This window comes from Hyla sarda, chromosome 10 (assembly GCF_029499605.1).
Source record: "Hyla sarda isolate aHylSar1 chromosome 10, aHylSar1.hap1, whole genome shotgun sequence".
Classification (NCBI taxonomy): Eukaryota; Metazoa; Chordata; class Amphibia; order Anura; family Hylidae; genus Hyla; species Hyla sarda.
The window spans coordinates 8,970,943-9,115,121 of record NC_079198.1 but is presented as its reverse complement, the minus strand read 5'-3'; the positions used below and the strand labels follow the sequence as shown (position 1 = coordinate 9,115,121).

Sequence of the window (144,179 nt, the reverse complement as noted above, 5' to 3'; positions counted from 1 at the left end):
AAAATGATTCAAAACCTAGAAAAAATCTTAAAACATTTAATACTTGATTCTACACATAGGAAGCTCCGCAGTTACTGTGAACACCTGTTTAAATAAATAAATAAATAAAAGTTTGCTCTGTTATCATTTATTTTATTACTTTTCTTTAAATGTTTTAAAATTGCGTGAATAATAATAATAACAAAAAAAAAACAACTACTACTACTATTATTATTATTATTATTATCATTATTATTATTATTATCATTATTATTATTATTACTACACCGGTTTAATTAATTAAATAAATAAATAAGTAAAGTTTTCTCTGTTTTCATTTAATTTTATTACTTTTCTTTAAATGTTTTTAACCCCTTAAGGACTGAGCTCTTTTTCACACATCTGACCACTGTCACTTTATGCATTAATAATAATGTTTTTACCAATTATTCTGATTCTGAGATAGTTTTTTCGGGACATATTCTACTTTATTTTAGCCATACATTTTCATCGTTACTTGCATCCTTTGTTGGTGAAAAATCCCAAAATTGCTAGAAAATTTTGAACATTTTGCATTTTTCTAACTTTGAAGTTCTCTGCTTGTAAGGAAAATGGATATTCCAAATAAATTTTACATTGATTCACAAATACAATAGGTCTACTTTATGTTGGCGTCATAAAATGGACATATTTTTACTTTTTGAAAACATTAGAGGGCTTCAAAGTAGAGCAGCAATGCTCAAAATTTTCATGAAAATTGCAAAATCTGAAGGGACAGATGTTACAGAACTACAACTCCCAGCATGCCTGGGTAGTCTAGGCATGCTGAGAGTTATAATTTTTCAACATCTGGAGGGCTACCGTTTGGGCACCACTGTAATAGTGGTCTCCAAACTGTGACCCTCCAGATGTTGCAAAACTACAACTACAACCTTTTTGCTGTCTGGGCATGCTGGGAGTTGCAGTTTGACAACCACTAGGAAGGTTCGCTTTACTGCCACCTTCCTTTATGCTCCACGCCGTCTCTGCTGATGCCACCGATGATCGCCGGTCCCCACCGCATCTTCTACACTGGTACCGGCCGTCATCTTCTCCCCCCATTCTGCCTGACATCCAGGGGTGGGTAGAGCGGGGGGTTTTCATGGTAACCCCCCCCCCCCCCGTCTTCAACTGCCATTGGTCAGTACTCATTGCTGACTAATGGCAGGGGATAGGAGGAGGTGGACCACTGCAACCTAGCTCCTATTCCTTAGGATAATCAGGGCTGTCACAGCTCCGATCATCTCTATTTACCGGGCAATCTGGTCACCAGAGACCCGATCAGCCTAGAATAGCGACAAATCGCAGATCTTAATTGATCTGCAATTTGCCCTGATCGCCGACATGGGGGGGTCTCAGGACCCCCTTGGGCGATATGCCAGGATGCCTGCGACACAATATCAGCTGGCATCTCGGTCCGATCCCCACCCGGTGAGCGGCGGGGACCAGAATTCCCACGGGCGTATCCATACGCCCTACGTCCTTAAGGACTCGGGAGGCAGGGCGTATGCCTACACCCTGCATCCTGAACAGGTTAACCACTTGGGGACGCAGGGCATACGCGTATGCCCAGCATCCCTGATCCTTAAGGACTCAGGGCGTACCTGTATGCCCTGGTCCTGTTTATTGGGTTTAAACCGTTCACACCAACGGAGAACAGGTTAAACCCGGTGTGTCCCGATTGCTACGGGCAGCCAAGACCCACAGCTAATGCCGGGCATGGTCGATTGGGTCGGTGCCCGGCATTAACCATTTAGACGCTGCGATCAAAGTTGATTGCGGCATCTAAAGCAAAAGTATCCCGGCAGCTCAGCGGAGCTGATCGGGACTATCACAACAAAATTGCGATGTTCTGATAAGCTTACCGGACGGCGGGAGGCTCCTCACCTGCCTCTCCGTCATCTGATCGGTGATCTACTGCTCCATGCCTGCGCAGTAGGCTAGAGCAGCAGAGCACCGGTTACACTGATCAATGCCATGAAATGGCATAGCATTGAGCAGTGTATGCAATCAGAAGATTAAATGTTTTAGCCCGCTATGGGTCCCTAAGGGGTTAAATTGTGTGAATAATAATAATAATAACAAAAAACAAAAAAATACTACTTCTACTATTATTAATATTATTATAATTGTTATTATTATTGTTGTTGTTGTTGTTGTTATTATTATTATTATTATTATTATTGCTATTTTTATTATTGTAAGTATATCTTTTGAATGTTTAACTTAAATATTTATTTAAAAAATAATTTTGTTAGACTGCAAAAATTTTTATGTTTTGAAGTTTTTTTCTTACGTTTTTTTTGTTTCTTTGTTTACGTTTACACTGCCATTGTGCTCCATTCCATTGAGGGTCTGTTCTGCTCTGTTTTTGCCCCGGATGGACCCACACCAGAATCGGAGCACAACTGAGAGCACCGGTTCCTGACGGATCCTATTGACTTGAGTTGGGTCCTCTGGGATCCAGGATTTTACAGAAGTTTAGCATTTTTCTCCCCTGTCATTCTAACTGACTTGGTTCCATTTATCGCAGCAGGATGTCAATGTGAACAGGCTTTAAACTGTCTATTACTTTAAAACTTTTTAATGTTACCAAAAATCCTCTTGAAAGTATACTTCTTATTGTTCTCTCTTTCAGCCCACCTTCTACAGGTCCTATGCATTGTCACTCATTGGTCACCTTGTTCCCCCCCTCCGCCCTTCCATTGTTTGTAAACCTCTCACCTTCTCCATAAATAAGGAGTCATCACCCTCACTCAGCCTGGCATTACTCTGGAGTCTGCACTCACTCTCTGACATGGCCTCACCTTGGGTGTTGTTGTTTCTTGTTTCAACTATTGCAGGAACAGGTTATTTATTTATTTACTTATTTATTTATTTATTTATTTACCTATGTATTTACTCATTTATTTACTTATTTATTTATTTACTTATTTATTTACTTACTTATTTATTTACTTATTTATTTATTTACTTATTTATTTACTTACTTATTTATTTACTTATTTATTTATTTACTTATTTATTTACTTACTTATTTATTTACTTATTTATTTACTTATTTATTTATTTACTTATTTATTTACTTATTTATTTACTCATTTATTTACTTATTTATTTATTTACTTATTTATTTACTTACTTATTTATTTACTTATTTATTTATTTACTTATTTATTTACTTATTTATTTACTTATTTATTTATTTACTTATTTATTTACTCATTTATTTACTTATTTATTTACTTATTTATTTATTTACTTATTTATTTACTTATTTATTTATTTACTTATTTATTTACTCATTTATTTACTTATTTATTTATTTACTTATTTATTTACTTGCTTATTTATTGATTCATTCATTCATGTTTTTTTGTTTTTTCACCACAGTATTTTTTTTAGAACATATTTAGAGGCTCATTTTTAGTGATCAAACAATTTTAAAATGGTGGCACTAATGGAAAGGGTTATTTTTGGAAGGGGTGGGGGCTGCATTGCACTGTTTTAGCACCATGGGGAAAACGTATAATTTTTTGATTATTATTTTTACTTTCATCTGGTCTATGTGGCATGATTTCTTTTTTCTTTTTTTTATAATTTTTTTGTATTTATTTATTTATTTGCACATTGCTTTTTTTTTTTTTTTTTTAATTTTTTCTACTATTTCTACTAGCCAAGTGCTTTTTCCACCCTGGTCTTGGTAGACACTTTTGGATGCAGCGGCCACTAATTTATCATTTATGAATAGTCAAAAAGTCGCAAGTTTACACCGTAAAACGTGAAAGTAAACCGCAACTGTAGTCCGCCCTCAGTGCTGCTCTAGAAACCTGCTTTACAATGGGAGAAATGGTGTTGTAATTTTTTTTTTTTTTTGCTTTTGTGCATTATTTAGCACACTTTGTGAGTATATAGAAGAGGCTCGGAGTGTCGGCATTACTGTGGGTGATTGTGCTCGTGGTAGGAGAAATCCAGGTATATCGGAGAAAGTAAACCCAGCACTCACCAATGCTACTAAACAAGATAGGCTTATCAATCCATATTCATATTATCAGATTTGACGCGTTTCAGCAATCACTGCCTTCCTCGGCTGTCTAGACAGCCGAGGAAGGCAGTGATTGCCGAAACGTGTCACCTCCGATAATATGAATATGGATTGATAAGCCTACGTGGTTTAGCAGCATTGGTGAGTGCTGGGTTTACTTTCTCCAAATTGGGAGACTATATGGTAAATGATGTGCATGTTTGCCAAAAAAAATAAAAAAAAGAGAGAGAAATAAAAAATTCTGCAACAAAAGTGAATACCAAAATGACAGACAAAACAACTTTATTGATAAATCTACAACATTGTGTGAACAATATGTGTCCTGGGGGGTAATGGCAGGAAGTGGTAATTAGAGCTATGCCTTCCAGGTAAGATCATTAAGGTATGTAGGTATTAAGGGTTTTAAGGGTGGGGGCTACATTGCACAGGTTTTGGTGATTTGTGTGAACAATATGTGTCCTGGGGGTAATGATAGGGAGTGCGAATTTCACGAACATAGGACGAATATTTGTCCATATATATTTGTGAAATATCGCAAATTCAAATATGGCCCCTGCATCTCATCACTAGTCCTGCCAGGCCCGTCCATTCACGTCTATAGGAGGGGGCATGATGGCCAACACGAGGGGGCGTGGCCTGACATCACGTCTCCAGTCCCCAAAACCAAGCGGTTTCCGAGACTGGAGCAGCAGCCGGCACAGAATTCCGGGTGCTGCCATCTTATTCCCTATTCTTTGGATGGATGTTGATGAAGATGCCTTTAAAGGGGTACTCCGGAGAAGAAAACAAACATTATAATTATTTATAGTTATACATATTTGTAACTTACTTCTATTTAAAAATCTTAATCCTTCCAGTGCTTATCAGGAAGTTGTGTAGTTCTTTCCAGTCTGACCACAGTGCTCTCTGCTTTTTTCATCACTTATCCACATCTGTTCCTCAGAAAGTTGGGTGGAAACTCATTCTGTGGTGGTCATCCAAGGCAAAGGGGGGTGCGTCTTTGCATGATCCACCATGTCTGGAAAATTCGGAAGACAACTTTCTACACCCAGAAAAGGATGTAACTAATAAATGGCACAATAGGGCGACGCAAGGATTTGTATCTAGTGGGGGATTCTTTTTCTTGTGCTTTTTAATTGTTCCTTCGCCATTATACTCTGGGCTGCCAGGAATTTATATGGTCCAGCTGGGATGATATATACGTCCGATACCTCCAAAGATCAAAGGAAACACCTATGTGGTTATACAGAGGAAATAGCAGAACGGTAATAAAATGACTAAACACTAAAATCACAGTAAAGACAAACGTGTGGTAAACCACAAAGCAACAACCACAGGACTGCGAAGAGACAATTTCCTTTTATTAGTCATATATATGTAAATAGGTAAATATATATATATATTAGAATTCGTAAGCAATGAAACAGCAAAATAATTAAGAACAGTCGCCTTTTCACTTGTCCTTTTTATATTTGCTATCAGCCCTATTTTTACATATTCTTATATTTATTAACAGGTTATTCCCTCCAGTGCATACAGTGTTCGGCCCTTGGTCTTTCCTCGTGCACAGAGGGGCCAATAATAACTTGCCCATCGGGCCATGTTTGTACAAGTACATATCAACAAACTACCAAAGGTAAGTTCTTCCTAATGTGTCATCCTCTTTCTTTTCTTCCATCTGATGTACATATGTATCCTTATATATAAGTATAGGTACCAGGGGCAAGCAAATGGGCAAAAGTATACTAAATCTAAAATCTATCTCATATCTATCTATCTATTATATCTATCTATCTCATATCTATCTATCTGTCTCATATCTATCTCATTATTTATCTATCTATCTATCTATCTATCTCATATATATCTATCTATCTATCTCATATCTATCTATCTCATATCTATCTATCTCATATCTATCTCATATCTATCTATCTATCTATCTCATATCTATCTATCTCATATCTATCTCATATCTATCTATCTCATATCTATCTATCTATCTATCTATCTCATATTTATCTATCTCATATCTATCTATCTCATATCTATCTATCTATCTATCTATCTCATATCTATCTATCTTATATCTATCTATCTATCTATCTATCTCATATTTATCTATCTCATATCTATCTATCTATCTATCTCATATCTATCTATCTTATATCTATCTATCTATCTCATATTTATCTATCTCATATCTATCTATCTCATATCTATCTATCTATCTCATATCTATCTATCTCATATCTATCTATCTCATATTTATCTATCTCATATCCATCTATCTATCTCATATCTATCTATCTATCTCATATTTATCTATCTCATATCTATCTATCTATCTCATATCTATCTATCTCATATCCATCTATCTATCTATCTATCTCATATCTATCTATCTATCTATCTATCTATCTCATATCTATCTATCTGTCTCATATCTATCTCATATATATCCCAAATCTATCTATCTCATATGTATCTATCCTCATATCTATCTATCTCATATCTATTTATCTATCTCGTATCTATCTATCTATCTATCTATCTATCTATCTCATATCTATCTATCTATCTATCTCATATCTATCTATCTATCTATCTATCTCATATCTATCTATCTATCTATCTCATATCTATCTATCTATCTATCTATCTATCTCATATCTATCTATCTCATATCTATCTATCTATGTCATATCTATCTATCTATCTCATATCTATCTCATATCTATCTATCTATCTATCTATCTCATATCTATCTATCTATCTATCTATCTCATATCTATCTATATATCTATCTATCTCATATCTATCTCATATCTATCTATCTCATATCTATCTATCTGTGTCATATCTATCTATCTATCTATCTCATATCTATCTATCTCATATCTATCTATCTATCTCATATCTATCTATCTATCTCATATCTATCTATCTATCTATCTATCTCATATCTATCTATCTATCTATCTATCTCATATCTATCTATCTATCTATCTCATATCTATCTATCTATCTATCTATCTCATATCTATCTATCTCATATCTATCTATCTATGTCATATCTATCTATCTATCTCATATCTATCTCATATCTATCTATCTATCTATCTATCTATCTCATATCTATCTATCTATCTATCTATCTCATATCTATCTATATATCTATCTATCTCATATCTATCTCATATCTATCTATCTCATATCTATCTATCTGTGTCATATCTATCTATCTATCTATCTCATATTTATCTATCTCATATCTATCTATCTATCTCATATCTATCTATCTCATATCCATCTATCTATCTATCTATCTCATATCTATCTATCTATCTATCTATCTCATATCTATCTATCTGTCTCATATCTATCTCATATATATCCCAAATCTATCTATCTCATATGTATCTATCCTCATATCTATCTATCTCATATCTATTTATCTATCTCGTATCTATCTATCTATCTATCTATCTCATATCTATCTATCTATCTCATATCTATCTATCTATCTATCTATCTATCTCATATCTATCTATCTATCTATCTATCTATCTATCTCATATCTATCTATCTATCTATCTATCTATCTCATATCTATCTATCTCATATCTATCTATCTATGTCATATCTATCTATCTATCTCATATCTATCTCATATCTATCTATCTATCTATCTATCTCATATCTATCTATCTATCTATCTATCTCATATCTATCTATATATCTATCTATCTCATATCTATCTCATATCTATCTATCTCATATCTATCTATCTGTGTCATATCTATCTATCTATCTATCTATCTCATATCTATCTATCTCATATCTATCTATCTATCTCATATCTATCTATCTATCTCATATCTATCTATCTATCTATCTATCTCATATCTATCTATCTATCTCATATCTATCTATCTCATATCTATCTATCTATCTCATATCTATCTATCTATCTATCTATCTATCTCATATCTATCTATCTCATATCTATCTATCTATCTCATATCTATCTATCTATCTATCCCATATCTATCTATCTCTATCACTTTCAATATCTGTGTGAAATTGATCCAGTATCTGATGTTAACTATCGGATACCTAGACATATATCTTCCGCATCCCGGGGGGTTATTGTAGATTTTATCTTTAATATTGTTGTGATTGTTTTTGTCCTTGTAGATGGGAAGACCGATGAATTCTTGTACAGATCGTGTGGACCTACATCTCACTGTAATAAGGCGGGGAGCTTCAGTGTTGTGAACAAAAATATCAGAATGGGCGTGTCCTGCTGTTCTACTGACAACTGCACCGCCCCCTTGCCTATTTGTAAGTGTCTTCTGGGCAGTACCTTATAATTAAACCGATGGGCACCACCAGTAGAGACGTGTCCGCCATCTACAAAATAGCGTGCCGCCTCTGATTAGGACAGTCCTATTAATTGGAAATCAGGGGAATCCCCTAACTGGGTTATGTGGTCAACAAGCTGGGCCTAGGGTTATGTTCACACTGGCATAAAAATGTTCCATCTCCAGGATCTCAGGGACAGGACCCCGGCTCTCACACTATAGGTAGACGGCACGCGCTTTATTTGTTTCTATGGGAGCGCGATGATGCCCGAGAGCACTTTTGGCACTACCATAGGAATGAATGGAGCTCGTGCACAAGAGTAGGGCCCATCCCGTAAATCATGGGGGGCCCCAGTGGTTAGACCCCCCCGCAGTTGGACCCTCCTATATCAGTGGTGTCCAAACTGTGGCCCTCCAGATGTTGCAAAACTACAACTCCCAGCATGCCCGGACAGCCAACGGCTGTCCGGGCATGCTGGGAGTTGTAGTTTTGCAACATCTGGAGGGCCACAGTTTGGACACCACTGCCCTATCCTGTGGATAGGGGCTAAAAAAAATTTTATGCCATAGATCTCCTTTAAATTAGACCTGGTTTTTGAAGCAGTTTTTTTTTTTTGGCAGATTTTAAGAGGCTTCATGTAAACGATCCTTTAGTCTAAATAAAAAAATTTTTTTTTCCTCTTTAAAATCTTTATTTTCCAATCCTTAATTACAATCCAAAGGAAAAAAAAAGAAATCAAACTTTTTTATGTATAAATTGAATGAAACAACATCGCCCCCTAGTGGTCGTATCTATAAACCACATGTGATTTCTCCGTATTGCACTTGATAAGGCTTTATGATTGTGTTTCTGCATTTAAGCTTTTAAATCTACGACCATACGGAGGGATTTACGTATATTAGTGCTTAAAGGGGTATTCTGGCGCTAAGATGCCTGATCACGTGGGTCCCGCCTTTGGGAATCCCCGTGATCTTTCAGGCAGCGTCCCGTTACCATCACCCCCCGGAGCATATTCGCTCCGGGTGTGATGACTGCCGATCACGGGGCCGGAGTATTGTGATGTCACGGCTCCGCCCCCTGTGTGCCGTCACGCTCCGCCCCCTCAATGCAAGCCTATGGGAGGGGGCGTGACAGCTGTCACGCCCCCTCCCATAGGCTTGCATTGAGGGGGCGGAGCATGACGGCACACGGGGCGGAGCCTTGACGTCACAATACTCCATTCTCCGGGGGCTGATGGTAACGGGGTGCTGCGTGAAACATCACGGGGGGTCCCCAGAGGCGGGACCCCCGCGATCAGGCATCTTATCCCCTATCCTTTGGATGGGGGAAAAAGATGTCTCAGCGCCGGAGTACCCCTTTAAAAGGGTACTCTGGTGGAAAACATTCAACTGGTGCCAGAAAGTTAAACAGATTTGTAAATGACTTCTATTAAAATCCTTCCAGTACTTATTAGCTGCTATATACAACAGACAAAGTTCTTTTCTTTTTGGATTTCTTTATTTATTTTTTTTTCTGTCCACGGTGCTTTGTCCATATCAGGAACTGTCCAGAGCAGGAGCAAATCTTCATAGCAAACTTATACTGCTCTGGACAGTTCCCGATACAGACAGAGGTGTCAGCAGAGAGCACTGTCGACAGATAAAAAAAAGAAAGCTAAAAAGAAAGGAACTTTCCCTGTAATATACAGCCGCTAATAAGTACTGGAAGGATAAAGATTTTTTTAAATAGAAGTAATTTACAAATCTGTTTAACTTTCTGGCACCAGTTGATAAAAAAAAAAAAAAAAGTTTTTTCCACCGGACTACCCCTTTAAAGGTGGACGTTTTGCTGACTTTTATAATAAAATAAGCAAAAGTTTAAAGTAATGTCTCTTTACTTGCAGTGCCTCCTGCCAGCACCCGAAGTAATGGGAACGTCTGTCCCATGTGTGCCGATACCAATGAAGCGTGTGAGGAAATCACAACCATGGACTGTGTTGGAAGTGAAAATAAATGTCTTCTCCAAGTCACTGAAATAAAAGGTAACTGTAGGTCCATTGTTGTAAGTATTTATACTGTATGTACCACTCACCGCCAGCACCTATTACAGTAAAATCTCCAATAGTGGAAAGTTTTAAATTCCCCGTCAGAGTCCCATAAGACTTAAAGGGGTGCTCCCCTGGTAAACATTTTATTTTAAACCAACTGGTGCCAGAAAGCTGCCGCATGCTCCACAGGAAGTTGTGTAGTTCTTTCCAGTCCGACCACAGTGCTCTCTGCTGACACCTCTGTCCATGTCAGGAACTGTCCAGAGCAGGAGAGGTTTTCTATGGGGATTTGCTCCTGCTCTGGACACTTCCTAAAATGGACAGAGGTGTCAGCAGAGAGCACTGTGGTCAGGTAGAAAGGACATTCAGAAAGAAAGGAACTTCCTTTGGATCATAACAGCAGCTAAGTACTGGAAGGTTTAAGATTTTTTTAATAGAAGTAATTTACAAATCTGTTTAACTTCCTGGTACCAGTTGATTTAAAAAAAAAAAAAAAAAAAAATGTTTTCCAGTGGAGTACCCCTTTAATGCATTTGTTTCCTCCAATAGGGGACATTTCCAATACCGGTCTTGGACACACTTGAAAGGGGACAAAACACTCCCATTAGGGGACAAAACACTCTCAATAGGGGACAACCAGGCTTATGTGGCGTCTGGGGATAAAGCCAATATGCCAGAAAGGGACCCAGGCCCCCGCTGCACCCCCTGCAGAAGCCCCAGCACAGAAGCAGAAGACCGACGCTTAAACAGTGGTCTCCTGCTTCTGTACAACCGCCGGCCAAATCATTCACCCCCCTCCCTCCTTCCCTGATTCCCCCCCTCCGTGCCATTTTATTCCCCTGTGCCAAATCATCACCCCTTTATTACCCCCTGTGCCACATTATTTCCTCTTGATCCCCCATAAAGAGGGGGGTGATTCATTTATACAGAGGAGGAATGAATTAACACAGGGGGGATCAATGGGAAATTATGTGGTACAGGGGGTTATAATGGGGGGGGGGAGATGATTTGGCACAAGTGGAATAAGGTGGCACAGGGTATGAAGGGTGGATGAAATAATGGGGGAGATAAGGGGAGATTAAACAACACTTGGAGAGTCTACTGTAATATTCCTTTTTATCATGTTTTATAGGTACCGTATATACTCGAGTATAAGCCGACCCGAATATAAGCCGAGGCCCCTAATTTCACCCCAAAATCCCAGGAAAAGTTATTGACTCGAGTATAAGCCTAGGGTGGGAAATACATCATCCCCCCCTGTCATCATCCAGACCCTCATCATCATCACCCTGTCATCATCCCCCTTTCATCATCACCGCCTGTCATCATCCCCCTTCATCATCCCCTTGTCATCATCCCACACACCCCCTTCAGCATCCCCCTCGTCATCATCCCACACCCCCCCTTCATCATCCCCTTGTCATCATCCCCACCCCCCTTCATCATCCCCACCCCCCTTCATCATCCCCACCCCCCTTCATCATCCTCTTGTCATCATCCTCTTGTGAACTTTCCTCCCTCAGTGGTCTTCAACCTGCGGACCTCCAGAGGTTTCAAAACTACATCTCCCAGCAAGCCCGGGCAGCCGATGGCTGCCCGGGCTAGCTGGGAGTTGTAGTTTTGAAACCTTTGGAGGTCCGCAGGTTGAAGACCACTGAGGGTGGAGAGTTCACTCGAGTATAAGCCGAGGAGGGTGTTTTCAGCACGAGAAATCGTGCTGAAAAACTCGGCTTATACTCGAGTATATACGGTAATTACACTGTGGGGTGAGTACAGTAAAGTATTTGTTCATTTAGAAAGATTTTTCTGCCTTTTTCCCCAATAGGGGACATCTCTCAATAGGGGACATCTCTCAATAGGGGACATCTCTCAATAGGGGACATCTCTCAATAGGGGACACTTCTTTATTCCCCGTGAGTGTCCTCTATTGGGAGATTCTACTGTATATCATTACTGCTGTGGGTATCCTATGTGAGCTTCAATGACATCATGATGTTGTAGCCTGAACTGTTGGTGACGATAATGGATGCGACCAATGGGCCGATGGTTATTCTAAAACATGGAATATCAAAATAGGACACATTGCTGCCTATATCTGCATACCAAAGACATAAGCCCTATATTATTGTAAACCTGACATGTTTTGCCGGGTTGTGCACCATATTCAGTCTGCGCCAGAATTTGTGCCATAATAAAAAAAAAAAAATAAACAGACTAACTCTCCATTTTACTGAGAAAACCAGAAAAGGGGCGTGGTCGACCTGAAAAGTGGGCGTCCCCGACATTTTCACAAAAACCCAACATATTTGCTAAAGTTTCCACAGAACATGTGGGAAAACCCTACAGATCAGAGCATGAGAAAAAAAAGCAAAATTTAGGGAAAAGTGCAAAATGTAGGGAAACCTTAGTAAATACTGTGGAAAAAAAATGTAGGGCATTAAAACCCGCAAGGAAAACTGCACAACCCTCTTAGTAAATCAGGGCCATACTTTCCATATACAATGATACGGCATCAGGGAGCATAAATAATCAGCACAAATAAAAGAAAAGCCTTTTGTAACACCATGCTGTGGGGCAATCATCCCCGACGTGCATTTTGCACACTCCCTGCTTCATCAGGGGGGTGAGCTACTATCTTCTCTGATCGCTGGGTGTCCTGAACTGAAATTCAGACCCTACAACAACACATACACTGCTTTCCTAATTAATAAGCCTAAATTGGAAACCACCATGGTGCCAGGGTACCAGTCGAACGTGAGTCCTTGTCTATGAGGAGACCCAATGGATCATTTGCTACATCAGATCCCATTGGAATTAAAAATAAATAAAAAAGCATGGTTGTTGGGGACCCTTTTGCCGAATTGTCATTAAGGCCCAGAAGATTTGGATTATGCCTGTGAATGATGTAATGGATTCACACAGAGGTTCATAGCTGCTTCATAATAGATTATTCTTTACTTCTGCGCAGGAACCACTGGAAATGTGCAATCTTACCGTGGATGTACTACAAGAAGCATCTGTGACATTGGGAGCCAGAGTATCACTATGGGAATCCTGAGCATGGAGTCAACATATCTCTGTAATGGTGGAGCCATTACCATGGCTAGGGCGTTGGGTGTCTCTACAGTCACAGCACTTGTGCTGCTGATACTCCTACATTGATGATATTTTCCAGATTCTGAATACATAGCGATATCCGGATGGTATTCCATTGGGACATCAAAGCAAGATTATTTAGGAGACCACCATTGTGTGTCATGTAATGGCATCCTAATTGGCTTCCACCAGAAACATACTGTACCTTAAAAAAAAGAAGAAAAAAAAAGCTGATTACAGTCATATCTTATAATGCTACTTTGATGGGGTTATCCTCTGTATATGCCATCAGTATCTCGGGGGGGGGGGGGGGGGGGGGGGTCTGACACCCGGTACCTCTGCCAATCATCTGTTTGAAAAGTCTTCCTCAACCTGACGAGGCCGCTTCAAACATCTCACCCGATATTGATAGCCAATCTGGAGGACAGGCCATCAATTTTATAAAGTCGGCCATGCCCAATAGGTCATATTCCCACCTGGTGGACCTCTTGCATTTTTATGTTGATCGCTCCAGAATTGTTAATTTTTTTTATTGCAAACTGTAATTCTTTGTAATAAAATTAGTTGGTCTTTTTTTCATATTTTGGCTTCCCTTTCTGGCAAATCCTGTACCTCTGTTAATGAATCTTTCACACGAAAACAAGGGGGGGGGGGGGGATTTGAGCACAATGCTGGAACTTGCAGTCCAAAAAAAGGATTTTCAATAAATAAATGGGGTCCCCGGGATCCAGGACCGGACCCTCTGTCCAAACAAATAGCAAAATCCAAGAAATCTTACCCCTTAGGCTCTGGCTAATGGGTGGGGGGGGGGGGGGCGCGGTAGATACAGTAAATGCAGTATTCTTCTAATACCTCTTAGGTTGGGTTCACATACGTCCAACATCCAGCAAAGGTGAACTCAGCCTAGATCTTGACACAACTGATGCCATAACTGATGACGACGTGCATCAATTATCATCAGTTGTATGGCTTACGGTGTCCATTGTTTTAAGCTGCGTTTCCCTGTCCGCTGGCACCCGGCATGTCCAACCACCCGGCGGCAAAATTAAGACGCTGGACGATTGTGAACTGTCCCATTCACATGAATGGGATCAGTTCTAGCATTGGTCTTCCTCCTGTGCACGCTGGAGGTAAACTATGCCGGACACCTGATATTTGCGAACCCAGCCTTACCATTTTACCCACCTGGATCCGGCATTGGGGAGCGAAAACCGGGTGCCCCTGTATCCCAGCCGGACCCGGCCCGTATCTAATTCATTTCAATGAGCCGACCGGAGTCAAACGGTGACTCCGGTCGGCTTATTTTTCCCCTTATGCGGTTTTCTGACTGGACCTAAAACTAAGGCATACCATGGTATTAGATCCGGTCACAAAACCGGATACAGGGTAATAAATGAGCCGACCAGAGTCAACGTTTAACTCCGGTTTCCCTCATTGAAATGATTTAGATCCGGCTGGGATACGAGAGTTCCCGATTTTTGCTTCCCCCAACCGGATTCAGTTCCCGTACAGTCATATCGTAGTTTGAACCCACCCTCATTATGATATGGCGCTTTGTTATTTGAAATTCACAAGACTATAGTTTAAGTAAAACCATTGAGTTGTCATATAATGTGAATACATTTCCATCTTTTCTACTTCTTCATAGTGTAAGATCTTCCCACTTCCACCAATTTATTTCTTCTTTGGACTTTTCCGGACTATAGATAGTGGATTTCCATATAACTATGGTGGCTGGATGGACATTATGTCCGGTGATAAAAGCAATCTTGTAAATGACTCAGTTCTCACCTACAAAGTTCATACAAAGTTCTCTGTGTATGCAGTGTATGGACATTAGGCTCCACCCATCAGCTCTTACAGAACTGCAAATCAATGATAAAGCCTGCAGAGTAAAAAAAAAAAAAAAAAAAAACATATACAAGTTATATAATTCCTCACTTCTATTTCTTTATGTAAGATCATTCCATTTGTACCAATCTATTTCTTCTTTGGACATTTCCAAACTGCAGACGGTGGATTTCCATATTAATATGGTGGCTGGATGGACATTATAGGGCCGACGGTGAAAGCTGTCTTGTAAATGTTCTCACCTACAAAGATGATAATGAAAAAAATATCCTATTTCACTCCCAGGTAAACTGCTAATGATTTACTAATGTATTGATAATTTAGGAATTAGAAACATTACCCGCAATGTATCTTTCTTCTTAATATTGATTTTTGACCATGTACAGAGGTTGGTTTGTGATTTCTCACAACCTCAATAGATGTTGTTATGAAGGAAGCGGAAGATTTGAAGCATAAAAATAATCTTTATTACATTTACCTTATTATCTACACAGAGAGGGGTCATAGGGTCAGTATTGAGGGACTCACAATCTATAACCCGGGACTAACATACATACCGAAGTATTTAACTGGGTGAACCCTCTTGAGTGGACCTGCGTCCCAGTGAAGGACTTGTTCCAGCGTATCTTAGGTCCTGATAGGTAACTAAAGCTACTACTAATAATAATGGCGTCTTTAGAGGGGCACTTCATCCCTAGATATCTTATCCCTTCTCCAAAGCATAAGATGTCTAATCACAAGGGGTCCGGCAGATTCTGAGCTGGCAGCGCGGCGTGCAGCTCCCCGAGGTGAGTGCTGAATGCAAGATCCCAGCGGCCAGGACCCCGGCGGTCAGACATCTTATCCCCTATCCTTTGGATAGGGGATAAGATGTCTTAGGGCCGGAGTACCCCTTTAAAAGGGGTTCTCGTGTGGAAAACTTTCTTTTTTAAATCAACTGGCGCCCGAAAGTTAAACAGATTTGTAAATCACTTCTATTAAGAAAATCTTACTCCTTTCAGTACTTTTTAGGGCTGTATACTAAAGAGAAATCCAAAAAAAGAAAGGCATTTCCTCTGATGTCATGACCACAGTGCTCTCTGCTGACCTCTGCTGTCCATTTTAGGAACTGTCCAAAGCAGGAGAAAATCCCCATAGCAAACATATGCTGCTCCTAAAATGGACAGCAGAGGTCAGCAGAGAGCACTGTGGTCGTGACATCAGAGGAAATGCAATTCTTTTTTGGATTTCTCTTTAGTATACAGCCCCTAAAAAGTACTGGAAGGATTAAGATTTTTTTAATAGAAGTGATTTACAAATCTGTTTAACTTTCCGGCACCAGTTGATTTAAAAAATAAAACGTTTTCCACGGGAGTACCCCTTTAAGTGACATACACCTGGTCTTTCTGGCCATCATTGTTCCCAAAACCTTAGTGTATTATTACAAGAACATTTATTAATATTTAACACTAAAAAAATACTAAATAAAATACCTTGACCTGTATTCATTAGAAAACGTCCTCACAAAATTATTTTAACAATAAAATCAATGAAACCATTGAACACAATTACTGTATAAACTCTGATCGATCTCTTAGCGATGAATTGATGTCTCCCACCATGGACCTTGAATATCAGATAACTCCGCCCAGTTGTAATAGTTAATATTATAAATAGGTTTTAAAGGAAATAGATACTAAGAATTTATTGTAGAAGGTTCCATGTGATCCTGGGTCACGGAACATGATGACCATGTCTACGATGACTGTTCTGAGCCTCATCTTTTCCTTGGCCTCCATAGGTGAGTGATGGGAGTTTTTCTGTTATATTTATTACTTTTCATACTGGTGTAAAAACCTTGATAAAGCTGGGTCTTTCCAGCGAAACGTCGGGGGGATGCTAGGGAACACTTTTTAAACAGCAATAATAGGAATTGGTAAATTAGATAGAGGAGGTGCATGTTATGTGGACTATAAAGATTGGAATCTTAGGATCCAGATCAATGGAATAAAAGAGTCCCTAACATAGAAGCCCTAGTGAATTAGAATTAGTGGAGCCAGTAATGGACCAATCCAATTCCTATATATTGTGTTTTTAAACACCTTCGTTTGTATTATTTTTGCACCTCATTTTGTTCTTAACAAATAATAAATAAAAGTGAAGTTTTAAAAGGGTGACCCTAGTCGGGGGTCTTAATCCCGGAGGGGTTGTTAACCCTGAAGGGAATTGGAATTTACCAATGTATTCTGAGCCCAGATGTCTGCAAAGTATGGAGCCAGAATTGTGTAGTTCAGTGTTGGGTTAAACGGGTACTCCGGAGGAAAACAAATCAACTGGTGGCAGAAAGTTAAACAAATTTGTAAATTACTTCTATTAAAAAAATCTTAATCCTTCCAGTACTTATTAGCTGCTGAATACTACAGAGAAAATTATTTTCTTTTTAGAACACAGAGCTCTCTGCTGACATCACGAGCACAGTGCTCTCTGCTGACACCTCTGTCCATTTTAGAAACTGTCCAGAGCAGCATATGTTTTCTATGGGGATTTTCTCCTACTCTGGACAGTTCTTAAAATGGACAGAGATGTCAGCAGAGAGCACTGTGAAATTATTTTCTTTTTGGAAGTAGAAAGGTGGGAGAGGTGTGAGCCCCTCACTGGTGAGGATCGCGGTCCGGCGCTGCAGGGTGGCCGTTTGATACTGATTCCCAGCAGATCGCCGAGGTAAAACCAAGCTGGTTTATTGTTTAAAATGGCACAGAGACAACGTGTTTCGCAAGGCACCCCTTGCTTCATCAGTCCTGATGAAGCAAGGGATGCCTTGCGAAATGTGTTGTCTCTGTGCCATTTTAAGCAATAAACCAGCTTGGTTTTACCTCGGTGATCTGCTGGGAATCAGTATCAAACTGCCACCCTGCAGCGCCGGACCGCGATCTTCACCAGTGAGGGGCTCACACCTCTCCCACCTTTCTACTGCCAGACCGCCATCTTTGATGACCGAGACCGGGACGCTAGGCTGCCGCAGGGTTTTACTTTGAGGAACTTATATCCCTACATGCGCTTCGCAGTGTTGTGCCTGCAGCACACCACAGTAAGGTGAGTGAAGTACCTCACCTTCTGCCAGATACCACCTATCACTTTGTGCATATATTAAATTGCAAATATCTGGGATCCTCTACACTTAGAGAGCGCCTTCCTCTCTTTTCTTTTGTTCTCTTCTCCATATGTACCTCTTTTCTTTTTGGAACACAGAGCTCTCTGCTGACATCACGTGGCGCTCTGTGTTCCAAAAAGAAAATCATTTCCTCTGTAGTATTTAGCAGCTAATAAGTACTGGAAGGATTAAGATTTTTTAATAGAAGTAATTTACAAATCTGTTTAACTTTCTAGCACAAGTTGATTTAAAAAAATAAATAAAAAGTTTTCCACCGGAGTACCCCTTTAAAGGGTACTCCAGTGGAAAACAAATGTTTTCCAATCAACTGGTGCCAGAAAGTTAAACATATTTGTAAATTACTTCTATTTAAAAATTGTAATCCTTCCAGAACTTATCAGCTTCTGTATGCTCAAGAGGAAGTTGTGTAGTTCTTTCCAGTCTGACCACAGTGCTCTCTGCTGATCATAGTAGTTATAAAAATTCTGCCTATTGTTGGTACCATTTTATTTTTCAGGTCATTCCCTTGAATGCATATTGTGTGCGGCCTTAGTCGGTAATAATTGTTCTGGAAACTCTATAACCTGCCCTGATGGAAGTGTTTGTGGGTCTATATACACGGAGACTACAGAAGGTATAAACCAAGATAACAAAACATTCATTTTTATTTCATTCAGCGTTCAACCCCCATTTACTGTATTCTGAGGTATTGTATACAGTGTTCCCCCAACATACGATGGTAATCCGTTCCAAATGGACCATCGTTTGTTGAAACCATCGTATGTTGAGGGATCCGTGCAATGTAAAGTATAGGACAGTGGTCTATAACCTGCGGACCTCCAGATGTTGCAAAACTACAACACCCAGCATGCCCGGACAGCCAACGGCTGTCCGGGCATGCTGGGAGTTGTAGTTTTGCAACATCTGGAGGTCTGCAGGTTGAAGACCACTGGTGTTGGAGGTTATACTCACCTGTCCCTGCCGCTCCGGACCGTCACCGCTCGTCACCGCTGCCCCGGATGTCGCCTTCCATCACTGTCGCGCGTCCCCGGGGTGTCCCCGATGCTCCGGCAAGGCCTCTGCTTCCCCGGCATTCTTGCTCTCCGTCGCCGCCATCACGTCGCTACGCACGCCGCTCCTATTGGATGACGGGACGGCGCGTGCAGTGACGTGATGACGACGATGGAGAGCACCGACGATGCAGGGATCCCGAAGAGGACGCGCAGGAGCCCCGAGGACAGGTAAGTGATCGTCAGCGGACCACACGGGGCATCGTAAACGGTTATCCGGTGGCAGCTGAAGCAGTCTGCGCTGCAGGATAGACGTTTATGCGATGGCCCCGACATACAAAAGCATCGTATGTTGAAATGATCGTATGTCGGGGCCATTGTAGGTCGGGGGGGGGGGGGCGGGGTCACTGTATACGGTAATATTTGTTTGGCATTGCTCCATTTCCAAAAGAGGTTTAGTAATTTGGTTTAAAAAGATAGAATTAAATCCCTATGAAACTTTCATCAAATTATGAGATTTATGATCCACAATTATCTTGGAAGAAGCTTTTCTGCCTCCTTTAGATATTTTCATGGCAACAACATATCCAGCAGCTCTGTACAGAGGTTGTTACAGCAGTGTAAAATGTATGAATATTTTTGACTACGTAGTAAAGTGGGCGGTCATACCAAGTGATTGACAGCTATCTGTGTATACATGTGCATATAGAAAACGTTGTTATCTTGGAAAGTTTACTATAAAACTATATATCATCTGCTCAGCTCCTCCTGCTCTATAACATGATACCTGCAGATTGTACTGTATTGTATATATATCATCTGCTCAGCTCCTCCTGCTCTATAACATGATACCTGCAGATTGTACTGTATTGTATATATATCATCTGCTCAGCTCCTCCTGCTCTATAACATGATACCTGCAGATTGTACTGTATTGTATATATATCATCTGCTCAGCTCCTCCTGCTCTATAACATGATACCTGCAGATTGTACTGTATTGTATATATCATCTGCTCAGCTCCTCCTGCTCTATAACATGATACCTGCAGATTGTACTGTATTGTATATATATCATCTGCTCAGCTCCTCCTGCTCTATAACATGATACCTGCAGATTGTACTGTATTGTATATATATCATCTGCTCAGCTCCTCCTGCTCTATAACATGATACCTGCAGATTGTACTGTATTGTATATATCATCTGCTCAGCTCCTCCTGCTCAATAACATGATACCTGCAGATTATACTGTATTGTATATATAGCATCTGCTCAGCTCCTCCTGCTCTATAACATGTTACCTGCAGATTGTACTATATTGTATATATCATCTGCTCAGCTCCTCCTGCTCTATAACATGATACCTGCAGATTGTACTGTATTGTATATATCATCTGCTCAGCTCCTCCTGCTCTATAACATGATACCTGCAGATTGTACTGTATTGTATATATCATCTGCTCAGCTCCTTCTGCTCTATAACATGATACCTGCAGATTGTACTGTATTGTATATATCATCTGCTCAGCTCCTCCTGCTCTATAACATGACACCTTCAGATTATACTTCATTTTCAGCATGACGGGTCCCCAAGTGAAATTATATACTTTCCTAGGCCTTGATAAAGAGTCAATGGACTTGTTCACACACAGTTTTTGTAATAACCTTGTAACATTTCACATCCATGTCTTATTGTCCTGATAGAAACCGTGACTTCAAATACTTTTAAGCGGTCATGTATAGAGAAGCACCAGTGTAATATGATCGGAAGCATCACTTTAGTCAATGGAAGGGTAAAGACAGCTATATCCTGTTGTGACAGTAAGACATGTAACCCGCCTCCACCCATGTGTAAGTTACTCTATTTTTTTAAATTGAAACTGATATGTCAATATAGGGCCCACCAACACCACACAATTTACCCCTTAAAGGAAAACGGTCACCCGTTCACCCGCACTATAACCTGATACACCAGGTTATAGTGCGGGTGAACAGAAGACCGATGCAGGGTCTCGGACTGCAAACCTACCTGCAGTCCGGAACCCCGATCCTCCAAAGGTCCCCCTCTTTCAGCGCTGACTTGCACTCTGGAGGCGGGCCCACCGACTGGATTTACATTTTCATAAGTATTGGTCACGTGAGCGCTCAGTAGGCACAAGCATTCATGTGACCAGTGCTTAGAAATATGTGAATCCAGCCGGTGGGCCCGCTTCCAGAGTGCAAGTCAGCGCTGAAATAGGGGGACCTTTGGAGGATCGGGGTTCCGGACTGCAGTTAGATATAGCAATCCGAGACCATGCATCGGTCTCCTGTTCACCCGGTGTATTGGGTTATAGTGCGGGTGAACGGGTGACCATTTTTATTTAAGGCCATGTTCACACTCATAAGATAGAGGATAAGTGTCTGATTGTGGGGTTTCGACCTTCTGGAGTTTCCAAGAACTCCACAATGGGGCCCGTCTCTCCCTACTGAATGGAGTGGTGTGTCGGCGCATGCTTAATGCATTATCTGTGAGAATTCTGTGCACACTGATCAATGTTACTGGGCCTCGTCAATGCTAGGACCCCCCATCATACAGTTGTCCCCACTTATATTTTGGATAGGGGATGAGTTCTTAAAGATGTACTCTGCCGTTAGAGATTTTATCCCTTATCCAAAGGATAGGGGATAAGATGTCTGATCGCGGGGGTTCCACACCTAGGATCCCTGCAATCTCCACTGGGACCCGGTGTTCTGTACGAACACTGGGTTCTGGCAGCAGTTGTCATGAAACCCCCTCCCATTGACCTGCATGAAGGGGGGGCATGTCATAACATCACAAGGGGACATGGCGTGACGTCACAACCACTGCCGCCAGAATCCAGCCTTCATTCAGAACCCCGGGACCCCCACGATGAGACATTTTATCCCCTATCCTTTGGATAGGGGATAAGATGTCTAGTGGCGGAGTACCCCTTTAAGCGTTAGAGTAACTCTTTAAGCCAATGGGCATAAAAGACAGTTTAGATGGTGAAATGTTGATGCAGCCAAATGGAAGAGTTGTGGAAACGTTTCGTTCACTCTAGTGCACACTGTTTTATTATTATTTGACCCCCATTTTCACTATGATGCAAGTCTTTTGGGTTACATTACATTCCATATTCAAGTCTTTCCCATGTATGTCCACTCGTTTATATATAAATCATATAGACTCCCCTATGGTTTATTTAACACGCCTCTCTTTCCATTGTCCGGACAGCCCCCTGAGGGCATCTCCACTGACTTCTTTTCCATTAAAGTTCCAGATGATGATCGGGAGAAAAACGGGAAGGTTTGCCGATCCTGTTCGACTGCAAATTCCGACTGGTGTTACACCCCTGATACTGTTGAATGCTCCGGGAATGAGTCAATGTGCGCGCTGCAAACCACAAAACTATCTGGTTAGTGAATTGTTCATTGATGCTGCTTTTTCCCCATTTTCTTGAGGAATAGTTTGGGAAAAATTATTTGAACAGAAGGAAAAGTTCTATGTTTGCACTTTCTTTCTCGATAGACACATGAATATATTGATTTGGGCGCTGCCTGAGGTTGTAGACCAATAATATAATGCTGAGGTCGCACCTTTTTGATCTGGATATGTTGGCTATGGCTACGGGGAGCTGCAGTACTCCAAGGAAACATGTGGCATCTATCTCTGCACATGGAGATAATGTCATTAAATGGGTATATAAATATAAAAAAAAAACTTATGGTACAAATGACTTGTATGGGTTTGGGTCCTAATACACCATAGACCTCCTTATCCCAAAAATTTGGGAAGGTGTGCGACAATATATCTGATTCAGCTTCTCCGTAAAACAGGTCACAGCATGGTAACCAATAAAAGACCACATCCTTTTTGCAAAGAAATTGGAGTCTGCTACTTTTAATGCTGTGATCTGCTTAAACTTGGATGTTGTTCTGGACTCGTTATCCGGATAGTCACCTGGACAGTAGCTGGGACCGGTGCTGTCTTCCATTTCTCTACATGTGATTCAGCTTTCCTGGGTATTTACTTGTGTCTGTCATCTGTACCAGACAACATGTTAAAGGGGTACTCCCGTGGAAAACTTTTTTTTGTTTAGATCAACTGGTGCCAGAAAGTTAAACAGATTTGTAAATCACTTCTATTAAAAAATCTTAATCCTTCCAGTACATTTTAGGGGCTGTACACTACAGAAGAAATTATTTTCTGTTTGGATTTCTCTGACCACAGTGCTCTCTGCTGACCTCTGCTGTCCATTTTAGGAACTGTCCAGAGCAGGAAAAAATCCCCATAGCAAACATATGCTGATCTGGACAGTTCCTAAAATGCACAGAGATGTCAGCAGAGAGCACCGTGATCATGACATAAGAGGAATCCAAACAGAAAAGAATTTCCTCTGTAGTATACAGCCCCTAAAAAGTACTGGAAGGATTAAGATTTTTTAATAGAAGTAATTTACAAATCCGTTTAACTTTCTGGCACCAGTTGATTAAAAAAAAAAAAAGTTTTCCACGGGAGTACGCCTTTAAAGGGGTACTCTGCTGGAAAACATTTTTTTTAAAACAATTGATGCCAGAAAGTTATACAGATTTGGAAATTACTTCTATATGAAAATCTTAATCCTTCCAGTACTTTTCAGCTGCTGTATGATTCACAGGAAGTTGTGTGGTTCTTTTCAGTCTGATCACAGTGCTCTCTGCTGACACCTTTGTCCATGTCAGGAACTATCCAGAGCAGGATACGTTTGCTATGGGGATTTTCTTCTGCTTTGGACAGTTCCTGACATGGACAGAGGTGGCAGCAGAGAGCACTGTGGCCAGACTGGAAAGAACTACACAACTTCCTCTGGAGCATACAGCAGCTGATAAGTCCTGGAAGGATTAAGATTTTTGTATAGAAGTCATTTACAAATCTGTTTAACTTTCTGACACCAGTAGATTTGAAATAAATAAATAAATAAATAAACTTCCACCGGAGTACCCCTTTAATGACAGAAACAGGTGCTGTAGCTTCAAGCATACCTAGTAGGCAGGAGGCTGAGACATCCCTGCACTTTAGTCCAGCGCAGAGACTGTCGTCCAGTTGTGGATCTACTTATCTTGGGTAAGTAGAAAGGAAAAATGGTTCTGGGTGAGGACTGGGTTGCACTTCTCCCTGACCCAACGTGACACTTTGCTTCTGGGCAAAATGATTTAGTAATCTCTGAAATCCCTAATAGAACCAGGAACAAGAGGCTGCAAGTGTGTATCCTGGTATCCGAAAAGTCTCTTTACCAGAGACCCTATTGGGCAAAAGTGTGGTGGTGAAAAAAATTGCTTTGTCCAACTTATAAAGGCCAAACATGATGGTGTAATAGGATTAGAAACATACAAATAGAAATTTAGAAATGACCCCCAATGCTGAGCCATCAGGAATCTACAGTATTCTCACCAGTCAGAGCAGAATACAATCGACCCTCAGGGCACATAGGAGCTGAAATGATTTTTGTTCTCTTTTGTTCTTCAGGGGTGATATCTCTTCGAACCGCCCTACGTGGATGTGCAACAAGAAGCATCTGTGATCTGGGCAGCCATAGGATGGAATCTGGAGGCACCATGGTAGATGTGAATGTTCTGTGTACAGATGGAACATCCAACCTCCAGCAAAAATCTTCTATTTCTGGACTGTTTATTCTTTCTGTATTGAACCTTTTGCCTTCTCTGTCAAGATGAATAATAAAGTACCATGATTGCAGTACAAAAAAATTTAAACTGGATTCTGGTTAATCATTAAAGGGGTACTCCGGTGGATTTGTAAATTACTTCTATTTAGAAATCTTAATCCTTCCAGTACTTATCAGCTGTTGTATGTCCCACAGGAAGTTCTTTTCTTTTTGAATTTCCTTTCTGTCTGACCACACTGCTCTCTGCTGACACCTCTGTCCATGTCAGGAACTGTCCAGAGTAGGAGCAAATACCCATAGCAAACCTCTCCTGCTCCGGACAGTTCCTGACATGGACAGAGGTGTCAGCAGAGAGCACTGGGGTCAGACTGGAAAGAACTACACAACTTCCTCTGGAGCATACAGCAGCTGAAAAGTACCGGAAGGATTAAAGGGGTATTCCATGAACGCCTCCTCCATTCATGTCTATGGGAGGGGGCGTGACGGCCGTCACGCCCCCTCCCATAGACATGAATGGAGGGGATGTGGCGTGACGTCATGTCCCCACTCCCGGAAACCTGGAGGTTTCCGAAACTGGAGATTCAGCACCCGCATAGAATTCCGTTGCTGCAGGGAGATCGCCCGGGGGGTATTAAGGCTCAGCAGCGGGCCCCCCGCAATCAGACATCTTATCCCCTTTCCTTTGGATAGGGGATAAAATGTCTTTGCCTAGAATACCCCTTTATGATTCTTTAATAGAAGTAATTTAAAAATCTGTATAACTTTCTGGCACCAGTTGATTTAAAAAAAAAAAAAAATTCCACTGGAGAACCCCTTTAAAGTGTAGCATGGTGGCCTTGTGGTGCTGGAGTCCTGGGTTCAAATCCCACCAAGGAGAAAAACCGCAAAGAGTTTGTATGTTCTCTTTGTGCTTGCGTGGGTTTCCTTCGGTTAGTCCGGTTTCCTCCGACACTTCAAAACATACTGATTTGATAGGTTTAGATTGTGAGCCCTAATGGGGACAGGGACCAATTTGGGTGAACAGCCCTGTGGAATCTGTGTGCGCTATATAAATAGTTATTATCATCAAAGTGGTAGCTACGTTTTGACTGGTTGTTCCAATGGGACATCGGGTTGCTATAATAAAGTATAATAAGTAAATATAAATATTTAATAAATAATATTTAATAGTATAATAAGTATAATAGTACTTACCATACCTTGAGTTACAAATGTTGCACTACGCCTGAGTCTGCAGTCTTCATCGCTGTATTCATTTGCAGACTCACTAATATACGATTTGTATTTAGCTTCTTAGTTTAAAGGGGTACTCCGGTGGAAAAAATATATATATTTTCAAATCATAGATTTGTAAATTACTTCTATTTAAAAATATTAACCCTTCCAGTACATATCAGCTGCTGTATGCTCCAGAGGAGTTATTTTTAGTCTGACCACAGTGCTCTCTGCTGCCACCTCTGTCTGTGTCAGGAACAATCCAGAACAGAAGAAAATCCCCATAGCGAACCTATCCTGCTCTGGCCAGTTCCTGACACAGTCAGAGGTGGCAGCAGAGAGCATTGTGGTCAGACAGAAACTTTCTGGCACCAGTTTATTTAAAAAAAAAAAAAATCCATCAGAGTACCCCTTTAGGCTTGTCATTAGCAGCTCAGTGCTTAGTGTAAGTCCTTCCTTACTGTGCTGCTCAGTGCTTAGTGTAAGTCCTTCCTTACAGTAGCAGCTCAGTGCTTAGTGTAAGTCCTTCCTTACTGTGCTGCTCACATAGCACCTTGCAAACCCAAGACATCAATAACCCCTTCTTCCCTACCATGCCATCTTGTACTGTACTGTGCTAGCCTATGCACTACAGAACAATCTCTCGAGCAGTATTTCATGGCATAGCATAGAGAAGTAGGTGTTCAACTGGCCAGAGAAGTAAGGAAAAGGAAGTCCATGTATGTGCGTCACTGTTAAACAGCTCAGCTCTGATACTACCCCCTGAAATGTAGAGAATAATAAATCTCTTTGCACCATTGAGGGGACAGCGGCTCATCACTAATGGAGAGTACAAAGTGTACAGGAAGTACAGTAATGTGTATCAATAAAACGAAACTTCTTATGTAACCTTTAATAGATATAATAAAAACGAATAACACTTGTGTTCATGATCAAGGCAAAATGAACTTGTAATAATAAATGACAATTGACAAAATGTGGTTCCTGTTCAGCTCTATCACCCTGGTCCTTCTGGAGATCCTGGGTACGGCCCAAACCTACTACCGAATCCCCTAGTCCTGCAATTGATTCAAAGCTTAAAAATGTTAGAACTCTCCCACCGGGGGAGAACCATAATAGTGAAAGAAGGGGAGGACTTTACCCTCATTAAAGCTACTTGCTCATTAAAGAAGTTATTCAGGAATAGAAAAACTGAGAAAGAGCTAATACCTTTTTTTTTTTTTTACCACGCCACATCTGTTCCCAGGTTGTATGTGGTATTACAACTTGGCTTCATTCACTTCAATGGAAGTGGGCTGCAATACCTCACACAACCTGGAGACAGACATGGCACTGTTTTTTTTTTTCTCTTTTTAAAAACTTGGATAACCCCTTTTTACAACCTAACCCCATGAGGACTTGTGATGATATGGTACAGAACATCATACTCTGCCTGTCCTGTTAGGTAGTTGTTGCCTCAGGTGTCTGTTTCGGCCCACAGCTCCAGGGAACTTGTTATTTCATGTTGTGTTTATTGTTCCAAGCTATAAGCCAATGTATGTTGGCCCTCATATGGCTCTGTGGATGGGAAATTAAAAGGAGGGAAGGAAAAAACAAAAACACACAAAAAAAGAAAATTATCTGTGTTTTCAAGGTCAAAATGGGCTGTGTTCTTAAAAGGGTACTTAGCCCCTAAACAGCTTATCCCCTATCCTAAGGATAGGGGATAAGATGTCTGATCTCGGGGATACAGTCACCTGTACCCCCACAATCTCTGGAATTGCACCCTGGCTTCAGCCGTCCGTGTTAGTGACATATTGCTAGTGCCACGCCCCCTCCATTCATGTTTATGATGACTGTGGTGCCAGACCGGAGATCATGCGGAGTCCCAGTGGTCAGACCCCCTGAGATCAGACATCTTATACCTTATCCTTAGTATAGAGGATACGGTGTCTAGGGGCAGAGTACCCCTTTAAGGGGTTCAACACATTTTCACCTGTGTAGGTCATTCAAATATGCACTAGGTTCCCATAAATTATATTGAAAATCCAGGATTGCAACATAGTGTGGCGTAGGTGTCTATAAGGAAGTATGTCCCATGCCAATCATGTGTAGTCACACAGCTACTTTTTCTGATCACAACTAGTCAGTACATCTCTGAAATCCCTAATAGAGCAAGGGAAAGTGTACAGTGTGAGGAAAAAATTAACATAAAATAATTCTGCCAAAGGGCATAATACAGGTAAGAAAAGGCGTGCAACAAAGTTTTTTTTTTGTTCCTGTTTAGCTCCATCACTCTGGACCTTATATATTGTCTAAAAGAGACCCCCGACTCAGCATCCTCTTTCTCTCTTGTCCATATTCTTTCACTTCATTCCTAAGTTTTGTAATTTGTTCACAAATCTGCAGCAGATAAAGTTTTTATCCACATAGAACTTTGAGGGCCATTATGGTGTCCGATCCTGGGCCTACTGGAAGATCCTTCCTTACTCCAATGGGCAAGTTCAGCCCTTATTTCCCATTATACTGGCTCATGAGTGGGATTATATTGTGAGCCCACATAATGGCCCTCAATTACTATTGCAAACCTGACATGTTTTGTCGGGTTGTGCGCCAGATTCTGGCGCATTGTGCCAGAAACTCTGTTTGTGCCGAAATTTGCACCAGAATTGAAAAAAACCCGACTAACTCTCCATTTTACTAAGAAAACACGAAAAAGGGGTGTGGTCCCCAAAAAGGGGCGTGTCCCCGACATTTTCACAAAAACCCAATATGTTCACTAAGGTTTCCACAAAAAATGTGGTGGTGGAAAACCCTACAGATCAGAGCATGTGTAAAAAAAAGAACAAAATGTAGGGAAACCTTAGTAAATACTGTGGAAAAAAAATTGGAGATAATTAAAACCCTCAAAGAAAACTACACAACACTCTTAGAAAATCAGGGCCAATATGTTTAAAGAAGAAGTCTCATGCTCGACAGTACAGAAAAATGTATCCCCTATCCGCAGGGGGGGTTCGAGCGCTGTGGCTCCCCCGGATCATCTCCCACAGAGTGGCGCGTCACGACCCCCGCCCAAAGCAGGGGCCGTCACCTCCCTCCATTTATCTCTATGGGAGAGCCATTTGCAATCTTCGGCTTTCCCATAGAGATATATTGACAATTATCCGTCCTATGTTCGTAAAATTCGCATATTCACTATGTTCATGTAAAAATTCATATGGAAAATTTGCATAAAAATTTGCATGCAAATTCACGCGAAGTGCCGATATTTGCCTACCACCAGTCCCACTAATGCTATGCTCTAGCCAATGCTACCCTCTTCTCCACCTCTACTACAAACTCCAAAGGCTGACTGTCCCCACACAACTCCTCGTTGTGGTTAATGTTATCCTTCTACTTAGCACTGGGGAAGAGAGGCTAAGGCAGAGATTATGGAATAGACTGTTTGGGGGAGACATTTCCATAGAGCCATGTAACTGTAGATGAAGAGAAATAACTGACACTTGGCTTAACTTAATGTCGTTAGACTCTTTTTCCTACTACTGAATACCTCAAAAGGGCTATACTATCCTTCAAAACCACAGAACCACTGGAAGACAATGACAACTTGCTACTACTACCACCAGGCACCTGGGTGCTACTTCCTGTACTGGTGCTGGTACTGCCACCAACATTCTTACTGGCAGAGGACATGGCAGGGGTTCACTGTCCTCTACCAATCCAACAATTCCTTTACCAGACATATTTGGATGTTATTTTTATGATTTGACGTGATTTGTCACTCACCTATTAGTCAATTTTCACTCTCAAAGCTAGAAATGTGTATTTTCTTTATTAAACCAAGAAAATACACATAACTCGGCCTTAGATGTCTATTCAGCTTTCACTTTTAACACTTTTAAATGTGAATTTATATTAAACACAGGTAGAAATACTATATGTTTGATTAAACCCAGAAAATACTACACATGTGCATGAGGGAAATTTTCGTTTTGTTTTGTTATATTTTTTTCATTCGGGTAAATTTTTCGGTTCGGCATTTCTTTTCGGGTTTCATTTTTCATTCGGTATTCGGAGTATCGTATACATTTTTTGTTTAACTTTGTTTCATTTTGTTACTTTGTTTTGTTCTTTTCCATTTTTGCCCTTTTGCTGGGGTACCACAAAAAAGAAAGATGCTATAGGGAATTGTAGCAAACACATTATATTTTTTGATAACAAAAATGTTTTTATTTAGAATCAGGGGGCCATTATCGGGAGCGGGTGCAGGAAAAGAAGGGAGCCGCCGAGATTGGAACATTGGAAGACAGGTAAGATAATGTTTAATTTTATGTGATTTATTAATACATAATGCAATGTTAAATGAAAAAATGAATGAATGAATGCTGCATGAATGATTGATGTGTTTGATTGATGGGTGATTTATGTATAATGTGTCATTTTGGTTATTTTTATAATATATTTTTTAATGTGGATATTTATAGTAAAATATGTGATTTTAATATATACTTTTTGTTAATACCTAAATTTCTATGTAATGTGTATTTTTTTGAACATGTAAAATATGTTAGATATGTGTTTAACACTTGCACTTACCCAGTGATTCCCAACCAGGGGGCATCTAGCTGTTGCAAAACTACAACTCCCAGCATGCCCGGACAGCCTTTGACTGTCCGGGCATGCTGGGAGTTGTAGTTTTGCAACAACTGGAGGCACCCTGGTTCATTGGGAAACATTGCGCTAACCTATTTCTGTTTTTTCTTTTTAATATTTCCCTCTCCCTTCACTGAATGGTCAGTACGTTAATGAAATGCATAGTTAATTGCCATGGGAACATTTTTTTATTGATAAAACCCCAAACATTCTAAAGGGCAATTATCTAATTATGTCTGTGTTTTTTTTATATATAAAAAAAAATGATTAACAAAACCACAGACATTATTAGATAATTGCCTTTGAGGTTTTATCAATAAAAATTTTTCCTACTGCAACTAACTATACATTTCATTAACGTACTGACCATTTAGTGAAAGCAGGGGGAAATTTTAAAAAGAAAAAATAGAAATAGGTTAGCGCAGATTACTTTAAATATCTACATAAGAAATGCAATAAAAATAACCAACATGACATGTCATACATAAATCACCCGTCAATCAAACACATCAATCATTCATGCAGTATTTATTTATTCATTCATTCAACATTACATCACATAAAATTATACATTATCTCACCTGTCTTTCAATGTTCCACTCTCTGCGGTTCTCTTTTCCGTGCACTCACTCTCGATAATGGTCCCCTGCTTCTAAACGAAAAATAATTTTGTTTAAAAAAAAAAAATTCAATATTTTGTAGGCATTTACAATTCATTTTATTATGAATTCAGGTTCATTCAGATGTAAATATTTGGATTGATCCGAATGTACGAAATAGGAACAATTCAGACAAAAACTAATTTCTTACGAAACGAATTGCACATGTGTAAAAAATTCACGTAACTTACCATTGGATGGCTATTGTGCATCAACTCTTAACACTTTCTGTGAGTATTTATGTAAAAGTCAGGTAGAAATATTATGTTTCATTAATCACTGGAAATACGCGTAACTTGGCTAAGATGGCTATTCTGCACTCACGGGGGAAAAGGCTTCTGAAAAATGAAAGAAGCAATCTGATTGGTTGCTATGGGCAAATCAGCAACTTTTTCTCTAGACAGGTTTTGATAAATCTCTCCAATATATATATTTATGTAAAAACAGAAGGAAATACTATATGTTTGAACTTACCATTAGATGGCTATTCTGCATTCAAGCTTAACATTTTCTATGTGTGTTTAAACTCAAGTAGAAATACTATATGTCTGATAAATCCCTGGAAATGCAAGTAACTTGGCTAATATGGCTATTCTGCACTCGCACTGCTAAATGTGTATTTATTTAAAAACAGGTAGAAATACTGTATGTTTAATTGAACTCAGAAAATACAAGTAACTTGGCCTTAGGTAGCTATTCTGCATTCACTCTTGATATTTTTAAATGCATCTTTATCTTCAACTCTGGTTGAAATATAATGTTTGACTAAACCCAGAAAATACATTTAACTTGGCCTTAGATGGCTATTTCGCTTTCACTCACAACACTTTTAAGTGCATATTCATGTTAAACACAGGTAGAAATACTATGTGTGTGATTAAACACAGAAAATACAGGTAGCTTGGAATAAAATTTGTATTCCGCGTTCATCATGCTTAATGTGTATTTATGTTAAAATACAGGTTAGCCCAATTTGCTTATCTTGCTAGGAATTGTGATGTTATAGCTTTTATGGGCTTGTTACACTGCTGGCTGGGATTTGTAGTGCACCAACTGGACACAGTAATGTAGGTACAGGAGGTCACTGTCTGAGATCAGTCCACTGCTCAATGCTTTTCTCAGTTTGTTCTGCAGCAACACTGCTGGCTGGGATTTGTAGTAGACTAACTGAACACAGTAGGAAACAGGCGGTCACTGTCTTAGTGCACCCCACTGCTCAACGCTTTACTCAACTTGGCTTCAAATTCTATTGGATTTGTGGAGGCTTTCTAGGATCAGTAGTTCCTGCTCTTTCTCAGCTTTTTTTCTGTCGAAGATGGCGGCCACAATGCATTGCTTAGGGCTTTATCATCCCTCTCAAACCCACCTCTACACTGTCTCCTTATTGGCCTGGGATCTGCATGTCAGATGAATGCAAACAATGATTAAATAACTTGGGGTCATGTGATCTTGCTGCTTGCTGCATAGGTATGCTGGGTTACCCTAACATCATCCCTTCTAATATTACTATTGATTTCATATGTTCTACATATCAGCTTATGGGCTGCTGTGTCCGATCGATCTATTATTGTAGGTAGTGACTGTGCATTGGTTCGGTTCATTATTGTAGGTATTGACTGTGCATCGGTTCGGTCCACAATTAGCTAAGAGCCGGACTTGATAAATTTGCTTTAAATCTAGGAGCCAGGATTTTTTTTTTAAACGACAAGTGCAGGTTTTCAGCTTTTGTGCTGTGAGCTGTAGTTTTACTATTGACTTTATGATGATGTTTTATTCAATTTTAGGATTTGATAAAAATCAGCAATTTTGTTCGCTTTGAATATTTTTGCGTTAATGCCGTTTACTATGCAGGATCAGGAATGTGATCATTTAATAGTTTGACACTTATGTTTATTTTTTATTTATTTTGTTACCTTATTTATTTTTAAAAATGGGGAAAAGTGGTGATTTCAATGTTTACCTTTTTTTTTTTACACTTTTTTTGAGGGAGGGTGACAGCAGTGACAAGAGGTGTAGCAGGAAGGAGGGTGACAGGAATTTCAGCAAGAGGGAGGCTGACAGGAGGTGCAGCAGGAGAGAAGGTGGTAACAGTGACAGAAGTTGCAGCAGGAGGGGAAATGACAACAGTGTCATGAGGTGAAGTAGGAGGGAGGGTGACAGGAGGTGCAGCAAGAGGAAGGGTGACAGGAGGTGCAGCAAGAGGAAGGGTGACAGCAGTGACATGAGGTGCAGCATAAGGAAGGGTGACAGAAGGTGCATCAGGAGGGATGGTGACATAAGTGGCAGGAGGTGCAGAAGAAGGAAGGGTGACAGCTGTGACAGGTGGTGCAGCAGGAAGAAGAGCAACAGGAGGTGCAGTGCGAAGGAGGGTGACAGGAGGTGCAAGTGGAGGGCGAGTGACAGGAGGTGCAGCAGGAGGGAGAGCGGCATCAGTGAGAGAAGGTGCAGCAGATGGAAGAGTGACGCAATAGGGAGGGTGACAGGAGGTTTAAATGAAGTGTTAAGTTAACCTTTACTTAACCCTCAGAGGCTCTGGCCGGACCTGAACAGTGATGACTCGGAGGAAGTCACTAAAAGAAAGGTGTGGCAGGTGGTTTATTCCAGTTCTTGTTCACTATTTAAGGTTACATTGCTCATCACTTGGTGCCAACTCTCCCCTCTTCCCCACTTCTTGGCTTTAGCTTTTGGATTTATGATTGTTTGATATCTTTTTTTATAGTACCGTAATAAAAGATACAACTCAGAATCTCTGAAAAGGTACAAAGGTACAAACTAACCCGGAAACTGATCTGTGTTCTAACTCTTCAGTTATTACTATATTTTACTTGTTCTTTTTTCATTTACTCCTCATCCAATTTCTATTCATAAGGCTGCACCAATCTCGAAGTTCTAAATCACAAAAAAAATAATTAAAGTATCCAATCTACTGTTTATTTAGTAGGTTATGAACGGAAAACAAAAAGATCAAATCGTCATGAATTTGTGTAATTCTGTTTCACTAAGATTTGACAAGTGTATGTATAATACTGTGTATTCCTGTTAAAATATATAAATATTAAGTTTTAACCCCTTCCCGCCCTAGGACGTATGCATATGTCCAAGTTGCTAGCTAGTTAACCCAACTGGATGCATGCTTATGTCGTATCAATCTCCTTCACAGGGCGATGCGCTGAAGGAGATCGTTGGCGGGACCTGTATGTGAATCACAACCGGGGTCCCATCGCAGCTGACGAGACCAGGATCATAACCGTTCCAACCCACAGAATAAAAATAACATAATTGTTACCATACAGTAAATACCATAAAAAATAAGTAAAAAAAAACACCAGAAGTTTTCAAATTTTTCACAAAAAAATGCTGCATGAATCAACTAAAAGTAAAAGCTTGTCAGGGGTATTACTACTTAAAGGGCTACTCCGGTGGAAAACTTTTTTGTTAAAATTAATTGGGCCAGAAAGTTAAACAGATTTGTAAATTATTTCTATTAAAAAAATCTTTACCCTTCTAGTACTTATTAGCAGATGTATGCTTCAGAGGAAATTCTTTGCTTTTTGAATTTCTTTTTTGTCTTGTCCACAGTGCTCTCTGCTGACACCTCTGTCCATGTCAGGAACTGTCCAGAGCAGGAGAGGTTTGCTATGAAGATCTTCTCCTGCTCTGGACAGTTCCTGATAGGGGCATCAGGTGTCAGCAGAGAGCACTGTGGACAAGATAAAAAAAGAAATTAAAAAAGAAAATAATTTCCTCTGTAGCATACAGCTGCCAATAAGTACTGGAAGGATAAAGCTTTTTTAAAAGAAGTCATTTAGAAATCTGTTTAACTTTCTGGCACCAGTTGATTTAAAAAAAAAAATGTTTTCTACTGGAGTACCCCTTTAAAGAGACGCATGCTAGATTTAAAAAATTGGGCTGTGTCATTAGGGTAAAAATAGGTGGCATCCTTAAAGGGTTAATCAAGCCCCTATCTGTGAATGTATGTTGTGTTTTTCAGTTATCTGGCACTTCTGTGTCTATTATTAGTTTGAATTCTGTGATGTTCTTTCTTCCATACCCGGCAGGAAGAGCACAGGCCCTGATGGTATCTCTAAGTCATTTTATAAAGCTTTCAGTGACTTAAAGGGGTATTCCGGGATTTTTGGTTCTTTAAATTTAGGACAGTGGCAGTAAAGTTAATCTAGTTACTAATACACTTTGTCTTTCTTTTCCCAAAAGTTCATTTTCTGCAGCCTACAAAATGAGTGTTGTGTCAGACTTTCCCAGCTTGCTGTGCGGCCCGAGACAATACATCACAAGTCAGGTGCTAAAAGGAGGGTTGGCTGATTTGTCTGTTGTGTGAGAAGCCAGCCCCCTAATGACATTACCGGCGCACATGTGCATTCGACATCATACAGATCCACAGCTTGTGTGACAGGCGATGTTGGGGAGGAAGCCATGTGATCAAAGGGAGGACGGCCATTTACTACCAACACAAGCACAGATCCTTGGTAAGCATGTCCATTACTGTATGACACTTAATTACTAAAGTCACCTTATGTTGGATAACCCCTTTAATATAAGGGGGATTGCTTTCCCACACAATCTCCTTAAAGGGGTACTCCCTTGGAAAACATTTTTTTTAAATCAACTGGTGCCAGAAAGTTAAACAGATTTGTAAATGAATTCTTTAAAAAAATAGTAGTCTTTCCAGTACTTATCAGCTGTTGTATGCTCCACAGGAAGTTCTTTTCTTTTTGAATGTCCTTTCTGTCTGACCACAGTGCTCTCTGCTGACACCTCTGTTCATTTTAGGAACTGCCCAGAGTAAGAGCAAATCCCCATGGCAAACCTATCCTGCTCCGGACAGTTCCTAAAATGGACAGAGGTGTCAGCAGAGAGCACTGTGGTCAGACAGAAAAGAAATTCAAAAAGAAAAGAACTTCCTGTGGTGCATACAACAGCTGATAACTACTGAAAGGATTAAGACTTTCTAATAGAAGTAATTTACAAATCTGTTTAACTTTCTGGCACCAGTTGATAAAAAAACAAAAAACATTCTAGGTGGAGTACCCCTTTAAAATACTCAAGAAAACCAGGCAAAAATCCATTGAAATCAGAAAACATAAGACAAAGTTGACAATACGAAACAATTAACAAAGACAAAACAGAGACTAAAAAACTAAAAAAGAACAATAGGATAAAAAAAAAGAAGAAGAAAATAGTCCTAGCTAGTGTTGCTCGTGAATATTCGCAATGTGAATATCGCATATTCGCGAATTTGCGAATATAGCACTATATATTCGCAATTATGAATATTCGTATATTTTTTTTCACACTACACATCACAGTGATCATCCCTCTCTGCTTCCAGCTTGTGTGGTGTAAAGATGGCTCTAATACTACTGTGTGAGACTGGCGTACAAATTTTCACATGTGCGAAAATTTGCATATGCTAATGTTCGCATATGCGAATTTTCACTTATGCTAATTTTCGCATATGGTAATTTTCGCATATGTGAATTTAGCGAATATATGACGAATATTCGTCCATATATTCGCAAAATATTGCGAATTCGAATATGGCCTATGCCGCTCAACACTAGTCCTAGCTAAACCTTGTGCCAGAACAGTTACTAGGAAGCCCTTTTGAGGTATTAGTCCCAAGGTTGCCATAAGGCATAGAAGCTTTCAACACCTTCATCCACACAAGCCGTAAGGCAATCCGGTCCCTCAGCACCCCAGCCACAGGGACCTCAGCATGTTTGCCCCAGCTGCTGTAAGAATATGTAAAAGCTATTAAGCTGCTAGTTTACCAAAAGGTTTGGGAGGCACACTCAAAAGATAGGTCAAAGAATCCAAGGGTTCAACCACTGCCAGGACAGATTCAGCAAGGATTCGAGCTCCTTTCCAATACTGGATCATAGTGCTACATTACCAAAAAAATATGAGTGAGACCAAGATAAGTTAAAGGAGAACTTGGAGACTGCCTGCCTCCCCAGCTCCACCAAAGAGGGATCTGAACACTGGGGCGAGATGGACACAATACCAATTCAAAGGGGTGAAAAAGGAGCCATCCACAGCTTCTCCACCTCAGTCCATTCATTAGTTCAAGAAGATGGGATCATGATGGGAGTTTGTGCAAATGGGCATCAAGGAAGAATTTGAGTATATCGGGAAGCAATAAGACCTCATGTTCTTTCAACACTGTAAAGACTGAGTCATAGAACCTATGGAACTTCCCTGCCCTTACAAATTAACTTCCTTAGATCCTCTTTCAGGATCAAAATAGGTAGATTTTTTATTAGTGAGCTAAGTACCTCACTTTTACATTTTTTCACTTTTTGCACTATAGCTGTATAGCAGTTCATGTTTTATCTGTATCTTTGTGCTAGCAGTGTGCTGCTGTATTCTCCTGTTGCTGTATATTTAGCCTAGCAGTGTGCACCTGTATGCCAGGTCCATATAGTAGTTTGGGATCAGTAGTGCTGGCTAACTTATCCTTGTTTGTGATATACATACAGGGGAGTGGCTACCTCCATGTTGGCTCCTGCACCCCACCCACCTCTATTAGGTGTGTATAAGGTGCTTAGACGTCTCAGACCTTGCAATGCCTGTTGAACTGATTACACAGAGGCATATTCACAGTGTAGGATCCGTCCCAATGAGGTCACCTTACTGTGGTGGGATGGTCCAAGCTATTTGGCTGCCAAATTGTGAGCTAAGTACCTCACTTTTTCCTTCTTTCACTTTTTGCACTATAGCTGTATAGTAGTTCATGTTAGATCTGTATCTTTGTGCTAGCAGTGTGCTGCTGTATTCTCCTGTTGCTGTAGAATTTTTTATAAATATAAATATTTTGGCATGATTCACCACAGCTATTTGTCAAAGCAAAGACAATGGTAAAGCGGTCAACCTATCTAAACCTTTAGTAGAGCTGTGTGAAGTTATATCTAAAAAATGGGAGAAGTATTTAGGAGTCAATTTAACCCCAAGATATCCCAATGAAAAGTCCTGCCATTGGTAGGGATAATAATGGCAGAAGATAGTGAAAACCTGGTCTAGAAGGTTAATCGGTAGAGCTTCAGTCTTCTTGGAATTACCGTGTACCCAGATACCCACCCGTAAGCCTCCAAGCCTCCAATGCTAACTAGGAAGATAGATAATTGGTTTAAGGAACGTCAATAGAGCATTATCTTAAACTCTTAGTTGCTGATACTAACCTCCTAAATGTCAGAATTGAATTCAGGCTGCCAGGGGCTCTATACACAAACCAAAAAGTAGGGAGGAAAGAGGGCAGCCATGGCACATCTCATTATGGATCCGAAGAGTAGTGTTGAGCGGCATAGGCCATATTCGAATTTGCGATATTTCGCGAATATATGGATGAATATTCATCATATATTCGCTAAATTCGCATATTCATAATATTTGCGTTTTATTTTCACATATGCGAAAATTTGCATGTACGAAAATTAGCATATTAAAAAATTGCATGTGCGAAAATTTGCACGCCAGTCTCACACAGTAGTATTAGAGTCTTCTTTACACCACACAAGCTGGAAGCAGAGAGGGATGATCACTGCGATGTGTACTGTGATAGAAAAAAATAATAATATTCGAAATTGCCAATATATAGCGCTATATTCGCGAATAATCGTGAACTTGCGAATATTTTATTTATTTATTTTATTTATTTATATAGCGCCTACAGATTCCGCAGCGCTTACAATTATGGGGTACAAACAAATATGCGATGTTCATGAAAAAAAATTTGCAAATATTCGAGAGCAACACTACCGAAGAGGCACAGAAGTTGCATGGGGCGAGAGGGAATAGAGTAGAGGGAGCTAATGACAGTAAGGAATGGGCAAGACACACCATATACCTTCATAGCTGTAATCAGAAAGGGTCAACTTAAGCGATCAAATGCACTGAGACTTAATAAGAATCCCTGAGACTCAGTTTTATTCAAAACTTCTATGAGGTCTATGTGTTGCCCCCCCCACCTGCCTGTGTATAACAAACCCCACCTAGTCCTTGTTAATGAGGCTCGGGCTAAACACCCCTTATCTATCAGTCAAAATCTTGGTAAATAATTTAAAATCCGAGTTTAGTAATGAGATTGGCGGATAGTTAACAGAGTCGTTTGGAAGTAACCATAATAAATTAATTAAGCATACTAGACAGGACGGGAGATGAAAATAATTAAAATGAGCAAGCAAACAGGGGGCCGATACTTCAAACAGGGATTTATGATAGGAACTTAGGACATCTGGGCCCAGAGATTTCTTATTAGGCAAGTTCTTAACAGCATCATACAGTTCTACCAGTGAGACAGGTAGATAGGGCCAGTAGACCGCAATCTGCTTGCTTGGATTTTGTTGTCTCTCTCATACAGGTCAACGGGTAAGGAAGTGGGTAGGGAATAAAGACTAGAGTAGAACCCCTGGAATAGGGCTGCTATCTGGGAGGTCATAAGTCAGGTGTCCATCTGAACCCTGGAGAGCAAACGGGGCATTCTGGTCGGTCTCGGAACATAGTTGAAAGGCCAACAGAGTATGAGCATTATTGGCCCTATGTAAACTTGCTTAAATAAATGTATTCACAAACAGCACAGCATAGTATAGCAGGTAGATACAGAGGAGCAGCCGCACAATGACTGTTTCCTGCGCCCAAGCCCAGGCCGTGAGCGCTCTCTTGTCATGTCCCCTTAGCCGGCGAGGCTGGGATTCACATTGCAGGACACGCTTGCATGCGAATTCCAGCCCGTCACTCACCTCCCTGGTCTTCCTGTTCTCACAGCCTTGGCACGCATGCCCCCACCTCCTAGGGCGCGCGCGCCGAAGCTCTTACACTTAAAGGGCCAGTACACCCTTAATTAGTGTTTTCACCTGTGTCCTTGTTATAAGTGTCTGCTCCTCCCTTGTATCCCTAGATAAAGCTACTGTGTTTCTGTGTTCCTGATATCTGTGTACCTGATCCTTGTTCCGTTACCTGACCCTGCACCTGTGCCACCTGCCCTGACCTACTGCTACCTTGACCACGTCTTGCCAGTTTCCTTTTGTGCCATGCCACATCCCAGCTACCTGTGTGGACGAGTCGTGCCAGGGGTAGCGACCTGGGTGCCGCCTGCCACAGCAAGACCATCCCACTTTGCGTGGCGCTCTGGTGCAAACCAGTGGCATCTTAGACTCTGCTCCCTGGCACAGCTTACGTCATCATCCACACAAGCCCAGAGGATCCACCACCTGCCGTGACCCTTACACCTGCAGTACAGGGATTTTTTTTTTTCATTTTATTTGTCAAGCAACAAAAGGGGCCAAGGGATATCAACTTTATCTTTCGTTTCTTCGTGGGTGTTTTTTTTTTGTCTTGGAAATTCTGTAGACCTTCCCATGTCCCGCCCAATAAAATCCAATAAATTAAGAATCCCAACCCCGGTTTCCATCTCACAGTAGGACCGTGAAGAAGAACAATGTTCTCCTTGGCTGGGATATTGAGTCTCCTTTCAGCTCTTGCAGCCACAAGTAGGTTTTATGAAAAAATCGTAGAACTTGACTTTGTCTTTTTCTTTTTTTATGGATATATTCGTAAAGAATAAATAATAATAATTTTTAACTATTATATAGTATACCTGGTAGGCTCCCTGGAAGAATAATTCTCTGTAGATCAGGTCTCCCCCTCCTGTTCCTGATGGGGGATGAGGATTTATTGATCTATCTCAGATTCCGCTGACCTCAGTAACATTACAGTAGAAACAACTGATCCCTGTGCTGTGTGATGTCTCTCTAGGTTACGCTCTCTCGTGTACGGTGTGTACTTCTACTACAACCACGACATGTGCTGGAAGCAGTGTGACTTGTCCTGTAGGATATCAATGTGGATCCTCATACACAGAAACCACGGCTGGTGAGTTCGAATATTTTCTAACGTTTTGCAAGTGGTTCCGTTTTATTTATATAAAGCTTCTTCATTGCGTAAGGTTTTGTTACTTTCCTGATAGACTTTATTTTTCAACTTCATCACCATGAAATATCTTAGCTTATTGTTAGTCAATGAGAACACTCCGTGTTTATATCCAGGGGCTGAAAAGCGACAGGGATCTAGTAATGGTCACAGTAAAAGGTTTTCTTATAGTTATATTTATTCTACACAATCCCCTATGAAATAAACTTTCTGGAGATGATACATTGTATCTGCCCTGAAGTGAATTATATGGACAGGAGGGGATTTGTTCTGCTGTTTAGCTCCCAGACGATCATCTACAATGATACAATGTAACAATTCCAGCCCCTTAGTATTCATCAGTATTTTGCATAATTATATTTTTCTACTTTTATTTCTACATGGAAAATAGAAATACATACATAAATAAGTAAATAAATAAATACATACATACAAGTTTACAAACATCAATGTTAATTTTCGTTTATACCCTTTACTTCCATCTTTGGCTGGCAGATCACATATGGCAGTGCCAAAAGAATAAGTAGTTGGCTAAGGCACCACTGAAGGGAGAAGACGGGGGTAAAGTTTGTAGACTTGCGAAATGCTCTGCCTTTTAAAGGGGTACTCCGCTGCCCTGCTTCTGGAGCTCCGCTCGCCAGCGTCCAGAAGTTTATTGTGCCGAACGGCTGTGTGCGGGCTTCCATGTTCAGGGCCGCCCCTCGTGATGTCACGCAAACCCCCCTCAACGAAAGTCTATGGGAAGGGGGCGCGACGGCCGTCGCGCCCCCTTCCCATAGACTTTCGTTGAGGGGGTGGGCGTGACGTTATGAGGGGCGGCCCTGAACACGGATGTAATTTAGCTGGAATAAATCACTTTTTTGTACTTTGGATACTTTGGTGTGCTGCAGCCGTTCCTTTTGTCTATATATATATATATATATATATAGAGAGAGAGAGAGAGAAAGAGAGAGAGAGAGAGAGAGAGAGAGAGAACAAAAAGCGTTTTCTCTCTCTCTCTCTCTCTCTCTCTCTCTCTCTCTCTCTCTCTCTCTCTCTCTCTCTCTCTCTCTCTCTCTCTCTCTCTCTCTCTCTCTCTCTATATATATATATATATATATATATATTCCAAGTGATGAGTGGCACCGTGTGGGATTCAAATCCCTGGATCCAGGCAGGTGCTCAGCCCTATGGTGGACTTGACCGAAATGTCCCAAACAAGTATGATTCCAAGAAAATAGGGCGGCACTCCAGCGATCCAATGTACAAAAATAACTTAATTCACCCAATAGTGAAGCAACGTTTCAACCTTCTCAATGAGGTCTTCTTCAAGCAAGAGAAAGAGAAATGCTTGAGAAAGACCTCACTGAGAAGGTTGAAACGTTGCTTCACTATTGGGTGAATAATGTTCTTTTTGTACATTGGATCGCTGGAGTGCCGCCCTATTTTTCTTGGAATTATATATATATAAAATTCCCCTGTTCTGAACCCCATAACTTTTTTTATTTTTCGGTCTATGAACTGTATGAGGACTCATTTTTTGCACCGTGATCTGTAATTCTTATCGGTACCACTTTTGTATTTAGAAGGTCAGGAATGTGATCATTTTATAATTTGGACAATTTTGCACACGGCAATTACAAATACAGTATGTTTTGTTTTTTTATTTACATTTTTTTTGGTAATTGAAGGGTGATTAGAATTGCAATTATATGGTGATTTATGTAAAAACAACTTTTTATATACTTTTTAAAATATTTGTTTAGTCCTCTAGGCGACTTATATGAGCAATCATTTGCTTGCTCATACAGATCAATGGAATACTATAGCATGACATTGATCCATTAGATCGACAATCTTTTCCAACAGCCTGCTTTAGATCCAAAGCAGATAACTTATTTATTTACAACATCACAGTAGAATGCAGGGTCCGGCACTGCCAATGACAAAATTATAACACTATTCTACCTGTGTATGGTTGTGACGGGTGCACAGGTGTAGTGTAGGAGTGACTGCTGCCGGTGGTGCGGCACGTATGTATTGCAGGCAGATAATTAAATCACAAAAAAAGAGAATAATGGAGCACTCACCCAGTCATTATAAAGCTGTACAACTTCATCATTCTTTCTTCATAAGTCTATAAAGTACGAGCAGGGAGGTGGTTGATGGAACCGGGGGGAGTTCAGACGCCGTGCACGGCGTCTGAACTCCCCCCGGTTCCATCTACCACCTCCCTGCTCGTATTTCATAGACTTTTGAAGTAAGAATGAAGAAGATGTACTGCTTTATAATGACCGGGTGAGTGCTCCATTATTCTCTTTTTCGTAATTTCATTAACTTGTTAATTAATGTATTTATTTATTTTAATTAAAGCAAGAAAAAAAATGTGTTTCTGTTTATTTCTAGGTGGATCTAAGGTTGCAGTACTAGTCAGGTCGTGTTTACCTTCGTCCCAATGTAATGTCGAAGGCAGCATGAGCGTTCAGCTACAAAAAATCCGGATGGTCACTTCATGTTGTGAAACTGATGCCTGTATCCCTGCTATATCTGACTGTAAGTCAACTATTTCTGCTTTTTTGTCCATTTACCTGTAATTTTGCCAAGGAAATTGTTCTATGGATCTCTAGATCCAGGGAGTGTAGCGGTGATGCGCTTTAGGAAGCTCCTATATGTAATTTCTGTGCCACAGGGCACCAAGGTAAGTACATACAGAATTAGGAACTCCTGTATACTCAACACGCTCCGGGGACTGATTTTAACGGGGTGCGGCGTGCAAGTTCACGAAGGTCCCCAGCGGCGGGACCCCCGCGATCAGGCATCTTATCCCCTATCCTTTGGATAGGGGATAAGATGTCTAAATGCCGGAGTACCCCTTTACTCGCCTCGCAACCCTTGACAAAGCTGATTCGTCAGTGAAACGTCGGGGAGGACTACGGTCTATAGTTTTAGTTAGCGTGGTTATAGGGGATCAATACAAATAGAGGTGTGAGGGACAGCGGTGTTGTAGTGGACACTGGAATTACCAGTGGTCCGCAGTACGCAATTGAATAAGACACTGCAGTCCTGTCTAACACCCCCTCCTAGTGTGTGAGCTCACTTACACTTTAGTACTAAAAATTATCACCATACCACTGCAAATTTTAACAAGTTTGGGGTCATATATTTTAATAAAGTTTAATAAAGTTGCAAATTTTATAGGGAGGATTCTAGTAAGCGTTTGTCCCCGCAAGGGGGTCCCCCCTTAAAGGTTGTTTATTGACAATTTTGCCCTGAATACTCTCAGGGACACATTTTTCTTTGGTTATTGCCCCTTTAAAATAAAGCTGAAATTCTACACTTCAATCACATATTTTTGGTTTAGTTTCACAACCCTTAGTTGGGCTAGGTAGGACTCCCTTTGTGGTGGACAGAAGCTAAATGGTGAAAATTATGGCACTGTCCAAATAGGTCTGGACCCAACTGTATGACTACAGACCGCTACCGTCACTCACCCTCCATCACTTCAGTTTTGTTATGTGCTGCTTACTGGATACAACTCTAGGGTATGGGTCCTCGTAGGGTCATGCACAGGCTGATGAAAGCTCTTCATAGGCTCATACACGAAAGCCATAATGGTGTACAGGTTATGAATACAAGTTATCTTTTCATTTCTCTTTTACTCCTATTATTTGCTTCTAGTCCCAACACAAAGCTCTAAGCCCAATGGAGTGACCTGCCCATCCTGCGTATCTGTTGGCTCTGCCTCGTGTTCTACTTCAGATACCATACAATGTACAGAGGATGAAAAGATGTGTCTTCTCCAGACAACAGAAGTAATGTCACGATGCCGGCTGGCAGGTAGTGGATCCTCTGTGCCAGAGAGGGATTGGCGTGGACCGTGCTAGTGGATCGGTTCTAAGTCACTACTGGTTTTCACCAGAGCCCGCCGCAAAGCGGGATGGTCTTGCTGCGGCGGTAGTGACCAGGTCGTATCCACTAGCAACGGCTCAACCTCTCTGGCTGCTGAAGATAGGCGCGGTACAAGGGAGTAGACAGAAGCAAGGTCGGACGTAGCAGAAGGTCGGGGCAGGCAGCAAGGATCGTAGTCAGGGGCAACGGCAGGAGGTCTGGAACACAGGCTAGGAACACACAAGGAAACGCTTTCACTGGCACGATGGCAACAAGATCCGGCAGGGAAGTGCAGGGGAAGTGAGGTGATATAGGGAAGTGCACAGGTGATAACACTAATTGGAACCACTGCGCCAATCAGCGGCGCAGTGGCCCTTTAAATCGCAAAGACCCGGCGCGCGCGCGCCCTAGGGAGCGGGGCCGCGCGCGCCGGGACAGGACTGACGGAGAGCGAGTCAGGTACGGGAGCCGGGGTGCGCATCGCGAGCGGGCGCTACCCGCATCGCGAATCGCATCCCGGCTGGAGGCGGTATCGCAGCGCCCCGGGTCAGTGGATCCGACCGGAGCGCTGCAGTGAGGAGAGTGTAGCGAGCGCTCCGGGGAGGAGCGGGGACCCGGAGCGCTCGGCGTAACAAGTAACAGGTACAAAATGTTTTTTTTTTCTCCCACTTTTTAGATTGAAAGTTTTTTCTCACTTTTGTGCTCACAAAATAGTTGCAGAAATGAAAGCCCCTTAAAGTGGTATTAGGTCTTTAACCCCCTTAAAGGGGTACTAGTGCCAGAAATGTAAACATATTTGTAAATTACTTCTATATAAAAATCTTCTATATACTTCTATATAAAAATCATAAAAATCTTAAACCTTCCAGTACTTATCAGCTGCTGTATGCTGCAGAGCCAGGGCCCTGTACGGTAGAGCAGTCGGATCCCCCGTGATCAGACACTTATCCCCTAACCTGCGGATAGGCGATACAGTTCTTCTACCACATATCTCCTTTTAAACCGTATACTGTATAAATGTTCCCAGTTAACAAGTAACCTTATGCATCAAACTCCAAAAAAAAAAAAAAACAGACCAAGGAAATAGTGATGTAAAGTGGAAGTCGTACATGCAATAGTTTTAAACAATGACTCAGGATAACCCCTGAACATCCTATTATGTAGGGTCCAGTTGGTCACGTCCACCAAGGACCTAAAGGAACTTTCTGGTAAAAATTAACTTATCCCCTATCCACAGGATAGAGGATAAGTAGCTAATCATGGAGGGTTTGACCACTGCCCCCCCCCCCCCTGCGATTACCGGGACAGGAGCCAGCGCTCAGTGAGGAGCGTGTGCTGCAGTCGGCAAACGTTCCATTCAATTCTATGGGAGTTCCGTAAAGACCCCAGTACAGCACTCGGCCATCATTGGCGCTCCCATAGAAAGGAATGGAGTGTGTGCCGGTAGACGACACACTATCCTCACTGAGAGCATCCTGGAGATTGCGGCGGAGGGGGGGGGGGGGGGTTGTGCAGCGGTCGTGCTTAACTGGAATTCTCAAACTGATCAGAAATCTATTCAATAGCGTTATATCGATGGTTCCTGTCTTGAGAATAATAATTAAATGTGATTGTGGTTCTGTCCCTACAAAGTCCCTGTATGCTCTCCCTTAGCAGAACACTCGCCCTAAAAGGGCAAAACCATGGACTGCCCCCTAATGTCACTCTACAAAATCTTTACAAAAAGAAAATGGTGAGATATTAGACTCTTTCATACCTCTTTTTGGCATTGAGGGCTAAAGATAGTAAGCCCAAATATATATATACAGTGACCCCCCCCCCCCGACCTACGATGGCCCCGACATACGATCATTTCAGCATACGATCACTCTCAGAGGCCATCGCATGGTGAAGGCAGCATCAACATACGATGCTTTTGTATGTCGGGGCCGTCGCATAAACGGCTATCCGGCAGCGCAGACTGCTTCAGCTGCCGCCGGATAGCCGTTTACGGTGCCCCGTGTGGTCAGCTGACGATCACTTACCTGTCCTCGGGGCTCCGGCGCGTCCTCTTCGGGATCCCCTGCATCGTCGTCGCTCTCCATCGACGTCATCAGGTCGCTGCGCACGCCGTCCCGTCATCCAATAGGAGCGGCGTGCGTAGTGAGGTGATGGCGGCGACGGAGAGCGAGGATGCCGGGGAAGAAGAAGCCTTGCCGGAGCGTCGGGGACACCTCGGGGACGCGGCGACAGCGATGGAAGGCGACATCCAGGGCAGCGGTGACGAGCGGTGACGGTCCGGAGCGGCGGGGACACGTAAGTACAACCTCCAATACCAGTGGTCTACAACCTGTAGACCTCCAGATATTGCAAAACTACAACTCCCAGCATGCTCGGACAGCCAACGGCTGTTCGGGCATGCTGGGTGTTGTAGTTTTGCAACATCTGGAGGTCTGCAGGTTGTAGACCACTGTCCTATACTTTACATTGCACGAATCCCTCAACATACGGTGGTTTCAACAAACGATGGTCCGTTTGGAACGGATTACCATCGTATGTTGAGGGACCACTGTATATATATATAAATTTAAAAATATAGGGGTTTTTAATTTGGGGAAATTGCTTTTTCCCCTGACTGGTAAAATAAAAAAACTCAAATCAAAAAACTTGATTTATGATAACCAGCCAATCACATTGAAGTTTTTCATTTCTGGATAATTTATAAAATAAAAGAATATACTGAGGTTGTTGTGGTCAACAAGGCAAACATGGATTCTAGACAATCTTCATATATGTTAGTATTGTGTTAAAAGGGTTATCCAGGAGTAGAAAAACAGAGCTTATTTCTTTCAAAAACAGCTCCCGTCTGTCTCCAGGTTGGGTGTGGTTCTGCAGCTCAATTCCATTGAAGTGAATAGAGCTAAGTTGTAATACCACACCCAACCTGGGGACAGGAGGGTGGCACTGTTTTTGGAAGAAAGTAGCTCTGTTTTTCTATTCCTGGATAACCCCTTTTAATGAAAGTTCTTATGTGTTTGTTTACAGGATCAACTTCACTCTCAACAGCCCTTCGAGGGTGCGCAACAAAATCCATCTGTGATCTCGGCAGCCAGTCCCAAAGTGTTGGCGGTGTAACAACTGAAGTGAAGTTCATCTGCACCAGCGGTGGAATAAGCGTCCGTACAGTCGTCCTGACTCCGGCCATTGTGTGTCTTCTGCTGCTGAAATGGTTCTTCTAACTTAGCAGTTGTTTAGGATCCTTGAATATATGTGCCCAAAGAAAAGGAGAAATATCTGTGGTAGAGAGTATTTTTTATATTTTGATTTGTTTTAAAGGAGTACTCCGCCTACAAACATCCAACAATCAACGTGCAGCATCCAGTAATCTAAACAGAATGTTTAGAACGCTGGGTTTCCACTGTGGGTGACGTCATGTCACGCCACATCCCTCTCGTGACGTCATACCACATCCCTACGTTCATGTTTATGGGAGGGGGCATGACCGCCATCACGCCCCCTCCGGTAGACATGAATGGAGAGGGCGCGGCGTGACGTCACGTCTCCCGCCGCGGAACATACTGTTTAGAATGGCGGGTGCTGCACAGAGATCGCTGGGGGTCCCAGGGGCAGGACCCCTGCTATTAGACAACTTATCCCAATATCCTTTGGAGAAGGGATAAGATGTCTGTGGGCAGAGCACCCCTTTAAATAAATCTTGGCAGGAAAACACTCGGGCACGAAAGTAAAATAACAAGTGTCTCTGGCATCTATTGATTTTCACCCACTTGTAATTTTGCCCTCATTTTGGAAGTTGCTTTAATTGATAATTGAATAATAATCTGTACAATGACCTCCTCTCCGACTTCCACAACAGCAACAACAAAAAAAAAAAACTATAATGACAAGTACAATAAAAGATCCTAAAGTTAGATGTCTACTTTTGTTTTCCATCATTTTCCCATCCTGTATATGATATTCTGGGACCCATAATCAGAGATGAAGAATCCCTCATTTCATGATTGCAGGACTTACAATGCATTCACCTTTCTACACCACTCTTTGCCCAATTGTTTGGCACCAAAACCTATCACCTTCCTGGTATGTATTGGAAGGTTGTCCACATTGCCCATAATTTGTTTCTTCATTCTCATATATGAAGACTTGTTGGTTTTGTTTTCCATTTTGGTTGACCAGTAAAAAAATATATATAATTATTGTTATTGTTGTTATTATTATTATTAGAGATGATTTTTCCACCAAAATTTGTTTCGGTCCGAATTTATTCGCTGTGAATCGCTATCATTAATATCATTGATATTCTGGTCTACAGAGAGCCTCAATAGGGGTGTAGAACATTTTGCCTTGTCCTAATACGCATAGGGAGTTACTGAAATAATACTGTTATTCAGTAAAACATGCAGATTACAGGCATCGCTATTAGAATCACTGCTGCAGAGTGTCTGGATGTGGCAGCAGGGAGACCATATGACATAAAAATTGAAGAGAATAAAGAGATTTTTTTTTAAATTTTTGAGTACCCATTCTGGTGAGCATCGAGCTGGTGGTCCACTGGGAGGTGAGCTACCACCTGTTCCAGCCCCTGCCTCTCAGCACCCCCCCCCCCCCCCCATGTTTTACTCTTTTGTGGAACTGCAAATGTTTCATTTAATCAGTTATGGTTCATTGTTATCGCTCCAACATGTTTTATTGGATTCTTGTGGTAATTCCAGAGGTAATATATGAAGACAACTAGAGAGGATTGAATTTTTTATAATTTGATTAACCCGATTTGATTCGCTCATCTCTATTGAGGACCCATTGGAGGGCAAGTCTGGTGCCAGCAGCCGCAGTAATTTCAGCTCCAATAGTGTATAATTGCTGCAGTGTAAACTGTGGAAAAGCTCCTAGGTGTATCTTAAAATTGAGCTTGCGGTCCGCCATGAAGCCAGCAACTGCCTGTCCCAGCCCCTGCCTCTCAGCACACCCACATACTCTTAGTGTCCACTTGAAAAGGGAAGGACTGCAGTACCAGCAACTTGGACAGAAGCACATTAAGCTTCTGTGCCGTTGGATAAGTGGGCACATAAAGCTATAAGTGGCTGCAGTTACAAAGCTCGTACTTGTTCTTAAAATTGAGCTGGCAGTCCTCCCCCGAGCGAGATACCACCTGTTCCAGCCCCTGCCTCTCAGCGCCCCCCTGACTATGAAAGTGTGAATGTTTCATTTAATCAGTTAAGGTTCATTGTTATCGCTCCAAGCTGTTTCATTGGATTGTTGTGATAATTCCACAGGTAATATGACGTCGACGACCATAGGGCCTCAGTCTTGAAAAGATTACATCGATTTTTTTTAATTTATATTAGATTCCCAAGTTTAATGTCCCAGTGTTTACTTTGAAATAATACTGTATGACCACAAACCCAATCTAACAAAGAGTCACATGGCGGCACAATGACAGAGCCTAGAGATAGCAGTAGACTGATGAGAACATAGGGCCTCACAATAGAAAAAGATTAAAGCTATTTTGCAAAATTAAAATTGAACATTTTAGACACATGAAAATATAAAACGTTTAATCAAAGGTGCCAACAGCATAAGGAGACCATATGGTGGCACAATGACACTGCTAGGAGGTGGCAGCAGCATGAGGAGAACATAATCTGACAGAATGACACAGCCTGGAATTGGCAGCAGCAAGAGGACACCATATAGAGGTGGAGGTGGCAACAGCATGACAAGACCATAGGCCCACACAATTGAAAGGATTAAAGATATTTAGGAAAACTTTAGTTGAAGATTTAAAATAGATTATGATTAAGTTTCATTTAATGTGCCAGCAGCAAGAGGAGACCACATGGCACATGGTGTGTCTGGGTCCTCTGCCTCGTCTTCCTCATCACCCTGTAGCTTAGGAACTGTCCAGGGCAGCATATGTTTGCTATGGGAATTTTCTCCTGCTCTGGACAGTTCCTAAAATGGACAGAGATGTCAGCAGAGAGCACTGTGGTCACAACATCAGAGGAAATGCATATTTTTTTCTCTCTTTAGTATACAGCCCCTAAAAAGTACTGGAAGGATTAAGATTTTTTAATAGAAGTGATTTACAAATCTGTTTAACTTTCTGGCACCAGTTGATTTAAAAAAATACGTTTTCCACGGGAGTACCCCTTTAATGGAGAATCAAGTAAAAAGTCAAATACAAGTGAAAATCTCAAATCAAATATATAAATAAGCAGAGACACACTAGACAAGACGCGTTTCGAGTCACATGACTCTTCATCAGAATTTACATTCCAGGGAAAAGAGTTTCACCCCTCCCCCAAGTGAAAAAAAATAAATAAAAAATGTAAATATAACTATGCATTACAAATGCATAGAAAAAAAACAATGCAAAGTAAAATAGAAGGCCTAAAGAAATAAATTGTGGTATACGTAATACCATACAATAGTCTGAAACGGCAGGCTAAACAATGAGTGACTAGTAATGTAGGAGGAGAACTGACTTGTGGGTTAACCCTTTCGGCTATGAGCACTGCAATAGGTGTATCCAATATACCTCTCTGTTGCGCAACGCTCTAAGCCAATCGTCACCCCTTTCTGAAATAATCACAATACAATAAACACTGGTCATCGATGTAGTGCTCGAATCCAACATAGTCGTCTTCATACACGTATCTGAAATTAGGAAAAAAGAAAATCATCTAAGACTGTCTCCCAGGGAGTAGTATGTTCCCAAACATGGAGCCTTCAGGTGTTGCTAAACTACAACCCCCATCATTCCCAGACAGCCTTCGGCTGTCTGGGAATGATGGGTGTTGTAGTTAAGCAACAGCGAGCCTCCCATACTTTATTAACCAATTCAACTCCATGAAGCAATTATTATTTTTGTTAGGACAGTTCAAAAGACAATAAGCAGATCATCCCCTTCAGCTGCTAGCGTGCTTTGTTGTCTCCTTAGCCGCCGTCACGTGACCTCCTGGTTCCTGTGCCGGCTCCCGTCATATTTCACCATACAGGCTGCTCTCCTCTCTACTACAGCAGCAATGGCACAGTTCTCCCAGCTCCTTTCTCCGAGCATCAGGCCCACCTCACCTCCAGCACCTTCATATGGACCCAGCAGTGCTTACAAATGGACCAAGTAATGTCCACCACCTCAGCTCTCCACTTGTCTCCCCAGCCTCTGCCTACACAGACCTGGCGTAGAGCATGGGGGCTACCTGTAAGCGTCCCTCTCTCGGGGGCTCTCTTCAAAGGGTCCACACCTAAAGTTGGACAGGGAGGGGGTATTTCCCTCTCGGCGCTCGGCTCTCACCGGGTCCCGCAATAGAGCAGCATGGCGTGGTACACGAGGGGGTAGAGCTCAGCTTAGTTTCCTGCCACCATGTTTCTCCTCATAGTAAATACGGTCAGAAAATACAGGCAACTGATCCTTAGATGGCTATGCCGCTTTAAAACGTAATGCTTTTAACTGCGTACTTATGTTAAACCCAGGTAGAAATACTATGTTTGAATGCACACATAAAATACGCATAACTGAACCTTAGATTATTATGCCACGTTTACAATTTTTTTTATATGTAATTATGCTAAATTACTGCTCAGCCAACTGCTTGGCTCAGTTTGCTAGGTATTTGTTATGTGATAGCTTTTATAGGCTCGTTCACTGCTGACTGGGATTTGTAGTGCACCAACTGTCCACAGTAGTGCAGGTAACAGCAGGTCTGACGTCAGTGAACAATACAAGAAGTCTGGCACTGCGTGATAAGTGCTAGTTCACACTGAGTTCGGCACCAGAATCCGCACTTGACCCGTACCGATAAGCCAACTGGTGGTGCCCAACTGATGCTGACAGTGGCGCAAATAAGTATAAGTAAAATGAAAGTGGCACTTACCCAGACAAGGCAATATTCATCTTTCTTTATTCACAATCGGTGCATGACGACAAGACAGAGTAGTGGATGGTACGGTAGGAAGGGGCATTCGGGATAGTGTTGCTCACGAATATTCGCAGTGTGAATTTTATTCGCGAATATCGCATATTTGCGAATTCGTGAATATTCGCGAATATAGCACTATATATTCGTAATTACGAATATTTGTTTTTTCTTTGGTTTTTTTTCTGCATATGCGAAAGTAAAACGCGAATATTACGAATATGCAAATTTAGCGAATATATGACGAATATTCGTCCATATATTCGCAAAATATCGCAAATTCGAATATGGCCTATGCTGCTCAACACTAATTCCGGACAGCTATTTCGTGAGTGATGACGCACTTCCTTTTGCCAATATGCCTTTTAATAAAAAATAAAAAAAACACTGTTAAAAAAAAAAAAAAAAACATATTTGGTATCACCACATGGGTAATTATCGGATTTATAAAAATTTTTTATTCCTAATCCGGCACGATCAATGCCGTAAACACAAATTCCAAACGCCCAAATTGCTAATTTTGGTAACATCACATCCCAGACAAAAAATGTAATAAAAAGTGATCAAAAAGCCAGAACTACACAAATGTGGTACCATTAAAAATGATAGTTCATGGTGCAAAAATGAAACCCTAACGCAGCTCCCTAGGTGGAAAAACAACAAAGTTATAGGGGGTCAGAACATGACAATAAAAGTTTTTTTATTTTTTTTTTTACATATTTTCTATTATTTTTAACCTTAAAGCGAAACATAAATTATAAATTATATGTGGATGTACTCAATCTATGTGGAGGTCCGAGAACTTTCACCTGGTGGTATCCTCAACCCACCTTAAATATTTAGAAAAATAGAAAGTAGAGAAATGGTGAGGTTCTCAAGGACTGTGGGTTGGTTTATGTAGGTGAAATTAATCTATGTATAGTGTGTGAAACATAAATGATCCAAGTTTGATATCACTGGAATCGTACTGACACATAGAATTAAAATAGCATGTCAGTTCTCCTGTATTGTGAATTTCTATAAAAATAAATGCCCCACAAAATTGTGCAAATTGCATTTTTTTTTTCCCTACATGAATGTTTTTTTCTGGCTTTGTAATATATTATATAATCAAATAATGTATGCCAATGAAAAGTACAACTTATCCCACCCAAAAAAAAAAAAAAATACTAATACAACTTTGTCAGTAATAAAATAAAAAACATGTATGGGTCTTAGATGATGAGGAAGAAAACTTAAGCCAGAAATCAAGGGGTCATGAAGGGGTTAAAGGGGTACTCCGCCCCTTAACATCTTATCCCCTATCCAACGGCCGGACCCCTTGCGGAAGAGGGCGGAACTCCGACATTCTGAACATTTTTATACAGAATGCTGGGTTCAGGTAGCCGTGGTCATGGTATTACGCCACGCCCTCTTCATTCCTGTCTATGGGAGGGGGTGCGACGAGTGACCACAGCTGTAACGCCCCCTTCCATAGACATGAATGGGGGAGGGGCATAGAGTGATGTCATGACCACGGATGCCCAAATCCAGCGTTCTGAACAGAAATGTTCAGAACGCTGGGGTGCCCCCTGGAGATTGTGGGGGGTCCTAGCGGCCGGACCCCTCGCGATCAGACATCTTATACCCTACCCTTTGGATTAGGGATAGGATGTCCAGGGGCAAAGTACCCCTTTAATAACAACTTACACCTGTCACCTTTATTGACCTGAAAGCAAGAGGTAAAAGGGATACTCCGGCAAAAGACATCCCATCCCCTATCCAAAGGATAGGGGATAAGATATATGATCACGGGGGGCCTGCTGGTGGGACCCCCCACTATCTCTGTGCAGCACCCGCATTCTATGTGGGGCTGCTGCTCCAGTCTCGAAAACCTCTGGGACTGGGGACGTGATGTCACGCCACACCCCCTTATTTCATGTCTATGGAAAGTGGTGTGACGGCCACCACGCCCCCTCCCATAGACATGAATGGAATGGGCGTGACAGGACATCACTAGGGGTGGGGTGTGAAGTTACTGCCTTACAAAGAAAGGACAAAAGGGTTAACTTCAGCTTATTTTTTTTCCCTTTAACATGCTAGACAAAAAAGGAATATGAAAAAAAAATATATATATATATACTTATTTACTGTACATTCCCTCAATAATTCATCCCTGATGATACTAGTAAATCCCTTTCGTTTCTGGTCTTTATTTCCGAGGTAATTCTGTAGACCTTCTCATGTCCCGCCCAATAAAATCTAATAAATTACGAATCTCAGCCAAGGTCTCAATCTGACAGTAGGACGTGTCTAGAAGAGAAGAACAATGATCTCCCTGACCGGGATTCTGAGTCTCCTCTCAGCTCTTGCAGCTACAAGTAAGTCAATATTTGCCAAGTATTTGGGGAAATTAATGGAAACCCTACTAAAGGATGGGATCGTGGAACATCTAAAATCCCATGGACTGCAAGACGAGAAACAACATGGATTTACTTCAGGGAGATCATGTCACTAACATTATTGATTTTTATTTTTTTGACTGGGTGACTAAAATAATAGATGGCGGCAGTATAGTAATATAAATAATAATAGATGGCGGAGGGGCAGTATAGTAATATAAATAATAATAGATGGCGGAGGGGCAGTATAGTAATATAAATAATAATAGAGGGCAGAGGGGCAGTATAGTAATATAAATAATAATAGAGGGCAGAGGGGCAGTATAGTAATATAAATAATAATAGATGGCGGAGGGGCAGTATAGTAATATAAATAATAATAGATGGCGGAGGGGCAGTATAGTAATATAAATAATAATAGATGGCGGAGGGGCAGTATAGTAATATAAATAATAATAGAGGGCAGAGGGGCAGTATAGTAATATAAATAATAATAGAGGGCAGAGGGGCAGTATAGTAATATAAATAATAATAGATGGCGGAGGGGCAGTATAGTAATATAAATAATAATAGATGGCGGAGGGGCAGTATAGTAATATGAATAATAATAGAGGGCAGAGGGGCAGTATAGTAATATAAATAATAATAGATGGCGGAGGGGCAGTATAGTAATATAAATAATAATAGAGGGCGGAGGGGCAGTATAGTAATATGAATAATAATAGAGGGCAGAGGGGCAGTATAGTAATATAAATAATAATAGATGGCGGAGGGGCAGTATAGTAATATAAATAATAATAGATGGCGGAGGGGCAGTATAGTAATATAAATAATAATAGAGGGCGGAGGGGCAGTATAGTAATATAAATAATAATAGATGGTGGAGGGGCAGTATAGTAATATAAATAATAATAGATGGCAGAGGGGCAGTATAGTAATATAAATAATAATAGATGGCGGCAGTATAGTAATATAAATAATAATAGATGGCGGAGGGGCAGTATAGTAATATAAATAATAATAGAGGGCGGAGGGGCAGTATAGTAATATAAATCATAAGAGATGGCAGAGGGGCAGTATAGTAATATAAATAATAATAGATGGCAGAGGGGCAGTATAGTAATATAAATAATAATAGATGGCAGAGGGGCAGTATAGTAATATAAATAATAATAGATGGCAGAGGGGCAGTAGGCATTGCATATATAGATTTTAGTAAGGCTTTTGACACTGTCCCACATAGAAGACTTATCAATAAACTACAGTCATTGAGCTTGGACTCCCATATTGTTGAGTGGATTAGGCAGTGGCTGAGTGACAGACAACAGAGGATTGTAGTAAATGGAGAATATTCAGAGCAAGGTCTTGTTACCAGTGGGGACCCCAGGGATCTCTACATGGACCAATTTTGATTAATATCTTTATCAGTGATATTGTAGACGGTCTCCATGGTAAGGTGTTGGTCATTTTGCATATTAAACAAAAATTTGTAAGAAAGGGATAGACATAGGGCTATCCTTGATATAAGATAGGGATAGACATAAGGCTCTCCTTCATATAAGGTAGGGATAGGCATAAGGTTATCCTTGATATAAGATAGGGATAGACATAAGGCTCTCCTTTATATAAGACAGGGCTAGGCATAAGATAGGGATAGGCATAAGGCTATCCTTCATATAAGATAGGGATAGACATAAGGCTATCCTTCATATAAAATAGGGATAGGCATAAGGCTATCCTTCATATAAGATAGGAATAGACATAAGGCTATCCTTCATATAAGATAGGAATAGACATAAGGCTATCCTTTATATAAGACAGGGCTAGGCATAAGATAGGGATAGGCATAAGGCTATCCTTCATTTAAGGTAGGGATAGGCATAAGGTTATAATTCATATAAGATAGGGATAGACATAAGGCTATCCTTTATATAAGACAGGGCTAGGCATAAGATAGGGTTAGGCATAAGGCTATCCTTCATTTAAGGTAGGGATAGACATAAGGCTATCCTTCATATAAGATAGGGATAGTATTAAAAAGTATTCAGAAAATTGTCCAATTTAGATGGGCCAAATGGTTCTTATCTGCCGACACATTTTCTGTTTCTGTTTCTGGGTTTATTCAAAATAATATTAATAATAATAATAATAATAATAATAATATTTATTATTATTATAATTATTAGTATCTAATATCTCTACTACACCTGGTGGAAGAACATTTCTCTGTAGATCAGGTCTCCCCTCCTGATGGGGGATGAGGATTTATACTTCTGTCTCAGATTCCGCTGATCTCGGTGACATTACGGTAGAGACAACTGATCCCTGTGCTGTGTGATGTCTCTCTAGGTTACGCTCTCTCGTGTACGCAGTGCGCGTCTCAATCCAAGACTTGTTCGGACGGTATCATCGTGACTTGTCAATCAGGATATAAGTGCGGATCCATATACTCAGAGACCACGGCTGGTGAGTGAAGTGCAAGTCTTTTGTAATATTTTTGCATTGTGTCCAGTGTATATATATATATATATATATATATATATATATATATATAAAAAGCTTCATCATTGCAGAACGTTTGTTGTTTGCTGTCAGTAAAGCACAATCCGCTTTTGCACCAAAGGACTGAAAAGCAATAAAGATCTTATAAGGTTTATAGTTGTATTTGTTCTACATAATAAGAGTGAACAGTCCGGAGTCCAAGCAAATACATTGTACCTGTCCGTACATGGGAAGGATTTGTGCTGCTCCCAATTATTTACACTGATACAATGTAACAATTCCAGCACCTTTGTATTCATCAGTATTTTGTATATTTATATTTGTCTACAATAAATTTAATGGGAAAAAAATTAATAAGTAAATAAATAAAAACAAATACAAGCTTACCGAGAAAAATCTATGTTAAGGCGATAATCTGCTGCTAGACATCTTATCCCCTATCCAAGGGATCACTGTCTGATCACGGGGGTCCCGCCACTGGGTCAGACAGAAAAAAAATTCAAAAAGAAAAGATCTTCCTGTTGAGCATATGGCAGCTACGTAGTGTAAGGATTAAGATTCTTAAATAGAAGTAATTTACAAATCTGTTTAACTTTCTGGCAACAGCTAATTAAAAAAAAAAATAGTTTTCCACCGGAGTACCCCTTTAATGGATTTGTGTTAGATATTTTATGGGGACCCAACATTCAACACTGTTTATACAGGCTGTGCACTCCCTACATTACATTGTAGCAACGGGTAATTTCTACAGTGTTGTTCTATGAAAAGAAGGAATAAAATATTTTCAAAAATGTGAGGGGTGGAGTCACTTATGGGATATACTGTATATAATGTGAGGGGTGGACTCACTTATGGGAGATACTGTATATAATGTGAGGGGTGGAGTCACTTATGGGATATACTGTATATATAATGTGAGGGGTGGAGTCACTTATGGGATATACTGTATATATAATGTGAGGGGTGGAGTCACTTATGGGATATACTGTATATATAATGTGAGGGGTGGAGTCACTTATGGGATATACTATATATAATGTGAGGGGTGGACTCACTTATGGGATATACTGTATATAATGTGAGGGGTGGACTCACTTATGGGAGATACTGTATATATAATGTGAGGGGTGGACTCACTTATGGGATATACTGTATATATAATGTGAGGGGTGGAGTCACTTATGGGATATACTGTATATATAATGTGAGGGGTGGACTCACTTATGGGAGATACTGTATATATAATGTGAGGGGTGGAGTCACTTCTGGGATATACTGTATATATAATGTGAGGGGTGGAGTCACTTATGGGATATACTGTATATAATGTGAGGGGTGGAGTCACTTATGGGATATACTGTATATATATAATGTGAGGGGTGGAGTAACTTATGGGAGATACTGTATATATAATGTGAGGGGTGGAGTCACTTATGGGATATACTGTATATAATGTGAGGGGTGGACTCACTTATGGGATATACTGTATATAATGTGAGGGGTGGAGTCACTTATGGGATATACTGTATATATAAAGTGAGGGGTGGAGTCACTTATGGGATATACTGTATATATAATGTGAGGGGTGGAGTCACTTATGGGATATACTGTATATATAATGTGAGGGATGGACTCACTTATGGGATATACTGTATATATAATGTGAGGGGTGGAGTCACTTATGGGAGATACTGTATATATAATGTGAGGAGTGGACTCATTTATGGGATATACTGTATATATAATGTGTGGGGTGGACTCACTTATGGGATATACTGTATATATAATGTGAGGGGTGGAGTCACTTATGGGATATACTGCATATAATGTGAGGGGTGGAGTCACTTATGGGATATACTGTATATAATGGCAGGGGTGGAGTCACTTATGGGATATACTGTATATAATGTGAGGGGTGGAGTCACTTATGGGATATACTGTATATAATGTGAGGGGTGGAGTCACTTATGGGATATACTGTATATATAATGTGAGGGGTGGAGTCACTTATGGGATATACTGTATATAATGTGAGGGGTGGACTCACTTATGGGATATACTGTATATAATGTGAGGGGTGGAGTCACTTATGGTATATAATGTATATATAATGTGAGGGGTGGACTCACTTATGGGATATACTGTATATATAATGTGAGGGGTGGAGTCACTTATGGGATATAATGTATATATAATGTGAGGGGTGGACTCACTTATAGGATATACTGTATATATAATGTGAGGGGTGGAGTCACTTATGGGATATACTGTATATATAATGTGAGGGGTGGAATCACTTATGGGATATACTGAATATATAATATGAGGGGTGGACTCACTTATGGTATATACTGTATATATAATGTGAGGGGTGGAGTCACTTATGGGATATACTGTATATATAATGTGAGGGGTGGAGTCACTTATGGGATATACTGTATATATAATGTGAGGGGTGGACTCACTTATGGGATATACTGTATATATAATGTGAGGGGTGGAGTCACTTATGGGATATACTGTATATATAATGTGAGGGGTGGACTCACTTATGGGATATACTGTATATATAATGTGAGGGGTGGAGTCACTTATGGGATATACTGTATATAATGTGAGGGGTGGAGTCACTTATAGGATATACTGTATATATAATGTGAGGGGTGGAGTCACTTATGGGATATGCTGTATATATAATGTGAGGGGTGGAGTCACTTATGGGATATAATGTATATATAATGTGAGGGGTGGACTCACTTATAGGATATACTGTATATATAATGTGAGGGGTGGAGTCACTTATGGGATATACTGTATATATAATGTGAGGGGTGGAATCACTTATGGGATATACTGAATATATAATATGAGGGGTGGACTCACTTATGGTATATACTGTATATATAATGTGAGGGGTGGAGTCACTTATGGGATATACTGTATATATAATGTGAGGGGTGGAGTCACTTATGGGATATACTGTATATATAATGTGAGGGGTGGACTCACTTATGGGATATACTGTATATATAATGTGAGGGGTGGAGTCACTTATGGGATATACTGTATATATAATGTGAGGGGTGGACTCACTTATGGGATATACTGTATATATAATGTGAGGGGTGGAGTCACTTATGGGATATACTGTATATAATGTGAGGGGTGGAGTCACTTATAGGATATACTGTATATATAATGTGAGGGGTGGAGTCACTTATGGGATATGCTGTATATATAATGTGAGGGGTGGAGTCACTTATGGGATATACTGTATATAATGTGAGGGGTGGAGTCACTTATGGGATATGCTGTATATATAATGTGAGGGGTGGAGTCACTTATGGGAGATACTGTATATATAATGTGAGGGGTGGAGTCACTTATGGGATATACTGTATATAATGTGAGGGGTGGACTCACTTATGGGATATACTGTATATATAATGTGAGGGGTGGAGTCACTTATGGGAGATACTGTATATATAATGTGAGGGGTGGAGTCACTTATGGGATATACTGTATATATAATGTGAGGGGTGGAGTCACTTATGGGATATACTGTATATAATGTGAGGGGTGGACTCACTTATGGGATATACTGTATATATAATGTGAGGGGTGGACTCACTTATGGGATATACTGTATATAATGTGAGGGGTGGAGTCACTTATGGGAGATACTGTATATATAATGTGAGGGGAGGGGGGGGCTCAGCCTGTCATAGATCTCAAACTGAGTACCTGTTTATTAATTTATTATTTTAATTTGAAAATGTTTTTGTTTAGGTCTATCTGGAGTAAATTTTGCATATCTGCTCAGATCGTGTTTACCTTCATCTGAATGTAATTTCAAAGGCAGCATAACCAATCTGCAACAAAAAACCAGGATGGTCACTTCATGTTGTGAAACTGACAACTGCATCCCTACTATTCCTGCACGTAAGTCCTCCATTTTTTTTTCCTACAATTTCATTTGGCAAAGAACATTGTTTTAGGGATGGCATTTTACCAACTTAGCACAATTTAATTTTCACATAATTGCTTTAGTATTAAAAGAGATTCAAATGGGTTTAAAGTTATTTAAGTTAGATCAATGGAAAATGAACCGGCAAAGAAAGAGTTAAGTTGTACTTCTTTGTCCCCATACAGTGACCTCTATAGATCGCTGGTTTACTGTATTTCCTTGCTGTGCTGAGCGCTAAGCGCAAGCCCAGCAAGGGAAGAGTTAACTAACGCTGCTGAGCATAGCTAGTTAACTCCTTAGAGGGTATACATTATACTGCCTTTATAGCTGCTGTAGACTGTATACAGTGAAGAGAAGATCACTTACCCTCCTGGCCCCTGCTGTGGCCTCTTCTTGTGTAGCTCTTCCTCTAGTGATAACTTTTAGTGAGACTGAAAATAGGGGGAATCCCACACTTTTTTTTTTTTTTTTATTATGTGGAAAAAAAAATTAAATAAAAAAACGAGTAAGGTTCCCCCTATTCTCATTCTTAGCCAAATAACAACCAAGCATCAAACAGCCTGATGTTACCTGGGTGGGCCAGGACCATTGTTACTGGCCCTCCCCAGTCTAAATATCCCCAGTCTGTTACCGCTTAGGCCCAAGAGCACCATTTTCCGGCCCTGTTGTTACCAGCTCTTCCCAGTTCCATTGTGACGGTGGGTACTGGGGTTATAATTAGGGGTTAGCGCTAACTTTTTTTGCAGCTCACGTTAGGTCCTGGCTTAGTAATGGATTCTGTATTTTTGACGGCTTTCACTCCTAAGCCTGTAAATTAAAGTTTAAAAAACACAACAAACATAAAAACAAAAATAAAAAAAGGCCTCTTTAAGTATTTTATGGAGAAAAAAAACGCTGGTCATCGATGTAGTCTTAGAATCCGAGAAGAAAAGAAAAACACAAAAAATGGCAGAGTGCCCATAAAGTGTAAAAAGCAGTGTGCTCCCAAATAGGGAGCCTACAGCTGTTACAAAAATACAACCTCAGCATTCCCAGACACCTTGTTTGGGAATGCTGAGGGTTATAGTTTCGCAATAGCTGTAGGCTCCCTGTTTGGGAACACTCTGCCTGTAAGGGTCTGTTCCCATTATACATTTTTTAATATGCCTTTTTTTAATCAAAAAGGCATGCTAAAAAGATATAATGTTAACAGACCCATACCAGCCTTGTTCCTGTCTTTGATATTCTGGAGTATCTCTGCCTTGATAGACACCATCACTAGAGGCAGGGCTACACAGAGGGAGGCCGCAGCAGGAACCAAAGGGGTAAATGATCTTCTCTTCACTGAATACAGTATGCATATAACAAAACCTACTTTGGGAATGATATCCTCTCAGGGATACCCCCCAATTGTAAGTTAAAATATAACCTTTATTGTATTACATTAAAAGATTGTTAATGAAATTGTGCTCTGATGCCACTAGATGGCAGTGGCGCTTTAAAACTGTCTCAATGCCTCGTGCCTTTGAAAAAGCCATTCAAAATGGTGAAACGTTAGGAGGAGAGGAGATCTATATGTTTTAGGACAACACTGTGCCATAGTTCCACCACTGATAGTCTACTGATGATACTAGTCTGCAGAACGGTATCAGAAGGCATACAGTATTCCATTCAATAATAGTCTGTGTAACAGACACCAGGAATCTTACTATAAGGAACTTATATGTGCACAGTGCTGACAGTTTTAAAGCGCCACTGCCATCTAGTGGCCACAGAGCACAATTTCATTAATAATCATTTAATGCAATACAATAAAGGTTATATTTTAACTTACAATTGTGGGTCTTTAGTCGGGGTTATCCCTGAGGGGATCTAATTCCCCAAGTAGGTTTTGTTATATACATACGTTGGCCCAAGGATCCCCAGGGGACCTTTTGTGATTTTTTTGAATGCAGTATGCAGACATCTTTATAGATGGCTGTATATGATCCCCCCCCCCTCCCAAAGGAGTCAACTAGCTCTGCTCAGCAGCGCTAGTTGACAAATTACTTTCTGGGTCGACACATAGCACTTAGCCCAGCAAGAGGTCTATACAGATCATTGCTTTACTGTATATGCTTCCTGGGCAGGAGATATTTATACCTCCTGCCAAGCATAAGCTGTACTCGTGGCTGTCTAACTGCGGGCACAGCTCAGCCCCGCCATTGCTTGGGCCAAACCTGGCAATGTTTGGAACTTTGACGAGCCACAGTTAGCCCAAAGTTTGGGTCGATACTGGGTTTGTGCTAAACGGCCCCCAAAATGGGTCAGAGCACAACTGACTTCACCAGCTCACCACCTGGTCCTGGCAGATCCCATTGACTTGAATGGGGTACATCTGGGGATCCGGTAGTTTACTCCACTACACGTTTTGATGGAATATAGCAGAGTCCGACACCAATGTGAAAGAGGACTAAAGAGTCATTCTTACAAGACAGATGAACTTTTAACCCCTTAATTAAAGCAAAAAGTCTACACTTCAGGCACATATTGTTGGCCTAGATACACATACCGTGATGGTGGATGGAGGCTAAATGGTGAAAATTGTGCCACTGTTTAAATAGATCTAGAGCCAACTTTGGGTCTTTTTTCTAACCTAGCTAGCTTGGTTACTTTGATGCTTAGTTTTAATCAATAAAACACCAGGATATCGGCCATCGTAACTTCGTTAAAAAAAAAAAAAAATGTGATCTGAAATGATTTGGGTTTACATTTTTTCCCCTTAAATAAAATAGGGAATGTATAGGTAATGCAGGTGTCCCCTAGTAAGCAGGGCCGGCTCTTCCTACAGGCCAAATAGGCACCCACCGAGAGCACCCTCTTGATGGGGGTGCCGCTCTGCCTCAGTGTGTCACCCCAGTAGTAAGGAGATTACATGAGGAGGAGGTTTGTTACAGTGTGTCACCCCAGTAGTAAGGAGATTACATGAGGAGGAGGTTTGTTACAGTGTGGCACCACAGTAGTAAGGAGATTACATGAGGAGGGGGTTTGTTACAGTGTGTCACCCCAGTAATAAGGAGATTACATGAGGAGGAGGTTTGTTACAGTGTGTCACCCCAGTAGTAAGGATATTACATGAGGAGGAGGTTTGTTACAGTGTGTTACCCCAATAGTAAGGAGATTACATGAGGAGGAGGTTTGATACAGTGTGTCACCCCAGTAGTAAGGTGATTACATGAGGAGGAGGTTTGTTACAGTGTGTCACCCCAGTAGTAAGGAGATTACATGAGGAGGAGGTTTGTTACAGTGTGTTACCCCAATAGTAAGGAGATTACATGAGGAGAAGGTTGGATACAGTGTGTCACCCCAGTAGTAAGGTGATTACATGAGGAGGAGGTTTGTTACAGTGTGTCACCCCAGTAGTAAGGTGATTACATGAGGAGGAGGTTTGTTACAGTGTGTCACCCCAGTAGTAAGGAGATTACATGAGGAGGAGGTTTGTTACAGTGTGTCACCCCAGTAGTAAGGAGATTACATGAGGAGGAGGCTTGTTACAGTGTGTCACCCCAGTAGTAAGGAGATTACATGAGGAGGGGGTTTGTTACAGTGTGTCACCCCAGTAGTAAGGAGATTACATAAGGAGGAGGTTTGTTACAGTGTGTCACCCCAGTAGTAAGGAGATTATATGAGGAGAAGGTTTGTTACAGTGTGTCACCCCAGTAGTAAGGAGATTACATGAGGAGGAGGTTTGTTACAGTGTGTCACCCCAGTAGTAAGGTGATTACATAAGGAGGAGGTGTTTTTTTACAGCGTGTCACCCCAGTTGTAAGGAGATACATAAGGAGGAGGTTTGTTACAGTGTGTCACCCCAGTGGTAAGGAGGGGGCAAAATTAGCTTTTGTCTATGGTGGCAAAAATCCTTGCACCAGCCCTGCTAGTAAGGCATCTAGAGCAGCGGTCCATTGCTATGAGTAGATCTCACTCAGGAGGACAACTTGTGTCTGTCTATTGCGTGAAAGCTCCTTGATTTCAACCAATGAGATGGCAACCACCGACCAAGTAGTTCCCTGGTTGTTCTTATACAACCGTTATAATATACATGTTATGAATATAATTCTCTCATTCTCCTATTCGTTTCTAGTCCCAACACAAAGCTCTGACCCCAATGGAGTGGTCTGCCGATCCTGCTTCTCTGGCGACTCTACCTGGTGTTACACTTCAGATACTATAAAATGCACAGGGGATGAGAATATGTGTCTCCTCCAGTCAACACAAACAACAGGTATGAAAAGTTATGTCTTTTAAAAGGAACCAGTAAAGGGGTCCTCCCGTGCCCCAGCATTCTAAACATTTTGTTCCGAACACTTGGAGCGGGTGACCATGATCGCGAGTCCACGGCCATGCCTCTCGTGATGTCAATCCACACTCCCTACATTCATGTCTATGGGAGGGAGCATCACGCCCCCTCTTCACAGTCACTACGCCCCCTCCCATAGACAGAAATGGAGGGGGTGTGGTGTAACGTCACGAGGGGCATGGCTGCAACGTCACAATTACTGCCAGCTGCTCCATCCTTACAGAACAAAATGTTCAGAATGCTGGGACACAGTAGTACCCTTTTAAAATAGCCTAAAAGGTTCTCCCTTTTGTGCTCATTAAATAGTTGTCTGATATACTCAGTATTTGTAAAGAAATGGCAATAACAAGCAGTGACATTTTAGACACGGTCATGCTACTTATTAGCATTGAGGGCTGACAGTAGTAGGGCCAAATCTAAATATATATATTTTTAAGGATTGATAATAAAAAAAAAAAAAAACACATATCAAATAACCCTGATTCATGATAACCGGCCAATGACATTGCACCTTTTTTTTCTAGGATATTTTATAAAATAAAAGGTACAATGTGGTTGCTGTGGTCAACAAGCGGAATGTTTATGTTAGATCATCTTCATTAGTGATGAGCGGCAGGGACCATATTCGAATTCGCAATATTCGCAATAGGCGAATTTTCGTCCTATGTTCACAAAATTGGCATATTCACTATGTTCGTTCTCTCCTTGTTCGACCCCCTCCGTAATCTCCTGAATGGCAGTCCCCAGGAACAGGGTGTGTCAACCCCCACACGAAGCAACGGCTGACATGCCCCCTCCATGTATCTCTATGGAAGAGACAGAGATACCTGAACACTGTGTCTCCGGCTCTCCCATAGAGGGGGCATGTTGGACGCCACGCGGTTGCACCCCCCCCCCCTGCAATCAGACACTTATCCCCTATCCTTTAACTAAAAGTTTTTATTTGTATGTTTGCAGGACTAACCACAGCTATACGGGGGTGCGCAACAAAATCATACTGTGAACTTGGCGTCCAGTCCCGAAGTTCTACAGGTGCTAAAGTCACCTGCACCAGCGGTGGAATAAGTGTCCGTACCGTCGTCTTGACTCCGGCCATTGCGTGTCTTCTGCTGCTGAAATCGTTCTTCTAACCATCAGTTGTTAGGATCTTTGGATAAATATTTTCAAAATAAAAGAGAAATGTTTGTGGTACAGTTTTTTTTTTTTAATTATTATTGTTTCTTTCCTTCTTTTCTTTTTCTTTCTATTTTTTTTCCCATCCATTGTTATTATTTTTTTTTGTTTTTTTTTTTTTTTTTCCTTTTAAATAAATCTAGGCAAGAAAATATTTGAGCACAAAAGTGATTTTTCAAGTGTTTCTGACATCTATTGCTCTTCATCCTTTCTCCCCCTTCTTTATATATTGCTTTCACTGATCATTTATTCGTCTGAACTGTGACCCCCCCCCCCCCCCAGTTCCTCCAACTTTAACAAAAAAAAACACAAAAAGCTGATTAAAAGCTCCTAAAGTTAATTGTTTACTTTTGCTTTCCGCCACTTTCCCATCTTGCATACGATCTTCTAGGAACCATAATGGGCGATGAAGAATCATCATTGCGGGACATCCATTGTATTCACCTTTCTTCACTCTGTGGCCAATTGTTTGGCACCAAAACCTGTAACCTTCCTTATGTATTGACTGTTATGCCTGTCCAGTGTCACTAGATGGCACCGTAACCATGAGGCTTTAAAGGGGTACTCCGCTGCTAGACATCTTATCCCCTATCGAGATGCCGCATCTGGTGTTCCTAAAAAATGCCGGGTTCCTGCCGCAGTGGTCGTGGCATCACGGCCACGCCACCTCATGGCGTCACGCCACACCCCCTCCATTGATGTGTATGGATTGTCAGGGCCTCGCCAGTCGTAACGTTACACATGCCCCCTCCCATAGGCATGAATGGAGGGGGCATGGTGTGACATCACGAGGGGGCGTGGCCTTGAAGTCACGATCACGGCCTCCATCTCTAAGCGTTCTGAACAAAATGTTCAGAATGCTGGAGCACTGAAGTACCCCTTTAAGAAAATAAGCATTGCCCATTATTTGTATCTTTGCTCTCATATTTCGGATGGCCATTAATAAATCTTATACAATTATTGTCAAATTGGTATCTTCACTTCGGATTAATTACTAAATATAACACTTCTCTTTCTGATTCAAGTGGCCAAAGAAATGCTTTATAGGTGTTTATCTTCAAAGAATATTGGGGGGTGGGGGGAGGGGATTTATTATTGTCTTTATTTTATTTTTAGTTTATTTTTTTGTTAATTTTTATTCATTCTGTACGTTTAGCATTTTACAAAAACTACAAGATTACATAATTCACAACTCTAACAATTACATACATGATCACTTCCCAGTCGGATCCCATACAGTGGTGCCTTCGTCTTCCTATATCTTTTTTTTTTTTTTTTTTTTTTATCAGTTTCTATCAGGTGAGTTTCTAGTTCTATTAATATTATAATAATAATATTAATAATAAAAATACTATTATTGTCTTTAGAGCTGTTTTTGTGAGTATATTAGTCTCACAGTTGGTGCTGCACAGCGTCCCAGGGTCTTTTTTGCGACTTTTTAGTTTACACTTTTTTTTTGTGTACACAGACCAGTGGTTGAGGTTAGTCTTAACCGGTAATTAATTTAGCGGTAATTAATTTATTAATTGAGACTTTAGAGAAAAGAAAGTCTCAAATTATTGCCTAAACACCATCCAAAAGGTCACAAAAATACACCAGCCCAGACTTAGCTTAGCTTTCTGGTGTATGTGTAGAAAAAAAAATTACGCCGCAGAGGAAAAAGTTGCACATTTTTGCGCAATGAATAAACCAGAAAAATTCCAGGAAATGTCTACCTGCACAAAATGTATCAAATGTTCTGCGGCCATTCAAAGGGGTACTCTGGTAAAAAAAAAAAAAAATTAATTAACTGGTGCCAAAAAGTTAAACAGATTTGTAAATTACTTCTATATAAAATCAGAATCCTTCCAGTACTTTTCAGCTGCTGTATACTACAGAGGAAGTTGTATAGTTCTTTCCAGTCTGACCACAGTGCTCTCTGCTGCCACCTTTGTCCATATCAGGAACTGTCCAGAGCAGGAGAGGTTTGCTATGGGGATTTGCTCCTGCTCTGGACAGTTCTTGACATGAACAGAGGTGTCAGCAGAGAGCACTGTGGTCAAACTGAAAAGAACTACTGTACACAACTACCCCTGTAGTATACAGCAGCTTATTAGTACTGGAAAGATTAAGATTTTTAAATAAAAGTAATTTACAAATCTGTACAACTTACTGGCACCAGTTTATTTAAAATAAAAGTTGTTTTCCACTGGAGTACCCCTTTAAAAGAAAGATGACTGATATAAAGGAACCAGAAGTCTTTATCCTACTAAAAAATACTTGCATATCATTTTGTTTTTGCGTTGTATTTCCGAGAAAACTAAAAGTTGACATTATTCATAAATACATTTTTATGTTTTATTTTTTAAACGTTGTAAATGTCATAAAATTTACAGTCAGTGCGGTTTAGTGTTTACATAGTCATTCCATTCTTGTTTCTCCAGCCTGACATTACTGTCTGATAGAAAACAGAAGGAGAGTTGCACAATATTCTTTTGCCTCAAAAACATAATTCTCCTTTTTAATAAATTTTTTTTTTTTACTTTATTCTTTTTTTTTTTGCAGGAACAAATGAACCATATAGAAAGGAAGAGTTTTTTTAATGAATGCTTTAAATTTTAAGAACAAAAATGTTTTGCTATTAGTGTAGATACTGAGGGAAATGAATGAAACTGTCTAAAACATAGACTTTGTCTTTGTAGCATCTGATCACTGTGCAGATTTCATTTTTGAAAGGAAAAAGAAGCTGAGCTCTAAATGGTTGATATGAGCAACAAAGACAGGTTTTCTTTTAGAGAGTTTCATAAATCTGACTCTATGGGTATGGTGGTGTTCATGTAAGGAAGAAGATTCTCTGATTTGATGAAACCATGATCGAACAGTTTGGCCTCAATTCTAAGTATCATGTCTGGAGGATACCAGGTACTGCCCATCACCTGCCCAATACCATCCCTACAGTGATCATGGTGGAGGGAGCATCATGTCTGGAGGAAACCAGGAACTGCCCATCACCTGCCCAATACCATCCCTACAGTGATCATGGTGGGAGCAGCATCATGTCTGGAGGAAACCAGGCACTGCCCATCACCTGCCCAATACCATCCCTACAGTGATCATGGTGGGGGCAGCATCATGTCTGGAGGATACCAGGTACTGCCCATCACCTGCCCAATACCATCCCTACAGTGATCATGGTGGGGGCAGCATCATGTCTGGAGGAAACCAGGCACTGCCCATCACCTGCCCAATACCATCCCTACAGTGATCATGGTGGGGGCAGCATCATGTCTGGAGGAAACCAGGTACTACCCATCATCTGCCCAATACCACCCCTACAGTGATCATGGTGGGGGCAGCATCATGTCTGGGGGAAACCAGGCACTGCCCATCACCTGCCCAATACCATCCCTACAGTGATCATGGTGGGGGCAGCATCTTGTCTGGGGGAAACCAGGCACTGCCCATCACCTGCCCAATACCATCCCTACAGTGATCATGGTGGGGGCAGCATCATGTCTGGGGGAAACCAGGCACTGCCCATCACCTGCCCAATACCATCCCTACAGTGATCATGGTGGGGGCAGCATCATGTCTGGAGGAAACCAGGTACTACCCATCATCTGCCCAATACCATCCCTACAGTGATCATGGTGGGGGCAGCATCATGTCTGGGGGAAACCAGGCACTGCCCATCACCTGCCCAATACCATCCCTACAGTGATCATGGTGGGGGCAGCATCATGTCTGGGGGAAACCAGGCACTGCCCATCACCTGCCCAATACCTACCATCCCTACAGTGATCATGGTGGTGGGGGCAGCATCATGTCTGGAGGAAACCAGGTACTGCCCATCACCTGCCCAGTACCATCACTACAGTGATCATGGTGAGGGCAGCATCATGTCTGGAGGAAACCAGGTACTGCCCATCACCTGCCCAGTACCATCCCTACAGTGATCATGGTGGGGCAGTATCATGTCTGGAGGAAACCAGGCACTGCCCATCACCTGCCCAGTACCATCCCTACAGTGATCATGGTGAGGGCAGCATCATGTCTGGAGGAAACCAGGTACTGCCCATCACCTGCCCAGTACCATCCCTACAGTGATCATGGTGAGGGCAGCATCATGTCTGGAGGAAACCAGGTACTGCCCATCACCTGCCCAGTACCATCCCTACAGTGATCATGGTGGGGCAGTATCATGTCTGGAGGAAACCAGGCACTGCCCATCACCTGCCCAATACCATCCCTACAGTGATCATGGTGGGGGCAGCATCATGTCTGGAGGAAACCAGGCACTGCCCATCACCTGCCCAATACCATCCCTACAGTGATCATGGTGGGGGCAGCATCATGTCTGGGGGAAACCAGGTACTGCCCATCACCTGCCCAATACCATCCCTACAGTGATCATGGTGGGGGCAGCATCATGTCTGGAGGAAACCAGGCACTGCCCATCACCTGCCCAATAATATCCCTACAGTGATCATGGTGAGGGCAGCATCATGTCTGGAGGAAACCAGGTACTGCCCATCACCTGCCCAATACCATCCCTACAGTGATCATGGTGGGGGCAGCATCATGTCTGGAGGAAACCAGGTACTACCCATCATCTGCCCAATACCACCCCTACAGTGATCATGGTGGGGGCAGCATCATGTCTGGGGGAAACCAGGTACTGCCCATTACCTGCCCAATACCATCCCTACAGTGATCATGGTGGGGGCAGCATCATGTCTGGGGGAAACCAGGCACTGCCCATCACCTGCCCAATACCATCCCTACAGTGATCATGGTGGGGGCAGCATCATGTCTGGGGGAAACCAGGTACTGCCCATTACCTGCCCAATACCATCTCTACAGTGATCATGGTGGGGGCAGCATCATGTCTGGGGGAAACCAGGCACTGCCCATCACCTGCCCAATACCATCCCTACAGTGATCATGGTGGGGGCAGCATCATGTCTGGGGGAAACCAGGCACTGCCCATCACCTGCCCAATACCATCCCTACAGTGATCATGGTGGGGGCAGCATCATGTCTGGAGGATACCAGGTACTGCCCATCACCTGCCCAATACCATCCCTACAGTGATCATGGTAGGGGCAGCATCATGTCTGGGGGAAACCAGGTACTGCCCATTACCTGCTCAATACCATCCCTACAGTGATCATGGTGGGGGCAGCATCATGTCTGGGGGAAACCAGGCACTGCCCATCACCTGCCCAATACCATCCCTACAGTGATCATGGTGGGGGCAGCATCATGTCTGGGGGAAACCAGGCACTGCCCATCACCTGCCCAATACCATCCCTACAGTGATCATGGTGGGGGCAGCATCATGTCTGGAGGAAACCAGGTACTGCCCATCACCTGCCCAATACCATCCCTACAGTCATCATGGTGAGGGCAGCATCATGTCTGGGGGAAACCAGGCACTGCCCATCACCTGCCCAATACCATCCCTACAGTGATCATGGTGGGGGCAGCATCATGTCTGGGGGAAACCAGGCACTGCCCATCACCTGCCCAATACCATCCCTACAGTGATCATGGCGGGGGCAGCATCATGTCTGGGGGAAACCAGGCACTGCCCATCACCTGCCCAATACCATCCCTACAGTGATCATGGTGGGGGCAGCATCATGTCTGGGGGAAACCAGGCACTGCCCATCACCTGCCCAATACCATCCCTACAGTGATCATGGTGGGGGCAGCATCATGTCTGGGGGAAACCAGGCACTGCCCATCACCTACCCAATACCATCCCTACAGTGATCATGGTGGGGGCAGCATCATGTCTGGGGGAAACCAGGCACTGCCCATCACCTGCCCAATACCATCCCTACAGTGATCATGGTGGGGGGCAGCATCATGTCTGGGGGAGACCAGGTACTGCCCATCACCTGCCCAATACCATCCCTACAGTGATCATGGTGGGGGCAGCATCATGTATGGAGGAAACCAGGCACTGCCCATCACCTGCCCAATACCATCCCTATAGTGAAGTATGATGGGGCAGCATCATGATGTAGGGACAAGAAGACTGATCAGGATTAAGAGAAAGTGGAATGGAGCAAAGTGTAGAGATATTCTTAATGAAAACCTGATTCTCTGGACAGCAGAATGGGCTGATGCTTTACCATCTAAAAAGATAATGACCCTAAGCGCACAGTCAAGACAACACGGGAGCAGCTTAGCCACAGCTTGTCCTTAAGTGGCTGAATTAGCTTCCACCAATGGTCACGATCCAACCTGACAGAGGGGCTTCAACTAAGTCCTGAGAAAAGGGTATGAATACTTATGTCACTGTAAGATTTTAGCTTTTCAATTTCAATAAATTAGAAAATATTTTTAAGTCTTTGGTATTATGGGGCATTGAGGGCAGAATGATGGGGGGGGGGGGGGCATGAATTCTTTGTTATCATTAGTACAAGACTGCAACATAACAAAATTTGAAAAAAGTCAAAGGGTCTGAAGACCTTGCAAATGCATTGTAGCTGGCCTCTACTAATAACTTTGCAGGTGGCGCCATCTACCACTAGGCAAGAAGTACCTCAAAGGATGTGGGGGTGGCACTGTAGTATGCACACTTATTTATGGACTGTTTTAAAGAATGTTTCATTATGTATAGAGAGGACTGAACTTTTAGCCGGGCTAACTTTCGGAGAGTTTCCATCCCGAACTGGCAACAAAGAGTGCTGTGCAGCGCAGCTTAACTCTTTTGTCACAGTAGAAAGCAATCTGTATAGATGGCTGTTTACTGTAACATCTTGCTGGGTTGAGCCCTATGTGTCAGCCCAGCAAGGAAAGAGTTAACTAGCACTGTTGAGCACTAGCTAACTCATGGGGGTATACAGTATACCGCCTTGGCTTCTTCCTCGGTGGCCCCCACCTCTAGAGGTGGACCTACATGAGAAGACTATCACAGCCTGGTATGAGGTTGGTAAGTTTGTTCTGTAAACACTATTGGGGAGATTTATTAAAACGTGTGTAGAGGAAGAGTGGTCGCTTCTCTCATAATTAACAGGCAACTTAAAAAATTAAAAAAGCAATCTGATTGGTTGCTATGGGCAACTGCACCACTCTTCCTCTGCACAAGTTTTGATAAATCTACCTCTATGTGTTTTTAGCAAAAATCTATAATGTAAACAGACCCTTTCTGGCAGTGAGTTCACAAACAGGGAGCCTCTAGCTATTGCTAAACTACAACTCCCATCATTCCCCCACACTGCTTTATGGGCATTTGCCCCAGGAGAGAGCACCCAAAATGTACTGTACCATTTTTTGTGTTATTCTTTTCTTCTTGTTTCCAATATGTGTATGCAGAGGAGTACGTCAGATTCGGTGGACTGCGTCAATGACCCTATGAAATTAGGGGGAACCCCACACTGGTTTTTAAATAAACTAATTAATTTTAAAAAATGTGTGGGGTTTCCTCTATTTTTATTCTCAGCCAGATAAAGTAAATTTTTATATATATATATATATATATATATATATATATATATATATATATATATATATATATACTGTATATATACTACAAAAATGACTCTCCCCACAAGCCTTTGTTAACCATTTTATTAAAATGATAACAATGCTGCTCATCATCATAGTCCACCAAATCCGACGTACTCCTCTGCAGACATGTATCTGAAATGAGAAGAAAATAAAAATACACTAAACGGGTTAGTGCTAGAGATGGGCAAATTTAATCTGATGAATCTGAATGAATTATGAATTTCCTGTAAATTTGATTTGTAACAAATCCGAATATCGCTGTGATTCAATAAAACGAATCACTTCATCAAACTCTAATACGGTCCAGGCTCCAGGGCATCTAAAATGGCGGCTCCATGTGGGAGGACATGGGGCATGAAACTCTGGGAAGGCGGGTAGGATCACCCGGAATGACATGCAGCTGTCAGCAGCCAGCCGGCCCTGTGATGTCACAGCCCTATATAATCGGCAGCCATTGCTGCAGCAAGGCATTTCAGCATTTTATTGCAGAGAGAGAGAGAACACTGTGTGTTGCACAAAAAAAACAGCTTTACAGCAGTGATTCACCACAAGCCCAAATCACTGCAGAAAAGCAGTGACAGGGAAGGGAGAGAGAGGGAGAAAGTACAGTTTTGGGTGTACTACACAGTGACTCTGTACTGCTGCACTGGGGTGTACAACAACTCTAAAGCTAATAAGGACCAGTTAGGGTGAGCACTAAAAGCCATAGTCCCCTGCTTTTAGTGCCTAATACAGGTTGCGTAGCGGAGCGTATTGTACTCTCATAAGTGTAACCTGTGCATAACATAGGTGGTGTATGATTTATTTTCTGGTTAAACTAATTTGGGCCAGTTGCTCTGAAAGGCCAGCCAAAACTACACTCCTACTTTTATAGCCTAATACAGTTGTAAGCATAGTGGAGCATATTGTCTTCTCATACTGTAAGTGTAACATATACTCACTCAGCTGGTGTATAAGTATGTCAGGCAAAGAAGTGCCAGGACATGCACAGAGGAGTGTCAGAGGCCTAAATTCATCAGGTCACAGCAGAGTAGGGGTGGGTGGCAGCCGGAGTCGCAGCGAGAGGTTGGAGCTCCCGCTATCAGCTAGTGGTCATACTTTCGACCAAAAACCCAGCAGCCATGATTAATTGGTTCACTCAGTCATCCACTTCATCCCAAGTGACATCCCACACCCCCAGTCAACAGTCGGTGGGTTCCTTAGACTCAACTCTCAGTTGGCATGACCCTCATTCTGCGTGTGCCACCTCAAGGCTCTGTCATTGTGCCACCATATGGTCTCTTTATCCTAATGCTGCCACCTCCAGGCTCTCTCATTGTGCTGGTATATGGTCTCCTCATGCTGATGCTGCCACCTCCAGGCTCTGTCATTGTGCCGCCATATGGTCTCCTCATGCTGATGCTGCCACCACCAGGCTCTCTCTTTGTTCTTCCATTTGTTCTCTTCATGCTGATGCTGCCACTTCCAGGCTCTCTCATTGTGCCGCCATATGGTCTCCCCATGCAGATGCTGCCACCTCCAGGCTCTGTCATTGTGCGACCATATGGTCTCCTCATGCTGATGCTGGTACCTCCAGGCTCTGTCATTGTGCTGCTCTGTGGCCTAAATAGGCTTCCGCCACCTCCAGGCTGTGTCATTCTGCCACCATGGGATCTCCTCATGCTGCTGGCACATTAAACTTGTTAAAGGGGTACTCCAGTGGAAAACATTTTTTAAAGGTCTTTTTAAGTCAACTGGTGCCAGAAAGTTAGACAGATTTGTAAATTACTTCTATAAAAAAAATCTTAATCCTTCCAGTACTTATCAGCTGCTGTATACGCCAGAGAAAATTCTTTTCCTTTTGGATTTATTTTCTGTCTGTCCACAGTTCTCTCTGCTGACACCTCTGTCTATGTCAGGAACTGTCATGAGCAGGAGAAAATCCCCATAGCAAACCTATGTTGCTCAGGACAGTTCCTGACATGGACAGAGGTGTCAGCATAGAGCACTGTGGACAGACAGAAAATACATTTGAAAAGAAAAGAATTTCCTGTGGAGCATAAAGCAGATGATGAGTATTAGAAGGACTAAAGGGGTACTCCACTGGAAAAAAATTTTTTTAAATCAACTGGTGCCAGAAAGTTAAACAGATTTGTAAATTACCTCTATTAAAAAATCCCAATCCTTCCAGTACTTATCAGCTGCTGTATGCTCCACAGGAAGTTATTTTCTTTTTGAATTTCCTTTCTGCCTGACCACAAGTGCTCTCTGCTGACACCTCTGTCTATGTCAGGAACTGTCCAGAGCAAGAGGTGTTTCTAAAATTGACAGAGATGTCAGCAGAGAGCACTGTGATCAGGCAGAAAGGAAATTCAAAAAGAAAATAACTTCCTGTGTATTATATACTGGAGTACTGGAGTACTTCCTGTGTATTATAAGTACTGGAAGGATTGGGATTTTTTAATAGAAGTCATTTACAAATCTGGTTAACTTTCTGGCACCAGTTGATTTTAAAGAAAAATGTTTTACAGTGGAGTATCCCTTTAAGATTTTTTAATAAAAGTAATTTACGAATCTGTTTAACTTTCTGACACCAGTTCAGAAAAAAAAAAAGTTTTCCACCTGAGTACCCCTTAATCTCCTCAAAATCTTCAAATGACATCTCTAAAATCTCATAAATCTCATTTCAAATGTGACGCCATATGGTCTCCCGACCCTGCAGCCACCTCCAGCTTCTGTCATTGGGCCGCCCTATGGTCTCCTCATGCTTCTGCCACCTCCAGGCTTTGTCATTCTGCCACCATTTGGTCTCCTCATGCTTCCACCACCTCCAGGCTGTGTCATTCTGCCACACTGCGGAATACATAGGCTGCCGTCACCTCCAGGCTGTGTCATTCTACCGCCATATGGTCTCCTCATGCTAACGCCACCTCCAGGCTCTGTCATTGTGCAGCTCTGCGGCCTTCATAGGCTGCCGCCACCTCCAGGCTGTGTCATTGTGCCGCCATATGGTCTCCTCAGGCTGATGCCACCTCCAGGCTCTGTCATTGTGCTGCTCTCTGGTCTACATAGGCTGCCTCCACTTCCAGCCTGTGTCATTGTGCCGTCCTATGGTCTCCTCATGCTAATGCCACCTCCAGGCTCTGTCATTGTGCTGCTCTGCGTCCTACATAGCCTGCCGCCACCTCAATCCAAAGAAACAGGTTGTGGTTGGAGTGAGAAAATTAAACCATGACTGATTAAATGAAACATTCACAGTTTCATATGCAGTTTCACAGTACCAGCTGTGTTTACTTACACGTGCCTGGCTTGGTATTGTAGACAAGCATATGATACTGGCAGGATCTACCCAGAAGCCCTCCCGGGTCAGGACGGCACCACTGAGAGGGAGGACAAACTGACAAACTACTCAATCATTGTGCCACTCTGCGGACTACATAGGCTGCCGCCACCTCCAGACTGTGTCATTGTGCCGCCATATGGTCTTCTCATACTGCTGCCACATCCAGGCTCTATCATAGTGCCACCCTATGGTTTCGTCATGCTGCTGCCACCTCTAGGCTCTGTCCTTGTGCAGCCATGTGATCTCCTTGTTATATAGATCTTGTAGTTTGGCAGTATTTTTTCAAAGTAAACGCTTTGGGCAACCGGGACACTCAGTCATGAGCATGGGGGGGGGGGTTTGCTGAGAGGCAGGGGCTGGGACAGGCCGTCGCTGGCCTTGCGGCGGACCTCTTTTTAAATGCAGCAACTTCTAGCAGTATGCGCCCACTCATGCAACGGTGCAGAAGCTGAATATGCTCCTGTCATGGTTGCTGGTGCTGCAGTCCCTCTCTTTTCAAGTGGACACTCAGTCATGAGCATGGGGGAGCTTTTTCAATGCAGCAACTTTACACTGCAGCAATTATACATTATTGGAGCTGGAATTACCGTGGCTGCTGGCACCAGACTTACCCTCCAATGGGTCCTCAAAAAAGGAGGTAAAGTTTGCTCATTCCAATTACCAGGCTCTTTCATTGTGCTGCTGTGCGGCAGTGATTCTAATAGCGATGTCTGTGATCTACATGTCATACTGAATAACAGTATTATTTCACTAACACAGCACACTCCCTATGTATGTTACAACAAGGCAAAGTGTTCTACATTCCTATTGAGGCTACAGCCCGGAAATAGCCATTTTAATAGCAATTTGCCATGAAAATTTGTCAAATCTGACTAATCAAATTTTTGGGGAGAGCACGCATAAAACATTGTGTTCCCAAAGAGAGAGCCTCCAGGTGTTGCTAAACAACTACCCCCATGATGTCTGGGAATGATGGGGGTTGCAGTTTAGCCACACCTGCAGGCTCCCTGTTTGGGAAAACACTGCCAGAAAGTGTCTGTTTAATTTTAACATTTTTAACATGCCATTTTAAAACAAAAAGACATGCCAAAAATACATAATGTGAACAGACCCCTACTTACCAACCTTGTTCAAGGCTGTGATCTTCGTCTTTTGTACCCCTGCCTCTAGTGATTTCATCACTAGAGGCAGGGCTACAGAAAAAGAGACTACAGCGGGAACAAGGTGGGTAAACTTTTTCTTTTTGGCTACTTGGCTTTCAGTAGGAAACTGTTTGGATATTGAGATGAACCAGGAAATGTATTATAATCTGTTTGAAATAAAAACAATAATAATAAAAATGAATGATTTATTATATATATATAATCAGCTAATCATCATTTAACCCCAGCATGACTTGAATAATATGTGCTTCATTAGAAGTCTAATAAGTCATTTTGGGGTTAAACCTTTTTTTTTTTTTTCTTCAGGATTTCCGTGTAATAAAAAGAATAATTGATATAACAATCTTTATTTTAAGATATCATTTTTGTTAGGAAAAGAAGAGGGACGAGGGGGGTTAACTTTAGCTTTCATTTCTTAGTGGGCAGGTTTTCATTTCTGGTAAACTCTGTGGCCGGTTTTCATGTCCCGCCCCCATAAAATCCAATAAATTAAGAACTTCAGCCAAAATATCCATCTCACAGTAGGATAGATCTAGAAGAGAAGAACAATGATCTCCCTGACTGGGATTCTCAGTCTCCTCTCAGCTCTTGCTGCCACAAGTAAGTTTTATAAAAAATTATAGCACTTAAATAGTTTTTCTTTTCTTTATCTGTTTTCATGGATTTATTTTTTAATATTGTGATTTGTGCATAATATTAATAATAATAATAATAATAATAATAATAATAATAATAATAATGACAGTGTGACAGTAATTATACCCCTAATAAAATATAATAATAATAAAGAATAAAATAAAAGTAGTGATAGTGTGACATTAATTAGACACCTAATAAAATATAATAATACAATAATAATGATTATTATTATTACTATAATTAATAATAATAATAAATATTGTAATAATTATAATTAAAATACTAATACTACTACAATTACTACTACTAATATTAAGAAGAAGAAGAAGAAGAGGAAATAAATAAAAGTAGTGATAGTGACAGTAATTAGACCCCTAATAAAATATAATAATAACAATAATATTAACACAATTATTATTATTACTAATTAATAATAATAATACTTATAATAATAATGATGATTATTATTATTAGAGATGAGCGAACTTCCAGCAATTCGATTCGTCACGAACTTCTCGGCTTGGCGGTTGATGACTTTATCCTGCATAAATTAGTTCAGCTTTCAGGTGCTCCGGTGGGCTGGAAAAAGTGGATACAGTCCTAGGAGAGAGTCTTCTGCCCACCGGAGCATCTGAAAGCTGAACTAATTTATGCAGGATAAAGTTATCAACCGCCGAGCCGAGAAGTTTGTGACGAATCGAATTACTGGAAGTTCGCTCATCTCTAATTATTATTATAATTATTATTTTTATTATAATAGTAATTATAATAAAAATACTACTACTACTACTATTACTACTAATAATAATAATAATAATAATAATAATAATAAGTAGTAGTAGTGGTAGTATTACTATTATTATCATTTTTTATTATTATAATAATTATAATAAAAAATGTTACTGCTACTACTACTAATAATAATAATAATAAGTAGTAGTAGTATTACTATTATTATTATTATATTTTTTATTATTATTATTATTATTATTTTTATTATCTGAGGAACAACAATTCTGTGTAGCTCAGGTCTCCCCTCCTTTTCCTGATGGGGGATGAGGATTTATACATCTGATCTCAGTAACATTAACGTAGAAATAACTGATCCCTGTGCTGTGTGATGTCTCTTTAGGTTACGCTCTCTCGTGTACGCAGTGTGTGTCTACTACATCCTACTCATGTTCGGGCAGCAGTGTGACTTGTCCTCCAGGATATCGGTGCGGATCCGCATATACAGAAAGCTCTGTCAGTGAGTCATGTGATTGAGCAAAATCTTTTGTAATGTTTTGCAGGGGGTTCAGTGTTCTGTATATAAAGATTTATCATTGCATAAAGTTCTGTAACTTTTTAATACGGTTTATTTTTCAGCTTAACATTTTAATATCTCTGCTTGCTGCCAGTAAATGAGACATTCCTGTTTACATCCAGAGTCTGTCAGAGTGAAGGTTTTCTTACAAATTTATCAGGTCTTCACAATCCTCTATGAGGATCCAGGACAGGAGGGAGATTTGTGCTATTATTTATCTACACAGATACAATTCCAGCACCTTAGTATTTAGCAATATAATGTATATTTATATTTGTCTCCTATAAATTCTATCGGGAAACTGTGAAAAAAAAAACAAGTATGAAGAGAAGCAGCAAAAGTAATCTACTTCTATTTCTTTTCTTCCATTTTTGGCTGGCAGATAACTGGGGTGAGGGCATCACTTTAGGGAGGGGGACAGCATGAAGTATATATAGAAAACCTGGTGGCTCGGTTTGGCAGAACCTGCTAAAATAACATGAGCCACACGGCAGAAAGGAGACAGAGGAAGGATCACATGACCACAGGGAATCTCATAATATTTGTCAAACAGCTTTTTCAGCCAATTAGGAGGCCGTATAGGGTGATATCAGAGCCATTATAAAAGCCTAGGCACATAGCCTCAGCAGCCATTTTAGAGATAGAAGGTGTTAGGTGAAGATCTCTGTGAGGGACAGTGAGCAGTGACCAACACAGATAGGAGTAGGAGCCAGATATGTAATAAAAAAGCAGAGAACATTTTGTCTGTTCACTGCAAAAACTGTTTTCATAGACAGTTATGAGTGCCAGTTCTTTTCTGTATTACACTATTTATGAAAAAGCCACATTGAGGGTTTTGTGTCACTTTTGCGCAATTTCTAGGAGACCAATCCCATTGCTATTCCCCAAATTAGGGATCATTTTTCACATCTTGTAAAAATCCTTTCCTTCTTCCCTTTCCAAGCAAAAAACCTGTTGCTTCCCCCAAAAAGGGAAACTTTTTGTGACACCTGGATAAAAACATTGCTTCTTCTGATAACTCTGCATGCATATTAACACCGGCAGGCATCTGTGTCTGCAAAAATTGATCTCTTTTTTTAACATTAAAGGGGTACTCCACTTTCCCAGTGTTTTTCTGAACGTTGGGTGTGGGCTGTGGGCTGAGGGGGTCATGATGTCCCTCGTGAAGTCACGCCCCCTCATTGCAAGTCTATGGGAGGGGACATGGCAGCCACCATGCCCCCTCCCATAGACTTGCAATGAGGGGGCTTGGTGTGATGTATTGAGGGGTGGGGCTGTGACATAATGACCCCCCCACAGCCCGCACCCAGCATTAGGAACAAAATATTCCCAATGCTGGGGCAGTGGAGTACTTCTTTAATTTAAAAATAGCATAAAAATCCGTAGTGAAGTGTGTTTTCATTCAACCTGTTAGTTACCACCATTTACCCATTACCGAGAACTTTTTGCCAGAGTTCGGTGAACGAGCACAACCAACCTTCTGAAAAGTAAGGGTAAATGTGAACAGTTTTTTTTTTTTTTCTTAAAAGGAATCCTTCCAAAAAATATCCAAAGCTTAGATCCCCGTTATTGTTTTAAATGTTTCTGTTTATTTGTAGGTGGAGAAAGGGTATCTGTATCATTGTTCAGAGCATGTATAGCGTCACATGAGTGTAATTTCAATGGCAGCCTAAGCATACAGCACGGAAAAGCCAAGAGGGTCACTTCATGCTGCAACACCAACCACTGTACTCCTACTATTCCTCCATGTAAGACATCCATTTTTTTTTTAATTCTTTAACATTCTCTCATAATTTGGGGTAAGAAAATGATTTCAAGGATCCAAGTTTACCAGCACAGCTCAATTTACATTGCATACAATTATTGAATTCTTCATTAAAGGGGTACTCTGTTGAAATACATCTTATCCCCTGTCCAAAGGATAGAGGATAAGATGTTTTATCACGGGGGTCACACCGCAGTGATCCCCCGTGATCTCGGTGTAGACGCATTGGTGTTATTAATGCTGGGTTCTGGAGGCCATGGCTGTGACGTCACGCCACAACCACTCCATTCATGTCTATGGGAAGGGCCGTGACAATCACAGTCACGCCCCCTCCCATAGACTTGAATGGAGGGACGTGGCGTGACATCAACAACCATGGCCTCCTGAACCCAGCATTATGAACATAAAGTTCAGAATGCCAGATGTCTAAACGGGGTCCCATTGCACAGACCCCCGTGATCAGACATCTTACCTATCCTTTGGATAGGGGATAAGATTTCTAGCAATGGAGAACCCCTTTAATGTGGAGCAATATTGAAAGAGTTTTAAAGGGTCCAAAAGGTCTCTGCGCTAGATCACTGGGATGGGTCCTTGGTGCAAAAAAAAATTTAATCTGATTTCCAAATTTTGAGTCTAGAATGAAATTTTTTCCCCCCTATGACTAGAATTATCCATGTCTGACTCATGGTGGTTTTCGCCTTCCTCCGGAACATTATTGATAGGGATTACATCACATTGCCACCCAGCCAATCACTGGCTAAGGCGAAAGACCATTGCGGCCAGTGATTGGCTGAGCGGGAATGTAAAGCATTGACCACAGCACAAGGAAGTGTAGCTCAGTGGAGATTGAGCACTGCGATAATGGAGGTTGTGGGGGAGAGCGGGGGTAAGTACAGTAACATGGTAAGTAACACAGAGACAAACATTGGAGAGGGTAGTTTACATCCAGACAGATTTGCAAACTGGTATTGTTTAACCCGTCTGAGATCCTAATTACATTGCAGTTATAGGACAGCTGACTGGAATTAGAACAATATAAGAATCTTACAACAGTAGGGTAGGAGGGAAAAGAAAGAAGGAAACCAATAACCAAAATAATAGGTAACGGTAGGTAAGGGAGGATTTAAGTATAGAGAGAGGGTCCGATAGCGACTGTCAGAAGTAGTGGGTATAAAATAAGTATAGTAAGTTGTAACAAGATGGGGGAGAATGTGATAGTAGAAAGATGGGTCCATCAAGTAAATTTCCTGAACTCTCTCCATGGCTGCCAGACCCTCAAAAAGGAACGCTCCGGTGTGTGACTCCCAAAATGAAATTTCTTCCAGACAGTAAATCTGGTCCACTTTTGGTGATCCAGTGCTGCACCTCAGGGAACAGTGGGGGGAGCCAGTGCAGGACATGTTCTGCCTATAGGCAAAATAGGCAGCCGCCTAGAGCGCCCTCTTGATGAGGGGCGCCGCTCTGCCTGCCACAAGAAAGTTAGACAACCAGAATCCAAACCACTCGCTCAGCCAGCAGCATGAGGAGGAGGCTTGCTACAGTGCGTCACCTCAATAGTAAGGTGGGGCGTGTCAAAGGGTGGACCAATGGGTGGAGTCAAGTGGGTGGCAACATTAGATTTTGCCTAGGATGATAAAAGTCCTTGCACCAGCCCTGAGCCAGTGTTTAGGTAACAAAAGTCTGAGGTGATGGAAGAGAAGGGGGATTCAAAGGCAAGAGGAAGAAATAGAAACCGAGAGGAGAGCAATGTCAGGTAAGCACGGGATAGAAGATGAGTTGCTTCTTTGGAAATTTTCATTCCACCACTTTTGGGCTAAGGGGCAGGACCACCAAACATGAAAAGAGTACCCCTACTTTCCAGGTATCTCCAACAGGAATCAGAGTCTGCTGGAGAATAATGAGAGGAGATATTAGGAAAGATTTTGGGGGGTAGGACATAGTTTCTTGGCAGTAGCAGTTGTGAGTTGTACCTCAAGATCTGACTCCCTCTTTGAAAGACATGGGGGGGGGGGAGTGGAAGGGATAGAAGAGAAGAAACGTGTTTATACAAAGAGGAGATGAGCTCAGGGGGTGATGTGTTGCGGCTGCTAGCTTTCTAAACCAGGACAGTGGTTTGTTAAGTTCCCCACCTCTAACATTTCTGTGAGAGACATCACATTTCTGTTGTTGTTGTTGTTATTTAAGCAGGCAACTTGGGTATATTTGAAAACCAGATAACCTTTTTAATACTTAAAGGGGTGCTCCAGGGAAGTGTGTATATATATATATATAGTCCAGTAATCATTGCAGCTCTGCTCTGCCAGCCCCACCCTCCTACTCTGAGTGGAGATAGAGCTTCAGTGTCTGATTGGCTGAGGCTGCGCACACCTCCCTGTTCTCAGAACTAAAGAGAGCATGACTTATTGGTGCAGGACAGAAACCACATGGTCTGTGTCTCTCAGGAGGGTGGGGGCTGCTTTCAGAGATCATGGATGTAAGTGACAACCAAGGAGGGAAAACGTCTCTACATAGCTAATGAGTGATATTTAGACAATTAAATAGGTTGATGAGAGGGAAATAATGGGCTATGGGTTTAGTTCCCTTGAGTACCCCTTTAAAAAAACAAAAAACAATATGCCTCTTTATATTTCTCTTTTTTTTCTGTTCGCTTTTAGTCCCAACACAAAGCTCTGACCCCAATGGAGTGGTCTGCCGTTCCTGTATCTCTGCCGACTCTACCTGGTGTTACACTTCAGATACCATACAATGCACAGGGGATGAGAATATGTGTCTTCTGCAGACAACAAAAATAAGAGGTACCATTTTTTTTTTTTTTACTTTACTTTAGAAGGGCCTCGGCTTATATTTGGGTCGGCTTATACTCGAGTAAATACGGTAAATGGAATAAACAGAAACAACAAGGAATTGCTGACATATAGGACCCTTTCATACTTATTGGCTTAAAGGGATGACAGGCGCAAGGCTTAATGAAGAAAGAAAAACATTTTCCATGGGGAAAAAAAAAAAAGAAAAGAAAAAAATAATAATAATATTTTGATGGTGAATAATCTAATTGGTTGTTTGCTTCTGATTGATAATAAAAATCTCATTCTATCTTTAGCTTCTAGGATAGTGTATGACATCAAAACTATACTGCTATTGCTTGTTAAAGGGGTACTCCCGTGGAAAACTTTTTTTTTTTTTAAATCAACTGGTGCCAGAAAGTTAAACAGATTTGTAAATCACTTCTATTAAAAAATCTTAACCCTTCAAGTACTTATTAAGGGCTGTATACTAACGAGAAATCCCAAAAAAGAAATGTATTTCCTCTGATGTCATGACCACAGTGCTCTCTGCTGACCTCTGCTGTCCATTTTAGGAACTGTCCAGAGCAGCATATGTTTGCTATGGGGATTTTCTCCTGCTCTGGAGAGTTCCTAAAATGGACAGCAGAGGTCAGCAGAGAGCACTGTGGTCATGACATCAGAGGAAATGCATTTCTTTTTTTGGATTTCTCGTTAATATACAGCCCTTAATAAGTACTGGAAGGATTAAGATTTTTTAATAGAAGTGATTTACAAATCGGTTTAACTAATATAAAATACCACGGGAGTACCCCTTTAATGTCAACAAGATCAGTGTTAAAGGGGTACTCTGCCCTATCTCCTATCAGAAGGATAGGGCATAAGATGTCTGATGGTGGGCGGTCTGGCCGCAGGGATCTCCGGGCCGGCAACCCGATGTTCTGAACATTTATGTTCAGAATCCTGGGTTTGCGCAGCCGTGGTCGTGAAATCACGCCACACCCCCTCCATTCATGTCTATGGGAGTGGGCGTGATGAGTGATCACAGCCGCCACGGACCCTTCCATATACATGAATAGAGGGGGCGTGGTGTGATGTCAGGGCCATGGGCGCCCAAATGTTCAGAACACCAGGGTGCTGGCCTGGAGATCGCGGGGGGGTCCCAGAGACCGGACCCCCCAAGATCAGACATCTTATCACTTATCCTTTGGATAGGGGCGGATGTCTAGGGGCGGGGTACCCCTTTAATGTTAGACAGTCTTCACATGAGGCCTATTATTGTATTCAAGTTCTTATGTGGATCGTTACAGGATCAGTCTCAGCTTCAACAGCCGTTCGGGGGTGCGGAACAAAATCCTTGTGTGATCTTGGCGGACAGCTCCCAGACATTTCAGGATTGTCACTTAAAACGGAGTTTATCTGCACCAGTGATGGAATAAGGGTCTGTCGAGTGGTCCTGACTCCAGCCATTATGTGTCTTCTGCTGCTGAAATGGTCCTTCTAACTTAACAGCTATTAAAGGGGTACTCTGGTGAAAAACTATTTGTTTTTTAAATCAACCGGTGCCAGAAAGTTAAAGGGGTTATCCAGGAAAAAACTTTTTTTATATATATCAACTGGCTCCAGAAAGTTAAACAGATTTGTAAATTACTTTTATTAAAAAAAATCTTAATCCTTTCAGTACTTATGAGCTTCTGAAGTTAAGGTTGTTCTTTTTTAAGTCCTCTCTGATGACACCTGTCTCGGGAAACGCCCAGTTTAGAAGCAAATCCCCATAGCAAACCTCTTCTAAACTGGGCGTTTCCCGAGACAGGTGTCATCAGAGAGGATTTAGACAGAAAAGAACAACCTTAACTTCAGAAGCTCATAAGTACTGAAAGGATTAAGATTTTTTAATAGAAGTAATTTACAAATCTGTTTAACTTTCTGGAGCCAGTTGATATATATATAAAAAAAAGTTTTTTTTCCTGGAATACCCCTTTAAACAGAATTGTAAATTACTTCTTTTAAAAAATCTTAATCCTTCCAGTACTTATCAGCTGCTGTATTTGCTGCTGTACATATCTATTTTTAGATTGTTCCTCTGACTGTAAAAAACTTGGCTGGAAAATAAATGAGCACAAAAGTAATATAAGAAATACGTCTATTGATTTATATCCTCTTGTAATTTTACCTTCGCTTTGTAAATTGATTAAACAGATGATCAGGACCATATTTACCGCTAGGCACTGGTGGTCCAGTATGTAACAATCCAGGGAGTATACGGCAAGGAGGCTACAGCAGCCGTTTTGCACTGCCTAGTGCTTTATTGGGTCTCTAAGAGGCCCGATGAAGCACTAGGCAGTGCGAAACAGCTGCTGTAGCCTCCTTGCTGTCCCCCCACTGTATGTCTCCCCCACCTAAAGACTTGTAAGTATCACTCACTAAAGAAGAAAATATGAAGATCTGGTGAGAACCGTCAATCATTTCTGTTGCTGGATTGTTACCTTTGGACTTTGAGGATAGAGCACCACCTTATATCTCGTTGTATTTCCTTATTCAAGAAACTTTGATCTCATTATTGCTACCATTCCAGGAGTCGGTGGTACGGCTGTGCCGGATACATATTCTCTTTTTATTGCATTCTGGTGGTCCAGTGCTTACGATGGCACCTTTAAAGGGGTACTCCACTGGAAAACATTTTTTTTTAAATCAACTGGCACCAGAAAGTTAAACAGATTTGTAAATTACTTCTATATAAAAATCTTAATACTTTCAGTACTTATCAGCTGCTGTATGCTCCACAGGAAATTCTTTTCTTATTGAATTTATTTACTGTCTGATCACAGTGCTCTCTGCTGACACCTCTGTCAATGTCAGGAACTGTCCAGAGCAGAAGCAAATCCCCATAGTAAACCTCTCCTGCTCCGGACAGTCCCCAATAACTTCCATTGCACATCTCCTCCCTTTATCCCTGATTTTACTTTTTCTATACATTTTTATAGATTCGCTGTCTATTGTGTATTTGTATAAAGTGCAGTGAAGACCTGGATCACTCTCTAATGATTGTATCTGTCAAATCATTTACGTTCTCGAAAATGGATATCTTTAAAGGGGTACTCCGCTGCTCAGTGTTATGAACAAACTGTTCCGAACGCTGGAGCCGGCACCGGGAGCTCGTGACGTCAGTTGTTCCAAACGCTGAGCAGCAGAGTACCCCTTTAACGAGTATAAGGTACTAGGCAGAAGGGACTCACATTACAACTTGCCCAAGATGCTGCCCTGGACCTGAACGTGAGATTTCGCTGTCTTTTCCACCTTTGCCGTCTCCTATTGGCCTTGGAGCTGATTGACACCTAAACCAACAAAACATTGTAAACCTGGGGTCATCATGTGATGGTTGCCAGGGATGATGGTCAACCTAACATCATTTCACTGCCCCCCTGTGCTTCCTCTTAGCGCCAAAATGCCCTCATCCCTCATATTAATGATTTTGCACATTTCCAGGTTCGAAACGGGAAATGTTTGAAAGTTTGGCGAGCCGCTGCCAGCCAGAAATCCGAGCCAAATCCATGTTTGCAGGGCTCGGCTCCCTCATCTCTAATATACAGTGACCCCCCCCCCCCCCCACCTACGATGGCCCCGACATACGATCATTTCTCCATACGATCACTCTCAGAGGCCATCACATGTTGTAGGCAGCATCAACATACGATGCTTTTGTATGTCGGGGCCATCGCATAAACGGCTATCCGGCAGCGCAGACTGCTTCATCTACCAACGGAAAGCCATTACAGTGCCCCGTGTGGTCCGCTGACGATCACTTACCTGTCCTCGGGGCTCCGGCGCATCCTCTTCGGGATCCTCTGCACCATCGGCGCTCTCCATCGTCGTCATCACGTCGCTGTGCACGCTGTCCCGTCATCCAATAGGAGCGGCGTGCGTAGCGACGTGATGACGGTGACGGAGAGCGAGGATGCCGGGGAAGCAGAGGCCTTGCCGGAGCGTCGGGGACACCTCGGGGACGCGGCGACAGTGATGGAAGACAACATCCAGGGCAGCGGTGACGAGCGGTGACGGTCCAGAGCGGCGGGGACAGGTGAGTACAACTTCCTCTACCAGTGGTCTTCAACCTGCGGACCTCCAGATGTTGCAAAACTACAACCCCCAGCATGCCCGGACAGCCGTTGGCTGTCCGGGCATGCTGGGTGTTGTAGTTTTGCAACATCTGGAGGTCCGCAGGTTGTAGACCACTGTCCTATGCTTTACATTGCATGGATTCCTCAACATGCGATGGTTTCAACAAACGATGGTCCATTTGGAACGGATTACCATCGTATGTTGAGGGACCACTGTATTAGTATTGCACTGATCTGTGTAAATGGCGATCTGCTAGTACAGCCTGTCTATGGCAGTCTGTAAAAGCAAATCACTTCTAGCATCCATGAATACCTAGTAAAGGCCTCATGGATTTTCTCCCAGTACAGTGAGGGTTGGGGCCCCTAGGTCCTCCAAGTTGTAACATCCAGTAACCAAATTATACATAAAAAAAGTAATATAAGTAGTACATACTTCCTCCTTTGCATACAAGCCATTAAAGGGGTACTCCGCTGCTCAGCGTTTGGAACAAACTGTTCTGAACACTGGAGCCGGCACCGGGTGCTTGTGACGTCATAGCTATTGAATTTCCTTTCTGTCTGACCACAGTGCTCTCTGCTGACACCTCTGTCTATTTTAGGAACTGTCAAGAGTACAAGCAAATCCCCATAGAAAACCTATCCTGCTCTGGACAGTTCCTAAAATAGACAGAGGTGTCAGCAGAGAGCACTGTGGTCAGACAGAAAGGAAATTCAAAAAGAAAAGAACTTCCCGTGGAGAACATAGCAGCTGAAAAGTACTGGAAGGATTAAGATTTTTAAATAGAAGTAATTTACAAACCTGTTTAACTTTCTGGCACCAGTTGATATATATATATATATATATATATATATATATATATATATATATATATATATATATATATAAAAGTTTTTCAGTGCAGTACCACTTTAAGTGTGATGGTAAAAAAAGGATAGGACATGTTGGATTTTCTTTTCTATGTAAATTTGTTTTTATTATCTTTATTAAAGGGGTTATCCAGGAACATTTTTTTTTTGGAACAGATTTGTAAATTACTTCTATTAAAAAATCGTAATCCTTTCAGTACTTATGAGCTGCTGAAGTTGAGTTGTTCTTTTCTGTCTAAGTGCTCTCTGATGACACCTGTCTCGGGAAGCGCCCAGTTTAGAAGCAAATCCCCATAGAAAACCTCTTCTACTCTGTGCAGTTCCCGAGACAAGCAGAGATGTCAGCAGAGAGCACTGTTGCCAGACAGAAAACAACTCAACTTCAGAAGCTGATAATTATTGGAAGGATTAAGATTTTTTTTAATAGAAGTAATTTACAAATCTGTTTAACTTTCTTGAGCCATTTGATATATAAATATATATATATATATAAAAAAAAAAGAAGTTTTTTCCTGGAATACCCCTTTAATATAGGAGCAGGGATTAGTGTCAAAGGACCTATATACACTGTTTGCTTCTCAGTTCACATTCAGTGGGCCGGGTGCCCAGAGGTAAGTGGCAATGTTGTATGCATTGGTTGGAGATTCCGCAGTGTGAATGTACCCTTATTCTCGCTGGGCCGGGATACGGCACGTCATTGTACAGTAATAAAGAGGTACTCCGCCCCCCTAGACATTTTAACCCCTATCCAAAGGATAGGAGATAAGATGTCTGATCAAGGGGGTCCCACTGCTGGGGACCCTCACGATCTCTCTGCTGCACCCGGCTTTTGTTTAGAGCGTTGGGTGCAGCGCCGGAGGCTCATGGCATCACGGCCGTGCCCCGCTCGTGATGTCACGGCTACACCCCCTCAATGCAAGTGTATGGGAGGGGGCGTGACAGCCGTCACGCCCCCTCCCATAGACTTGCATTGAGGGGGTGTAGCCGTGACATCACGAGCCTCGACCCGGCATCGCAACCGGATGTCTGGGGTGCTGCAGCTGAGATCACGGGGGTCCCGCCACTTTTGATAGGGAATAAGATGTCTAGGGGCGGAGTACCACTTTAACATCAAAACCAGTGCAGAGCAGCGGGATTGGGCACTGTCAAAATGGCCACAGTGAGGACCTGGATAGCTTTTTCAACTCCTTTAAAGGGGTACTCCGCCCCTAGACATCTTATCCCCTATCCAAAGGATAGGGGATAAGATGTCAGATCGCCGGGGGCCCGCTGCTGGGGATCTCCGCTGCAGCACCCCGCCATCATTACTGCGCAGAGCAAGATCGCTCTGCACGTAATGACGGGCAATACAGGGGCCGGAGCATTGTTACGTCACGGCTCCGCCCCTCGTGATGTCACAGCCCGCCCCCGTCAATACAAGTCTATGGGAGGGGGCGTGGCGGTCGTCACGCCCCCTCCCATAGACTTGCATTAAGGGGTCGGGCCGTGATGTCATGAGGGGCGGAGCCATGACGTCACGCTGCTCCGGCCCCTGTATCGCCCGTCATTACGCACAGAGCGAACTCGCTCTGCGCAGTAATGATGGCGGGGTGCCGAAGCGGCGATCCCGGGGGTCCCCAGCAGGGGCCCCCGGCGATCTGACATCTTATCCCCTATCCTTTGGATAGGAGATAAGATGCCAGGGGCGGAGTACCACTTTAAGGCATTACTGGCATTACATCAACTTCTGACATGCTGATTAGGCAATTGCAAAGGAGAAATAAGGCCGAGCAGGCAGGAAGTTAGGAAAAAGAGGAACTTGGAATTTGAACATCAGGATAACAAAAGAAGAAGTCACAACTGAAAAGGAAACCACCAAATTGTAAAACAGGGACTGAAACAACTGCAACGTTTGTAAAAGAAAGTTCCCAGATAATAGTACCTATAATACATGTAACAATGTAGCCCCCACAACTATGATCGCAACGCTGCAACATCCGGGGGAGGGGGGTTACAGCACACTGCTACCCTCACACCTGAGATATACGTATATATCACAATGCTCCTGTATGTGGTCTCTAAGGCAAATCAAGTTGGTGACGCTGCATTTATAATAAGAGGTTATAAGAAGGTCACATGGTTACATAAGTTTACAGTATTTATAACTACATTTTGAGTATAACATCTGTGAATTTCTTGAACTAAACTAAACGAATAGTGATGAGCGGCACAGGCCATATTCGAATTTGCGATATTTCGTGCATATGCGAAAATAACCACATATTCGATATATTCGCGGTTATATTCGCATGCGCGTGTGCACATGCGGATAACTATCCACCTATCTATCTACAGGGTGGGGCATATATATGGATACGCCTTAATAAAATGGGAATGGTTGGTGATATTAACTTCCTGTTTGTGGCACATTAGTATATGTGAGGGGGGAAACTTTTCAACATGGATGGTGACCATGGCGGCCATTTTGAAGTCGGCCATTTTGAATCCAACTTTTGTTTTTTCAATAGGAAGAGGGTCATGTGACACATCAAACTTATTGGAATTTCACAAGAAAAACAATGATGTGCTCGGTTTTAATGTAACTTTATTCTTTCATGAGTTATTTACAAGTTTCTGACCACTTATAAAATGTGTTCAATGTGCTGCCCATTGTGTTGGATTGTCAATGCAGCCCTCTTCTCTATATACTGCTATATACTACTATATACACCGCAGGAGAAATGCTAGTACAGGCTTCCAGTATCCATATACACTGCTATATACTACTATATAAACCGCAGGAGAAATGCTAGCACAGGCTTCCAGTATCCGTATACACTGCTATATACTACTATATACACCGCAGGAGAAATGCTAGCACAGGGTTCCAGTATCCGTATACACTGCTATATACTACTATATACACCGCAGGAGAAATGCTAGCACAGGCTTCCAGTATCCGTATACACTGCTATATACTACTATATACACCGCAGGAGAAATGCTAGCACAGGCTTCCAGTATCCCTATACACTGCTATATACTACTATATACACCGCAGGAGAAATGCTAGCACAGGCTTCCAGTATCCGTATACACTGCTATATACTACTATATACACCGCAGGAGAAATGCCAGCACAGGCTTCCAGTATCCGTATACACTGCTATATACTACTATATACACCGCAGGAGAAATGCCAGCACAGGCTTCCAGTATCCGTATACACTGCTATATACTACTATATACACCGCTGTGGAACTTTCTGTGGAGCATACAGCAGCTGATAAGTCCTGGAAGGATTAAGATTTTTAAATAGAAGTCATTTTTAACTTTCTGGAACCAATTGATTTTATTTATCTATAAAAATATTGAAGGAAAGGTAAGTGTGGACCATTCTTTCACAAATAAACTAAACATACAAAAAAGAGACATAATGATTCCTGTTTTTGTTGGTTCAAAACATAACAATTTTTTAAACCCAGTCGGTTTCCTGAAAAAAAAAAAAAAAAAAAAAAAAAAGAAGAAGAGAAAATTTATATAATATCTTGTAGAAAAGTAAAGAAAAACTTCATCTCCTGTTCCCATAGTTTGAATATTGAGCCAAAGCAAAGTTAAAGTTAAACAACGTTTGTTTCACCATTTACAGTTTTTTTACTACAGGAATTGTGCGTATGTGTCTTTAAAATCTGTGTAATTTAAGATGTGGAGGAGCTAAATGGGCAACACGTAAGGGAAGTGAACTTTCCCTCATATATCCGAAGTTCCGAATTCTGCAAACATATAGCAATCTCTCTCGTCTCTAAGTGTGGGGGGGGGGGGGTATTTCCTGGAAATTCTTTAGCCCCTCCCATGTCCCACCCCAATAATATTCAGTAAATTAAGAAAGTTCAGCAAATTTCCGTCTCACAGTAGGACGGGTCTAGAAGAGAAGAACAATGATCTCCCTGACCGGGATCCTGAGTCTCCTCTCCGCTCTTGCAGCAACAAGTAAGTTTTCTGTAAAAAAAAAACAAAAACCATCGCACTTGTCTTATTTGTCTTATTCTTTTCTTTTTTTTATATGTATTTTTACTTTTAATAATTTTAAAATACCGTTAATAAAAACATCAGCAACTACTCCTTTTATTATTACTATTAATATTATTATTATTAGTTATTATGCTTCTAATTAAAATAATAATAAAAATAGTACAATAATAATAATATTCATTCAAATAGTTCTTAACTAATATCTCTATATTATTATTAATATTATTATGAAAATAAAAATATTAATAATAATAATAATAATAATAATAATAATGGCAATACGTAGTACAATAATAATTATAATAATATTTACCGTATTTTTCGCCGTATAAGACGCACTTCTTTTTCTTCCCCAAGACTGGGGGGGGGGGAAGTCGGTGCGTCTTATACGGTAAATACACCCCTATCGCGGCGGTCCCTGCAGCCGTCAACGGCCGGGACCCGCGGCTAATACAGGACATCACCGATCGCGGTGATGCCCTGTATTAACCCTTCAGACGCGGCGATCAAAGCTGACCGCCGCGTCTGAAGGGAAAGTGACACTAACCCGGCTGTTCAGTCGGGCTGTTCGGGACCGCCGCGATTTCACCGCGGCGGTCCCGAACAGCCAGACTGAATAGCCGGGTTAGTGCTTACAGGACACCGGGAGGGACCTTACCTGCCTCCTCGGTGTCTTCTCCGTTCAGGGATCCCCTGTATGGCCGGCGCTCTCTCCTTCCTCGTCATCATGTACGTGCGTCGGCGTGCGTAATGACGTGATGGCGGCGACGGAGAGCGAGGATACCCGGCCGGCAGCAGAGACGTTCCGGAGCGACGGGGACACGGCGACAGCGATGGAGCGACATCCAGGGCAGCGGTGACGGGTCCGAAGCGGCGGGGACACGTGAGTATTACCTCCTATGCAGTGGTCTTCAATCTGCGGACCTCCAGATGTTGCAAAACTACAACTCCCAGCATGCCCGGACAGCCGTTGGCTGTCCGGGCATGCTGTGAGTTGTAGTTTTGCAACATCTGGAGGTCCGCAGGTTGAAGACCACTATTGGGTTCAAAATCTTTATTTTTTTAGATTTTGCCCCTAAAAATTGGGTGCGTCTTATACGCCGGTGCGTCCTATAGGAAGAAAAATACGGTAATCAAATAATTATTAACTCATATTTCTACTTTTATTATTATTACTATTATTATTATTGTTTTTATTATTATTATTCTTAGTTATTATGCTTCTAATTAAAATAATTATGAAAAAAATCGTACAATCCTACCTGGTAGAAGAATAATCAGATTCCGCTGATCTCGGTGACATTACAGTAGAGACAACTGATCCCTGTGCTGTGTGATGTCTCTCTAGGTTACGCTCTCTCCTGTACGGTGTGTCAGTCTCTCACGTCCTCCTCATGTTCGGGCGTCAGTGTGACTTGTCCTTCAGGAGAACAATGCGGATCCTCTTATACAGAGACCATTTTTGGTGAGTCATGTGATTGAGTAGAATCTTTTGTATTGTTTTGGAGGTGGTTCAGTGTTATATATATAAATCTTCATTATTACAGAACATTCTGTAACTTTGTTGTTCAGTTTCTCAATGTGGTGGCCGAGTATGGGAGATGTTGCCCCGTACCCTTGCTGTCCTGTCAGGCAGCCTCCTTCAGTGTCCCCAGGGCCCCTTGCATCTGTTTCCCCCCTGTACATATGTTCTGCAGTGTATTGTATTATAACATGTGTTGTATCTTTAAGAGTTATGTCATGTGATTGTTACCCAGGAGGTACCAGTGACCAGGTGACTCCCAAGAGTGACCTATGGGCTCCCTGCTAGTCTCCCCCATATAAGTCCTGGGTGGAGCTTCTCTCTTCGGCTGAGGTCCAGTGCAGTCGTCTAGTGTGTGTATCCAGAGTGTTGGAGACCTCAAAGTCAAGTCCTGCAGCCGCCATCAAGTCATGTAAGATAAAGTCACAGTCATGAGTCAAGTCAGTCCCTGTCATCTGTCAAGTCATCGTGATCTGCATTCAATTGTCCAATCCTACTACAAGTCCCAGCAAGCCCTTAAGGTCTCTGTGTCACTGGTCACCCACTTGGGACCTGGCTGAACTGTATAGACTTTACCATCTGTCTAACCTTAGTAAAGCTACCGTTGTCCATAACTTGGCGTCGGAGACTTTATTGCCCCCCCCCCCCCGTGCCTAGCCCAGGATCCAGCAGATTACCTTAGGGTGGTTTTAGGCTAAACCACGTACTGGCATCATGAATACAAGTGGTTAATGCCATCTGCCCCTAGGGTAACAACATCTGCCCTCCTCACACCCAGCTACCACATCACCATTTCATATCTCTGCTCTAAGTAAATGACACGTTTCTGTTTATATCCAAGGGGAAAAAAAACAATAGATCCTAATAAGGGCCACAGAGAAGGTTTCATCACCTCATTGCCTGTTACCTGGATTATTGACCATCAGCTGAGGTGTAATAGATCCGGATTGTGAGGAACTCTAGAGATATTACCAGTACCCACTAATACCACTTCATAAAATCCTCGCTTCATTATTTATCAGATAACAGCTTCTATCTATGCTCAATGTCCCTGATGTGGGGCCTTCCCCGGATACTCACAGAACCGACCTGAGAAAGTCCGGACTTTACAACATCTTGGCCGCCGGATCTATGCAGATTACCATATTGTAACCTGGTCTTGTTAATATGTAATGACCTTTGTTTATTATTCTACGTACTTATATTTTCTTTACTGTCAAATATCTGTTTTAAAGAAAAATTATTTAATAAAAAAAAACAAAAACTGTTGAACAAAAAAAAGAGGTTTCATCACAAATGTATCAGGTTTACACAATCTGAGCTGATACATTTTACCGGCACTGACACAAAGGACAGGAAGGGGATTGTACTGCCATTTAGTTCACAGACTTATATCTACGCGAATTCAAGGTAGAGAAAACATCCACAATTTGTATTTTGATCTATTTGCTTCTCAACATTAATTCAAAAATGAACAGGGTGTTTGTATACATTTTGATCAAAAAGTACAAGCCCACTTGCCACGTCAAGGCCACCTATTTAGAGTGGGTACCCAATGTCCCTAGCATAAAATGGCATAGCACTGGGCGGCGACCACCAACCCCCCAACACCAGTGCCCACAGGGGGAACGACCCACTGGCAGAGAAGCCCCAGTGCTGCTCAAACCAGTCCCAGGGCCGCGCCTCCCCATAGACACGGCGCCACGGCAGCAATGGACACTGCACAGCACCACATCAGTGTGAACACGGTGTAAAAGCTCACTTACCATGTGCTCCCAGTCAGACCTTCTGCTCATTTATATAGGGTTCGGCTGAGGGGGTGGGGCAGAGTGCTGACCAAGTAAAAACAACAACAACAACAAAAAGAAGGGGATAGAAGACACAATGTGAATTCAAGTAGAGAAAACAGACATGATCGCACATCCACAATTTGTATTTTGATCTATTTGCTTCTCAGCATAAATTCAAAAACTAACAAGTTGTTAGTATACATTTTGATCAAAAAGTACAAGCCCACTCGCCACGTCAAGGCCACCTAGTCAGAGTTGGTCCCTAACGTCCCTAGCATAAAATGGCGTAGCACTGGGCGGCGACCACCACCGCCGCAAAACCAGTGCCCACAGGGGGAACAACCCACTGGCAGAGCAGCCCCAATGCCACTCAAACCAGTCCCAGGGCCGCGCCTCCCACAGACACGGTGCCACGGCAGCAATGGACACCGCACAGCACCACACCAGTGTGAACAAGGCTCGCTTACCATGTGCTCCCAGTCAGACTGGGAGGCTACCAGAAAAGAAAGGGCCCTGCTCGTTTATATAGGGTTGATCAAAATGTATACTAACAACCTGTTAGTTTTTGAATTTATGCTGAGAAGCAATTAGATCAAAATAATTCACAGACGTATATCTACACTTACACAATATTCACGATTGCCAGTGATCACCATCATTGTGGTTTCCTGCTGTTATCAATCATGAATTCAGATTAGAGACCTGATAGAAGAGAGGACTGCTCTGTAAATACGATGAAGGACATTTAATAAAAATGTAAATCCTGTTGGTTTCCCAGACATATCCTTGTTTAGCCATTGGCTAACACCTTCAGATCCACAATTAATAATTGTCCTCTCTATACATTAACAATCAAACAGGAAAGGGTGTATTTCCCTGGCTAACCCTGGAGAAACCTCCATCTGTGGCCTAATTAATGAGGTAGCAGCAAGGGGAAGTGTGTTTAAAAGGAAGTTAGGAAGAATAGTCTGGGCTCTCCCTAGAAGACAGCAAGATGGCTGTAGGGGAGAGGCAGGGGTCCTGGTGAGGAACACACAGCCTGAGCTGTGAGTGGTCCCAAAGAGTGGTGTAGACGAGACACACAGCAAGAGGTTGCAAACGCTGTGTGTGAACAGTGAGTAGAAGTTTGCAGGAGGCATAGGTTTAACTGGCCAGGAAAAGCCCACCAGTTGGGGCACGCTAGATTGTTTAGTTAGTGACTGGACGGTCTAGGGTTTTGTTTGTTCCTGTTTTATGTTTTATTTTATCCTGCAACCTGTCTAATAAAGCTGGCAAGGGGCCAGACTTGCATAAAAGTACTGTTGTTTGCTGGTTTATTGTGATTGAAGTGGAAACGTGTCCCATGGCAGTGTCAAGAATGATCCCAGAGCTATCCCCAGGGTGAAATCCTTACAATATATATATATATATATATATATATATATATATATATATATATATATATATAGTATGCACATCACACATACACAACACATCATTTAAAAAAATCAGTAAAAAGAAAATCTTTACTTTTTTATGTTTTTTTTGTAGATGGAGTCAATACTAAAGTTTTTGTCAGGCGATGCATGTCTATATCTGAATGTAGATTCATCGGCACCGTAAGCCTAAATAAGGTACAAACCAAGAAGGTCCATTCATGCTGCAACACTGATGACTGTACTCCTAGTATTGCTTCATGTAAGTCACCATCATCTCATCTGCATGTATCTACATAAACCTGTAGTTTGGGAAATTAACAAATATTTGTCATATAACATAGGTTAAACGGGTGTGTATTCCTACAGTGCTTTGTCTTTGTTTCTGTTCATATTTCCTTGTATCATCCAATCATTGGCCACAGTGGTGATGGGTCATTTTATCTGACACCATTGAGTGCAACGATTGGTCGCCCCAGTCACATGTCAGGACAAGGCGCATCCAATGCAGCAGCAAAAACAAAGTCCAAAATAGTATCGGGGAACTACAGGAGTTGCACAATCTGAACTATTGTCAATGTTTACTTCTATGAAACAGTCTTAAAGGAAAACTTTCAGATATTTTCTCCCGCACTATCCACAGGTACTGGTTGACGCTGATTAAAATGAGCCCTACCTTGGTCGGATCCGCCCGGCCGTTCTCCCGCAATTGTAGTTTTATTATCTGTTGAAATCTTGCTGTAACTGGCAGGGGCGGGGCTTCCGCAGGCTAACTGGCACTGACATCATCCTCCCTCCAGTTCTCCCTCTCTTCACCGCTCCTAACTGCAGGGAGGGGGGATCAGACCAATGATTGTTATAGTGTGTCACTCCAGTAGTAAGGTGATTACATGGAGAGGAGGTATGTTACAGTGTGTCACCCCAGTAGTAAGGAGATTACATGGGGAGGAGGTTTGTTACAGTGTGTCACCCCAGTAGTAAGGAGATTACATGAGGAGGAGGTTTGCTACAGTGTGTCACCCCAGTAGTAAGGAGATTACATGAGGAGGAGGTTTGTTACAGTGTGTCACCCCAGTAGTAAGGAGATTACATGAGGAGGAGGTTTGTTACAGTGTGTCACCCCAGTAGTAAGGAGATTACATGAGGAGGAGGTTTGTTACATTGTGTCACCCCAGTAGTAAGGAGATTACATGGGGAGGAGGTTTGTTACAGTGTGTTACCCCAGTAGTAAGGAGATTACATGAGGAGGGGATTTGTTACAGTGTGTCATATCAGTAGTAAGGAGATTACATGAGGAGGAGGTTTGTTACAGTGTGTCACCCCAGTAGTAAGGAGATTACATGAGGAGGAGGTTTGTTACATTGTGTCACCCCAGTAGTAAGGAGATTACATGGGGAGGAGGTTTGTTACAGTGTGTCACCCGAGTAGTAAGGAGATTACATGAGGAGGAGGTTTGTTACAGTGTGTCACCCCAGTAGTAAGGAGATTAAATGAGGAGGAGGTTTGTTACATTGTGTCACCCCAGTAGTAAGGAGATTACATGGGGAGGAGGTTTGTTACAGTGTGTTACCCCAGTAGTAAGGAGATTACATGAGGAGGGGGTTTGTTACAGTGTGTCATACCAGTAGTAAGGAGATTACATGAGGAGGAGGTTTGTTACAGTGTGTCACCCCAGTAGTAAGGAGATTACATGGGGAGGAGGTTTGTTACATTGTGTCACCCCAGTAGTAAGGAGATTACATGGGGAGGAGGTTTGTTACAGTGTGTCACCCCAGTAGTAATGTAATTATCTGAGGAGGAGGTTTGTTACAATGTGTCACCCCAGTAGTAAAGAGATTACATGAGGAGGAGGTTTGTTATAGTGTGTCACTCCAGTAGTAAGGAGATTACATGGGGAGGAGGTTTGTTACAGTGTGTCACCCCAGTAGTAAGGTAATTATCTGAGGAGGAGGTTTGTTACAATGTGTCACCCCAGTAGTAAGGAGATTACACGAGGAGGAGGTTTGTTACAGTGTGTCACCCCAGTAGTAAGGAGATTACATGAAGAGGTTTGTTACAGTGTGTCACCCCAGTAGTAAGGAGATTACATGAGGAGGAGGTTTGTTACAGTGTGTCACCCCAGTAGTAAGGAGATTACATGAGGAGGAGGTTTGTTACAGTGTGTCACTCCAGTAGTAAGGTAATTATCTGAGGAGGTGGTTTGTTACAATGTGTCACCCCAGTAGTAAAGAGATTACATGAGGAGGAGGTTTGTTATAGTGTGTCACTCCAGTAGTAAGGAGATTACATGGGGAGGAGGTTTGTTACAGTGTGTCACCCCAGTAGTAAGGAGATTACATGAGGAGGAGGTTTGTTACAGTGTGTCACCCCAGTAGTAAGGAGATTACATGAGGAGGAGGTTTGTTACATTGTGTCACCCCAGTAGTAAGGAGATTACATGGGGAGGAGGTTTGTTACAGTGTGTCACCCCAGTAGTAATGTAATTATCTGAGGAGGAGGTTTGTTACAATGTGTCACCCCAGTAGTAAGGAGATTACACGAGGAGGGGGTTTGTTACAGTGTGTCACCCCAGTAGTAAGGAGATTACATGAGGAGGGGGTTTGTTACAGTGTGTCACCCCAGTAGTAAGGAGATTACATGAGGAGGGGGTTTGTTACAGTGTGTCACCCCAGTAGTAAGGAGATTACATGAGGAGGAGGTTTGTTACAGTGTGTCACCCCAGTAGTAAGGTAATTATCTGAGGAGGAGGTTTGTTACAATGTGTCACCCCAGTAGTAAGGAGATTACATGAAGAGGTTTGTTACAGTGTGTCACCCCAGTAGTAAGGAGATTACATGAGTAGGTTTGTTACAGTGTGTCACCCCAGTAGTAAGGAGATTACATGAAGAGGTTTGTTACAGTGTGTCACCCCAGTAGTGAGGAGATTACATGAAGAGGTTTGTTACAGTGTGTCACCCCAGTAGTAAGGAGATTACATGAGTAGGTTTGTTACAGCGTGTCACCCCAGTAGTAAGGAGATTACATGAAGAGGTTTGTTACAGTGTGTCACCCCAGTAGTGAGGAGATTACATGAAGAGGTTTGTTACATTGTGTCACCCCAGTAGTAAGGAGATTACATGGGGAGGAGGTTTGTTACAGTGTGTCACCCCAGTAGTAATGTAATTATCTGAGGAGGAGGTTTGTTACAATGTGTCACCCCAGTAGTAAGGAGATTACACGAGGAGGGGGTTTGTTACAGTGTGTCACCCCAGTAGTAAGGAGATTACATGAGGAGGGGGTTTGTTACAGTGTGTCACCCCAGTAGTAAGGAGATTACACGAGGAGGAGGTTTGTTACAGTGTGTCACCCCAGTAGTAAGGTAATTATCTGAGGAGGAGGTTTGTTACAATGTGTCACCCCAGTAGTAAGGAGATTACACGAGGAGGAGGTTTATTACAGTGTGTCACCCCAGTAGTAAGGAGATTACATGAAGAGGTTTGTTACAGTGTGTCACCCCAGTAGTAAGGAGATTACATGAGTAGGTTTGTTACAGTGTGTCACCCCAGTAGTAAGGAGATTACATGAAGAGGTTCGTTACAGTGTGTCACCCCAGTAGTGAGGAGATTACATGAAGAGGTTTGTTACAGTGTGTCACCCCAGTAGTAAGGAGATTACATGAGTAGGTTTGTTACAGCGTGTCACCCCAGTAGTAAAGAGATTACATGAAGAGGTTTGTTACAGTGTGTCACCCCAGTAGTAAAGAGATTACACGAGGAGGAGGTTTGTTACAGTGTGTCACCTCAGTAGTAAGGAGATTACATGAAGAGGTTTGTTACTGTGTGTCACCCCAGTAGTAAGGAGTAGTGTTGCTCGCGAATATTCGCAATTCGAATATTATTCGCGAATATCGCATATTCGCGAATTCGCGAATTTCGCGAATATAGCGCTATATATTCGTAATTACGAATATTCGTTTTTTTTTTTTTTTTTTTTTTTTTTTTTCTTCACAGTACACATCACAGTGATCATCCCTCTCTGCTTCCAGCTTATGTGGTGTAAAGAAGGCTGTAATACTACTGTGTAAGACTGACGTGCGGAAATTCGCATATGCGAAAATTAGCACATGCTAATTTTCGCATATGCTAATTTTCGCATATGCAAATTTTCGCATATGCGAATTTTCGCATACGTTAATTTTGTATATGCAACATTTCACATATGTTAATTTTCGCATACGCGAATATTCGCATATGCGAAAATAAAACGAGGGTATGAGGAATATGCGAATATTCGCGAATATATGACGAATATTCGTCCATATATTCGCGAATATTCGCGAATTCGAATATGGCCTATGCCGCTCAACACTAGTAAGGAGATTACATGAGGAGGAGGTTTGTTACAGTGTGTCACCCCTGTAGTAAGGAGATTACATGAGGATGTTTTTTTTTTTTTTACAGTGTGTCACCCCAGTAGTAAGGAGATTACATGAGGCGGAGGTTTGTTACAGTGTGTCACCCCAGTAGTAAGGAGATTACATGAGGAGGGGGTTTGTTACAGTGTGTCACCCCAGTAGTAAGGTAATTATCTGAGGAGGAGGTTTGTTACAATGTGTCACCCCTGTAGTAAGGAGATTACATGAGGAGGAGGTTTGTTACAGTGTGTCACCCCAGTAGTAAAGAGATTACATGAAGAGGTTTGTTACAGTGTGTCACCCCAGTAGTAAGGAGATTACATGAGGAGGTTTTTTTTTTTACAGTGTGTCACTAGTGTTGCTCGCGAATATTCGCAATTCGAATATTATTCGCGAATATCGCATATTCGCGAATTCGCGAATTTCGCGAATATAGCGCTATATATTCGTAATTACGAATATTTTTTTTTTTTTTTTTTTCTTCACAGTACACATCACAGTGATCATCCCTCTCTGCTTCCAGCTTGTGTGGTGTAAAGAAGGCTCTAATACTACTGTGTGAGACTGGCGTGCGCAAATTCGCATATGCGAAAATTAGCATATGCGAATTTCCGTATATGCGAATTTTACCTTATGCTAATTTCCACATCTGTAAATGTTCGCATACGCGAATTTTCGCGTGTGCGAAAATAAAACGAGGATATAACGAATATGCGAATAATCGCGAATATATGACGAATATTCGTCCATATATTCGCGAATTTTCGCGAATTCGAATATGGCCTATGCCGCTCAACACTATGTGTCACCCCAGTAGTAAGGAGATTACATGAGGCGGAGGTTTGTTACAGTGTGTCACCCCAGTAGTAAGGAGATTACATGAGGCGGAGGTTTGTTACAGTGTGTCACCCCAGTAGTAAGGTAATTATCTGAGGAGGAGGTTTGTTACAATGTGTCACCCCAGTAGTAATGTAATTACATGAGGAGGAGGTTTGTTACAGTGTGTCACCCCAGTAGTAAGGAGATTACATGAGGAGGAGGTTTGTTACAGTGTGTCACGCCAGTAGTAAGGTAATTACATGAGGAGGAGGTTTGTTACAGTGTGTCATCCCAGTAGTAAGGAGATTTCATGAGGAGGAGGTTTGTTACAGTGTGTCACCCCAGTAGTAAGGTGGGACGTGTCAAAGGGAGGAGCTTAGGTGTGGTCAAGGGGTGGTAAAATTAGCTTTAGCCTCGGGTGGCAGAAATCCTTGCACCAGGTCTGTCTTTAGTTTTAGTCCAGAGAGAAGATGACCTGGTGAAACCAGCTGATTGTGATGGTAATAGACTCTAGCTTTAGACTACCCCTTTACTGAAGAGAAGGAGTAATGCTGACAGCTGTTGGTTGGTTTATACACGATATTCGTTAGATTGTACATGTTAGGAAAACAAGTAATCTTTATATTTCTCTCTTTCTTCTGTTCGGTTTTAGTCCCAGCAAAAAGCTCTGAACCCAATGAACTGATCTGTCCATCCTGCGTATCTATCACCTCGGCCTCATGTTCCTCCTCGGAGACTGTACAATGCCGAGGGGATGAGACTGAATGTCTTCTTCAGGCGACAACAGTAACAGGTATAAAAAAGGTGTTTCTTTTTCACTTCACCTTTAACCCCTTAAGGACTGAGCCCTTTTTCACCTTAAGGACTGAGCCCTTTTTCACCTTAAGGACTGAGCCCTTTTTCACCTTAAGGACTGAGCCCTTTTTCACAATTCTCTCCACCGTCACTTTACACATTAATAACTCTGGGACGCTTTTACTGAATATTCTGATTCTGAGATTGTTTTTTTCGTGACATATTCTTCTTTATTTTGTTGGTAAATCTTAGTCGTTACTTGCATCATTTTTTGGTGAAAAATGCCAAAATTTCATGAAAATTTTGAAAATTTTGAATTTTTCTAACTTTGAAGCTCTCTGCTTGTAAGGAAAATGAATATTCCAAATACATTTTATTTTTATTCCCAAATACAATATGTCCACTTTATGTTGGCATCATAACATGGACATATTTTTACTTTTTGAAAACATTAGAGGGCTTCAAAGTAGAGCAGCAATTTTCAAACATTTCATGAAAATTGCAAAATCTGAAGGGACAGATGATACAGAACTACAACTCCCGGCCTCCATCTTCTCCCCACGTTCTGCCCGATATCCAGGGGTGGGCAGAACGGGGGTTGCCATGGCAACCCACTGTCCTGCGCCGCCATTGGTCAGAACTCATTTCTGACTAATGGCAGGGGATAGGAGGAGATCGCAGCACTGCAACCTCATTCGTATCCCCCAGGATGATCGGGACTGTCACTAACAGCTCCGATCATCCCTATTTTCCGAGTGATTGGGTCACCAGAGACCCGATCAGCCCGGAATAGCAGAAAATCGCATGTCTGAATTGACATGCGATTTTCTGCGATCGCCGACATGGGGGGGGGGGGGGGGGTCTCAAGGTGGCATTGGTGTCTCGGAAGCAGTGGTCGCCACCCGACACTATACCAGTGTTAGGTTATGGACCCACTCTGAATAGGTGGCCTTGGCGTGGCGAGTGGGCTTGTACTTTTTGATCAAAATGTATAATAACAACCTGTTAGTTTTAGAATTTATGCTGAGAATCAAATAGGTCAAAATACAAATGGTGGATGTGCGGCTGTGGTTCTGTTTCTTTATTTTTGACAAATATTGAAGGGTTCTCACCTCTGTGCTCTCTAAGTGTTGGTGCTGAAGCGTCTAGTAGGTTGTTGGGTCATTAATGTTGTTTAAACAATCTTCCCAATAGATGAAAGAAATGTACTAAATAAACCCTGTTCATGATAACCGGCCAATCACATTGCAGTTTTTATTTTCCAGGATAATTTATTAAATGAAAGCTACACTGTGATTAGTCAGTGAGTTCGAAAGCCTTTATATAACATATTATCCCCTATCCAAAGCATAAGGGATCAAATGTCTGATCACGGGGGTCTCACCGCTGGGGACCCCCCTGTGATCTCTGGCCCGGGAACGTCAGCGTCCGCAACACGGAAGCCACATCACACCCCTCCCCTTTCATTCATGTCTATGGGAGGGGGCATTACGTCTAGTACATAGTGGTCACGCCTCCTCCCATAGACATGAATGGGAGGAGGCGGCATGATGGAGTACCCCTTTAATATTCGATTAAATGAAGGTTCTTATGTGCTTGTTTACAGGATTACAATCAGGTTCATCAGCCCTTCGAGGGTGCGCAACAAAATCCATCTGTGATCTCGGCAGCCAGTCCCAAAGTGCTGACGGTGTAACAACCGAAGTGAAGTTCATCTGCACCAGCGGTGGAATAAGCGTCCGTACAGTCGTCCTGACTCCGGCCATCGTGTGTCTTCTGCTGCTGAAATGGTTCTTCTAACTTATTAGGAATTCTTACATGTGGCCATTTGTGGATCATGTTTTTTTTTAATACATAAATAAATAAAATAAAAAAAGATAATATATATATATATATATATATATATATATATATATATATATATGCAAATCAAAAATTTTTGCTAATATGGCTACTCAAATTTACTAAATATATGTATAAATACATAATACTTGGCTGGAAAATATCTAAGCCCCGAAGTAAAATAACAATCGTCTCTGGCATCTATTGCTTTTTATGATCCGTCCTTGCCTGAGGAAGCGGTCCCGCCCGTGAAACACGTTGCATTGTGGGAAAATAAATTTAATTACCGTATTTTTCGTCCTATAGGACGCACCGGCGTATAAGACGCACCCAATTTTTAGGGGGCAAAATCTAAAAAAATAAAGATTTTGAACCCAATAGTGGTCTTCAACCTGCGGACCTCCAGATGTTGCAAAACTACAACTCCCAGCATGCCCGGACAGCCGTTGGCTGTCCGGGCATGCTGGGAGTTGTAGTTTTGCAACATCTGGAGGTCCGCAGATTGAAGACCACTGCATAGGAGGTAATACTCACGTGTCCCCGCCGCTCCGGACCTGTCACCGCTGCCCTGGATGTCGCTCCATCGCTGTCCCCGTCGCTCCGGAACGTCTCTGCTGCCGGCCGGGTATCCTCGCTCTCCGTCGCCGCCATCACGTCGTTACGCACGCCGACGCACGTACGCGACGACGTGATGATGAGGAAGGAGAGCGCCGGCCATTCAGGGGATCCCTGAACGGAGAAGACACCGAGGAGGCAGGTAAGGTCCCTCCTGGTGTCCTGTAAGCACTAACCCGGCTGTTCAGTCGGGCTGTTCGGGACCGCTGCAGTGAAATCGCTGAAAAGCCGGGTTAGTGTCACTTTCCCTTCAGACGCGGCGGTCAGCTTTGATCGCCGCGTCTGAAGGGTTAATACGGGGCATCACCGCGATCGGTGATGTCCTGTATTAGCCGCGGGTCCCGGCCGTTGATGGCCGCAGGGACCGCCGCGATAGGGGTGTATTCGCCGTATAAGACGCACCGACTTTTTCCCCACAGTTTTGGGGAAGAAAAAGTGCGTCTTATACGGCGAAAAATACGTTAGTAACTCACCCAGTCTCAGCGCCTGTGTATCTTGCTCTGTTCCCGGAGGTATGTCCGCTGTTTGATGCTGTCTCAGGAACTGTCCAGAGTAGGAGCAAATCCCCATAGCAAACTTCTCCTGCTCTGGACAGTTCCTGAGACAGACAGAGGTGTCAGCAGAGAGCACTGTGGATAGACTGGAAAGAACAACTCAACTTCTGATAAGTACTGGTAGGATTAAGATTTTTTAAGGAAATGTTTGTTTGTTTTTTTGTTTAGTTTTTTACTGGAATGCCCCTTTAAGACAGCAGGAAGCCTTTATAAGTCACAGTTGTTTCCCCACTGCTGTCTTATCTGAGAAATGCTTCCTACTGCCATTAAATTAATTGAGCAGTAATATGAGCTCTCTTCTTGACATGAATGATCTCTCTCACTGAGCAGACAGGATGGGAGGGGGAAGCAGAGCCAGAAGCTTCAAGTGCGACCTGATGTCACAGCTACAAGGTATAGAGCAGAGCTGATATAGAGAGATCTGTGCAGTATGGCTCTACTTTTTGACATCATACACAGGTTGTTTCTTTGCCTGGACATCTCCTTTAAAGGAGTACTCCTGTGGAAAACATTTTTTTTTTTTTTTATTAACTGGAGCCAGAAAGTTAAACAGATTTGTAAATTACTTCTATTAAAAAATCTTGACCCTTCCAGTACTTTTTAGCAGCTGTATGCTACAGAGAAAATTCTATATTTTTTTAATTTCTTTTTCGTGTTGTCCACAGTGCTCTCTGCTGACACCTGATGCCCGTATCAGGAACTGTCCAGAGCACCGTAGTTTTCTCCTGCTCTGGGCAGTTCCTGATATGGGCAGCAGGTGTCAGCAGAGAGCACTGTGGACAAGACGAAAAAGAAATTCAAAAAGTATTGAATTTCCTCTGTAGCCTACAGCTGCTAAAAAGTACTGGAAGGGTCAAGCTTTTTTAATAGAAGTAATTTACAAATCTGTTTAACTTTCTGGCACCAGTTGATTTAAAAAAAAAAAGTTTTCGACCGGAGTACCCCTTTAACCGCCGCATGATCACCTCTTACATAAAGAACTAGGTAAACTCCACCTCAGAATGTAATTCTACTTTTTGGCTGATAGCAGAGTTGGATTGTAAGACTAGGTACAGACTACGGAATTTCTAACAAAGAAATAAGGAAAAGTGGTAAAAGTTCAACATAAGAAAATGAAAAGCTCTGGTGGGAACAGTTTCTCCTTGTGAAGACCGCCGGCTGATGTAGGGAGCCTCAATGATATAAAAAAATGTCTTAAAAAAAAAAAAAAATATATATATATATATATATATATATACCGGTATATATATATATATATATATATATATATATATATATATATATAACTAAGTGGGATGAGTATTTAACTCAGGGAGAGTTCACCACTCCTGGTGTGACAGAGCTTTCAAGGGCCACTAAGCATAGTGGGTACCCTTTCCTTCTGGAGAGAGAGTTCTGGCTTGGCATTAATCCCGATTAGCTTTTTATATTCCGTAACTGGAGCTAAGCTGATACCAGGGAACATCGCCTGAAAAGGTGATGTAATGAGCTGATTTTCATATTCCCCTATATATATATATATATATATATATATATATATATATATATATATTATATTAGAGATGAGCGAACTTACAGTAAATCCAATTCGTCACAAACTTCTCGGCTCGGCAGTTGATGACTTATCCTGCATAAATTAGTTCAGCTTTCAGGTGCTCCGGTGGGCTGGAAAAGGTGGATACAGTCCTAGGAAAGAGTCTTCTAGGACTGTATCCACCTTTTCCAGCCCACCGGAGCACCTGAAAGCTGAACTCATTTATGCAGGATAAGTCATCAACTGCCGAGCCGAAAAGTTCGTGACGAATCGAATTTACTGTAAGTTCGCTCATCTCTAATACATATATATATATATATATATATATATATATATATATATATGTGTGTGTGTGTGTAAGGGCGCAGCACTCCATTCAAAATCAAGGGCAACATTTATTATCTCATTTCACAGCAACATTTCAGCTTCTCCATGAAGCCTTTATCAAGCATATACACATGGGCATACACGCTGCTGAAAAGTGGGCGTACTTCCATCTTGGCTGTAGGTGGTAGACCTGTCCGCTTGGGAGGTTTTTTATCTTCCAGGTGACTTGGTCTCCCGACTTAATTCAGGGGGTTATTTACACTAGTCGTGCCTTAGATCCTACTATTAAAGGGGTACTACCGTGCTGACAACTTATCCCCTATTTAAAGGATAGGGGATAAGTTGCCTGATTGCGCGGGGTCCCGCCGCTGGGGACCCCCGCGATCTCGCACGCAGCACCCCGCTCTCATCAGGCCCCGGAGCGAACATCTGCTCCGGGTCTGATGACGGGGCCGGTGATCATGACGTCACCGTTCTGCCCCCCGTGTGACATCACGCTCCGCCCCTCAATGCAAGTCTATGGCAGGGGGCGAGATAGCTGTCTCGCCCCCTGCCATAGACTTACATTGAGGGGCGGAGCGTAACGTCACATGGGGGCGGAGCCGTGACGTCACGTAACTCCGGCCCTGTGATCGGCAGTCATCAAACCCGGAGCGGATGTTCGCTCTGGGGCCTGATGAGAGCGGGGTGCTGCGTGTGAGATCGCGGGGGTCTCCAGCGGCGGGACCCCGCACAATCAGGCAACTTATCCCCTATCCTTTAGATAGGGGGTAAGTGGTCAGAACGGTAGTACCCTTTTAAGATTGTGATGGCCTGATATACACGGCTATCCTCAGTAAATATTAATATTGTTCTCTTTAATGCCCCTATTGATGTCCCCCATGATTTTATTTGCCTTGGCAGCAGCTGCCCGACATTGGTCACTACGGCTAAAATTATAAAAGTGATCAAAAAGTCAATATTATGTGGGGGCAGAGCTGAGTGGAAGGACATGCTACTTGTCAGCAATAACCACACATGGTGTAGGACAAGCACCTTTCTACCGCACCATAAGAATTATTCCCACCAGCTGTATTAAAACTGAAAAATAGGAGAAAAAGAGACTCGGGTGCGCCCCTAGTGGGGACCGTTAAATGTTCTTGAACAGTAAAAGGTGCGAGCCGTTGCCCTTACCAAGTCGGGTTGCGCTCAGAGCTCAACACCTGTAATCGCATATAGAAGAGAAATGTCCGGTCAGCAGCCACAGGATTAGGCTGGTCCGGTACAACCATAGAAACGGCTAAAAGATGAAACCTGTATATTGGCGCTTCACCAAGAATAGGATCAGGTACAAGATGAATTTAGTAACTTAAAGGGGTCCCCCGAACCTAAGACATCTTATCCCCTTTCCAAAGGATAGGGGATAAGATGTCTGACCGCGGGGGTCCCGCCGCTGGGGACCCCCGCCATCTTGAATTCAGCACCCACCTTGGGGAGCTGCACACAGTTAGAATTTGCCATGTGACGATCACGGGGCCGGAGTATCATGACGTCACGACTCCGCCCCCATGTGACGCCCCGCCCCACTATGCAAGTCTATGGGAGGCCATCACGCCCCCTCCCATAGACTTGCATAGTGGGGGCGGGGTGAGATGTCACACAGGGCGGGGTGTGATGTCACACAGGGGCGGAGTCGTGACGTCACGATACTCCGGCCCCGTGGTCGTCACACGGCAGATTCTGAGCTGGCAGTGCTATGTGCAGCTCCCCGAGGTGGGTGCTGAATGCAAAACTGTTGGGGTCCCCAGCGGCGGGACCCCCACAGTCAGTCATCTTATCCCCTATACTTTGGATAGGGGATAAGATGTCTTAGGGTCGGAGTATCCCTTTAAAACAACAATCCTGGAGCAGGATCTTCATCAGGTATGACATGCAATGATAAATTCACAGTTTATATGCAAGTAAAAGAAGTGACAGGTAAAACCAAATAAAAGGCCGCGTGCAAAAGGCAATAGAAATAAAATGTGAGAATGAAATACAATATGAAAAGAAAAAGAACCTTCCAATAGTTGCTCTAATAAAAGATAAAAACTGAAGTGCATACATAAATATAAAATACTTTATAAAATCGCATCCGATATAGCGCTGTACCTGCTAACCACGTGTGACTTGTGGAATTATGCTAAATACGCCACTAGGGGGCATGAGCTGACACGAATATAAATCACACAAAACTAATGTATTAACCATGGAGAGCCACTCGAGGGCGCCAAACAACTGGAGATGACAATGAATGAATTCTACGGACAGTCACTGAACAGGCAAAAAGCGAGCAATTTACGGAATAAGGTGAGTAATGAATTGGACATATTAAGACGATAAATGTATTTTTAAAAACTATTATAATATGACCACTGTCAGTTTATTTAAACCTTGTGGATTTAAAGGGGTACTCTGGTGGAAAACTTTTTTTTATTTTTTTTTAAATCAACTGGAGCCAGAAAGTTAAACAGATTTGTAATTGACTTCTATTAAAAAATCTTTATCCTTCCAGTACTTATTAGCAGTTGTATGCTACAGAGGAAATTCTTTGCTTTTTGAATTTCTTTTTTGTCTTGTCCACAGTGCTCTCTGCTGACACCTCTGTCCGTATCAGGAACTGTCCAGAGCAGCATGGGTTTGCTATGGGGATTTTCTCCTGCTCTGGACAGTTCCTGATATGGGCAGCAGGTGTCAGCAGAGAGCACTGTGGACAAGACAAAAAAAAAGAAATTAAAAAAGAATAGAATTTCCTCTGTAGTATACAGCTGCTAATAAATACTCGAAGAGTAAAGATTTTTTTTAATAGAAGTAATTTACAAATCTGTTTAACCAGTTGATTTAACCCCTTAAGGACGCAGGACGTAAATGTACGTCCTGGTGCGGTGGTACTTAACGCACCAGGACGTACATTTACGTCCTGTGCATAACCGCGGGCATCGGAGCGATGCCCGTGTCATGCGCGGCTGATCCCGGCTGCTGATCGCAGCCAGGGACCCGCCGGCAATGGCCGACGCCCGCGATCTCGCGGGCGTCCGCCATTAACCCCTCAGGTGCCGGGATCAATACAGATCCCGGCATCTGCGGCAGTGCGCGATTTAAATGAATGGCTCCCGGTGTCTCCTGCTCTGGTCTGAGATCGAGCAGCCCAAAACAGAAGATCGCCGATAACACTGATCTGTTCTATGTCCTATACATAGAACAGATCAGTATTAGCAATCATGGTATTGCTATGAATAGTCCCCTATGGGGACTATTCAAGTGTAAAAAAAATAAAAAAAAATGTAAAAGTAAAAGTAAAAAAAAAGTGAAAAATCCCCTCCCCCAATAAAAAAGTAAAACGTCTGTTTTTTCCTATTTTACCCCCAAAAAGCGTAAAAAATTAATTTTATAGACATATTTGGTATCGTCGCGTGCGTAAATGTCCGAACTATTAAAATAAGATGTTAATGATCCCGTACGGTGAACAGCAGAACGTAAAAAAAAAAAAAGTCCAAAATTGCTACTTTTTTAATACATTTTATAGAAAAAATTATAAAAATGTATTAAAAGTTTTTTATATGCAAATGTGGTATAAAAAAAAAGTACAGATCGTGGCGCAAAAAATGAGCCCCCATACCGCCGCTTATACAGAAAAAAAAAAAGTTATAGGTCATCAAAATAAAGGGATTATAAACGTACTAATTTGGTTAAAAAGTTTGTGATTTTTTTTAAGCGCAACAATAATATAAAAGTATATAATAATGGGTATCATTTTAATCGTATTGACCCTCGGAATAAAGAACACACGTCATTTTTACGGTAAATTGTACGGCGTGAAAATTAGCAAAATTGCGTTTTTCTTTTTAATTTCCCCACAAAAATAGTGTTTTTTGGTTGCGCCATACATTTTATGAGTGATGTCATTACAAAGGACAACTGGTCGCGCAAAAAACAAGCCCCATAATAGTCTGTGGATGAAAATATAAAAGAGTTATGATTTTTAGAAGGCGAGGAGGAAAAAATGAAAACGTAAAAATGTAATTGTCTGAGGCCTTAAGGCCAAAATGGGCTGAGTCCTTAAGGGGTTAAAAAAAAAAAAGTTTTCCACTGGAGTACCCCTTTAAGTAAAATGGGTACCAATAAAACAACAGGAAAAAATAAAAAATAAAAAATTTAAATAAAAAATGGTCTGCTTGACCGATCTCAGCCATGTTTAATAGGGTTGTGTATCTACAACTTATATGTTCTCATGCTAAATTTTAAACAAATGTATCAAAGGGTTCTGAAGTTACATACACACAGAGTAAATCCATCTGAGACTCATTCTGTCTGTTATAATTACTGTTTAAACAGTTATGCAAAATGTAAATATTTGTAGATAAGATGGGTAACAATGTATCCACATAATGGGGCAGCCCATGTAGGTGTAGTAGGTTTCTTTCCTCACTAGGGGTCACCTTTGTGAAATTACTTTCTATCCAGCTGGGAATGTCGGAATGTTCCAGGCTTTGATGTTATGTGACAACGCGAGGATCTTAAAGGGTACCTCTCATCAAAAAAACTTTTGATATATTATAGATTAATGTATGCAGAATAACTTCACAATTGCATGTTATTAAAAAATATGCTTCTTTCTATTGAATTTTCCCCTTTGAAGAAATGACCACTAGGGGTCTCCCTACCAGTCCTGGCAGCAAGCATTTCAGACTCATGCTGGAGTCCTAAACACTACGAGCTGCCAGTCTGCTTTGTTCACAAAGGAGAACACTCAGAGCCGCCAGCCTGCTTTGTTCACAGCCTGTTTGGCTGTGAACAAAGCAGGCTGGCAGCTCTGAGTGTTTAGGACTCCAGCACGAGTCAGAAATGCTTGCTGACAGGACTGATCGGGAAAAATACAATAGAAAGAAGCCTATTTTTCATTAACATGCTATTGGAAAGTTATTCAACATTCATTCATCTAAAATATATCAAAAGTTTATTTGATGAGAGGTCCCCTTTAAATGCTTGAAGGGAAGTATTTTTACCTTTTTGGAGGTCTGAAAGTGGAGTTCTATGTAAAGATGTAAGATGTGAGAGCCGTATGATGAATTATGTTTGAAGGCGCACTCAGTTTTGCTAGACATTGTATTCCCTATTTAAAGGATGGGAGATAAGATGTCTGTTCACGGGGGTCAGGGCGCTGGAAGCCATTGTGTCATGGTGAGCGGATGCAGGGCCAGCCCTACCACGGGACCATGGTACTTTGTGGCCGTTTTTTTTTTTTTTTTGTGCCAAGTAGGTCCATGGTCAGGCCCTGTTGCTGCGCCACCACCGCTCATTGTTCTAAAGTGGCTGTGGCACCGGCGCAGCCAGAGCTGCTTAATAGCACAGTGGCCACTTTAGGACAGTGAGCCTACCGGCCGGCCTGGGTCTGATGAGGGACGTCGTGCAAGTGATGTTCCTCCGCAGAACCGCGCAGGGGGACATCAGTGACATCACTCGTCAGGCCACCGCCAGAGGCTTTTGCTCTTGGACCCAGGCAGCACAATGTCTTGGGCCGGCCCTGAGCGGATGTCAGGAAGTTGTCATGGTGGGCGGATGTCAGGAAGTTGTCATGGTGGGCGGATGTCAGGAAGTTGTCATGGTGGGCGGATGTCAGGAAGTTGTCATGGTGGGCGGATGTCAGGAAGTTGTCATGGTGGGCGGATGTCAGGAAGTTGTCATGGTGGGCGGATGTCAGGAAGTTGTCATGGTGGGCGGATGTCAGGAAGTTGTCATGGTGGGCGGATGTCAGGAAGTTGTCATGGTGGGCGGATGTCAGGAAGTTGTCATGGTGGGCGGATGTCAGGAAGTTGTCATGGTGGGCGGATGTCAGGAAGTTGTCATGGTGGGCGGATGTCAGGAAGTTGTCATGGTGGCCGGATGTCAGGAAGGTTTCATAGTGAGAGGGCATCCAGCCTCAAACCATGTGCACTTCCTGAGCTGTAGTAACCATGTGTGGAATGTATCCTTATATGTCGCAGTAATGGAACAGTCTGCAGTAAATCATACACAGCAAATAGGATGTAGTGTGGCAGGTAGGGGTTGAAGGATATCTATCTATATCTATCTATCTATCTATATATATATAGTTCCAAAGAAATGCTGCGGCACTCAAGTATGGTGAAAAAATGAAAACTATTTATTCATCCCAAATGTGCAAAGAGCCACAGCATTTCTTTGGAACTACGTATGCAGGATCCTGGACCCGGACCCAGGTGGAGGCACCTACTCACCTTTTAGGAGTGCTGCTTTCTTCTTAGATATATCTATATATATTTGTGGTGGCCCAGTGCAGGAGTTGCTCTCCTGTACCCTTTCTGTCCTGTGTGGTGGACTCTATTTCCCAGCCCCCTGAGTTCACCTTCATTATAAGTGCCTTAAATGGTTAAGTGACCTATGTTATTTTTCCCTTTCTATGTATAATGTTCATATGCCTTTAAATGTTGTAACCAAGTCCTGTGTGACCAGGTGACTTGTGTGGTGACCTATAGGACCCCTCAAAATTGCTCCATATAAACCAAGAGAGGACCTAGCTTAGTGAGTTCTGGTTTAGCTGAGGAACAGAACAGTCAAGACCTGAGAGTGTCTGGTGTCCTGAAGAGACCCAATGTCTAACCAAAATTCCACCAACAAGTGCCCCTTCAGGTGAACGTCAAAGGCTGGTAGGCAGTCACAGGGGTGAAGCCTAGTCAGTCATAGTCAAGTCAGTCAAATCTGCAAAAGTCAGCCGCTGTTGTTCCGTTACTTTGCACTGGAGTGATTATTTGCCCCGCACCTAGCCCAGGAACCAGTGGCCATACCTCGGGTGGTGAATAGGAAACCACGCCCTGGCATCATGAACACAAGGGGTTAATGCCATCTGCCCCTAGGGTAATAACAACTGCCCTTCTCACACCCTCACCACACACATACACACACACACACACACACACACACACACATATATATATATATAGTTGTTTTCTTGGCCATGGTCAGAAATGTTGAAGTGTAGCTGCCAATTACATACAGATGCTCCACTTATTTATGCTCCAGCCACATGGCTGTTCCTCACTAGGTCATGCAGATACTTTACATGTCTGCTTTATGTGTCTAGCTTCTGTATTTGGCTCAGAAATCCCTCTGTTCTGCTGCTCACTCATTCTGATATACACTGCTCAGGAAGGGGCATGTCTGAGGGAAGCTCTGAGCCCGCCCTCACTCCCCATGCATTCACTTCCTCCCTGAGTCGGATGTACTGTGCTGGGTCTATTCATCTCTGGAGGGGTTGTCCGGCAAAAAAAAACAAAAAAACAAAAAAACCTGTGTAAACAACCTTCATGATCTTATAGACCAATGCACAATATTTCAAAATACTGGCCCATACTGGATAGACCAATGCACAATATTTCAAAATACTGGCCCATACCGGATCAGTAGGTCGTCATTTTACGAAGCTGGATTCGGATTGGCTTTATTCTATGCTAATTCGGCTATTACTAGTACATCTTATGTGGAAGTGGTAGTCAAGACTATCCTACACTGGTACTATGCTCCTATTAGATTACTTTCCAACCTGCACTGCAGAATGCTGGAAGCAGTATGGCCCCCAAGGCAACTTGCTGCCTATTTTATGAGTTTGCCCGTTGGTATTTCCCTACTGGGACAATAGCTGAACAATTATCAGAGATGTCCTCATATATCATTGTTCTCACTTCACAACGAGCCCCTTTGTTCCTTAGTATAACAGATTTCCCTGTTACGTGTGGTGTTGGCTGCAATTCGCCAAACCTATATCGTAGAAGAAATTGTAGCTAATGGGGGGTATTAGACGATGCCCTAATGTGGCATAGTTGGTCTTTTTACCGTACGTCTCGAAACAATTAAGTCTCTTCCACCTTATTCTATTCTGTGAGCTTGCTCATGCTTCCACTGCCTTTACTCCCCATATATGTGATCTGTACCTACGTATGTGAGTAGTCTAGTGCTGAAACACTTATCCCCTATCCTAAGGATAGGGGATGAGTTTCAGATTGCGGGGAGTCCGACCAATGGGGCCCCCACGATCTCCTGTACAGGGTCCCGCCTCGCTGGCCAGATAGCTCGTGTTGACCACCGCACGAAGTGACGGCTCACACGCCCCCTCAATACAACTCAGACGGCAGAGCCGGAGATTGCCGAAGGCAGCTCTCCGGCTCTGCCATAGAGTTGTATTGAGGGGGCATGTCAGCCGCCGCTTTGTGCGGTGGTCAACACGCCCCCTTCCCGCAGGCTGCCGTGTTCCCGTACAGGAGATCACAGGGGCCCCAGCGGTTGGACCCCCTGCGATCAGAAACTTCTCCCCTATCCTTAGCATCGGGGATACGTTTTTCAGCACTGGACTACTCCTTTAAAGGGGTACTCCACCCCTAGACATGTTATGCCCTATCCAAAGAGGATGGACCCCCCATGATCTCCGGGCCGGCGCTGCAGCGTTACAGGCCTGGAAGCCTGGGGCTGTGTACTAGCTGCCCCCCCCTCCCATAGTCATGAATGAAGGGGCATGGTGTGATGTCACAATCAGGTAGCCCCAGACTAACACATCCAGAGATTGCAGGAGGTCCCAGGGGCTGGATTGGCCACGATCAGACATGTTATCCCCTATACTTTAGATCGGTTATAATATGTCTAATGACGGAGTGTCCCTTTAAGTACTATTACTCTCATTTGTTACGTTCTTTTTCTGTGCTCTTATGACATCTATTATTCTACACTGTGACCTTCTTACAATATTGCTATTTTTAATGAGACGATTGTGCATTGTATTATGACTGTTGATCTAGGTTAACCCTTTCTATGTATAGATGACTTATTTGCCACTCTGCATCTACTGTATGTTTATTGGTGGTAGTTAGTTAAGGGGTACTCCACTGGAAAAAAAAAAAAAAACGTTTAAATTAACTGACGCCAGAAAGGTAAAATGATTTGTAAATTACTTCTATTTAAAAATCTTTATCCTTCCAGTACTTATCAGCTGCTGTATGCTCCACATGAAGTTGTGTAATTCTTTTCTGTCTGACCACAGTGCTCTCTGCTGACACCTCTGTCCATTTCAGGAACTGTCCAGAGCAGGAGAGGTTTGGTATAGGGTTTTGCTCCTACTCTGGACAGTTCCCGACATGGACAGAGGTGTCAGCAGAGAGCACTGTGGTCAGACAGAAAAGAACTACACAACTTCACATGGAGCATACAGCAGCTGATAAGTACTGGAAGGATTAAGATTTTTAAATAGAAATAATTTACAAATCTGTTTAACTTTCTGGCACCAGTTGATTTAAAAAAACAAAAACAAAGTTTTCCGGCGGAGTACCCCTTTACAGATTATGTAAAATCCCTTTAATCTTAAATCATGGTTCAGCACTTCTTTCCAAAAGAGGGCAGCTACTGAGGTTTCTGATGGACATATAAGGGGGTGCTGTGAGTCCCTAACAAGTCACTCTACCTCTTATGGAGAATGTAGATACAGGGCTACAGCAGGGGATTGGCAACAACCGTTTCTCACCAAGCAGGTGCTTCTTCCAGCCTCCACAGAGTGGAGGCTGGAAGAAGCACCTGTTTGGCGAGAAACGGTTGCCAAAACAGGTGGCATTGGAGGTAGCTAGCCAGATAAGTAGGTATGTAGCCAGGTAGATATATAGATAGGTAACGAAATAAAGAGAAAAAAAAAACATTAATAAAAATATTTAAGTAAAATTGCTTAAAAAGAAGCTAAATGTTTCCATTTCACTCATATATTGGTGGATTAGCTTCATGTCCTTTGTAGATGGGGTTGTAGAGAGGTTACATGATAAAAAAAAATGTATCACCGTCCAGATACGTACTATTGGACCCAACTGTGTGCCCCCACTGAATGATCATGGGGTCTAATTATTGAGAACCACATCAATCCTGGGAATTAAGTGGATAAAGTCTGAATATAGTGCGGCAGAATCAGGGCTCAAGTCCTACAGGAACACGTGGGAACTTAGTTTCTGCACTTTTTCCACAGCAGGAACACCATTCCCATTAGCAAGAGCCCTGCAGGATCAGCCCTTAAGTAGAAATCTTGGGTGAGTTCCCTTCGTTTTTTTTCCCGGGACTCGACCCCTGGGCAGTATCCTTATAGTTTGTATGCGCTTCTGACCATAAAAGAATGCAGCACAGCTCAGTTATAGTCAATGGGTAAATGGGCTCATGCTGCAATACCCCTGCAAAACTGGTGGCTGTTTGGGGGTGCTATTCATAGAAAGATGAAAATGATGATGCAGTGCTAAATCAAGTCCTGAAAGCTTTGTTTTTAGAATCGGCAGGAGTAAGTAAGGTCGAACCTCATATTGTAAAGTGATGGTATATGAGATGGGAATACCCCTTAAAGATTATGAAAAATCCCATTTAATCTTGAATCCTGGCTCAGCGATTCTTTCGGAAGGGGTAGTGACTGAGGTTTCTGAGAAGGGGACATATTTCGGGATGCTGGAAGTCACCAACAAATCACTCAACCAACACTTACAGAGAATGGAGACAACGGTAGAGGAATCCCTTTCCTTGGGAAAAAAAAACCCTAATCCCAACCCCTAATCCTAAACCCTGATCCTAACCCCTAACCCTTACCCCTAACGCTAACCATAAAAGGGGTAGTCCAGTGCTTAAAAACGTATCCCCTATCATAAGGATAGGGGATGAGTTTGAGATCGTGGGGGGTCTGACTGCTGGGGCCCTCTTTGATCTCCTGTACGGGGCCCCGACAGCCCCGCACGAAGCGCCGGCTGACGTGCCCCCTCAATACAAGTCTATGACAGAGCCGGAGTGCTGCCTTCGGCAATCTCCGGCTCTGCCTTAGCGATGTATTGAGGGGGCGCGTCGGCCGCTTCGTGCGGTGGTCGACACCCGCTATCTGGCCAGCGAGCCTGGACCTCAGTTTTTCACCACTGGACTATCCTTTTAATCCTAACCCCTAATCCTAACCCTAATTCTAACCCCTAATCCTAACACTAATCCTTACCCCTAACCTGAATCCCCACCCCTAACAGCGATCAGCGCAGGTCACATTCAGCTACCGGTCACAGTTTTGTTTTTCACTTCACCGCCCAAAGCCAGAGTTCTAAACATAATGTTCAGAATACAGGGGTGCCAGCCCAGAGATCGCGGGGGGGTGTTCAAGCGACTGAACCCTCGCGATCAGACATCTTATCCCCTATCCTTTGGAAATGGAATAAGAATTGAAGGGATGGAGTACCCCTTTATAAATCCACATGTTCGAGAGTCATATGCCAAGCCAGAATCTCCTCCAAAAGGCGGAAGAAGATCCTGCTGTGTTCTATTCTGTATTGTAACCAAACAAGGAACCGGCCACAAAGGAATAGTTAATAGTAGGTTTCAGTTCTCAAAAAATGAAACTGCCCAATTTAAAACTGAAACTAAAGAACGTACTTGACTTCTGTACACAGTGCACATCTATCATCTTATGTATTGTAGCCAAGTTAGAGGACTGTGTATCCTGTTGGCATACATTAAAGTCTGTTTGATTTCTCTGCTCGTGTGTTAATTATATATATATATATTTTTTGAACAAAGAACAAACAAAGAAGAAAGAGCCAAGAATCCTGTTTGTAGAAGTTGATTCAAGATAAGTTTTGTTCTTTCGAAAAATTATATAAAACCGAAACAGATTGATTTTTGCAGCAATGTGTTTGGGAAGGTTTTCCTAAACTATAAAATAGATAAACCCGCAATATTAACAAGCTTCTTATGCCTTTATTTTTATTATGACATCTGCATAAGTAAGAATATGGAATATGTCCTATATTTACTGTTAGATTACAAATTGTGAATTCAGGTAGAAGAAGCAGACATGGTCGCACATCTACAATCTTGTATAATGATCTAATTGCTGTTGGGGCGGTGGTGGTCGCCGCCCGGTGCTGCGCCATTTTATGCTAGGGACGTTAGGGACCCACTCTCAATAGGTGGCCTTGACGTGGCGAGTGGGCTTGTACTTTTTGATCAATAATGTATAATAACAACCTGTTAGTTTTTGATATTATGCTTGAAGCAATTAGATCATTATACAAGATTGTAGATGTGCGACCATGTCTGTTTCTTCTACCTTAATTCACATTGTGTTTTCTATCCCCTCCTTTTTTTTTGTTTGAACATGTGCTGCACTCTTCCCCACCCCCTCAGCCCAACCCTCTAAAAGTAGTAGTTAGCTACATAAGGGCCATTTCTCTCCTAGCAGCCTCCCAGTCTGACTGGGAGAGCATGGTAAGTGAGCTATTACACCTTGTTCACACTGGTGTGGTGCGGGGCGGCGTCCGTTGCTGCCGTGGCGCCGTGTCTGTGGGGAGGTGTGACCCATAGACTGGTTTGAGTGGCATTGGGGCCGCTCTGCCAGTGGGTCGTTCCCCCCCCCGGTGGGCACTGGTGTCGCCGCCCAGTGCTATGCCATTTTATGCTAGGGACATTAGGGACCCACTCAAAATAGGTGGCCTTGACGTGGCGAGTGGGCTTGTACTTTTTGAAAAAAAATGTTTACTAACAACCTGTTAGTTTTTGATATTATGCTGAGAAGCAATTAGATCATTATACAAGATTGTAGATGTGCGGCCATGTCTGTTTCTTCTACCTGAATTCAGATTACAAATTGTGATGAAAAAAGTATAGGGAAATGTATATTACTATATTTATCAACGTCATATGCCAAACATTCATCAAATGTACTTTTATTTTTATTTTTTTAAATGAGTTAGTGTCGTGAAAAAATACTTATCCCCTATCCAAAGGTATAGATCACAGGGGGTCTGACCGCTGGGACCCCCACGATCTCCTGAATGGGGGCCCTGGCAGTCTGCTGGAAGAGGGCATGACAACCCCCGCAAGGAGCACCGTCCGACACGCCCCCTCCATGTATCCTATAGAGATACATAGGGGGGTGTTGGCCACAGCTTCCTGCAGGGGTTATAACACCGCTTCTGGCAGATTGCCGGGGCCCGGTTCAGGAGATCGCGGGGGGTCCCAGTGGTCGGACCCTCTATGGTCTATAAGTTCTGAGATCTATAAGACTATACTGGTGTGAAGTGAACATCTGTTACTTCTAGCAGGGTCTGGGTCACCTGGCTGGCAAAACTCCTACCACCACCCCTGCTGTACGCTAGCTACTACTAGAAACATCAGTACTTCACCTGCGGTACACTGGCTAATGTTAGTCTGCAAATTCCCCAAAAAGGAATAATTTTTGGAATGCCTGGAAAAAGGCACTGCATCTTCCGATACCTCTGTGTGCATTTTAACATTAACAAGCATCTAACGCCAACCATGGATACGTTATTCCACTTTATTTTAGTGTGAATAAGCCAAAAAATACGCCTGCGCATTAAAGGAAAATGGTCAACCTGTTCACCCACAAACCCAGTACACTGAGATATAGTGTGGGTGAACAGGAGACTGATGAGGGGTCACTGACTAAAATACGTACCTTGGGTCCGGAGATGTGTCCTACCGAAGATCCGCTTCTATCTTCTCTGAATTCCGTACTGAAGGTTGGCCCACCGGCTCAATTAACATATTTATTGTCGCTAGTCGAGGTAGCGCTCAGTGACCAGCGACTCCATGTCACTAGGACGTGTAGACACAGACAATGAATATTCAAATTGAGCTGGCGGGCCCGCCTCCAGCGCACAATTCAGAGAAGATAGAAGCAGATCTTTGGTGGGAAATTTCTCCGGACCGAAAGTACGTATTTTAGTCAGTGACCCCCTCATCGGTCTCCTGTTCATCCACACCATAACTCAGTGTATTGGGTTTGATGTAGGAGAACAAGATGACCGTTTTCCGTTAATGAATATTTCGTTACCATGGGTAACCACTGTTAGGAAAGGTTAGAAACGTGTTTGCCTATTTTATTGCCGATTTGCTGGCCAACTCATCCTTGTTTAGGTAAGTAACTGTGTAGGTAAGTAAGAAGGTAGCTAGCTAGCTAAGTAGGTAAGGTGATAGGTAACCAAGTCGATAGGTAGGTAGCTGTGCAGTCATGTAGCCAGGTAGCTAGGTAAGTAGCTATGAAGATAGGTAAGTAGCAATGTACATAAGTAGGTAGGTAAGTAAATAGGTAGCTAGGTGCGTAAGTAGGAAGGTAGGTAAGTAAATAGGTAGGTCAATAAGTGGGTAGGTAGGTCAATAAGGGAGTAGCTATGTAGGTTGGTTGATAAGTAGGGAAAACCAAAAAATACAGTGTAGCCCGGACCTTCTAGGTGAGTAAAAAATGGATATACGTGGATCGTGCTTCAATAATAATTATCATTTATTATAAAATGTAGATAAGATTTCGACACTTCTCACAGGGCCCTTGTGAGAAGAACATACATATTAAAAGGCAACCTAACAATATATTTAGGCAATAGTAATTAAAACTATAAACTTGGCATAGAATAATAAAATGAAATAGCAGAGTAAGATCTGTACCATACAAATATATTAAAGTGTTGCTCTTCTAGATATTTAGGGTAGATATGTCCCTTTTGGATACAGTAGCAAACAGTCAGTAATATTAAAAATTGTTACCGGTCTGTAAATGGTAACTCAGGCGATGGGTATTGCTCCCGCAATGGCTGAGTGTCCGTGGTGTGCACACTTCTCTGTGCGGTGCTTCCAATTGTGAGCCTGGTCCAGTAGGATCTGAGCGCGGTTCTAGTCGCTGTCGGCTAAGGCGCTGGCAGGCGCCGAAGATCGCAGTGGTGTCCGGGGACTGCTGGCGCTGGCGTGCGCTGGCGCTGGCGTGCGCCAGCAGTCCCCGGACACCACTGCGATCTTCGGCGCCTGCCAGCGCCTTAGCCGACAGCGACTACAACCGCGCTCAGATCCTACTGAGCGGGCTACATTGTATTTTTTGGTTTTCCCTTTCTAGCAATTAAGGTATAGTTGCTTGCCCAGTCTGACCTCGGTGCGTAATAGTTGTGAGCTGCACACACCTACTTAGTTTTTTCTTGGTTGAGAAGTAGGTTTGTGGACAGGTAGGTAGCTATTTGCTTTTCTACCAGTTTTCTATGGTACCATTTGACTCAGTGAGTGCTCCATCTATACTTCTGTTCTGAACACCATGGCCGGTACCGAGTCAGTGTCCTTACCCTGCGGTCCGCACTAACTCATGTTTGATGTTGGCACGTTGGCATTGTATTGAGCTGTGCCCAGTCTTACTTCTACATCACATTGAATTGAAAATGACATAACATGCCTGGAGATAGATAATATCCAGAAAATCTAAAACAAAATGCTTTAGAGAGGGTACAGACCCTAGAACAATCCAAAATAGAGGTATAATTAAAAGTAATAGAGGTGTGGAATTCAAACTATGCGGCTGCTGTGACCCGGAGTGGGCACTTGTGTTTGCAGTGGACACTTCTGGTTTCTGGAAGTGGCAGGAGAACAACCTTTTATACGTTTAAAGTAGGAGACATCTGCAGTGCCCCAGTACTGAGCTAATTTCTTTGAAAAACAGTGCCATGCCTGTCCCCAGGTTGTGTGTGGTATTACAACCTGGCTCCATTCACGGAGTGGAGGCCGGGAGAAGCACCTTTTTGGTAAGAAAAGGTCACCAAAACAGGTGGCTATGGACACCCCGGGGACACGCGACAGCGATGGAAGGCGACATCCAGGGCAGCGGTGACGAGTGGTGACGGTCCGGAGCGGCGGGGACACGTGAGTATAACCTCCAATATCAGTGGTCTTCAACCTGTGGACCTCCAGATGTTGCAAAACTACAACTCCCAGCATGCCCGGACAGCCGTTGGCTGTCCGGGCATGCTGGGTGTTGTAGTTTTGCAACATCTGGAGGTCTGGAGGTTGTAGACCACTGTCCTATACTTTACATTGCACGGTTCCCTCAACATACGATGGTAATTCGTTCCAAACGAGCCATCCTTTGTCGAATCCATCATATGTTGAGGGATCCGTGCAATGTAAAGTATAGGAAGCTGTACTCACCTGTCCCCGCCGCTCCCGATGGTGCCCCCGCCGCTCCCGATGGTGATCCCGGGCCTCCGCTGGGCTCTCTGCTGTCTTCTCCGGTCCTCCGCTGTCTTCTCCGGTCCTCCGCTGTCTTCTCCGGTCCTCTTCTGTCTTCTCCGGTCCTCCGCTGTCTTCTCCGGTCCTCTTCTGTCTTCTCCGGTCCTCCGCTGTCTTCTCCAGTCCTCTTCTGTCTTCTCCGGTCCTCTTCTGTCTTCTCCGGTCCTCTTCTGTCTTCTCCGGTCCTCTTCTGTCTTCTCCGATCCTCTTCTGTCTTCTCCGGTCCTCCGCTGTCTTCTCCGATCCTCTTCTGTCTTCTCTGGTCCTCTTCTGTCTTCTCCGGTCCTCTTCTGTCTTCTCCGATCCTCTTCTGTCTTCTCCGGTCCTCTTCTGTCTTCTCCGGTCCTCTTCTGTCTTCTCCGATCCTCTTCTGTCTTCTCCGGTCCTCCGCTGTCTTCTCCGATCCTCTTCTGTCTTCTCTGGTCCTCTTCTGTCTTCTCCGGTCCTCTGCTTTCTTCCTCAAGGCCTTACTGGGCCTGCGTAGCGACGTCATCACGCCGCTGCGTATGCCATTCCTATTGGATGGCGTGCGCAGCAGCGTATTGACGTCATCGGAGAGGGCCGAGAAGACGCCGGAAAACCAGCGCTGGACCCGGAGGGCACCCCGGAGCATCGTGGAGGGGTAAGTAACACTTACCGCACCACATGGGGAGCATTAAGCTGCTATCCGGCAGCAGCTTAAAGGAGTAGTCCAGTGGTGATTCAGTGGTGAGCAACTTATCCCCTATCCTAAGGATAGGGGATAAGTTGCAGATCGCGGGGGGTCCGACCGCTGGGGCCCCCTGCGATCTTCTGTACGGAGCCCCGACAGCCCGCTGGAAGGGGGCGTGTCGACCTCCGCACGAGGCGGCGGCCGACACGCCCCCTCAATACAACTCTATGGCAGAGCCGAAGCGCTGCCTTCGGCAATCTCCGGCTCTGCCATAGAGATGTATTGAGGGGGCGTGTCGGCCGCCGCCTCGTGCGGGGGTCGACACCCGCTATCTCGGCGGAGAGCCGGGGCCCCGTACAGAGAGATCGCAGGGGGCCCCAGCGGTCGGACCCCCCGCGATCTCAAACTTATCCCCTATCCTTAGGATAGGGGATAAGTTTTTCACCACTGGACTACCCCTTTAAGCATTTGGCGCTGCCAGATAGCACTTAATGCGATGGCCCCGACATAAAAAAGCATTGTATGTAGATGCTGACATCGACATGCGATGGCCTCTGAGAGGCCATCGTATGTCGATTTCATCATATGTCGGGGCCATCGTAGGTCGGGGGGTCACTGTATAAGGATCCATTCTTGGTATCTGAGGTAGATAGGTTGTATTCTGCAGAAGAGTAAAGAGAATTTACCATGTGACACAATGGTTGGTTGATATGTCCCTCAACTGGGTTCCAAAAGTTTGGCCCAAAGTTTGGCTCTTTATTGACAAAGCATGTGTGACAGGCTATAGTGGGTAAGCTATTAGGTTGGGTTCACACTTCGGAATTTTGAGTGCGGACAGCGGTGACAATCAGTTGGCGCTAGAACCGTGCGCAGACATTCATGTCCCCATAGACATTAAGGTCTTCAGGGCGGATTCCGCCCAAAGAATGAACAAGCACATTCTTTTGGCAGCGCAATTTGAGTAGGGGAATATTCGCCTCTAAAACTCCATAGAGTGCACTGTGCAGCGGAATCCCCGCTGCGGGGACCCCTGTGTTCTTCGTGCATTGTGTTCCGTAGCATTGATCAGTGTAATCTGTGCCCGATTGCTCCAGCCTCCTGAGGCTGGCTGTAGTAACCTAGCAACAATCGGACGGCAAGGAGGCAGATAAGGGGCCTCCCCTCGTCCTCTCAGCTTTTCGGGATGCCACGATTTCACTGCATCCTAGAAACACATTGGGGGAGATTTCTCAAAACCTGTACAGAGGTAAAGTTGCCCAGTTGCCCATAGCAACCAATCAGATCGCTACTTTCATTTTTAACAAGGCCTCTGCAAAATGAAAGAAGTGATCTGATTGGTTGCTATGGGCAACTCAGCAACTTTACCTCTGCACAGGTTTTGATAAATCTCCCCAATTGACTACACTTCCAACCTTTCTTCATTTGTTCTTTGTGATATATCTTGAGGAGATAGTTTTATTTAAATACAATTTTTCCAAACAGAAATATCCATTTAAACCTGAGTTGAATTGAATAGTATCACTGAAAAGAATATTAAAGGGGTACTCCGGCGCTAAGACATCTTATCCCCTATCCAAAGGACAGGGCATAAGATGCCTGATCGCGGGGGTCCCCACAGCTGTCACACCCCCTCCCATAGGCTTTCATTGAGGGGGCGGAGCGTGACGTCACACGGGGGCAGAGCCGTGACTTCACAATACTCCTGCCCCATGATCGGCAGTCATCAGCGGGGGCTGATGGTAACGGGGTGCTGCGTGAAAGATCACGGGGGTCCCCAATGGCGGGACCCCTGGGATCAGGCATCTTATCCCCTATCCTTTGGATAGGGGATAAGATGTCTTAGCGCAGGAGTACCCCTTTAAAGTGGCCCTGTGGTGGAAAACAAGGGGAAAAAGGGGGATTTGTAAACTATTTCTATTAAAAAAATCTTAATCCTTCCTGTACTTATCAGCTGCTGTATACTACACAGGAAGTTGTGCAGTTCTTTCCAGTCTGACCACAGTGCTCTCTGCTGCCACCTTAATCTGTGTCAGGAAATGTCCAGAACAGGAGCAAATTCCCATAGCAAACCTCTCCTGCTCTAGACATTTCCTGACTTGGACAGAGGTGTCAGCAGAGAGCACTGGGGTCAGACTGGAAAGAACTGCACAACTTCCTGTGCAGTATACAGCAAGTGATAAGTCCTGGAAGTATTAAGAAGTTTAAATTGAAATAATTTACAAATCTGTATAACTTTCTGCCACCAGTTGATTTGAAAAAAAATATTTTCCCACCGGAGTACCCCTTTATCCCGTTAACAACCATGCTTGTCCATGTGCCGTTAACGGGGTATGATGTGGGCTCCAGGCTCGAGCCCGCATCATACTGGCCGGCCCCTAGCTGATTCCTGTAGCTGGGGGCCGGCGTTAATAGACGATCGTCGTGGCCGGCTATTAACCCTTTAGATCACTGCTGTCAAAGTTGACAGCGGCATCTAAAGGTGACTTTATCCTGTCCCTGGTGGTCCAGTGGGGTGGATCGCCCCCTCCGTGATTGCAGGGGAGGGGGGGGTCGATCCACTGCTGAGGTAGCCTGAGGGCTTACCTCTGCTTCCATGCCGGCTCCTGTGCTCAGAATGATAAAGCCTGGCAGGACCAGAGCACAAAGATCAATGGGATTCTATGGATCCCATTGATCTGTATGAGGAAATCAAATGACTCCTCCTAAAAGTCCCCTAAGGGGACTAAAAGTGTAAAAAAAAAAAAGTTTTAAAAAGTTTACCAACACACACATTATCCCCATCCTTATTAAAAGTTTAAATCACCCCCCTTTTTCCAAATTCCATATAAAAAAAATATATACACATAATAAAAATTAACATATGTGGTATCCCCGCGTGCGTAAATGTCTGAACTATAAAAATATATTGTAAATTTAACCAAACAGTCAATGGCGTACACACAAAAAAATTCCAAAGTCCAAAATAGTGTATTTTTGGTCACTTTTTATACCATAAAAAAGGAATAAAAAGCGATCAAAAGTCAGATCAAAGCTAAAATGGTACCGATTAAAACTTCAGATCACAGCGCGAAAAATTAGCCCTCATACCACCCCGTACGCGTAAAATAGGGGTCAGAAGGTTATAGGGGTCAGAAGAGGACAATTTTAAATGTATACATTTTCCTGCATGTAGTTATGATCTTTTCCAAAAATACGACAAAATCAAACCTATATAAGTAGGGGATCATTTTAATCATATAGACCTACAGAATAAAGGTAAGGTGCCATTTTTACCGAAAAATGTATGGCGTAGAAACGGAAGCCCCCAAAATGTACAAAATTGTGTTTTTTCTTCAATTTTGACGCACAATGATTTTTTTTTCCCGTTTCGCCGTAGATTTTGGGGTAAAATGACTGATGTCATTACAAAGTCGAATTAGTGGCCCAAAAAAATAAGGCATCATATGGATTTTTAGGTGCAAAATTGAAAGGGTTATGATTTTTAAAAGGTAAGGAGGAAAAAACGAAAGTGCAAAAAAATGGAAAAAACGCTCGGTCCTTAAGGGGTCCAAGAGGTTTTCCCATCTTGCACAGGATGCTGCTATAGAGCGGTGGAGCAGACGCATGACCAGACATGATATTCTTATGAGATTCTCGGGTCTATGTTCTCAAGATTATGGGGGACCCCAGCGATCGGACTTCTCAAGATCCAATAGGTTTTCCTGTATCCAGATACGACAAGAAAAACCATGGGAATCTTATGCAATGAGAATAGATTTTTTTCCTAGAAGAATCGCATTTTCAATCTAGTAGGTTCCCTTTAACTTGTCACTGTCATTTGCATAAACATTTCCAAAAGTTATGACAGTTTGTAAATAGTTTATATTACTAAATCTATTCCGTTTTGGCCAAAAGTCCTATCTTTAGCTGGCCACCACTAGGGGGCATTAATCATTTAGGACACTAATGTGTCCCTTTCTTGCAGCACTTTGGATCTCGGCCGTACAGCGTGATCGTGACCCAGTACAGTGACCCCTCGACCTACGATGGCCCCGACATACGATCATTTCAACATGCGATGAATTCTCAGAGGCAGCATCAACATGCGATGCTTTTGTATGTCGGGGCCATCGCGTAAATGGCTATCCGGCAGCGCAGACTGCTTCAGCTGCCACCGGATAGCCGTTTACGGTGCCCGTGTGGTCCGCTGACGATCACTTACCTGTCCTCGGGGCTCCGGCGCGTCCTCTTCGGGATCCCCGGCATCGTCGGTGCTCTCCATCGTCGTCATCACGTCGCTGCGCACGCCGTCCCGTCATCCAATAGGAGCGGCATGCGTAACGACGTGATGGCGGCAACGGAGAGAGCGAGGATGCCGGGTGAAGCAGAGGCCTTGCCGGAGCGTCGGGGACACCCCGGGGACGCGGCGACAGTGATGGAAGGCGACATCCGGGGCAGCGGTGACGAGCGGTGACGGTCCGGAGCGGCGGGGACAGATGAGTACAACTTCCTCTAACAGTGGTCTTCAACCTGCGGACCTCCAGATGTTGCAAAACTACAACTCCCAGCATGCCCGGACAGCCGTTGGCTGTCCGGGCATGCTGGGTGTTGTAGTTTTGCAACATCTGGAGGTCCGCAGGTTGTAGACCACTGTCCTATACTTTACATTGCACGGATCCCTCAACATACGATGGTTTCAACAAACGATGGTCCATTTGGAACGGATTACCATCGTATGTTGAGGGACTACTGTACCCGATGTGCAGGCTGACCTGGGTCCACTTCTTTATAATATGTTTATTAATGACCTTGTGGAGGGATTACAAAGTAGAATTTCTATATTTGCAGATGACACCAAACTGGGTCAGGTGATCACCACAGAGGATGATAACATAATATTACAGAGGGATCTTGGGAAGCGGGAAGCGCAGCGCACAGACATGACAAATGAAGTTTACTGTGGAGAAGTGTAAGGTGATGCACCTGGGCCATAAAAACAAAATGTACAATTATGTGCTAAATAATAAACATTAGGTAAAACTTCTACCGAAAAGGACTTGGGGACTGGTGGACAGTAAACTCAACTTTAGTGATCAGTGCCAGGCAGGGGCTGCCAAGGCTAACAAAGTCATGTGATGTATAGAGAGGGATAGAGGCTCGGGACAGAAACATGGTTATGGCTCAGTATCAATCACTAGTCAGACCACATATGGAGTATTGTGTCCAATTCTGGGCCCCTGTATATAAGAAGGACATGGCCGAACTGGAGAGGATACAGAGGAGGCGACAAAGATAATAATGATATATATGGGAGGATTACACGACCAAGACAGGTGATCACTTGGGGTCATTCAGTTTGTAGAAAAGACGTCTTTGGGGCGATCTGGTCACAATATATAAATGGACAGTACAGAGATCTTTCTAGGGATCTTTTTATATCTAGGCCGATAACCATGACAAGGGGGCGTCCTTTACATCAAGAGGAAAGAAGGTTTCACCATCATCACAGGCAGAGATTCTTTACTGTAAGAGCAGGGAGACTATGGAACACTCTGCCACAGGATGTTGTAATGGAGGATTCTTCGCTGTAAGAGCAGTGAGACTATGGAACTCTCTGCCACATGATGTTGTAATGGAGGATTCTTTGCTGTAAGAGCAGGGAGACTATGGAACACTCTGCCACGTAATGTTGTAATGGAGGATTATTTACTGTTAGAGCAGTGAGACTATGGAACTCTCTGCCACATGATGTTGTAATGGAGGATTCTTTGCTGTAAGAGCAGGGAGACTATGGAACACTCTGACACGTAATGTAATGGAGGATTCTTTGCTGTAAGGGCAATGAGACTGTGGAACACTCTGACACGTAATGTTGTAATGGAGGATTATTTACTGTTAGAGCAGTGAGACTATGGAACTCTCTGCCACATGATGTTGTAATGGAGTATTCTTTACCGTAAGAGCAGTGAGACTATGGAACACTCTGCCACGTAATGTTGTAATGGAGGATTCTTTGCCGTAAGAGCAGTGAGACTATGGAACACTCTGCCACGTAATGTTGTAATGGAGGATTATTTACTGTTAGAGCTGTGAGACTATGGAACTCTCTGCCACATGATGTTGTAATGGAGTATTCTTTACCGTAAGAGCAGTGAGACTATGGAACACTCTGCCACGTAATGTTGTAATGGAGGATTCTTTGCTGTAAGAGCAGTGAGACTATGGAACACTCTGCCACGTAATGTTGTAATGGAGGATTATTTACTGTTAGAGCAGTGAGACTATGGAACTCTCTGCCACATGATGTTGTAATGGAGGATTCTTTGCTGTAAGAGCAGGGAGACTATGGAACACTCTGACACGTAATGTAATGGAGGATTCTTTGCTGTAAGGGCAGTGAGACTGTGGAACACTCTGACACGTAATGTTGTAAAGGAGGATTATTTACTGTTAGAGCAGTGAGACTATGGAACTCTCTGCCACATGATGTTGTAATGGAGTATTCTTTACCGTAAGAGCAGTAAGACTATGGAACTCTCTGCCACATAATGTTGTAATGGAGGATTATTTACCGTAAGAGCAGTGAGACTATGGAACACTCTGCCACGTAATGTTGTAATGGAGGATTATTTACTGTTAGAGCAGTGAGACTATGGAACTCTCTGCCACATGATGTTGTAATGGAGTATTCTTTACCGTAAGAGCAGTGAGACTATGGAACACTCTGCCACGTAATGTTGTAATGGAGGATTCTTTGCTGTAAGAGCAGTGAGACTATGGAACACTCTGCCACGTAATGTTGTAATGGAGGATTATTTACTGTTAGAGCAGTGAGACTATGGAACTCTCTGCCACATGATGTTGTAATGGAGGATTCTTTGCTGTAAGAACAGGGAGACTATGGAACACTCTGACACGTAATGTAATGGAGGATTCTTTGCTGTAAGGGCAGTGAGACTGTGGAACACTCTGACACGTAATGTTGTAATGGAGGATTATTTACTGTTAGAGCAGTGAGACTATGGAACTCTCTGCCACATGATGTTGTAATGGAGTATTCTTTACCGTAAGAGCAGTGAGACTATGGAACTCTCTGCCACGCAATGTTGTAATGGAAGATTATTTACCATAAGAGCAGTGAGACTATGGAACACTCTGCCACGTAATGTTGTAATGGAGGATTATTTACTGTTAGAGCAGTGAGACTATGGAACTCTCTGCCACATGATGTTGTAATGGAGTATTCTTTACCGTAAGAGCAGTGAGACTATGGAACACTCTGCCATGTAATGTTGTAATGGAGGATTATTTACTGTTAGAGCAGTGAGACTATGGAACTCTCTGTCACATGATGTTGTAATGGAGGATTCTTTGCTGTAAGAGCAGGGAGACTATGGAACACTCTGACATGTAATGTTGTAATGGAGGATTCTTTGCTGTAAGAGCAGTGAGACTATGGAACACTCTGACACGTAATGTTGTAATGGAGGATTATTTACTGTTAGAGCAGTGAGACTATGGAACTCTCTGCCACATGATGTTGTAATGGAGTATTCTTTACCGTAAGAGCAGTGAGACTATGGAACACTCTGCCACGTAATGTTGTAATGGAGGATTCTTTGCCGTAAGAGCAGTGAGACTATGGAACACTCTGCCACGTAATGTTGTAATGGAGGATTATTTACTGTTAGAGCTGTGAGACTATGGAACTCTCTGCCACATGATGTTGTAATGGAGTATTCTTTACCGTAAGAGCAGTGAGACTATGGAACACTCTGCCACGTAATGTTGTAATGGAGGATTCTTTGCTGTAAGAGCAGTGAGACTATGGAACACTCTGCCACGTAATGTTGTAATGGAGGATTATTTACTGTTAGAGCAGTGAGACTATGGAACTCTCTGCCACATGATGTTGTAATGGAGGATTCTTTGCTGTAAGAGCAGGGAGACTATGGAACACTCTGACACGTAATGTAATGGAGGATTCTTTGCTGTAAGGGCAGTGAGACTGTGGAACACTCTGACACGTAATGTTGTAAAGGAGGATTATTTACTGTTAGAGCAGTGAGACTATGGAACTCTCTGCCACATGATGTTGTAATGGAGTATTCTTTACCGTAAGAGCAGTAAGACTATGGAACTCTCTGCCACATAATGTTGTAATGGAGGATTATTTACCGTAAGAGCAGTGAGACTATGGAACACTCTGCCACGTAATGTTGTAATGGAGGATTATTTACTGTTAGAGCAGTGAGACTATGGAACTCTCTGCCACATGATGTTGTAATGGAGTATTCTTTACCGTAAGAGCAGTGAGACTATGGAACACTCTGCCACGTAATGTTGTAATGGAGGATTCTTTGCTGTAAGAGCAGTGAGACTATGGAACACTCTGCCACGTAATGTTGTAATGGAGGATTATTTACTGTTAGAGCAGTGAGACTATGGAACTCTCTGCCACATGATGTTGTAATGGAGGATTCTTTGCTGTAAGAACAGGGAGACTATGGAACACTCTGACACGTAATGTAATGGAGGATTCTTTGCTGTAAGGGCAGTGAGACTGTGGAACACTCTGACACGTAATGTTGTAATGGAGGATTATTTACTGTTAGAGCAGTGAGACTATGGAACTCTCTGCCACATGATGTTGTAATGGAGTATTCTTTACCGTAAGAGCAGTGAGACTATGGAACTCTCTGCCACGCAATGTTGTAATGGAAGATTATTTACCATAAGAGCAGTGAGACTATGGAACACTCTGCCACGTAATGTTGTAATGGAGGATTATTTACTGTTAGAGCAGTGAGACTATGGAACTCTCTGCCACATGATGTTGTAATGGAGTATTCTTTACCGTAAGAGCAGTGAGACTATGGAACACTCTGCCATGTAATGTTGTAATGGAGGATTATTTACTGTTAGAGCAGTGAGACTATGGAACTCTCTGTCACATGATGTTGTAATGGAGGATTCTTTGCTGTAAGAGCAGGGAGACTATGGAACACTCTGACATGTAATGTAATGGAGGATTCTTTGCTGTAAGGGCAGTGAGACTGTGGAACACTCTGACACGTAATGTTGTAATGGAGGATTATTTACTGTTAGAGCAGTGAGACTATGGAACTCTCTGCCACGTAATGTTGTAATGGAGGATTATTTACCGTAAGAGCAGTGAGACTATGGAACTCTCTGCCACGCAATGTTGTAATGGAAGATTATTTACCGTAAGAGCAGTGAGACTATGGAACACTCTGCCACGTAATGTTGTAATGGAGGATTATTTACTGTTAGAGCAGTGAGACTATGGAACTCTCTGTCACATGATGTTGTAATGGAGGATTCTTTGCTGTAAGAGCAGGGAGACTATGGAACACTCTGACATGTAATGTAATGGAGGATTCTTTGCTGTAAGGGCAGTGAGACTGTGGAACACTCTGACACGTAATGTTGTAATGGAGGATTATTTACTGTTAGAGCAGTGAGACTATGGAACTCTCTGCCACATGATGCTGTAATGGAGTATTCTTTACCGTAAGAGCAGTGAGACTATGGAACACTCTGCCACGTAATGTTGTAATGGAGGATTCTTTGCTGTAAGAGCAGTGAGACTATGGAACACTCTGCCATGTAATGTTGTAATGGAGGATTATTTACTGTTAGAGCAGTGAGACTATGGAACTCTCTGCCACATGATGTTGTAATGGAGGATTCTTTGCTGTAAGAGCAGGGAGACTATGGAACACTCTGACACGTAATGTAATGGAGGATTCTTTGCTGTAAGGGCAGTGAGACTGTGGAACACTCTGACACGTTATGTTGTAATGGAGGATTATTTACTGTTAGAGCAGTGAGACTATGGAACTCTCTGCCACATGATGTTGTAATGGAGTATTCTTTACCGTAAGAGCAGTAAGACTATGGAACTCTCTGCCACATAATGTTGTAATGGAGGATTATTTACCGTAAGAGCAGTGAGACTATGGAACACTCTGCCACGTAATGTTGTAATGGAGGATTATTTACTGTTAGAGCAGTGAGACTATGGAACTCTCTGCCACATGATGTTGTAATGGAGTATTCTTTACCGTAAGAGCAGTGAGACTATGGAACACTCTGCCACGTAATGTTGTAATGGAGGATTCTTTGCTGTAAGAGCAGTGAGACTATGGAACACTCTGCCACGTAATGTTGTAATGGAGGATTATTTACTGTTAGAGCAGTGAGACTATGGAACTCTCTGCCACATGATGTTGTAATGGAGTATTCTTTACCGTAAGAGCAGTGAGACTATGGAACACTCTGCCACGTAATGTTGTAATGGAGGATTCTTTGCTGTAAGAGCAGTGAGACTATGGAACACTCTGCCATGTAATGTTGTAATGGAGGATTATTTACTGTTAGAGCAGTGAGACTATGGAACTCTCTGCCACATGATGTTGTAATGGAGGATTCTTTGCTGTAAGAGCAGGGAGACTATGGAACACTCTGACACGTAGTGTAATGGAGGATTCTTTGCTGTAAGGGCAGTGAGACTGTGGAACACTCTGACACGTAATGTTGTAATGGAGGATTATTTACTGTTAGAGCAGTGAGACTATGGAACTCTCTGCCACATGATGTTGTAATGGAGTATTCTTTACCGTAAGAGCAGTGAGACTATGGAACTCTCTGCCACATGATGTTGTAATGGAGTATTCTTTACCGTAAGAGCAGTGAGACTATGGAACACTCTGCCACGTAATGTTGTAATGGAGGATTCTTTGCTGTAAGAGCAGTGAGACTATGGAACACTCTGCCACGTAATGTTGTAATGGAGGATTATCTACTGTTAGAGCAGTGAGACTATGGAACTCTCTGCCACATGATGTTGTAATGGAGGATTCTTTGCTGTAAGAGCAGGGAGACTATGGAACACTCTGACACGTAATGTAATGGAGGATTCTTTGCTGTAAGGGCAGTGAGACTGTGGAACACTCTGACACGTAATGTTGTAATGGAGGATTATTTACTGTTAGAGCAGTGAGACTATGGAACTCTCTGCCACATGATGTTGTAATGGAGTATTCTTTACCGTAAGAGCAGTGAGACTATGGAACACTCTGCCACGTAATGTTGTAATGGAGGATTCTTTGCTGTAAGAGCAGTGAGACTATGGAACACTCTGCCACGTAATGTTGTAATGGAGGATTTTTTACTGTTAGAGCAGTGAGACTATGGAACTCTCTGCCACATGATGTTGTAATGGAGGATTCTTTGCTTTAAGAGCAGGGAGACTATGGAACACTCTGACACGTAATGTAATGGAGGATTCTTTGCTGTAAGGGCAGTGAGACTGTGGAACACTCTGACACGTAATGTTGTAATGGAGGATTATTTACTGTTAGAGCAGTGAGACTATGGAACTCTCTGCCACATGATGTTGTAATGGAGTATTCTTTACCGTAAGAGCAGTGAGACTATGGAACACTCTGCCACGTAATGTTGTAATGGAGGATTATTTACTGTTAGAGCAGTGAGACTATGGAACTCTCTGCCACATGATGTTGTAATGGAGTATTCTTTACCGTAAGAGCAGTGAGACTATGGAACACTCTGCCACGTAATGTTGTAATGGAGGATTATTTACTGTTAGAGCAGTGAGACTATGGAACTCTCTGCCACATGATGTTGTAATGGAGTATTCTTTACCGTAAGAGCAGTGAGACTATGGAACACTCTGCCACGTAATGTTGTAATGGAGGATTCTTTGCTGTAAGAGCAGTGAGACTATGGAACACTCTGCCACGTAATGTTGTAATGGAGGATTATTTACTGTTAGAGCAGTGAGACTATGGAACTCTCTGCCACATGATGTTGTAATGGAGTATTCTTTACCGTAAGAGCAGTGAGACTATGGAACTCTGCCACATGAAGTCGTGATGTCTCAATAAACAAGTTCAAGGGGGGGCCTGGATGTTTTTCTAGAGATTAATAACATTAGAGGTTCTAGATTATTGAAGATAGAACGTTGACCCAGGGATTTATTCTGATGCCATATTGGGGTAAGGAAGGAATTCGGGGGGTTTTGCCTTTCTCTGGATCAACACAGTAGGGTTTTCAGTTGAACTCGATGGACTCTTATGTTAATATGTTAGTATGTTTTTATGTTTCCTGCGGCTCTGTGTTTGCTCAGAGTCTCAGTGCGGCACCGAGGAGGAGATCTGGTCCAGAGAGGGAGGTGGGAGGTTACAGCATTCCAGGTAGACTAGGTTGTGTTAGACCTGTAATTTTTTTGTTTGTTCTTTTTTTGCATATAACAGATAGGCTTCAACTTTCGTTTCTCTGTGAGTAAGTTTTAATTTCTGGTAAATTCTGTAGACCTTCCCCTGTCCCGCCCCGATAAAATCCTATAAATAAAGAACCTCAAGATTTCCGTCTCACAGTAGGACGGGTCTAGAAGAGAAGAACAATGATCTCCCTGACTGGGATCCTGAGTCTCCTCTCAGCTCTTGCAGCAACAAGTAAGTTTTATGAAAAATCATAACACATTAATTATTTGTCTTTTATCTTTTCCTTTTTTTTATTTATTATTTATATTGCTACTTTAACCCCCGAAGGACCGAGCATTTTTTCAGTTTTTGCACTTTCATTTTTTCCTCTTACCTTTTAAAAATCATAACCCTTTCAATTTTGCACCTAAAAATCCATATGAGGGCTTATTTTTTGCGCCACCAATTCTACCTTGTAATGACATCAGTCATTACAAAATGTAAGAAAAAACGCAATTTTCTTTACTTTTGGGGGCCTCCGTTTCTACGCAGTACATTTTCCGGTAAAAAAATTACACCTTATCTTTATTCTGTAGGTCCATAAAATTTAAATGATCCCCTACTTATATAGGTTAGATTTTGTCTTCATTCTGGAAAAAAATCATAACTACATGCACATGCACAAAAATTAATATGTTTAAAATGTTCATCTTCTGACCCCTATGACGTTTTTATTTTTCCACGTACGGGCCGGTATGATGGCTCATTTTTTGCACCTTGATCTGAAGTTTTGAGCGTTACAATTTTTGTAATGATCGGACTTTTTAATCGATTTTTATTCATTTTTTCATTATATAAAAAGCGACCAAAATTACGCTATTTTGGACTTTGGAATTTTTTTGCACGTACGCCATTGACCGCACGGTTTAATAAATTTTTATAGTACGGACATTTTTGGGTATGCGGCCATACCACATATGTTTATTTTTATTTACACTGTTTTATTTTTAAATGGGAAAAGGGGGGGGGGGCGATTCAAACTTTTATTAGGGGAGGTGTTAAATGATCTTTATTTACTTTTTTTTTCTCTTTTTATTTTGCAATGTTATAGCTCCCATAGGGGACTATAACATGCATTACATTGATCTCTCATACTGTTCCATGCTATGCCATTGCATAGCATTGATCAGTGTTTCTCCCACTTGACTGCTCCTGCCTGGATCTCAGACACGGAGCAGTCATTCGGCGATCAGGCAGAGAAGAGGCAGGTAGGGATCCTCCTTGCATCCTGCAAGCTGTTTGAGATGCTGCAATTTCACCGTGGGGGTCCCAAACAGCACCACTGATGTTCACTTTCGTTTTAAACGCGGCGATCAAGTTTGATTGCCGCATCTAAAGGGTTAAAGTCCGACATCAGCCTGATCGGCGATGTACGGCATTAGCTGTGGGTCCCAGTTGCTATAAGCAACCGGGACGAACAGCTAATGCCGGACATCGTATACCCAGCAAGTATGATGCGCACTCACCTGCTGAGAGCGCGTCATACCTCAGGAGCCGCAGATGGACGTTAATGAACGTACATTTGCGGCAAGGGGTTAAAAATTATAACTACTACTAATACTATAACTACTACTATCACTACTACTAAAACTACTACTACTGTTAAAGCATACCTGTCATAGTTCCAAAAAGTGATGTTTGTCAGTACCTAATCCTGATCATGTACATATATGTTTTATGTGTCTAGGATCTTTATATCCAGAGAAAATAGCAATTATCTGCTGCTCAGTTACCTTTTCATCTTGCTGGCTGGAGGGGGCATATCTGTCTGTCTCCCTCACAGTAATGACTCATCTGCTCTGAGTCTAAGCAGTTAGCCAATCACTGCACTCTACTCTGTAACCTTCTCCTCTCTGGTTTCATGCTGTACATGTTACACAGAGGAAGATGCTTGGAACTTGCCTGCAGTTTTCCTAAGACATAATGGCGAGTTCATAACAGGATAAAATTTATAAATATAAGAAGAGATCTTTATAAAATTAGTGCAAGGATTTTATAGATAAAAGTACAGAATCTGTTTTATCTTTTCCTAGTAAAGTTGGATGCTAATCAACATAGCTGTCACTGGCTGGCACCTGAGTTCCCCCACAATAGGTACAGGCACCGGAGTTCCCCCACAGTAGGCACAGGCATCAGAGTTCCCTCACAGTAGGTACAGGCATCAGAGTTCCATCACAGTAGGCATAGGCACCTGAGTGCCCCCGCAGCAGCTGCAGGCATCGGATTTCCCCCACTGTCGGCACAGGCACCTGAATTCCCCCACAGCAGCTACAGGCATCAGAGTTCCCCCACAGTAGGTACAGGCATTGACATTCCCCCACAGTAGCTACAGGCATCAGGGTTTCCCCACAGCAGCTACAGACATCAGAGTTCCCCTACAGTAGTTACAGGCACCCGAGATCTCCCACAGTAGCTACAGGTATCAAAGTTCCCCCACAGCAGCTACAGGCCTCAGAGTTTCCCCACAGTAGGCACAGGCATCAGAATTCCCCCACAATAAGTACAGGCACCGGAGTTCCCCCACAGTAAGTACAGGCACCGGAGTTCCCCCACAGTAGGTACAGGCACCTGAGTTCCACCACAGTAGGCACAGGCACCTGAGTTCCCCCACAGCAGCTACAGGCATCGAAGTTCCCACACAGTAGTTACAGGCACCCAAGCTCCCCCACAGTAGCTACAGGCATCAGAGTTCCCACACAGTAGGCACAGTCATCAGAATTCCCCCACAGTAGGTACAAGCACCGCAGTTCCCCTACAGTAGGCACAGGCACCTGAGTTCCCCCACAACAGCTACAGGCATCAGTTCACCCACAGTAGGTACAGGCATCAGAGTTCCCCACATTAGCTACAGGCATCAGAGTTCCCACACAGTAGGCACAGTCATCAGAATTCCCCCACAGTAGGTACAAGCACCGCAGTTCCCCTACAGTAGGCACAGGCACCTGAGTTCCCCCACAACAGCTACAGGCATCAGAATTCCCCCACAGTAGGTACAGGCACCGGAGTTCCCCCACAGTAGGCACAGGCACCTGAGTTCCCCCACAGCAGCTACAGGCCTCAGAGTTTCCCCACAGTAGGCACAGGCATCAGAACTCCCCCACAGTAAATACAGGCACCGGAGTTCCCCCACAGTAGGTACAGGCCATCATCCATCCTCTCGCAGGTCTGACTCGGGGGGCCCTCTGCGCTCACCTTCCACTGCCATTGCTGCTGGGGAGGGGAGGGGTGGCAGGAGTTGTACCAGTTCCATCAGCAGCAGCCTGAGTCTACAGTCGCTGAGGCTGCTGCTGATGGAACTGTACAACTCCTGACAACCATCCCTCATCCCAGCAGCAACTGGCAGTGGAAGGTGAGCGCAGCAGGGCACCCCCGAGTCAGACCTGCGAGAGGATGGCTGATGGCCTGTACTACTGTGGGGCACTCCGGAGCCTGTATTTTTGTGGCACTAGAGTTTGCCTTGGAAAAGCATTCCTGCCCGGCCAGTAGTGTGCCATCAGAGCGGGTGTTAAGTGCTGTGGGGGCCATAATCACCCCAAGGAGAACTCGTCTGTCCATGATAAATGTGGAGAGACTGACCTTTGTGAAGATGAATCAGGCATGGATCAGCCAGGATTTCCACCCACCAACGCATGATACCTCAGAGTAGATTGTCCATGGTGCCACCAACACTTCACAAATATGGATAGTGCCAAACAGATTTAAGGTGCTGCTCCCCATTTACAAACATTACTGCGCATCAGACCACAAGTAAGTATTGAGGATATGCATTAGCTAAAACTTAACTTTTCTTAGGATAAAATATATGCACCCAAAAATATTTTTAAATCAAACAAATGGAAAGGTGTTCAAAAAACACCATGTGCCACCTACACAACCAGGTATTGATGTGATGCAAAGACCTCTAAAAGGTGGAAGGGAACAACGTATGGTCCATTGTAACCGGTGGGGGTAAAAACTTCCCCTGTAAGGCCCTACTCTCGCATTATTTCCCTTCTTGGCAAGTGTTACTCACCCTAATATTATCTCTACTACAACTATTATCATTGCAACTACTATCCTATCACTACTACTACTATCACTACTACTACCATAACAACTACTACTACTACTTCTACAACTACTACGACTATAACTACTACTACTATTTCTATTATCACTACTACTATAACTACTACTACTACTATTATCACTACTACTATAACTACTACTACTACTATTATCACTACTACTATAACTACTACTACTGCTATTATCACTACTACTATAACTACTACTACTACTATAACTACTACTACTATC

The 144,179-nt window shown here is 42.6% G+C and overlaps 6 protein-coding genes across 6 annotated transcripts in view; all 6 read left to right on the top strand.

Annotated features, from left to right (window-relative positions):
• Positions 1 to 13,621, top strand: part of LOC130294281 (phospholipase A2 inhibitor gamma subunit B-like) — a 39,340-nt gene extending 25,719 nt beyond the window's left edge. Inside the window, exons 2-5 of the mRNA XM_056543894.1 lie at positions 5,580 to 5,699; positions 8,264 to 8,410; positions 10,314 to 10,451; positions 13,426 to 13,621. Of these exons, the coding sequence (XP_056399869.1) occupies positions 5,580 to 5,699; positions 8,264 to 8,410; positions 10,314 to 10,451; positions 13,426 to 13,619 (599 nt within the window). The 3' untranslated portion in view covers positions 13,620 to 13,621. The remainder of the gene's footprint in view (positions 1 to 5,579; positions 5,700 to 8,263; positions 8,411 to 10,313; positions 10,452 to 13,425) is intronic.
• Positions 13,622 to 41,169: 27,548 nt separating this feature from the next.
• Positions 41,170 to 49,379, top strand: LOC130294280 (phospholipase A2 inhibitor and Ly6/PLAUR domain-containing protein-like). Its single transcript, XM_056543893.1, has 5 exons — positions 41,170 to 41,221; positions 41,487 to 41,603; positions 44,046 to 44,192; positions 45,318 to 45,476; positions 48,552 to 49,379. The coding sequence occupies exons 1-5, from the start codon at positions 41,170 to 41,172 to the stop codon at positions 48,743 to 48,745; spliced, it is 669 nt and encodes a 222-aa protein (XP_056399868.1). The 3' UTR covers positions 48,746 to 49,379.
• A 6,369-nt stretch (positions 49,380 to 55,748) lies between these two features.
• On the top strand, positions 55,749 to 67,735 carry LOC130294279 (phospholipase A2 inhibitor and Ly6/PLAUR domain-containing protein-like). The gene is made up of 5 exons (XM_056543892.1): positions 55,749 to 55,800; positions 58,171 to 58,287; positions 62,113 to 62,265; positions 66,390 to 66,530; positions 67,563 to 67,735. The coding sequence occupies exons 1-5, from the start codon at positions 55,749 to 55,751 to the stop codon at positions 67,733 to 67,735; spliced, it is 636 nt and encodes a 211-aa protein (XP_056399867.1).
• A 12,556-nt stretch (positions 67,736 to 80,291) lies between these two features.
• On the top strand, positions 80,292 to 87,858 carry LOC130293470 (phospholipase A2 inhibitor and Ly6/PLAUR domain-containing protein-like). The gene is made up of 5 exons (XM_056542184.1): positions 80,292 to 80,366; positions 81,538 to 81,654; positions 83,310 to 83,459; positions 86,131 to 86,271; positions 87,570 to 87,858. Exons 1-5 carry the CDS (start codon positions 80,315 to 80,317, stop codon positions 87,761 to 87,763), a joined length of 654 nt encoding a protein of 217 aa, XP_056398159.1. The 5' UTR covers positions 80,292 to 80,314; the 3' UTR covers positions 87,764 to 87,858.
• A 7,209-nt stretch (positions 87,859 to 95,067) lies between these two features.
• LOC130293471 (phospholipase A2 inhibitor 25 kDa subunit-like) lies at positions 95,068 to 107,890 on the top strand. Its single transcript, XM_056542185.1, has 5 exons — positions 95,068 to 95,213; positions 96,604 to 96,720; positions 100,098 to 100,244; positions 105,847 to 105,987; positions 107,596 to 107,890. The coding sequence occupies exons 1-5, from the start codon at positions 95,162 to 95,164 to the stop codon at positions 107,787 to 107,789; spliced, it is 651 nt and encodes a 216-aa protein (XP_056398160.1). The 5' UTR covers positions 95,068 to 95,161; the 3' UTR covers positions 107,790 to 107,890.
• Positions 107,891 to 139,958: 32,068 nt separating this feature from the next.
• Positions 139,959 to 144,179, top strand: part of LOC130294278 (uncharacterized) — a 53,349-nt gene continuing 49,128 nt past the window's right edge. The window contains exon 1 of the mRNA XM_056543891.1: positions 139,959 to 140,072. Coding sequence (XP_056399866.1) covers positions 140,021 to 140,072 — 52 coding nt within the window. The 5' untranslated portion in view covers positions 139,959 to 140,020. The remainder of the gene's footprint in view (positions 140,073 to 144,179) is intronic.

Excerpts from the sequence above, each read along its gene's own strand:
- LOC130294280 (XM_056543893.1), top strand. The coding sequence starts at position 41,170 with ATGTTCTCCTTGGCTGGGATATTGAGTCTCCTTTCAGCTCTTGCAGCC. Across the intron at positions 41,604-44,045 it reads ATACACAGAAACCACGGCTG|GTGGATCTAAGGTTGCAGTA; the intron begins GTGAGTTCGAAT and ends GTTTATTTCTAG. Across the intron at positions 44,193-45,317 it reads TATCCCTGCTATATCTGACT|TCCCAACACAAAGCTCTAAG; the intron begins GTAAGTCAACTA and ends ATTTGCTTCTAG.
- LOC130294279 (XM_056543892.1), top strand. The coding sequence starts at position 55,749 with ATGATCTCCCTGACCGGGATTCTGAGTCTCCTCTCAGCTCTTGCAGCT. Across the intron at positions 55,801-58,170 it reads CTCAGCTCTTGCAGCTACAA|GTTACGCTCTCTCGTGTACG; the intron begins GTAAGTCAATAT and ends ATGTCTCTCTAG. Across the intron at positions 58,288-62,112 it reads ATACTCAGAGACCACGGCTG|GTCTATCTGGAGTAAATTTT; the intron begins GTGAGTGAAGTG and ends GTTTTTGTTTAG.
- LOC130293470 (XM_056542184.1), top strand. The coding sequence starts at position 80,315 with ATGATCTCCCTGACTGGGATTCTCAGTCTCCTCTCAGCTCTTGCTGCC. Across the intron at positions 81,655-83,309 it reads ATATACAGAAAGCTCTGTCA|GTGGAGAAAGGGTATCTGTA; the intron begins GTGAGTCATGTG and ends GTTTATTTGTAG. Across the intron at positions 83,460-86,130 it reads TACTCCTACTATTCCTCCAT|TCCCAACACAAAGCTCTGAC; the intron begins GTAAGACATCCA and ends GTTCGCTTTTAG.
- LOC130293471 (XM_056542185.1), top strand. The coding sequence starts at position 95,162 with ATGATCTCCCTGACCGGGATCCTGAGTCTCCTCTCCGCTCTTGCAGCA. Across the intron at positions 100,245-105,846 it reads TACTCCTAGTATTGCTTCAT|TCCCAGCAAAAAGCTCTGAA; the intron begins GTAAGTCACCAT and ends GTTCGGTTTTAG. Across the intron at positions 105,988-107,595 it reads TCAGGCGACAACAGTAACAG|GATTACAATCAGGTTCATCA; the intron begins GTATAAAAAAGG and ends GCTTGTTTACAG.